General features: G+C 43.3%; 1 protein-coding gene across 1 annotated transcript; it reads left to right on the top strand.

The window, feature by feature from the left end:
• The first annotated feature begins 49,511 nt into the window (after positions 1 to 49,511).
• On the top strand, positions 49,512 to 138,577 carry AMOTL1 (angiomotin like 1). Its single transcript, XM_069469051.1, has 13 exons — positions 49,512 to 49,557; positions 73,599 to 73,748; positions 78,007 to 78,925; positions 90,172 to 90,463; positions 98,054 to 98,198; positions 99,410 to 99,499; positions 119,254 to 119,399; positions 122,766 to 122,915; positions 128,245 to 128,435; positions 132,795 to 132,920; positions 134,041 to 134,267; positions 137,075 to 137,350; positions 138,471 to 138,577. The coding sequence occupies exons 3-13, from the start codon at positions 78,066 to 78,068 to the stop codon at positions 138,575 to 138,577; spliced, it is 2,610 nt and encodes an 869-aa protein (XP_069325152.1). The 5' UTR covers positions 49,512 to 49,557; positions 73,599 to 73,748; positions 78,007 to 78,065.
• Positions 138,578 to 144,179: the final 5,602 nt, after the last annotated feature.

Genomic DNA, 144,179 nt, shown 5'->3' with positions numbered 1-144,179 from the left:
GTCATCTGCAAATAGAGAGTTTTATTGGTGTTTGCCTATATGTAATGCATCATTTCTCTCTGGTTATTTTTAAGATTTTTCTTTGGTTTTAGTTTTCAGAAGTTTATGATGTATCTTGGTATGAATTTCTTTGGGTTTATCTTACTTAGGTTCACTTGGCTTCTTAAATCTGTAGGCTTATGCATTTTACCAAATGTGGGAAGTGTTCAGCCATTTAAAAAAATATTTTTTCAGTCCACAGTCTTTTTTCTGTTCTTCTGAGACTCTGATGATACAAATGTTGTATTTTGTTTTTATCCTACAGAGCCACTGAGGCTCTGTTAAATATTTTCAGTCTATTTTTAATTTGTTGTATAAGTATATATTCTATTGATCTGTCCTTAAGTTCACTGATTCTATCTTCTGTCATCTCCATTCACTAGTAAGCCTACCTGATGAGTTTTTTGTTGGTTATTGACTACTTAAATTCTATTTTTTGCATTTGCTTCTTTTTTATAACTTCTATTTCTTTTCTGGATTGTATATTTTTTCATATGTTTCAGGAAAATTGTAATTGTTGTTTAAACATTTTCATTATGGCTGCTTAAAATCCTTTTCAGATAGTTCCAACAAATGATTCACCTCAACGTTGACATCAGTTGACTGTATTTTCTTATTCAAGTTGTGTTTTTCCTGGTTCTTGGTATGATGGGTGATTTTCACTTGTGCCCTAGACATTTCGGATATTATTTTAGGGGACTCTTGATCCTATGCAAATCTTTCATCTTTAGTAGGCAGTCACCAAATTTGGGCTTAACATGTAGGTCCTGGTCTACTTTTGTGAGCTATAGTTCCAATGACAATTTGTTTTCAGAGTTCTTGCAATGCTAATATGGTCTACCTTGTTCTTCTTGTGCTATCTGGGCTCCTGCTCTATTATAGCAAGGCTGCTTAGTAGGTGTGGGGTAGGGGATGGTTCTCCATCCAGGTTTGCTTATGCTGCCCCTGAGGATGGATTGGCCCACCTATTGTCTTGGGTATGGGACAGGAACTTTACTGATGCTAATGCAGATGGGCCCCACCACTATTCTGAGTATTGGATGGGGATTTTGCTGATGCTGACCCTGAAGAGGGTAGAGCTGGCCAGGACATGTGGGGTGGGGAATGATTTGGTCTGCTGTACTGTCATCACTGCTGCAGGCAGATCAGTCTCTTGTTTCTATCATGGCCCTGTGTGGGGATCAAGGGATTATCTTCCCACTAGGACTCTTCTGGGCTCACCCTTTCCCTGCCTTTGGCTAGAGAGAGCAGGCTTTTCTTGTTTGTTTTTTAATTCTAAGCCTGTTGGTGATTTTTGGATTATAGGCCTCTCTGGTGCCCCAATAAAAAAAAAAACCTAGAGAACTTACCATGGTGTCTCAAGTCCTGAGGTTCCTAGCCAGTCAGCCACCTTCTTTCCATATTTCAGAGTCCTTTTATGATTGTCTGTTGAGTTATTGCCAGAGTATTTAGTTATATTTAGAGGAGAGGAGGAAGAAGAAGTGAGTCTATAACATCTTGTCCCATAATAACTTTTAAAATTAAAAAATATGAATAGCTGGGCAGTTTCTGGCAGGAAAAGCAATAATGGACAAAAAAATCTAGCCACACTGAATATTAATGCATGTCACAAAATATAATGATTAAAATACTGGTACAACACTAGAGAGATCAATAGAAAAGAATAAAGAGTCTAGAAATAGACCCAACAAAAATGGCAATTTAACTTTTTAATCTACTGATATTGGGAGAAACGACTGATATTTGGAATGTAAAAATAAAACTGAATTTCTATATTCAAATGAATTCCAGATATGTAGAAGCATGTTAAATATTAAACACTAAAATAATTTTTAAATTGGTAAATTATTTAATAATCTTGAAGTAGGAAAGACTTTTTAAGCATGGCACCAAACCCAAAAGCTATACAGAAAAAGGTTGATACATTTAATTATATAAAATATTAAAACATATGTCATGAAAATAGTATAAATGAAATCAAAATAGAGTGATAAATAGAAAATGGCAGAGAGGCAAGATGGTGGACAAGAAACACCTCCAGCCAGAGCATCTTGGCAAGAAGGAAAGATTTTAGATGAAGGTGAAAAAAGCAAACAGCCAGACAAACATAGATCAGATGAGGGTTTGAAGGAAGGGTGCCTGAACCTACAGGAGACTCCATGGGAAGAGTCTGCAGAGCAGAACTGGAAGGGGAAAGGCATCTTCAGGGTCTAAACCCTGAGAGGCTTGGAGACCAGCAACAAGGGTAGGTGGAGCGGTTAAATTTTCCCTGCCTCACATCTTACGTGGGCTCCTGAGCTGCTAGAGAGACCTGCTGACACCAGCCCAGAGATGGCTGCCACCAGCGAATGGTGAGCCTCTTGCAGACAGGGCACCCGGCTCCCAGCTCCCTCGGGACTCATCCTGTTCCACAGACCCTGGCCAATTGGCAGGTGCCATATTGCTTCATTCTCCCCTTCCCCCACCCTACCCATGGCTGCCGAGAGAGACAATTTAGCCACCACCTGAAGGCGTTCCTATATGCCAACAACAGTCAAACTGAGATCCAAATCAAAGACTCAATAACCTTCACAACAGCAACAAAGAAAATAAAATATCTAGGAATATATATATTTTTTTTTTTTGTTGAGACAGAGTCTCACTTTGTTGCCCAGGCTAGAGTGAGTGCCGTGGCGTCAGCTTAGCTCACAGCAACCTCAAACTCCTGGGCTCAAGCGATCCTACTGCCTCAGCCTCCCGAGTAGCTGGGACTACAGGCATGCGCCACTATGCCCGGCTAATTTTTTCTATATAGATTTTTAGGTGTCCATATAATGTGTTTCTATTTTTAGTAGAGACGGGGTCTCGCTCAGGCTGGTCTCGAACTCCTGACCTTGAGCAATCCACCCGCCTCGGCCTCCCAGAGTGCTAGGATTACAGGCGTGAGCCACCGCGCCCGGCCTAGGAATATATTTAACTAAGGAGGTGAAAGACCTCTACAGGGAGAACTACCAAACACTGAGGAAGGAAATAGCAGAGGACATAAACAGGTGGAAAACCATACCATGCCTGTGGGTCGGCAGAATCAACATTGTTAAAATAGCTAAACTACCCAAAGTGATCTACAGATTGAATGCAATCCCTATTAAAATGCCAACATCATTTTTCAGAGATCTAGAAAAAATAATTCTACGCTTTGTAGGGAACCAGAGAAGATCCCGTATAGCAAAAGCAATCTTAAGCAAAAATAACAATTGGGGCCGGGCGCGGCCCCAACAAAAAAAAAAAAATAACAATTGGGGGGCATCAATTTACTAGACTTCAAGCTATACTACAAGGCTATAGTAAGTAAAACAGCTTGGTACTGTCACAAGAACAGAGATATAGACCAAGGGAACGGAATTGAGAATCCAGATATAAAACCATCCTCATATAGCCATCTAATCTTTGACAAAGCAGACAGAAGCATACACTGGGGAAAAGAATCCTTATTTAATAAATGGTGCTGGGAAAATTGGATAGCCACATGTAAAAGACTGAAACAGGATCTGCACCTCTCACCTCTCACAAAAATCAACTCACGGTGGATAACAGACTTAAACCTAAGGTGTGAAACTATAAGAATTCTAGAAGACAATGTTGGAAAAACTCTTATAGACATTGGCCTAGGCAAAGAATTTATAAAGAAGATCCCAAAGGCAATCACAGAAACAACAAAAATAAATAAATGGGATCTGATCAAATTAAAAAGCTTCTGCACAGCCAAGGAAACTATCATGAGAGTAAACAGACAACCTACAGAATGGGAGAAAATATTTGCATGCTACACATCTGATAAAGGGCTGATAACTAGAATCTATATAGAACTCACGAAAATCAGCAAGACAAAATTAAACAACCTCATTAAAAAGTGGGCAAATGACATGAACAGAAACTTTTCAAAAGAAGACAGACTAATCGCCAACAAACATAGGAAAAAATGTTCACCATCTCTAATTATTGGGGAAATGCAAATCAAAACCACAACGAAGGCCGGGTGCAGTGGCTCACACCTGTAATCCTAGCACTCTGGGAGGCCGAGGCGGGTGGATCGTTTGAGCTCAGGAGTTCGAGACTAGACTGAGCAAGAGCGAGACCCTGTCTCTACTAAAAATAGAAAGAAATTAGTTGGACGACTAAAAATATATAGAAAAAAAATTAGCTGGGTATGGTGGCGCATGCCTGTAGTCCCAGCTACTTGGGAGGCTGAGGCAGGAGGATCGCTTGAGCCCAGGAATTTGAGGTTGCTGTGAGCTAGGCTGACGCCATGACACTCTAGCCTGGGCAACAGAATGAGACTCTGTCTCAAAAAATAATAATAATAATAATAATAACAATAAAAACAAAAACCACAATGAGATATCACTTAACTCCAGTGAGAATGGCTTTTATCAAAAAGTCCCAAAACAAAAAATGCTGGTGTGGATGTGGAGAGATAGGAACACTCATACACTGCTGGTGGGACTGCAAACTAGTACAACCTCTGTGGAAAGTAATATGGAGATACCTCAAAGAGCTACAAGTAGAACTACCATTTGATCCAGCAATACCATTACTAGGCATCTATCCAAAGGAAAAAAAGACATTTTTATAAAAAAGATATCTGCACTTGAATGTTTATAGCAGCCCAATTCACAATTGCAAAGATGTGGAAACAACCCAAGTGCCCATCAATACATGAGTGGATTAATAAAACATGTTACATGTATACCATGGAGTTCTACTCAGCCACAAAAAACAATGGTGATCTAGCACCTCTTGTATTATCCTGGATAGAGCTGGAGCCCATTCTACTAAGTGAACTATCACAATAATGGAAAAACAAGCACCACATGTACTCACCATCAAATTGGTATTCACTGATCAACACTTATGTGCACATATGGTAGTAACATTCATTGGGTGTCGGGCAGGTGGGACAGGGAGGAGGGGATGGGTATATTCACACTTAATGGATGCGGTGCACACTGTCTAGTGGATGGACATGCTTTAAGCTCTGACTCAGATGGGGTAAAGGCAATATATGTAACCTAAACATTTGTACCCCCGTAATATACTGAAATAAAAAAAATAGAAAATGTCATTTGCAACATTTATGTAACAGAGAAAAAAAATATTTTTTATCAAAATTGAAACACTATATTCAATAAGAAAAAAGAAATTGACTAAAAATGGGCAAAGTATATGAATAAGCTGATCAGAAGAAAAGAACTATAGATGGCCAATAAACATAGGAAAGGAAGATAAACACACAATTTAAAAAGTACAAATTAAAACAATAAGAAAACTTTTTTCATTATTTTAAAAATTATAAAATTAGTAAATATACATTATAAAAAGTGTAAAAAATACATTATTATTTTTCATTATTTTAAAAATTATAAAATTAGTAAATATACATTATAAAAAGTGTAAAAAATGCATTATTATTTTTCATTATTTTAAAAATTATAAAATTAATAAATATACATTATAAAAAGTGTAAAAAATACATAAAGTATGCGGTGCTAGAATGCTTCCTTCGAAGCTCCATAGCAAGCTTGAAATATCACTTCCTTTCTTAGAAGTATCTCTATTTAAATTTACTATCCCTTCTAGCCCTTTCTCTATGTGATTAAAAGAGTCTGTGTGTGTATGTGTGTGTGTGTCTTTGTTTCACACAAATTGGATTCTATTTATAAATTGTTTTGCACTGAGCTTTTTACAATTTATATATCATCTTGATTTTTCAAATCAGTTCTTATAGAGTCACCTTATTTGTTTTAAAGGCTGCATAAGATTTACAATATAACTATACCTTATTCTATTTAACCATTTATTGAAGGACATTCACCTGTTTCCTCTTTTTTTATTAGAAAGAATGCTGTATTGCATGTATCTTTGTGCTCACTTGTTTTGTAATTTTTTTCTGTAGGGTAGATACTTGGAAGTGAAATTGCTGGATCAAAGGACATAGGAATTTGTATATTAGAGGATATGCCAAATTGCCACTTTAAGAACTGTTTATCAATATATTTTTCTACTAATGTATGAGAATATCTATTTCTTCAAATAGTTACCATCTCTTGATATCAATCATTTAAAAGATTTTGCCAATGTGATGAATAAAAATATGTTAGCAATGTTTTAATTTGCATTGTCCAAGTATTGAGTTGAACATCTTTTCATACATTTATATAATAGTTCATGTTTGTTTATCTGTTAATTTCCAATTCATAGCTTTGTCTAGCTTTCTGTTGATTGTCAGTTTCTTATTGACATATAGAAACATTTTGTAGCATAAATATTAATCTTTTTATACATGTTATAAATATTGCCTTTTATTCTCTCATTTTTATTTTACCTTTTTTTATTCTGTCTTTCCTTTTAGAGAAGTTTTAAATTTGATGTAATTTAATCTGTTTATCTAATGACTTCTAGATTTCTTATTTAGTAAAATTTTTTCCTCTCCAGAATTATAAAATTATGTGTTCCAACATGCTTAGTTTTATTGGTGTAGAGTTTATTCATCTTTAATTAACTTTCCTATACTGTAAAATAGGAATCTCCTTTTAAAAAATGAATAGCCAACTATCCCAATACTATTTATTGAATAATTTATCCTTTCCTCACTAATTTGAAATGCCAATTTTTTCATATACCAAATCAATTTAATTACTTTTCAGACATTTTATTGTATTCTAACAAATAATTTATCTGTTTCAACAAGATTATACTGTTTTCATTACTTTAGTTTTATAAAGTGGTTTGTTTTATTATCTGGGAAAGTAAGTACTCAAACCCTGACATTGTTTTTTTTCTTTATCAAGAATTTCTAGGCTAATAAATAATCAAAAAAATTATTAAGAGAAAAAGTCAGTCACAAGGAGAAAAATGTGTTTGTGTATGTGCATGTGTATATATTTGCATATGTATTTATTTATTTGATTAGGCATAATTTTTGGAGGGCACACAAGAAACTATAATAATTACCTCTAGGGAGTGAGACTGTTGGAAATATTAATATGAGTGATACTTTTCACTTTGGATCATGCCTCACTACGTATTCTTGTAAAAGTAAGTATGCATTTTTCACAATTAAAAACAGTGTCTGATTTTATGTGCCAGAAACCCAAACCTGCGTGAGAGCACAGCCTGTATTTCTCAACTGCGGCTCCACAGTAAAACTACTTGGGGAGCTTTTAAGAAATAGGGATGCGCAGGGACCCGCCCCCAGAGATTCTGATTTCATAGTCTGGGGCAGGGCCTAGGACATCAGCAGACTGTAGAAGTTCCCCAGGTGGTTCTAATGTGCAGCTCTGGCTGAGAACCACTGCTGTAGATGATGTGAGGCCTAAAAGGGTCCCCAGAAGGCCACTGTGATGAGGCATTTTCAGAATATAATTATTTGGGGATGCAATCCAAAGTAATCCATCACTTCTCTGTCAGGCTGAGGGCTGGCAGGAGACCGAGAGCGAACAAGTCCAAGGGGAGATGTGGAAAAGAACTTTGCTCAATATGTGTAAAAGTATCCATCTCCGTGGGAGGCCTCTGTATTGAAAGGTACACTCAGACTCCCTCAAGACATAAGGATTCTTGTAAACTAGTTGTGGCCATGAGAGATCCAGGAATCTCATGGAAAACCAGGAACAGCAAAACAGCTGCTCCTCAGGAGCCCGGACTGTGGTTGGTACTGGAAGTTTCCAACAGAGCTTTAGGAACAGTTATTTTCAGACTCTCCCATAGGAGGCTTTCAAACTTCCTTCATCTGGAGAATCACTTTGTTAAAATGAAATGGCTTTGGGAAGTCTGATCTGGAAAACAGATTGGAGAACTAGCCTGACCCACTTACCTCCCCCGCAAAAACCCCTGCCTGAAGAAACCCAAGGAGCGGCTGGAAACCCAGTATGTGTAGTTCACTCCCTCCGCTTCCTTTTCTGTGTGTCTTCTTGGGATGCTTCTCCCTGTCAGTGGATTCTGCCTATACATTCCTTACCAGCCCAGCTAGCCCATGAGAGTCTATTCCTGGTTGAGCAAGATTTTCCACACCACATGACCACACAGAAGGAGTCAGGTGTCCGGTCCCCTGGGCCAGAGAGGGGGTGGGGGAATAAGAAGAAATGGGATGCCTTGGATTGAAGGTGAAGGGTATGGAGGATGTAGTTTCCCTTAGGATGGGAGAGTGGATAGGACATGCACCATGATTACCTGTCTGGGGCCATCACTAAGTCACCCCTCAGTGAATGCTGAATTGGAGGGTGGATTTCAACAAGTGTGAAACTGTTTGAATCCAAGTAAAGATGCTAAGGAGAAACCTGTCAAGAATATGTAGAGGTCCCTGCGCTCTGAACATCTCTAAAGGTCTTTTCTGGCTGTAAGAATCTAGGCTTTTAAAAGGTCTTAACAGCCTAGGAAGTCAGGAGAATTCAATTCATTTTCCCTTGGGTTGGGATCTGTGCCATGTGTAGCTACTATGCACTTGAAATGAGGCAAGTCCAAATTGACGTGTGGTGTAAGTGAAAATACACACAGCATTTCAAAGCCTTAGTGTGAAAAAACCCCTAACATTAGGAATAACAATGTTTTGTATTGATTGTATGTTGAAATACTATTTTGACTATAGTGGATGAAATATATTATTAAAATTAATTTCACCTGTATTACTTTTTAAAAATGTGATGGTATGGATTGAATGTTTGTTTCCACAAATTCGTATGTTGAAGCCCCAGCCCTCAAGGCTATGGTGTTTGAAGGTGGGACCTTTGGGAGGTGATTGGGTTCAGATGAGGTCTTGAGGGTGGTACCCCCATTTTGAGATTAGCGTCCTTATAAGAAGAGGAAGACAGATCAGAGCTCTCTTTCTCCAATAATGTGAGGATACAGGGAGAAGGTAGCCATCTGCAACCCAGAAAAAAAGTCCTTGCCAGGGAACAGAATTGGCTAGCACCTTGATCTAGGATTTCCTGTCCTCCAGAACGGTGAGAAATAAATGTGTTACTGAAGCTACCCAATCTGTGACATTTTGATATAGTAGCCTGAACTGACTAGCACACATGGCTAGAAGAATATTTAAAATTATGTATGTGACTCACGTTATCTTTCTAATGGACAGTGCTGGATTGGATGGTGACTCTGACATGTCCCCCTGCTCAGGTATGGCTGTTAAGATCCGTGTGTGAACAACAGCTCTTTCCTGTGGGGCCCACGTCAATATCCTATCCTTGGTTTGTAATCAGAGCTGTGGAGGTTTATCTTATTCTGACTCTTTGTCTTTTTGCTTTGTAGACTTCAGCCCAATTCCTTTTCTCAGATAGCACCACTTAATGCTCTCCTGTGGTTTCCCAACATCCCATACCCAGCTGGTATTATTTGTGGCTCTGCCCCGGCAAGTACTTGCGAAGCTTTCCTCTGCCTCTGCCTCTTCACCTCTGTTGCCCTTTCCTGACTAGTTTTTCACCTCCCTTTCTGGAATTGGCACACAGCAACAGATTCACATTTGCACTCTTACCCATTTTTACACGTCTTTTTGCAGAGAAGTGTGTTCTAGCCAGCAGTCCTTCCTTTGAGATAAGTGACTGCTTCCTAAAGCCTCTTTGCTGTTCACTCTGTTTCCCCCTGGAATGAAGTTTGCAGGTGAAACTGAGTCACCTCCAGAAGTGTATATACTTCAAGTGTTAATGATAATAATAATAAAAAAACTGCTATTGTCAATTATTGAGTTTTTATTACTGGCCAGCATCTATACTAGGTACATTATAGACATTCTCGTTTAATCCTTACAACAACCCAACAAGGCATGTGCTAGGATCCCCATTACAGATGGGGAAAATTAGGCTCAGTGACATTATATGCCTTGCCCACAGATCACTGCTATTAAATGGTGGATCTTGGATTTAAATCCGATCTGTTCCCAAAGTCTTTGCTCTTACCCACTACGTGTATACTGCCTCCCACACACGATGTCACCTCCCAAGTTGGGCAACCAAGTTGGAATTTAATGCTGCACAGCAAGTGAGGTCTATAAGCAAATTTACTGAAATAATGACAACACTATGTATTTGTATACTGTTTTGATGATTCTCCAGTTGACATCTGATTTTCACAGAACTCTGTTAAAAATGGAAGAATGAACTTTATGAGTCCTATTTCACACACTAGAAAAACTGATCTCCAGGGAGATAAGGAGATTTGTTCAGGGTCACTATGTTAAGATCTCAAATCAGATGAAAACCTAGTTCTGTTGAAATATTTATTTTCCTTTTTCTGTGCTCATCAGTGTGTCCTTGGGCATTGCACTGCCTGGATGGTAGAAATTCATGACAAATCTTTTGTTGTGATGGCTGATTTAATCTGCATTATGTGAGGAGTTTGTAGGTATTGACTCGAGTTTCTCAGCTGTAGGCATGTCAGTCTCTTTCATCCAACAAGCGTTACCTGAAGCCAAGACTGGCCACGCACTGTGTTAAAGTGGGAATGGAAGGGTGGGTAAGACGTGACTTCGTCCTGAGGAGACCACCTTCTAACGAGAGAATACTATCATCCCATGGAAAAGCATTGTCCTAATGGGATATAAAAAACTGTGAGAAGCATAAAGGAAGAAGGAAATAAATCTGCCTGGGAAGGTTTCATGGTGAAGGGGACTTCTGAGTTTGGTCTCAATGGACTGGGTTTACAGATGAAAAGCCTGAGTCACTGAGAGTTCTGCAAAGGATCTCATAATTTTTTAACTTCATTAGGTTTCCTAAAAATATGCTTATTGCCACAGCTCCTTAGAGAGTAGTAGCATAAATTATTTATTGGAATATTTAAAATATTAACATCAGTAAATTCCACAGTAGCTTCACAAATATTCTGCCCAGCTGGATAAGCCAATTTAAAATAATGGTTTTCAAGTTACCCAAGCTTTTCAATTCTACAAAGTTGATAAGAATTCTTGGAAACAAATAAGAAGCCCAGAATAATCATCTCAACTCTCTAAACATCAGCCATTTCACATAGAGGAGGACTCTCTCTCTAGCATTTCATGTCCTTTTATTCATGTAAAGAAGTATTTTTTTTCTCACAATGGATGGTTAAAGTGTTTGTCTCTTCAAAACAAGTGTAAAATTCTTGTTGGTGCTACTGAATTTTATGAACTCAGTATCAAGAGCTCAGATGTATACTCTGATATGTTTGGACTATTTGGAGGTAGAAGGAAAAAAACCTTCCAAGTTTAGAAATTAAAACTCATCAGAGCCAAACCCTTGGGGCAGCCCAAGAGGAGACTGCCCTCCCGTCTACTTATGACTGGGTTTTCTGGATGGCCGATACCAGGCTAGACCTAGATCCTAGACAATGGAGATCTTAGGTATTTCTGGCTGAGAAGAAAGATCATGTGACCTCTTCCCTTTCGTGCTTCAATGAGTTGTTTGGTTTGTCATCTGGGTGTGACCAGATAGATTTACACCCTCTACTTGTAACCAAGATGGAATGTTTCTTCTGATTCCTGACTCAATGAAGAAGAAGGTCCAGATCTACAAGGCTTGGAGAGCATCAGAACTGGGATAAAATTTTGATAGCCCTGGAAGAGCATCTTTCCCTCGAGCAGTCTTTGAAGGACAGAACAAGGGGCAGGAGGTCCTGGAACGGCTCATCAGCACTAAAGATTGTTGGTGAATATCAGTATTTTGTTAAGAATCTAAAAATGAATTGCTTGACAGAGGTGTTCCCAAATACAATGGGCTACCTGGGGAGGAAGTGAGCTTGTCACTGGTAGTATTTAAGCATAGGCTTGCCAGGTATATACTGGGGAGTCACTTATAAGGCAAGGGTTGGACTAAAGGCCCTAAGATCCCTTCCAACTCCTAGATTTTATTATTTGCAGATCCTTAATTTACCCTGTGTGTGTCTCTATGCTTGCAGTTAGCATATTGTTCTATGATATATTCAGATATGTGACTCCCCCACAAGTTTGAAAACTCCTTGAAAAAAGGTAGAGACAATATTTATCCTTTTCTACTCCAAGCATTTAGCACAGTGACTAGCGTGTAAGAGACACTAAGTAAATATTTATCAAATGAATGAGTGAATTCATTTTATATATCAATCTATATATATTAATATTTATGTGTATCCTGATTATAGTGTCAGTTATCAGCAAGTAAACTTGCTTGCTGTGACGGTGTTCACATTCCTTAGAACCAAAGATTGCTTGAATACCTGAATGTTGGAATATGCCACCTGATTCCCCAAACATGGCACTTCTGGTTAATGAATTCCCTCTCTAAAGATGGAGCCATATAATGGTAGTTAAGGCAGAGTCAATGCATGACCAGGGTTTTTCTGAATTTGTATTTTTACATCAAGTTCCCAGTGCCAGAAATGGCCCTCAAAGTGGCAGTTAGAGGTCCAGATGTAACTTGGCTGCATTAGGTGGCAGGTTTTCCTGTGGGTAATCAGGAGTATAGGAAGGAGGCAGGTGTGTGACGGGCAGGGACTCCAGTGGCATGGCTGGGCAGAGAGGCAAGTATGCAAGCTGAGGTGGGAGCATAGGTGGGGGAATCTCAGCGAGTTAGACTGGATGAGGAGGTCAGAATGGGGCCAGGAAGCAGGAGCAGATAGGGTGTGGTTTGAGGTTGGAGAAATTGGCAAAGAAGCAGAGGAGGTGAGTGAGGTTGTAAAAAGAATATTTTTCAAAGGGACATGTTAAGCTGAGATATGCTTGTGCCAAACACCACCATTCATTTATATATTCATTCATTCAACAAATCTATATTGAGTGCTTACCTTGTGACAGCACTGTGCAAATGCTAGGGATACAAATAAAAGTAAGGTAGGATCTCTGCTCTCAAGTGCATAAACTATGAACTAAACTCTATAGACATATTAACAGACAATTGCGATACAGTGTGATCAGTGCTATGCGGGTTAAGCACAGGGAGCCTATGGAAGCCACTGGGGAACACATAAACAAGTCTAAGATGAGATATGAAGGACAAGTTGTATTAATAGTTAGCAAGGTGAGGAGGGTGGGCAGAAAGAGCAATCTCGCTAGAACTCTAGGAATGGCTGAATATACAGAAGACCAAAGAAGGGAGCTTATTCAAGGATTGCAAATACCTTGTAATAGCTGGGCCTTATATGCCATGTTGAGTAGTCCAGGCTTTTTCCTGGGAACAATGAATCACTGGAGCACTTTAATCCAAGAGTGACATGATCAGATTTGTGCTTTAGAAATACGACCACAAAGTGAATTGTGGAAAACTGGGCTGGAGGAAAGGAAGACCAGTGAGGTACTGAAACTGTTACAGTGTCTCAGTAAGAGACGACGGTGGCTCCACAAAGCCTGACGCAATGAAAACGGAGGCAGATGGATGCTTGAGACATTTGAAAGTTAGAATGGACAAAGCTTGGTGAACAATTAGATGGGAGATGTAATCAATCAAGGATGGCCAGGTTTCTGGCTTGGGCAGCTAGGTGGATGGCTCACTCTAGAGGCAGATTGGCAAGAGAGGAGAATGTGTCAGTTTCAGGAGATCTCTGGTCTTGGGGAGCCAGAGAGCGAAATCTCCTTAAGTCCAAAGGGTCAATTCAGATGGCCTGTCTCACACCACTCTGTCAGGGTAGACAAGTCTCCTTTGGGAGCTTAATGAGATCTAACACCTGGCTAGGGTCCTCACCCACATTGGCCATTATCATCTATTCATCCATTCAATCAATCAATATGCATTAAATGCCAATTATATATTCATAGTGTCCCAGTATTCCATAGACTCCAGCGTCTATCTATGCAGGTAGCTTAGTTCTAAAAAAGAGGTTCTCAAAGTCAGAATTATAACTGTTGAGTTTTCAATAATCTTTCCTATTCACCCCACCCCAACTTATCATGCATATTATTGTTTGTGCTGTCATGTGCTGTTTCCACACTTCCTGTTCCCATGGTTGTATTACTTTTTTTTTTTCATTAAATTCCCATGGTTGCATTTAATTTTAGCTTCCTGTTCATGGGCTTAGTCTTTGATAGAGTTTTGACTTGGATAGAGGTTAAAGACTTTATAGAAAATCCTGCATAAGTTGTTTTATATGGCCTGGGGCCTAAAAATTATTTTCTAGACTCCAGAGTTTCCTGAGCAACTCTGGGGCTTCCTGTAACTCAAGGGATAGTTTCAGTAATAGATGTGACTGATCAAATTCTTCCTTGCAGTACTTGCGTTTGATGCAACTTCATTTCACTTTTGGTGCTTGGTTTTCTCAATCTGAGGTGTAACATTCAAGCATTGGAGAAACCATCAGGGGTTGAGGTTGAAGTTAATAAAACACTCAACTGAGCCAACTACATAGTTCAGATTAATAAAATAAAATGCGTGGATGCAAAAGCCTAACCTCACACATGAAGAAGACAGTCATCTTGCAGATCTGTTTTTGGGGGCCAGGGGTGCCTAGGCTATTGAGCTAAGAAGGATGGGGAATCTACTTTGAAAATCACTTATCAATTAATCAGTAAAGCCTATGTTTGTCAAACAAAGCTCTTAGAATCTCCAACTCACTTTTCAAGGATACTGCAAAGACTAATGAAATGATTTTTAATTATCAGTCTGTTGTAAATAAATGTTGCTTTTTAAGGATGTAGTATTAGTGTTGTTATTTCATAATCAATAAAGATATAAAATGTTGCATATTTAGTTCAGTTGATTAAATGATGATGCTAGTGTGATTATGGCCCAGGGTTGAATTTCTACTCCAGATATGTTTTTAGTTTTGCACAGGGAACATGTCTTGTTCAATGGCAGACTCCCTCTTGGCCCAGTCAGCCACTTCTTATGTTTTGAGGCTGATGTCTAAGTTGACTAATAGATAAAGATAAATAAATGAAGCTTCCTCACTCCACTGACATGGGTTTGTAGGGTGCTTTTGTATGTAAAAGCATAATATCATAGGCTGCAAGTCTTAGAAGTCTAAACAGGTCTTTGACATCTAGTCCTAATTCTTTCATTTAAAGTTGGGAAAATTAAGCCCACAGAAAGTAAGCAGCTTGCCCAAAGTCACCCAGTTAGTGCCAGAGTCAGGGCCCAAATCTGGATTTATTGATAAGTCCAGTGTTCTCACTATCGCATTATGTTACATTTACTTTGGTCTAGGATTCCCTTCTAAAACTTCTGGACTGAACACAAATCCCTAGTGAGCTAGTACCCAAGGCATGCACTACAATATTTGGAACCTCCTAGTATTTCATAAGAGCTTTTTGTTTGTTGCAACTCCTATGAGTACCACACTTCTCTAGGCAGACAGCCAAAAAGCAACAAGTCAATTTGCTTTGTCTGCAGTGCAGCAGGCAGCGCAAGAACCTGCAAGGCAACTGTGAACAGCATTCTAGAGACCAAATCAAGCCAGCTGGTATGATTACAGCAAATGATAATGGGTGCCCATCCTAATTAGGGTGACAGATTTCTGCCATGGTGGATGTCCCACTTGCTGCATTCACAGATGTGGTGAATCAGTCATGTTCAATTATTCAACCACTTTCGTTTGAGGATCTGCTACATGAAGAATGTTATTAAGATCTCTTTATATAATAGTATGAGCAAAAGTTTGGCCATGAGTTGAAACTAGCCCAGATACAGTTTATACATAGAGATTCCCCAGCCTGGGCTTCTCAGAGGTGGCCAGTGGGGTGAATGACCTTTTTATGAAAGCCTCGTGACATGTGCCTTTCTGTCATGGTTTTCAAGAGGAAATGGAAAATTGGTCCCTATGGTCCCTCTTGGCTGTGGGATTTTCTTTTAAAATAATATTATTGCATACTTTTTTTCAGATTGCAAAAGCAATATACGTTCATTGGTGCAATAGCAGAAAATTACAAAGAAAATAAGAAGTAGCAACCTCATATCCATTCAGACCATGCCCAAATCTTGACAAGCTTTGCATGCCAAAGGAACATAACGAACTAGAAACTGACCACTTCCTTCAAGAAAGCTTCCCTTTCCCAAGAGAGCATCAGTAGTAATTTATATCCATTTTTTGTGCTCATTATGTATTTCAGGAGATTTCATTTGATCTGAGAGCTGTACATATAAGGGATTTGCTGGAAGCATGGACCTCAGTGAAAAATGGCCTTTGGAGGATGGAACCTGGTTGTCGCATGCTGGAATTCATCATTTTGCCAACACCAGAGGGGGTATGGCTGCTTTTGATGTCCCTGATACGCGTGGTACTCTTCAACTCCTGCACCTCACTATGTCAACCCAGCTGTATACTCAGTACGTGCCCGGTGCTGTTTCTGCTTTCAAAAGCAGCCAGGTGGAAAGGAGAGGGCATGGACTTTGAAGCCAGCTAGACCCGGGTTCAGATCCTGAACTTACTAGGTATAAGCTATATGGCCTTGAGGAAATCTGTTGTATCCTGGGCCCTAACATGGGAATAAGAATGCTTACTTTGCAGGGTTGAGATAAGTACCATCAGCTGTCATTTACTGAGCCCTTGCCCTGGCCAGGTGGGAAGCTGGTCAAACATCTTCGAGCAGCTAACATGTGTGAGGCACTGTGTTCCTGCTTTGTTCATCTCTTCCCCTCTCAACAACCCTGTAAGCATTCAAGCTGAGGATAAAGCAACCAGTGGAAACAGAGTAGGTTAGCACCCCTTCCCTTCTTTTTCTTTGTCTGATCACTTGATTAATGTGACTCAACATTAAATGATGGGGATATTGTTACTTTCCTGGACCACAGCATACAAATCTAAGAACCATACCCTGATACAGAGTTCTGATCCTCTGTTGGGTATAAGAGTCCACTCCCTCCCCCATCCCCCAAATCTGACGGAGATCTACTTTGGTTGTAGAAGCTTGTTTTCAGCACACATGTAGCATTTCATTCAATGACCCAAGACACTCCCTCATGTGCCCCACCTCTAAAATGGGGTAACTTATATAGCAACAAACATTTACAGAGCTTCTGCACTGCACCAGGGTACATCTTCCAACCAAGACTACCACACACAATGGGAGAGTCTCCAAAGAGAAGATTGGATGCACCAAGGGAGGAAATTTGGATGCATTCTATCCCAAAATCAACTGCTGTTTGCGCCTGTGCACTGTCACACTGTTATGCTAGCCACATTTTAGAAGTCCGTAAGGCAGTATCTCTCCCCAGCCCATGGAATAAAGGTAAACCACCTTAGCTCAACACACTGTCCTTCCCAATCTGACCTCTGCCTGCCTCTCAAGTCTCATCTCCTGCTGCCTGTCACTAATAGCTACTCCCTTCCCTCACTCTGTGTTGACCTCCCTCTGCATCCTCAAACACATCATGCACTCATACACCTGTGAGCCTTTGCAAAGGCTGTTATTACTATCTGCCTTCTACTTGGCCAGTTCCTACTCAACTTGAAGCTTCAGCTTAAGTCATCTGTTCTAAGATCTCTTCCTGCTGCTGCCTCCTACCCACTCCCATCCTGGTGTGAATGAGAGGCCCTCCTCAGTGCTGCCACGGCACCTGTAGATTGCTGTGCCACAGCACTTATCACATGGTGTTGTGATTGTCTATATCCTCAACAGCATGTGAGCTTCCTTAGTAGACATATTGTTTTGTTCATCTTTGCATCCCTTTCACTGCAGCATGGCAAACACTTGCTGTACAGCTGATGGGGGGCTAACTGGATGGTTGGATAAATGAATGAATGAATGAATGATGGTCAGAACCTCATCCTCTGCATATCTCTGCCTTCCTTGAGAGCTTTTTCTGGCTGTGGCAACCCACCTAGTTGCACAACTGCTTCTGGCACCACCGCATCACTTCCCCTTGCTTTCAGCACACCTATAGCATTTCATTCAATGACCTAAGGCTTGTTCACCAAAGCTTGAAGGCAGAGAAGAGGCAGGAAGTGGGTGTGGCTTGCTCATTGGTGCTTGGAGCTTTTGTAACCTAGGCAATAGAATCATCCATCATAGAATTTTAGAACTGCAAGTAGCCTTGGGGATCACTGTAACTAAGGGGTGGCTAAAAACCACTTATTGCGACCATCTCCAAGCACTATCACATCCCTCTGCCAGTTCATCAGGTCATGTATCTACAATCTTTGGGTAAGGTTGGCCATTAGGCAGGAGAACCAGACCAGTGTCTAGATCTGCCTAAAGGGGAGGCACTGCTCTTGAGTAAGTGGTGAGCTTCTGATGAGTTTAGTTCTGGTGGGCAACAGATGCAGTGATATCTGGTCCCAGTCCAGATAATCAGTCTGCAAGGATGGAGACGTCCAAGCCAGTGTGCGGCAGTGTTGTGGGATGTGGGCAAAGCACAATCCCAAGGAATCATTGTGGCTGACATTTGAAAATCCCTGTGTGGGCGGCCGGTACTAGGGTGGTTCTCAGAGGACTGGGCTGAGATTCAGAAAAAGTGCAGGTCCTAAAAGGGCTGAATAGGGGGCCAAAACGGGAACCTGGTGAATCTTGAAGTGGGATGAGGAAACTCTCATTCAGAACCAAGTGTGCTAACCCTGCTGTGCTGGAGCTAAGTCAGACAGGGGCCAATTACAAAGAAATATTTTAAACCATTTATTATTAGGTATATACTATTGCCAGATAGTACACTAAGCATTTTTGGTATAGATATAGACTATCTCAGTTAGTTCTCACAACAACTTCATTCTCATTTTATGAATGAAGAAACAGCCTTCAGAGGCTGAGAAACTTGTGCATGGTCATTCAGCTCATCAATGGCAGCATTGATATTTGAACCTAGATCTGTCTGACCCCAGCCACCAGAGGCTGCTGTCCCTCAATTCACTCTCCTATACTCCCTACTCTGCCTTTGCAGTTTAAGGCTCTCGTGGTCCATCACAAACTTTTATTGCCGGTTATTTGATTATCACAGTAGAAAAGAAAACCAGCTCTGAGCAGGGCCAGAATATAAACAGTGCTGTCGCAACATGTGCATTATCATTCAAGCCCACGCAGGACTCTGTCCACAGCCGCCTCAGCTAAGGCCTTGACCTACCTGCTTGATGTCTTTCCTCAACACCCCAGTTCCCTAGCCTGCCTCTCCCCACCACTGGCTAGTCCCAGCTGCTCTATCTCTGAGGCCCAATGTGGGCCAGTTGCAGTTCTGGTGAAGTACCAGGGAAAGTCCTGGAAGTGGCCAGGCCTGGGGGTTTTGTTCTTGGCTTCGATGGGTCCTCAGAGGATTGCATTGTCTGCCAGGGAGGTTCAGTCATCCTGAGTCATAGGCCTTGAGGCAGATCCACACAACATCTGCCCTTGTGCTAGCCTCAGAGCATCTCTAGGCTGCAACTGGGTAAAACAGCCTCCAAGAATCTGGCTGGGAAGAACCTAGGATGTCTGGGAGTGACAAGGAGTTTCTGAAGGAAAGTCCCTCTGCCACTCCTGCTTCCTACTCTCCTAAAAATGCCCCTGAGGACCTGAGTTTTCAAATTTATTATACAGATCTGGAGCACATCTTCCAAATGAAATAGCATGTAGTCCCTGACATATAAACCAGAAAGGGGGGCTGTATTTGGCCAGAGTCCTGTCTCTGACTGTCACATTACAAGTCGATTGGACTATTCCTCTAATTTGCCAGCCACCATGTCCCATGTGTGGGATTTCGTGCAGGATAAGGGGCCCTTCTCAGCAAATCCATAAAATATTTCTTCTTCCTGTTATAAATGTTCTCACTCAGCTGTCTGGGAAGCCTGCTGTCATCCACTCTTCCCAGGGGATGCAACCTGCTTAAGCTCCTCATTAGGGAAGAGGCAGGAAGCCTGAAAAACATAACCTGGCAGTGTGGGCCAGGTACATTGTAGAAATTCAGTGGTACTAGTCCCATTACGGCTATAAAAACAGGAAGGAGCAGATTTCCCTTCTAGTGCCTCTTCAGGTCAGGGAGAGTTTTAACATTGGTCAGGAAGGAAGGAGCCACTTTTTCTGAGAGCAATCTGTGTGCCAAGCATTGCCATGTATATTACTTCATTTTATTCAAACCCTCATTGAAATCTTGTGAGGTAGTTATTGTTAACTGCATCTTGCAGATGAGGAAACTGAGTCTTGGAAAGGCATGTTCACTAAGCCGAGTTCATACAGCAAATGGCAGCAAAGCTCGCATTCAAGCTTAGGTCTTTACAAGCCAGAGTTGCAGTCTATCCGTTTCTGTCTGTCAGTTTCAAAGGGAAACATTCTGCATTTCCACCTTTCCTGAAGTTTGATGCTTTTTGTCTATTTCTCTTGCATACTGTGTGGTAAAGCTGTAACTACAGTGGAATCTGTTGTCCATGATCTGTTGGCATTTGTTTCAATAAGTTTCATAAAGGCTATCATCCGTTCCAGCCCTTTCATTTTACAGAGAAGAGCATGGTCTAGGAGGGTTTGGAGACTCATCCAAGATTGAAGGCAAAACTAGGCCTACAGCCCAGGCCTCTGCCTCTCCTCCCACCACCTACATGATGCCAACTGCTGAGGCAATAGCTTCCTGGGAAAACAACTTTAATGTGGAAGAAGGCAGACCCGGTGCAGTCCAGGAAGACTCTATTTGCAGCTCTGAAAAGAAGCAATTCCCTCTCAGGCCTCCATCTAGGATGCTGGGGTAGAAAATGTAAGATCAGGATGGTCTCTGCATTTCAGCAGAAACTCAGATTCATCCTATAGATTTTGTTTTTTAATAGTTTAGTCATAGATTTCAACAGCAGCAAATGTTTTCGCCCTTAATCTTAACACAGGGTATTTTGTTTGATTTCACTCAATAGATCCAACTGAGTATAAGTTGGAAATGTATGATTTTCCTCTGCAGGGACCTTTTCCTGTGTGTATTTTTGGAATCATTCTTTATTCTGATTCATGTCTGTGTACCCCTTCTAGTAGCTTCTTGGCTCAGCCAGAGCTTATTTCCTTTGATAGGATGTTGAGTGAGGATTCTTTTAAATCTTCCTCTCTATACCATACTTGGAAAAGGAATTAGGGTGTGGGGGGCAGGGCTGGATCAATCCAATTTGTTTATATATTTTAAAAAACACCTTGCTTTTGTTAATAGCATCTCCTGCATTGGTATTTGGATATATATATATATATTTAGAGAACATATTTAGCATTTTTACCAGAATGAATTCTTGGCTTCCTGTCAAAATTACTATCATTTCATCTTTTGGGTTGTATTGTTTCTGCTAAGGATAATGATTTTTTTTCAGGTGAGATATAGTTAACTGTTCTTCCAATGGAGCCCACTGCATTCTTCTAGAAGTTATAAAACAAAGCAGTTATCTGAGGCTTGATTTTCATTAAGGAAAATAAAGCAACTATGTTTTATTTCTCCCTTTTATCAGGGATTATAATGAAGTGGGGTTGTGCTAAAAGGAAAGAATATTAACGCCAAGAGAACAAGAAACTCTCTTTGGGCCAATCTGACCTGGGAGTTAATGTTGTGGCCAATTAATTGCAAATTTCTTTTTGATGAATCCTTACTGGTGGGCATGCATTTGTCCTTGGTGTCATTGTTGACTTGTCCTAAGAGGTACAAACAAGAGATAACAGAACACAGTCATGCCTTGGTCCCACTCTACCCTCCTAAATCAGCCCTGCCCACGCTCCCCAGGGGGCAGAGGGGAGGAGGGGCGGGCATTGCTTCTCCACTCTGTTCTGTTGTTAACTAGCAGAGGGCCTCCAGGAGACAGAAGGCTACCTGCAGAGAAGATGAGCAAAGGGCAATGCCAGTGAAGAGAGGAAGGCAGAGGGATGACTCAGCCCACTTCTTTCTGTCTTTCATGCTTGCAATTGGTGACCTTCCCAGGGGCTGGGGATGGGAAGGCCATGCACAGATCCTAGTGGGCTCTGGCTACCATCCTAACTTGTTTTCATGGCATTCGTGTAGCTCTTCCTTGCAAAGAGAATTGATAGCATACCTTGGCTGGAAAAAACTTCTCCCCATGTGGCATTTAGCCCTTTACCCATCTCTTAGAGGAAGAAGCATATCTGTGTGGGACTCCATCTTTTACACTTCTCTACCTGACCAAGTGGCTGTCTAAGCCCTGAGGGGTCCCAGATTCAGAGCAGCCTATAAAGGCCTCTCCTCCAAATAGAGCCTGCAATCAATGCCCTGCCATCTCTGCAGCAGAGGGTGGCCAGGGGCTGATGGCATTCCCAGATTGCCGCAGGTCATGCTCCCAGCCCATAGCTGGAGTCCTTGCACACTAAGCAGGAGATCAGTCATGGGCACTGTGCTAAAGATGTTTCTTCTAGCTACCCCAAAACCATTTAGAGTGTGCTATTAGCTCTAGAAATGCAGCTAAGAATTCCTTTGAATCCAGAGTGATGTCCAATGTTGCAATACAGCCATACATCATTTACTGATAAATGAAGATGCCAAGTTTTCCAGATAACGGAAGCAGAACCCTTTAAAAATGTACAAAAATGTACATTTTGTTTAAATTTTACTGTTTCCTAATAATTGATAAGATCTTTTTTCTGTGACTTTTTAATACACTCTCTTGTCCTACTAAACAGGAAATAGTCATACCTCAGCTTATAATTGGGAGTGGAGCAAAATTTCATTTAGAATTTTTTTGCCTTTGATTTGGGATCCATAACAACATATCCAATTCATTTAAACAATTCGTATGCACATTTAGATATGCCTAAAAAAATCTCTACTAGGACACCCAAGAAGTTGTGGATGGTGTTTCAGTTTGGGGATGGAGATTAGGATAGGACAGGAAAGGAACTTATTTTTCAGTTTATACCCATCCATACTACTTTTTCCTTTACTCAAACATACCTTATTTGCTTATATAATAAAAATAAATTTAAAACATTTAGAATAACATAAAGAAACAAAGAATATTAAAGCTAGGAGTTGGATTCCCACCCAGACTAGCTTCCAAAAGCCCATTCATCTCATGATGTGTTGGAGCAATAGTAACAGTGGCCATTAGACACCAGCCCCTGTGTAATCTGTTTCTGTGGAAAACCTCACTCTGAGCCCCAGTAAGATTTCCTTTTTGCTGCTTCCTCCCCACATATCCCACCCTCTAATAAATAAGCTGCCCTAGAAACAGGAGCAGGGACTCCCCCTTGCTGTCTGCAGGGGCCATGGCAGCAGGATGGCCACTCTCCACCTGGGGCAGTAAAAAGAGAGCAGTCCAGAATGCTCCTGCCCTTTATGTGGGAGGAGAATGAGCATTTATTAAGTACCCACTGTGTGCCAGACACCATGCCTGGTCTGTTTCATACCTTGCCTATTTTGTTCTCTCAACAATACAGTAAGCATTAGTGTCAGGAAACTGAGGCTCTGAGAGGGTTAGTAACATCCCTGAGAAATTTTGCCCCAATACCAACTGAGAAAGCTGAGATGCTAACTTACAAACTTGTGCACTGTCCATTGTAACTCAGGGACCCCCTGCCATAGCAGAACCATTTCTTTATAAGAGCCCCATAAAAGTTAAGAGTGGATAGGCACTTTGGACGTTGCCCTGAGATTCAATAAGGTCTTGTGTCATGGAGTCCCTTATCAGAGGGCACTGGTCACCTCTGTATCTTCAGTGCCCACACAATGCCAGAAACGTGGTCAATTCCCAATAAATCCTTGTTTGATTATCAGGAAACATTATTGTTCACTCTGGTCTGTTTCCTAAGATAGAAAATTGACATCATATATTTTAGAAAATTTTCAACAGCAAATGTTGAAACAAGAGAAATGTTTTCTCATTAACCCTCAGTTGATTAGGAAATTCAAATACCTAAAGTGCTGTGAGAAAAGTTCCTGGCTTACAAATCATCCATTTACACAAACAAATGGAAGAGGAGGGGGAATCCCTTGTGAGTTAGAACAGTTTGGCAGGCTCCAGAACCTAACCACCCTGTGGAACACGGGCGACACTCTTCAGAGGGGTGAACCTGTTGCCGGCTTCATATAACCAACTTTCAAGCCAGTTTTTATAACACAAACTAAATGTCAGAGACAATGAACATTCCCCTAATTTAAACATACTCTGTGGTTAGTATTTTCTTTCAGAAACTCAAGGTTGTTGAAAAAAAGAAAAGAGACCATTTGTGTCAGCTGTGAAGGAGCATGGCATCCAACAATAACTAACATTTATTTGATTTTTATAATGTGACAGTCTCTTTTCTAGGAGCTCTAAATGTATTAGTTAATTGCACTCTCACCACAACTGTGTGTTAGGTATGATTATTATCTCCATTTTCACACAAAACTAAGGCTGGCAGAAATTAAGATACTAGCTAGTGTTGGAGCTGGTATTAGAACTCAGATCTGGCTGATCCCAAAGCCCTCTACAGACCTTCTCTTTTGGAACACAAAGGCGATTTGCTTCTTGATATGATGTGAAAGTGGAGGAGACATTCTGCATTCTGCAGACTGTCCATCTGTGCCCATGCACTCATAGGATCGGGGGTCAAGAGCTGCTGTTAGGACAAAGAACTGACATTGGAATTGGCAATGGCAAGGCCTTTCTTGACCTGGACAAGAGCTACTTTGACAGAGTGAGGTAGAAACCCATTTGGACTGCTTGGAAGAGTGAAAGGAAGAATGGGCATTAGCAGTGTAGACAATCCTTTCAATGAAATTTGTCATAAAGGGCAGCTGAGGATTTGTGTAATGGCTGGAGAGATGTGGAGTCAAGGAAGGATTTAAAAAAAAAAAAAGAAACATGATAGGATGTCTGTATACTGATGGGAGTGATGTAGGATCGAGGAAAATATTAATCTAGGTGGGAAGGAGGAAAAGCCACATGGATGGGATCTGATCCATAATGCAAGCCACAATGGCCTTAGATGACTCATCCATAGAGCAGGAGAGAGAATAATCAGGCAAATGTAGAGTAATTTCTGGGCTGCACTAAAGTCCACTTGATTTTAGTGGTTACAAATCAAAAATAAAACCAGACAGCATAATTTTGTGCTTCTCCAATCATGTTTAGCTGTGTGCAGGCAGAGAGAAGATGGAGAATTAGATTTTTACAGGTAAATTGTATGAAAATAGCTTGGGACATGGATTTGAGGGTATATGTAAGAGAGAAATGATAACAATGAACCTGGAAACCAAGGTGCATAAGAAAGGAAGGGAGGTCATGAGGAGAGTGACAGACAGAGAAAGGGTCAGGATAAGTCGGTTATACATGCTGTTAGGGTCAAGGAGACATTGGATTAAAACAACAGAGGGAATAGGCTGGAAAGGTAGGAGGTGGTGGTTGGAGAGTGGAATGCTTGACATTGACATTATGGATGGTGTGAGAGCAGGGCCTGGGATGGTCGGAGCAGGTCAAGGAAGGGAGAGGATGTGGAGGAGTTGAGAGACCAGAGTGTGAGAAGAATCTAGTATGCAGACAGAGAAATACCAAGAATTATCACAGGAATGACATTGGGGGAAGTGACAGTGAATCAGGTGCCATTATCTTCAAGGCATGAGGTTGAATAACCCAAAGGTCTGTAGATGGCTGAAATAAGTAGAGGTGGCAAGTGACATGGCCTGTTATTTTCAAGGAAAGTCAGGTTTTGGTCAGAGCAAGGAATTAAAAGAAATATTCAGAGAGGAAGCTGAAGATACAGGAGATTTTGCTGGTGATGAACCATGAGGTCCAGAGGACAAATAGGAAGAGTATAGAAGGTGGGAGGAGATGGAGTGATGTGTGCAAACATTCACCCAAGCATATTCAATTCTTGGATTTGGGAGCTCAGATTATCAGGAGCAGGAAAAGAGAGGAGGCTAGAGAGATAGGCTAAGCAGCTCAAGAATGGCTGCATTGGTGGGGAAGGACAGCCTCACCTCTGCTTCCCTGGGCTCTGTGTGCAATGCTGGCTAAAGTGGCTTCTTTCTGTCCTCTGGGGTGATTTATAAACCAAAAGCTGACAGTGGAAAAGCCAGAGATGGCTGAGTGTTTACAGGATGAGAGCACATTGGCACAGATCTGGGGCCTTAGGCTGCTGCAGCTGGTGCTTTGATCCCTTTGAGACAATAGAAGGTCCCCCAGGAGGCTGTCCAGGCTCCTGACCCTCCAACGGCCAGTCCTCCAAGGACGAAAAAGGAACAACCATTTCTGTGCTTGCTCCTTCCTTCCCCAGACGCCTCTTTGGGTCATCAGCTCTGGGGCTTTCTCTCTGGAGAACATCTCAAAAGCCCAGGGCCCTCCCAAGCAGAGAATTCACAGTCAGTCCTGAGAGGAAAATACATAACGCATCTGCCCAAGTTATTAAGGCCACTGATCCAAGAGAGGGAGATTCCCACAATGTGACATTAATTACTTTAGGACTTACAGCTCTCAGAGCATAACTACTGTCTCTACATTCTGTATTTGAAAGCAGATGATCTTTTATAGAGCAGACAGAGCACTGCTTTACTGCCCTCCTCTCCCTTCCCCTCCCAAGCCCTCACACACCCCAATCTCAATGCTGTGCAGTCATCCATGAATTACTTAACTTCCAAGCCTCAGTTTCCCTATGTGTGAAATAGAGATCATTTACCTTGATTAGTTGAACCAGGTGGTCTCTTAAGAGGAGGAAATGGTGTTTGGACTGGAGTTAGAATTCAGGTTCTAAAAGGAGAGGATTGAGGGCATTTGAAGCTCCTCCCTTGCTGCAATTCAAGCTCTGAAAATCTCAGAAGCAGCCACAGAACAAACGATTTCCCAAGCATTGGAGGAGGGCGGACGTAATACAAAAGAGCAAGGAATCGTTTTAGAACTGGTTATGCTCTAATTTTTAATAAATGGGCAAAGAGGCTGAGGAAGCGGGAGGACACCCTCCCTCCCCGAGTTGGGAGGCGGCGCGCGCGCCGCTGCGGAGCGTGACGGCCACGGTCGCCTAGCAACGGGCGGGGATGCGCGCCGGGCTCCAGGCCGGGTGGGCGCGGGAGCTCGTCGCCGCTGCCGCGCGCCCTCGGGCCTCCGGGACCGCGGGAAAACTTTGCGGCTTCTCGGCGCTGGGGCGTCGGCACAAGGCCGGGCAGACTGAGCCATGAGCCCAGCGGGCTGAAGGCAGACGATGCTGTCGCCGCCCGGCGCGCCCCGCCCGGGGAGCCGCGGGGTCGCACCCCGGGAAAGTTGGCACGCACCTGACCGCGCCTGGAAGACGCTAGGTCCCTGGGCCGAATTGCCCCCCAAGTTTCTTTGGCAATTTCTTACCCCCAGTGGATCAGGCCGTCTGAATCTCCTGTGGCCCCCGGTACATGGATTCTGATCGCTGGGAGAGAGAAACCCGCGCTTTTCTAAGGAACCTGCGCTTTAATTGATGCTTAGTCGATTCACCCTGAATGGTTGCGATTCTATTTTTGTCTTTTCCTCTTCTCCCAGATAGTGAGTTTGTGGAAGCCTCTCCCGCATCCTACGGCCCAGAGGAGTTAGGTAAGTCTGCCCCTTTTGCCTGTTGTTGTTGTTGTTGTTGAAATTCAGCTCGAGAACCACGCTAACACGAAATCAACGAGAGGGGTAAAGAAAAGGGGCCAGGGGACACTTCCCGGGCGGCCTGCGTGCTCCCTTCGCGGTGAGAACTGGCGCGTGTACTTTGGGAGTGGTGGGGAGAGTGTCCGACGTGGTGTGTGTGTGTGTCCAGGTCAATGGTGCTGCTCCGAGAATTGTGGCACAGCAAACTTCCAGACCTGGGGCTTCTGGAAGCAACCTGAACTCATACTACCTGGAAGGACACAGCGGTGGCTGGTTCTATCTTGCCAAGTACTGTGCAGGATAAGGATGTCATGTGGGTACTCCTTAACCTGAATTTAATGAAGTCAAGGGCCAAAACTCGAGGTGTAATCATTAAACTACAGGACCTGCGAGCTGTTTCCCCCCTTGGTTTCTATTCCTCATTTAGCCTGTAGGTGTCTCGGAGTAGGACATTCCATCCTCACGCCTGTCGCTGTAAGTGTAGATACGTGGTGGGTGAACGCAGACACTCTTGTCAGAGACAGACTTCCTTGTGTGAAGAGAAGGAAGTTCGAACGGTCAGGACGCCTCTAAGTCTTCCTGCTACCCGTTTTCACTTGGTGGCTTGGTGATTGGGTTCTTTTCTTCCTTTCTTCCTTCCTTTCTCCCACCCTACTCTCAGGGTTAGTTTAGCTGCTAGCAATCTGAGCTGTCAAGTCTGTCCTTGCTGTTCTTTTATCACCAACCTGAAAATCTTGCCTTCCTACCATAAAAGGATTTTTTATGATGTAAGTTGACAGTAAAGGAGAAGGGAAATTGTCCACAGACAGCAGTTTAAAAATATTTATCTGTAATAACATTTGGCTTTGGGCACCTTGTTTCTGGTCAGCCTCTTGTCCTGGGATATATGTCCTCACCAAGTCCCACAGGACCTGAAGTAAAATTCTACCACCACAATGACTTTCATTCATTTCTAGGAGCCAAGCACCCAAAATAAATGAAGACTGGCATTCTGAGGCAGGGAAGAGTACCTTGTTTTATTCAGAGGATGTATTTCTGACAAGTTGTGAGGCAGTCACATCTCTGTAAACAGAATCATAGATTGAATGCATAAGCAAAACCAGGTTTTAAAGGCACACTGTGGTGAATCCTTTTATGAAATGAAAATGACATCTAAACCATAGCTTTGCATGTAGTGATTTATTAAGAGGGCAGGTAGTTGGCAATCTGCTCCATGTGTGTATAATTGTGTATTAATGACATTGGCATTGACACCCCACAGTGTGACAGAAGCTATTTGGTCCTCTTAAATTAGAGATAAGCATAAGCAATGGCAGGATGATCACTGCTTGCTCTGAGAAACCCAACTGTATACTAAATCGTTTGCATTCACAAAATGATCTATGTACCAGAAAAGCCCAGGTGTTTGGCCCTCTTTGATCTCCTTATCTCCCTCTGGGATTTGCAGACTGGACTGCACAGCTGAGGCACTGATACATAGGGGATCCTTTCAAATTATCTGCAGAGAAGAAGAAAGCAATCTTTTCTCTCTTCAGCTTCCCTACGGGAAAAGCCCACTTTCTCATGGGGAGATTAGAGTGTGTGTCTTAGTCCATTTGGGCTGGGCTGCTATAACAAAAGCACCATAGACTGGGTAGTTTATAAACAAAAGAAATTTATTTCTCACAAATTCTGGAGGCTGAGAAGTCCAAGATCAAGATACCAGCAGATTCAGTGTATGGTGAGGGCCTGCTTCCTGGTTCATGAACGACTGCCTTCTTACTTTGTCCTCACATGGCAGAAGAGGCAAGGCAGCTCTCTAGGGTCTCTTTTATAAGGGCACTAATTAGATTATGATTATGACTGAATCACCTCCCAAAGACCCCACCTCCAAATACCATCACATTCAGGATTAGGTTTCAACATATGAATTTTTGGGGGAGAGATAAATATTCAGTCTATAGCAGTATGATAGGAACCGGGGAGCTCCCTCCTGGGCTCTGGGTTTGCAGGGTGATAGAGAAAATATTAATAAAACAGAAGCCTGAGAGTCTGAGAACAGGGTCTAGCCCTCACTCTGTTCCAGCTTCTTTAGTAGACATGTTAACTAGCCTCAGTTTTCTTATCTGCAAAAAGCTGGGAGTGTGACAGGTGATGCCTAAGGTGTCTTCCAGTTCCAGCCTCACCTTGTAAGATGCTGTGAGGGTCCTTAAGCCAAAGAAGGCCCGTAGACTTTGCGTATTCATTGTTTATATTCATGTGCCATGCTCTTTGGGTACATGGTGCTGCCAAAGGGTTTTTCTTTCTCTGACAGAGCAGCTCTTTGGATCAGACTGCATTGTTTCCATGCTATTCAGGTCAAAGAGGGAGCTGTCATTTTACCCTTGCAAAGAGTCATGATGGTTTTTGGTGCTTTTCTTAGACACACAGCAGGAAAAATGCCTCTTATAGCAGTGGATGAGCTTGTTAAACAGCCATTCTTCCTGGAGCCCAGATGAGCACAGGTTCATATAAGAAGAGGGAAGTTAAAGAAAAACTGTTTCTCCACTTCAAACACTTCTGACATCCAATGTGTGGGTTTTCAACACCAAGAAATTCTCCAGGTCTTTGCAGACACTAACTGGGTATCTTACCATTTAATTAAATTCTCACACTACCCAGAGTTAATGCAGACCCCAAAGCTCATCCCACAAGACTACTCATCACTTCAGATGCCAGCTGCCAGGTCCCCACACTACTCACACTTCTGTATGACTTGGCTACAAATCGAGGTTTTCCACAACCCTCTTTTTCATTTCTATAATTGCTATAATGGCTCACAGAACTCAGGGAAACACTTTACTTATGTTTACCAGCTTATCATAAAGGATATTATAAAGAATACAAATAAACAGCCAGATGAACATGTATACACAGTGAGGTCTGGAAGTGTCCCGACCATAGGAACTTCTGTCCTTGTGGAGTTGGGGTGCACTACCCTCCTGGCATGTGGAGGGTGGATGGGTTCACAAACCCCGAAACTCTCCATACTCCCCATTTAGGATTTTTATGGATGATCCATTATGTAGGCAGAATTGATTGACTCATTGGCCATTGGTGATTAACTCAATCCCCAGTCACTTTCCCCTCTCCAGAGGTCAGGCAGGGGCACAATGGAAAGAGTAGAGGTGGGGGCTGAAAGTTCCAACCCTCTAATAACATCATTGGTTCCTCTGGCAACCAACCCTCATCCTGAAGCTATCTAAGGACTTTCAGCCACCAGTCATCTCTTAACATAAATTCAGGTAAGGTTGAAAGGGACTTGTTATGAATAAAGAAAGATGCTCCTGTCATCTCTATCACTCGAGAACTTCCAAGGGTTTTAGGATTTCTGTGCCAGGAGCCAGGGATGAAGACCAATATATTATTTATTATATCACAGCATCACAGAAGTCCTAAAAACTTGGTTTGAATTCTATCACTGCATTTACTTGTGACCTTGGGCAGGTGATTAAACTGCTCTGAGCCTCTGTTATTTCATCAACCCAATTGGGACGGTGCATGGATATAATAAATGGTGTATGTAAAGTCCTAATACCATGTATTGAAGGTGCTTGGAAATCAGGAAGTGCTTTTATTTTATTATTTTATTATTACTATTTATTTGAAAAGCATTGATTCCCCATGCTTGAATGGGGTAGATTTTATCAATTGTCCCACCTAGTAACCAAAACTATTTTCATTTCTGGAAACCCTTTACAACTTTCCTAGTCTCCAAGAACTGTCAGGGACAGTAATCAGGTCAATTGAATTATTTAGTGATTTGTCCCTGGAATAGCTTGTGGAATGGTTTTCCATCTGAGGTTTTGGTGATAGTCCCACTATTTTCTTGCCTTATGATTGGCAGTCTGTTCTGCCTCTAAATCTTCATATCAGCCTCCAAATAAGTTATAACTGGTTCCTTGGGGAACTTATTCTCAGTGTTGCAGCAAGGTCATATAATAGAATTAAGTCACCAAAAAAAGGGATTTTTGAAAAGGCAGTAGAAAGGCGTGTATCTCTGGATGAATGCTGTATTGAAGGTGGCCATGGTGGAGACTGAAGAAATATGCCTTCTCTCCTGGGGTGGTGTTTCCATTTTCTGAGGAGGCAAAGCCCATACCTTTCCATAGCCTTTTTGTAGTTCTCTCCATAGGTAGAAGTCATGGCCATCTAAAGGAGTTAGAAAGAGGGCATTGAGAGCTGCATGAACCCAGATGTAGCTATGTCTGCCCCTGGGTAATAACCTTTACTGACTCTCCTCTACCTGGAGGATAGATATTTGGTTTGACATAGGAGGACCTCCATGACCTGCACCACCCCCACCCACTGTGACCTTCTAGTTATACTATATACCTAAATTCAGCTCTGTTCCCTCTGCCTGCATGCCCTTCCTCCTCACTCTCCCTTTCTCTCCTCGCCAGCTCTTACCCATCCTTCAACTCAAAGTCCATGTGTCATGTCCACCAAGGTTTTAAACCTTGGTGGCACATTAGAACCAGGAGGAGCTTTTAAAATTTCTGAGACCAGGTCCCAACCCTGAACGATTACATCAGAATCCCTGGGATGTGGGGGATCACAGCATAAGTGTTGGGTTTTTTTTAAAAATTACATCTGAAGTGATTCCAATGTGCAGCCAAGGTTGTGAACCCCTACAGTGAATTGTGGCCACCTCATTCTTCTTTGTAAATCTAGCAGCCAGCACAGTGCCCAGCACACATAAGTCTTCAGCAAATGCTTGTTGAATGAGTGAGTGAGGGAGTCACCCCTGAGAACCTTTATTTTTTCGCAGTTGTATATCTCTAAGATTAGCCTCTCTGCTTGTTGTAATAGTGCCTTGGGGATTGGATCCTTTGGAACTATGACCTGTATCTATCTCCTTTTTCCAGTCCTTGGGCTTATCCAGTTTATTTTTTATCTCTATTAAGAATTAAGGTTTTAAAACTTCAATTTTTAAACTTTAGTTTTTTTGTATAAAAACAATATGTACTTATTTTAGGAAATCTGGACATAAGAAAGAATGGAGGAAAACCCACTCTGACCATCTGAAAGCAGACTGATTCCCTGTTTCTTTAATTTTTCCTAATTTGTTGCCCTTTGAGATTGCTTGACCGGCTGAAATGCCTCAGTGAACTCTCTCTGCTCAGACCCTGTGAACGGCCCTCTGGGGGCCGGAAGAGGAGTGTCTCATGAGAACAGCATTCTTGGAAGCCACCAGTGCCAACTCTCCCTGAGGGCCAATATAGGATGAGAAAGGGTTTTCTTGTGCTATTCTTGCCTTCTTCATTCAGGCAAGATGTATGGGTCTTATTAGAACAAATGATAACAATTGTGCAACTTCTTTAAAATAATGTTTGCCAGTCCCCCCTCCTAAACTATGGGAAGAGATTGCAGCTCCGGATAATAAAGTTTATGCCTTAGTCAGTATAGGCTAAATCCCAATGTCAGTAGCTTAACACAGTGAAGGCTTGTGTAACTTGCTTGTGTTGTAGTTTAGTGTTGTGTTGTCAGAGGGCTCTGCTTCATGTGGTCATTCAAGACCCCAAGCTTCTTCTGTCCCCTGGCTTTGCCGTCTTCTGGGGGCTCAGATTCTTCCACTGGATGCTTTGCATCCATTTGGCAGACAAATGAGTCAGGTGAACAAGGAAGAAAGTCTGTTCAACCTTGGTTGTCTCAGCCTGGAGGCAAAATATTCACTTTCCCTCATATTCCAGACATGAGAACTAGTCCCATAGCCTCACCCAGATGAAAGGGGGCTGGGAAATACAGTCTGTTTATGTGCTGGGAAGAAGAGAACATGTACGTTGATGATCACTAGCAGTCTCTACCAGACATATGTCTCTTATTGCCAAAACCACCATGACTGAGCCTCATTTTTGGTCTTGTAGGTGCTTGGTCTTCATATTACTTAGGATACAGGATGGACTGTTATATCAAAGGCCAAAATGACAGTTACTTAAACAAGATATAAGTTAATTTCTCTTTCACTTAGAGCACAAGCAGTCCGGAGCTGAGCTGGTGGCTTTGTGGTGCTCTGTCTCCTCAAATGTGGTTTCCATGCAATGACCTAAGGCGGCTGTTTCAGCTTCCACCATCGCATCCACATTCCAGGCCATAGGAAAGGGAGAAAGAGAGTAGAGGGCACAGCCTGAAAGCTGCACGTATTTAACAGGGTTCACTTACATTCCCTTGGCCTGAATTTTAGTCAGATAGCTATGCGTAGTTCCAAGGGCTGGGCAATTTGGGTGGGGGTTGGATGGAGCCTGTTACCAGAAGAGTGGTTGGGTAGGGTGCAGGGAGAAAGGTGCTGGATGACTAGTAACCTGTTTAACAAGATATAGAATGCATGTCTTAGTGGTTAAGAGCATGCACTGGAGTCACGTTGTGTGGGTTTGAATTTTAGCTCTACTTCTCACTTGCTTTACAACCAGGCTGGAGTGCAGTGGCATGATCATAGCTCACTGCAGCCTCAAATTTCTGGGCTTAAGTGATCCTCCTGCCTCAGCCTCCTGAGTAGCTGGGACTACAGATGTGTACTACCATGTCCAGATAATTTTTTAAATTTATTTTTTGTAGAGACAGGGTCTCTCTATGTTGCTCAGGCTGGTCTTGAACTCCCAGCCTCAAGTGATCCTCCTGCCTTGTCCTCCCAAAGTGCTGGGATTATAGGTATGAGCCACTACCCCCAGCCTGAAGTCTTGTTTTAAGGCTACCCTCCAATTTTATGTCCAGGAATCCTCAAGCAGCGCTTACTTGCATGCACAGAGTCAGTTCTGGATGTTCCAGCCTCTTGTCAGGGGAACTGGAATTCACATCCGCCTTATTGAGGTTGGTGGACACCGTGATAACTGCTCCACGTCCTCTCTTCTCCAGAAAGTGGCAGCCATTCAACACTGGCCTTCATTGATGCTGCTCTTCTCCCTTCCACCAGAACCTGGAGGCTTGGCCTTCACTTGCTGAGGGCCTGACTTGTTTCCCAGGTCGCCGGGATGAGGACACCACTCTCCTGTGTACTCCTGCAGCCTCAGAGTGGGCCCAGGTCCTTCTATTACTACACAGTTGGGTTGGCTACCTGCCTAGCTCTGAGCCAGCCTCCAGCCTGCCAAGGGCGTTCACTCCACCCCAGATCTCTCCAGCCCTTAGAATCCTATCTGTCCTGCCATCCTCCTCCCCAGTCCCTGAACACAGCTTCTGAGAGAGAGGGAGTTTTCACAACCCAGTTTGACTTTTTCTCAGGATGATTGATCGTGGAAAATTCAATTCCCTTCACAGGAAACCTCACCCTACCATAGGGGTGTGGTCTGGCCTCCTGCTTTTACAAAGCAGTCACAGAGTATCAACATTGTTATAGTTCCTTAAATCTGGGTAACTCAGTCTTTTCCATGATTGATTTTGTTGGTCACATTGGCTCATCTGATCCTCAAACCAACTCAGTGAAGAAGATGGAATTATTTTCATTTTATAGAGGTTAAATTATCTGCCCAATGTCACACAGTGAGTTAGAAGCAAAGCTTAGATTCAACATATAATCTCTGGCTCCAGAACCAATCTCAGTTTCCTGGGAAGGGAAGTTGCCCTCCTACTAGGGAGATTCCCTTGTGGGTTGAATAAAATAACATATGTAAAACTATCTACCACAGGGCCTGGCTGTACAGCATTCAGTATATATTTGTTGAACAAATAAATGAATGGTAGGTGCTCAAAGCTACACACACACACACACACACATATATATACACATATGTATTTCCTTCTTTAGGCTATCAAATAGTGGTCAGTGTGCTCCAAAGGAATTATTCATAATGGTGTCTGCAGCCACCACCATAAAACTTCCCTTGATTTCCTTCATTTACTTCTTGCTCTTTCTGCTCTGTATTGCAGCACAGAGTCTTGGGACATGAAACCTCTCACGGTTTCCCGATAGTGCTGATGCTATTTCTAGAGGAAACTAAACCTTGGCATCAGCACAATTGGGGCTGGGCTGGAGAAGAATCTGAAAGCACAAGTGAGGGCAGGTGGACTCAGATTTGGGTGTAAAATTGATCACTGCTCGCCTAATACTTGTTTTCAAAGTGATACTACACAGTGCCCAGAAGGTGAAGTTTTATTTTAGGGTATTCTAATTGGAAGAGAGAATGGAGTAGGAAGGGGAAAATGACAGTAAATTCTGAGCCAAATACTTTGGCTAAAAAGAAAAAAGAGCAAGGGTAGGAGATAGGGAATAATGGGATAAAATGCACACACACAGAGGAAAATGGAAAGGGCATTTTCCTTGCCAAAGAGGCGTTTCTACTAGAAATAAATAGAACTGTAGCCAGTTTTTCCTGAAAATTAAACACGAGTGTGACTTCATGTTAGAAATGATGACATTTCATCAACTGTTGAATACTACGGGAGTCTAAAGAGTGCATAAATAACCAGTGTGATCTGTTCAAGGACACTATGACTGTGGTTTCTGGGACACATTCTGATTGGAGGATCATTCTGGAATATGTCCTGTTTGTTTTTGTTTCTCCTACACTCCTCAAATCAGTTTTGCCCAGTGTAGGCACACTGAATTGATTTGATTTCACTTGTTTACTAGACCTCCGTCTCACTCCCCCATCTCTGCCTCTGTCTGTTGCCCTAGGTCAGTCCCTTGCCTTCTTCCTCCTCTTGCTCTCTCCATTTTTCCATCTTAAATTGGAATATGGACAGAAAAGGCAGTGCTTGCCTTCCTAGGGCCCTCTGCCAGAAAATGGAACAGGTCAAATTCTAAAAAGGGATAAAAAAAGAATGTTCCTTGGCAAAATGGGGAAACAGATGTTCAGGGATGGTTTGGCTGTCTCTCACTGCCTGCTGCCTGCTGCAATATACCCCTTACAGGATTGCTAGATATGGACATTCATCACTGGCACACGTGTGGTTATTTTAATGTCAAATATGTATATATATTTATTTTTGCTTAATTATCCTCTCTCTGTGACCTTTGTACCCCCAGATCCAGAGCTGGCAAGATTACTGACCACCTGGTAGCAAGATTTATTTTCAGCCTCTTTCCAGAGGTTTTTTTAAAAAAGACTACCAGGAAGAATGGACACTGTGGCTGCTTTCAAGTCACTGTATTACAGTAAATACTTTATGGAAACTGTAGGTTCTTAAGAAAATGCGGAAGGGTCCTGTGGGTGCAGAAGCTAGTCAGGAATGAACCCTGTGGAAAGTACAGGGTTTGAGGGGTGGCGCTAAAGGATGCTCTAGTGTCCGGATTTGTAAACCTGCCAGGGCTCCTTTGTTTCTGTCTCCCAAAGGGTTGCTGTTCACTATCTGTGGACCATAAAGAAATGTCCATTATTGTTCTTGCAGTTGGCCAGTCAGAGGGCTTAGACTTTCTACTCCTTTTTAAAAAAGATTTCCCTTTGGCTCTAAAAGCCATTTTCTCCCCAAACTCAAAGGGGCACTCCAGACTCTGAATATGTGCTGTGACTAAGGAGCATGGCAGGCAGTTTTATGTCCCTGTTAGACCCTTGTGTGGGTTAACTTCAGGTGACCACCTGCTACCTCCACCTCCAGTGGTCCCCCTGCCATCTTGTAGGAGGGTGATTACGATCAAAGGAATTAGCACATCTAAAGCATTTAGAACAGTGCCTGACAAATGGCCAGCATTTAATAAATATTATTCTCATTCTAATGCTTTCCTTTTTTTCCTGCCTTCCTTCCCCAACTTCCCTCATCACTCTCAAATCTGATGTCTTTCCCTGAAGCCCATGCCGTTTCTCCTCCCTTACACTGTTTATCTGCAGACATTGAAAGACTAGAAAAGGAAAAAGGAAATAAACTACAAAAGTGCAAAGCCAGGGCCACCACAAGCCCACATAAGTGCCATTGAGCAAATTAGAAAAAGGCATCCGTTTCCAAGAGGATGAAGAGCAGAAACAGTGTTCCCAGCTTAGTGAGTAGAATGCAAGCTAGATTTTTAGCTCCCCATCCCTCCCCTGTTCACTCTCTCAGCCCAGCACTCTTGTGCAGTGAACAAGCTACACAACTGAACATGGTAGCCGTGATTTCCCACTCCCAGCGTTCTCATCTGTATTTCTTCCTTTTTCTGGAAGCTCTTTCAGTGTTGTGTAAATGTTAAAAATTTTCCTTTGAATAATTCTTTTAAAATAAAATTTCCCCCAATTATTTACATGACGGGGTTTATTTTCCCCAAATTTTGACCTCCTGAATAAAAACTATGTCTAAAACTTGAAATATTTATGCCAATAATTAACCAAAATTTATTTACTCCAGTTCAAAGGCATTATTACATGCATTATAATAAAAGAGCTAATATTTATTGAGTGTTTTCCATGTATTATGTATCTTGCTAAGAACTTTATGTCAATCATCTCAAAACAATCTTGTGAGACAGACACTATTATTTCCCTCATTTTACAGATGGAGAACTGAAGCTTGGACAAGTTCAAAAACTTGCCAAGTCCCTCCTGGTAAGTGGTTGAACCTGGGCTTGAACCTAGCCCTGTTCTTCTCTACTGCTGGGATTCTTAACGACCGTCCTCAATTCCAGAACAAGTCACTAGAACCCAAACTCCTGATTCTCGGTGGCAGATTCTCGGCAGACCCATAATTTTCAATGAGGACTATGTGACTACAAAGCCTGACCCATTCACAGTACTGCCTACAACTTGCCACACACTGCAAGCTGGGCTCAGGGACACAGGATGAATGAGACACAGTCCTTGCCTCAAAGAACTGGTAACCTAACTGGGAGAGAGAGACCCATTAACAGAAAAATTTACAACGTGAAGCTCTGGCTCCTTCAGACCAATGGGCACTTCCTGACTGTCTGACCTTGGACAGGTTATCTAACCTGAATGGGCTTCAGTTTCTTCATCTGTGATATAAGAATGAAAATACCTACTTCATAGGGTTATTGAGAGGGATTAAATGAGATAATATACGTAAAGTGCTTAGCACATAGTTAGCACTCCACGAGTGATTGTAATTATTGTTTTTATTATGATGACTGCAAGCGGGGCCCCCAGAGAAGAGGAACCTGACTCAGTCACGGAGGTCTAGGGGAGGCCAGGCGGGCTTCCTGGATGAGGTCAAAGAGCAAAGGTATAGAGCATGAACAGCATCATGTATGCCTTGGAACAGCTGGTGGCAGCTGTCGTGAGCTCCTCCTCTAGGGTCCATGCAACCGCATACTGAATAATACAGTGCAGATCAATGAAGCTGAATCTTTTCTCCCATGCGAGCCTGGATTTAGCATGGAAATTCTACAGAGTGGGACTGAAACCTCATTATCTCCTTCCATAAATGTAGTCCATGTGATGGTGCCTCACAGAGTCTGTCTTACTCTTAAAAGGCCCTTAAATTTGGCTCAGTGGGATTCAGTGGGACAAAGCTGTTACAGCATGCTCACTTGCATTTCACTCCTTTTCCCATTGTTATCATTATTGCTTTTTACTGCTAGCAGCTTCTTGTAGCCGACATTCCACACTGCTTACCAAATGAGAGACTGAGGGATCCTCTAAAGCAGCCTTAGGGACATAACCCAGTGTGGGTAGGTAGGCATTTGCCAGATGTAGCACATCAAAAGACAGGATGCCCAGTTAAATTTGAATTTCAGATAAACAACAAATGATTTTTTTAGTGTAAATATGCAATATCTGGGGCATACTATATTGAAAAAATGTTGTTGCTTATCTGAAATTCAAATCCATCTGGTATCACGTGTTTTATCTGGCAGCCCTGGGTGTAGGAGCAACATCTAGGGATACTCTGTTCTTTGCATTCGATTTTAGCTTGCTCTCCTGGGTGTGATACAACATGGCTCAGTTCTGTGTCGCCAAGTATTCAGTCTGCACCTGACTCCACTTAGGTGCTTATATGAATGAGACTAGATTGCTGATGGATTTATTATTTTATCACCTCAATTAGAAAATGAATGCTGGAAATTAACCCTTCCTACAGTAGAAATCCTAAACAACTTCAAGGGTTTGATGTGTGTTTCATTTTGTATAATATGTAAACACAGAATAGTCCTTCCTCCTGGATTGGTTCCATGGCTTCTGGGGTCTGGAATTTAACATTTTGGGTTTTTTCCATTTTCTCTCTTAACAGAAGCTCATGTCTGATCTACTCCATTTTGCTGTTTTGGAGAGGCAGAGCATCTTGGTGTCCTCATAGGAGTGAACACCCAATGCCATCCTCCTAACGCATTGTCTCTCAGCCTCTGCTGGGACATCTCCTGAGGATGTGCTATGTGTATGGGGGAGGGGTTCCTATATTCTGAGAAAATGTGGTCTATTTTTATACAGTGATTATTACGATGAAGATTTCTTTGTAAGGAGCTGAAACTTGACTTCCTGTTTCTTTCACCCAGTTGTCCATATTTTGCCTTCTAGAGCTTTCAAACCTTTTTTTTACTGTTACCCAACATAAGGATACATTTTACATTTAGATCCATCCATACAAATACAACTAAAACTAAACTAAACAGAAGTTTCATGAAATAGATATTTCCCTATTAGATAGGGTACATCTAGTATTGTCTACTATGTTTTATTTCATTTATTTAAAATGCTGGTCATATGGGTGATGGGCACACTTATAACTTTGACTTAAGGTGTACAAAAGCAATTCATGTAACCAAAACGTTTGTACCCCCGTAATAATCTGAAATAAAAAAATGCTGCTCATTTAAATTTTTTATTTAAATGTTGTAATTGGCACATAATAATTGTACATATTTATGGAGTACATAGTGATGTTGTGATACATATAATGTATAGTGATCAGATCAGGGTAATTACCCTATTCATCATCTCAAACATTTATCAGTTCTTTGCGTTGGGAACATTCAATATCCTCTTTCTAGCTATTTGAACCTATGTATTACTGTTAACTATAGTCATCCTACACTGCTATAGAACACTAGAACTTATGCTAGTCATGACCTGTTGAATCGATTTCATGATCCACTAATGGGCTGCCAACTATCGTTTGAAAAACACTGCTTTGAGTGTTACAGAGAAAATACAGAATAAGACTGTTCCTCCTTTCTTTCTGAAAGATCTTGAAATATTTGAAAATTGTTATTATATCTTAATCTTCCCTTCTCCATGCTAGGTATGATCCAGTTTCTCTGTCTATTCCTATCCTGCTCAACATCTTCCGAGTGCTTTCTAGTTGAGGAACGTTTCACTTACAACCCGGCACTAGAACTGAGCACGTGATCTCACATGTATCTTGACCAATACTTGGCATGGTGGGATCATCGGACCCTTTGATCCCAATCCCGTGCCTGAGTTGATTTCAATCCATTAATTAATACCCAGTGGGTATGGTTATTTAATTATTTGTTAATTTACCTAAAATACCTAACCTAGCCCATTTTTTCCACTGTTTTTGTCTATTAGAGTATCTTGAGATATCTTCCCTATTTGTAGGCTCAAATCAAGATGCTCATTATTCACATTTCCTGGATCTATCCAAAACTCAAGAAATACAAACAAAAAGAAACTATGTGTCTATCACAGGCTAGCACAGCAATAATAATAAAGAATAACTCCTTTAAAGTGACCACATATGGCAAGAAAATGGCTAACAAGTTAATAATAATAGTTAACAATTTATGGAGCACATGTTGCTAAAGCACTGTACTAAGAGCTTTATAGGCAATCAACTCATGAATTTCTCACAACCATGTAAGGTTGATATTATGGTAACCACTACCATAATATGTATGGTAGGAAAAACTGAGCATTTAAGTTAAGTAATTTAGCCAAAATCATATCATTAGTAAGCAGCGGGGTCAGGGGGAGTTGATCCCAGGCCCATCTCACTCTTAAGCCTATGTTTGACAATGTTCAACTGCCTCCCACAGAGAGGATACCATTCTGGTGGTTTAAAAAGAGAGAATATCTGTAACATGCCTAGCACAGTACTTATGTGGGGAATAATAGATCTTACTCTCGCCCATAAGGAAAGGGAAGAACTTAGTAGCACGTTCAGGTCACTAACAGCCCCCAGGAGTCTGTGAAAACTGTCTACATCTAGCACTAACCACACTGGGGTCAGGCCTCAAAGTGCTTTCCAGTAGGACAGTAAGGTCTGGAGTTCTGCAGCTTCTTTCTTGGACAGGTGAGATGGGAGGCGACATAAAATAGTGGCTAAGAGCAAGAGCTCTGCAAAAACAGGCTAGGACCCTGGCTTTGTCACTTACCAGCCATGTGGTCTGGTAATTCACACAACCTTGGCTCGCCTCTTTTCCTCTAGTGTACGACATGGGTAATGATACCTACCATACTGATGAGACGAGGTAATGTACGAAATCATCTGGTACAGAGGAGACACTCCATGCATGTTAGTTCAGGACAGAAAGCTGGATTTAGATCATTTTGTGCCTACAGTATCACTTGCCTGTTCCCTTGTTTAGGTATGGATTCTGAGTGCATAGAAATATGGGTCCCCAAATATCCTAAACCGGTGGTCTTCAAAGTGTAGTCCATGGACAAGCAGCATCAGCATCATCTGGGAACTTGTTGGACCACACCCAGTCCTACTGAATCAGAAACTCTGGGGTGGGGCCTAGCAATCTGTGCTTTAACAAGCCCTACAGGTGATTCTGATTCAGCTAAAGCTTAAAAACCACTGCCCTGATAGCGCTGAGGATCCTGGGTCCTGTTTCCAATAGGACTCAGTTGAAAACTCCAGAGAGACGTCATCTTTTGAGTAGATATTGTGACCAAATACATAGACTTTGTAGTTTACTTTTAGGTTGTTTCTATTTAATCCTTTTATTATTATTTATCCCAAATTGGTTATTTTCTGATGTTCCTTTTCTCTCCTCTATTTACTTTGAAACCCATATTGTATATATTGTGTATTATAAAGGCTGAATATTAAAAGGACTACTCCCAGACACCCAGGTAAAAGTAATCGGTAATATTCCTAAAGAACTCTCCCTGGGCCATCCCTCAATTCTCAGTATAGGATACCTGCAGGTACTGTACTTCCTTTGCCTCCTTTAAGATCCTTGCACTCATTGAGAACTTTTCTGCCACAAGATCTTTGCACATGCTGTTTGCTTGGGCTGGAATGCTCTTCCCATCTTCCTCATAGGGCTAGACCTTTTAGTCCTTTAGGTCTCCAGTTAAGTATCTCCATGTAAGCCTTCCCCTTTCATCACCTCTAAGTAGCCACCCTTCTCCCTAATTATTGATCTCTCTCCTTTTTCTAAACACACATAGCCAAATTTGTAATTATAGATATATTTATATATGTTTTAGTAAGACAGAGCCCATGCCAGGGTATGTGAGCACCTAGCAGAGTACCTAGCTTATTGTTGTAATAAATAATATTTTTGAATGAATGATAAAATGAGTGAAGGAACCATTGCAACTCTCACATAGCTCTGCCTTTTTTCAAACTCTATTGTGCTTTCAGTTAATCTCTCTGTTTAGAGAGAGATTTTCTAGTTATGTCTAATTATTCTCTGCTTTACCTTGGACTTTTCTGAAGATTCTGTTCTGCTTAGCATGATACTGGCTCTATCACTGACATACAGTAACTACTTGCTGATTTCTGGATGTGTAACTTACAGAACATTTAAGATGTAAACTTGAATTCCTCCCATCATTCTGAGTTTATGCTGTAAAATGAATTTTTCTCCTAAAGTGAACTTTTCAGAGCAGCTGGAGCCATTAGGAATGGTAAGAATTTCCCCAGTTTTTGTCTTTATTAAAATACAGGGCCTGCTGGTCTATAGTGTCTATTCTCAAAAGAGAACTAGAATTGCTGTACAGGTCACAGAGAGGACATTTTTTCCCACTGTTCTTTCTAGCTATGAACTGAAAAAAAATAAGTTTTTGGAATAAAACACCCAAGCATCCTTCTCAAAAGGGCCATCACAGGAGATCTTCAGTGTGAATATTTTGATCTCAGTTGTCTTCAGTTATTGAGAAAATCCCTTTTTTAATAGTGCCTCTATGTTGCTGTAGTTTTAGAAACTCAGTATGATTCCAGTTTTAGAAACAAAATCGTGTCTGTTATCATAGCTGGAAATAAGAGAGTAAAAAGTGATCAGTGTTTTGTTCATGGAAAGAGGAAAAGGAAGCAATTACTGTATAGAATGGTGTATTGTAGGGGGAACAGAACTGAGGCTGCTTCCTATTAGTATGCAGTTGGATTCTCCCAACATCTCATTGGAATGATCAATACGGTTAGAAGCTTGGGATCCTCTTTTTACTGGGCAATATCAATTTATTAGCTAACTCAGTGCTTCTCAAGCAGGGGCAATTTTGCCCCTAGGGGACACTGGCGATGACTGAAGACATTTGTTTTCATAAGTGAGGATAGAAGGGGTGGTAGCTACTGGCATCTAGTGCCTAGAGGCTATTCTACAATGCACAGGCTGGTCCCTCATAACAAAAAATTATCAGCCCCAAATGTCCAGAGTGCCAATGCCAAGAAGCCCTGAAATAACCAAGCAACCAAAAAAGTAAACTTTCAATACTCCCAAAGTTTCTGTAGTAATCGTAGTTAGTAATAATTAGATAGTGATCATTTATTGAACATCTGCTACATGCCAGGCTCTTTATATTCACAGCTACTCTGTCTCAGTCAGGATCTGACCCCAGGTTGGTTTGGGGCCATTGTCGCTCCTCTTTCTCCTTACCTTTTCAAGTGTGGGTGCATTTTATCTGGGCATCAGCATGTCTACCCTCTCTGTTTCTTCTGATTTATAGAGATCAAATTGTGTGTTTCGTGCATAGTAGGTAATATGCTCACAGGAGAAAGCAGTGAAGCAAGAGACCGGTTGTCACTATGGGTATGAAACTAAAATCATCCTGAAAAACAGGCTCAGATCTGTCACTTAATAGTCGAGCCAAACTACCTATGTAGGGTGGTAGCACAGAGCCTGGCTCTTAGTGAGTACTTAAATATTTGCTGGGAAAATTTTTCATAAAGGACACAGAGTCCTTGGGTAAGCTTCAAATGGAGCAGGGTTTCCAAATGATCTATTCTCCTATATATCATTTCATTCTTCCCAGGAGCAGTTTCCTCATCCACAGACACCGGATATTTCCAGAACTACAGAAGTGTCATGCCTTGTATATCCTCCCACTTGCCCTCCCCATTTTCCTTTTGTTTTTCACTCTTCACTCTTAGTCAGTCTGACCCTGCAAAGGCTCATCCCTAGCCTCTTCCTCTCTTCATAGCAGTGTGCACCCAGCACCCTCTGCTTGAGGCATCCCAGTGTTTCCTGAATTGTGCTCCGGCCAACAGTTTGCAAGATGGGGGCAGGGCATGTGTCAGAATCTCCAGAGGAGGCATGAGCTGTATGAAAAAGCTTATTTGAGGATATAATTTTATATTTAGAAATAAGCAGGGAAAAAACATAACTACAGTTGACCCTTGAACAATGTGGGGGGTTAGGAGCATTGACCCCACCAGCAATGGAAAATCTGTGTGTAACTTTTGACTCCCCCAAAACTTAACTAATAGCCTACTGTTGACCAGAGGCCGTACTGCTAGTACAAACACCCTATTTACACATAGTTTGTGTTATATGTATTATATACCTATTATATATTTTAATATTCTTATAGTAAAGTAAGCTAGAGAAAATAAAATGTTATTAATAAAATAAATAAATAAAATTTATTAATAAAATAAATTATAGGGAAGTGAGAATATATTTACCATTCACTAAGTGGAAGTGGATTACCATAAAGGTCTTCATCCTTCTCATCTTCACCTTAAGTAGGCTGAGGAGGAGGAGGAAGAGGAGGGATTAGTCTTGCCATCTCAGGGTTGGCAGAGGCAGAAGAAAATCTGCATAGGAAGTGGACTTGTTTAGTTCACATCCATCTTGTCAAGGATCAACTGTATTGTCTTTGTAAAAAAAAAAAAAGGACTGAAAAAAAGCTGGGAAAAGAATCTTCTTGCCTGGTGATAATGTAAGAGTTTATCAAATTTGGGGTTGAATGATTATTTTATGTTTTTAAAAAAGAAGAGGTTAAAAGAAAAAGTGTTGAGAAGCATGGCAGTGTATGCCATGATAGAAAGATCCTCCTTCTCTCAGCACTTGGATTTCTTGGAACCTGCCCTTTTTTCCCTTGTGCAAGATCGGTCAGTCTTCTACGCTCCCATAACGCTTTATTTTTAACCTCTAACACGTCAACTATCATCCTTTACTTTTAGCATATTAGGCTCTGATGTAGTAAATGCTTCTGAAAGAAATTTACAAGAGCACTGTGATCCCACTGAGCCAGTCAGAAACTTCAGTGTGCTAGAAATCATTTCGAGTGGATTCCAGGACTCTACCTTTAGACATGTTGAAATTTGGAGGTGAAACATGAGGAATTAAAATTTTTACATGCTTTGGTTCATAAATCATACTTAGGAAAGTGCTTGAACTTGGACTTTAAAAAATATTCTTACTTGTTCTAGAAGCAAAACAATCATTTAGATCAAGGCAGCCCGGGTACATTCAATTATTGGTATGTTCATTCAATAGTTATTAATTGAGAATGACCAATTGTAGTGACCTGTCCCAAGGGAGGCTGTGCAGTAGCTGTCCCTTCTGTGGTTTTATCTATCCCCTCTCCTTTTGCCATTTGCATTCTTCCTCCCAGCAAGCTCAGGCCCATTCTTAGGGCCCATCCAGTCAAAGTATTAGCTGATGTGTGTCCAGTTGGGTGTTCAGAAGAGTGGGAGGGGAAGGAGATTTGCATTTTAGTAGGGAATTTAAATTCCTTATTATTTCAAGTTATTGGAGAAGGGAAGGATTTCTAACTTTTACTGTATTCTTAGGTGTGCCCAGCACTTGACATATATTATCTCATTTAATCCTTTAATCCTCTCAATAAGCCTATGAGATAACTGTTATACCAGTTTTACAGAGGAGGAAGCCGAGACTCATGTTTGGTTACTCTCCATGTCTGGAAATAGATGGAACCTGGGCAAGAACTCAGGTCTTCCTCTAAAGGCCCTGCTCATTCTCCTCTGTCTGGGTCCCCCTGTTCCACCATTCTTCTTCCTGCCTTTATGCTTGTCGGGAACATCCTAGTACCACTGGAATGTCCCGGTACCTATCCTATTTGGAGTTAAAGACTGCTTTCTCGGCTGCCCCAAAGAGCCCTAAAATTGGCACATCATCTTCTTAACTTTCCTAGGAGTGAGTAAATGACAACTTGGGTCACTTTAGAAAGGATGCTGACCTTTAGAGTGAGTGTATAGATCCAAAACAGCACAGATGTGCACTAGTTCACTACCTTGCTGCTAGTGAGGCTGTGTTCATTTTTTATTATGAACATACCTTCTTTCTATTTGGCTCAAATCAGACATCAGAATCTCCATCCAAATATGCTGTAAAATGTTATCGATGACCTCTTGCTAGTCAAATTTGCAGTCTTCTTTTCAGGCTTTGGTTCCTAAACAATAGATTCAGATATATTTGATGTAGAAGATTGTTCATTTTCTGTATTTGATGTAGAGATTATTCACAGATGAAGAAATTGAGGCCCAGGAAGAGAAAAATTGGCCTTTAGCGGTTCTTTCTGCCTGTGTTGCAAAGGACAGTAAGTCACTCAACATCTTTCTCAAACCAGTTCCTCCTCTCAACTCTGCTTCATCTATTGTTGTTTCAACGACCTGTTCTTCTAAGAATGCCACATTCTTCCTATAGCCCAGGCTCAAAATGTGGGTTAACTTGATTACTTTGATCTTTTCCCCAGGATAGTCAACCAGTCAATGAAAAGTAAAATTTTGCTTCAAAGATTGGATATGTTTCTTCATGGTATTTGGTATTTGCAAAAACATGGTATCTCTCTCTCTTTCCATCTCCTTTATTGCAACCTCATGCCATTGTTTTCTGCAACTGTCCCAGATCTTCTCTTGAAATAATGATAGCAAATACATGTTGAGTACTTATATGCATTGTGCTAAGCATTTTACATTTGTTACCTTATTCAATCTTTACAACCATCCTGTGAGGCTTGGTGCTATTTTCATCGTCTTGCAAGGGAGAATACTGAGGTTTAGAGGAATTAGGTGACTTGGCCAATGTCACACAGATAGTGAGAGGCTGAGCTCTGACTCAGACCATGCCTGTTTTGTTCTAGAGCTGATGCTTGTTACTGGTAAATTCTGCTTCCTCCTTAGATTACAGGTTGGTATGTAAGTAGAGGGGCAATTAGTAAATGTAAGTTTCCTTTTTCCATCCATTACTTCTTCCCCACTCTATACTAAATTCATACAATTGCTAGGTGAATCAGTGAATCAGTGGTCCTCTCCCTGCCCATGGGATACCATCTTAGCTCCTAATTTGCAATTTGGGGCTTACAACAAGTAATAGAAAGCAACGGAGGTAGAAGTTGGTTCGTCCCCTGGCTTTGGTACTAAACTTGTTCTGGAACATTGAACAAGTCATTCAACAGCTTGGCCTGAGTTTTCTCATCTGCCAAGTGGAAGGTTTGGTTGGTAATTTTTTTCAATTCTTTACATTTTTGTGATGTTATTATTCTGCCTTTCCTTGTTTTCTCCTTTCTAGTAAAAACTCTTCCCTCTGTTTATACCTTCTTCCCAAACACCCAGACCTTGTCCACTCCCTCTTGGCTTCTACTACTGCTTGGTCAGTGCTGCCTTTTCCTCTTTCCACCGTGTCTTAGCTCCACCACCCTTCCAGGCTCTTTCTCCTGCCTAAAGTTAGTCCTTCTCTCTACCTTTTTCAGGCATCTCCATGCTTGGATCTCCTGCCTTGTTTCTCTCCTGTTTTCTGTTCATACATCTTGCCTTCTTAGATAGATAACAAATCCATGAAGGGCTAGTTAGCTGCTCTAAGTTTCTTTTGTGTACTATTAAATACTAGTGTAGGTGACTTTAAATGGAGTAGGTTTATATTATAAGCAATTGTTAAGTGACAGCCTTTGGGCTTTATCTGGAGACCAGAGGGCCAGTCAAGGAATCAGAATACATGAATCAGGACAGAATTGACTGGAGGGGTAAAACTGCTGGCAGACTAGTTAGGGAATTGCCACAATCCATGGAAGAGTCCTTGAAGGCCTGGCCTAGTGAGAAGGTAAAGAGAGAGGAGAGGCTTGGTTAGAGCTGACTGTCTTACTAACATCGTGGGCACCGACCTCCTCTCCTATGAGCGGCAGAGCCCACCAGAAAGCCAGGCAGAGGTGCTACGGGGCAGGTTCTGGCATCCCAGATCAGGGCTCCAGAGGGAGATGACTATAACCCAGTATAATGGCGGGGGATGAGGAGTGTTACTTAGCACAGCCTGATTTAAGAGGTGGGGCAGAATCAGCAACATTTTCCCACTTACTTTCTTTGCCCCTACTCAGTCGGATAACGGCATGGGGGTTTGTAGCCAGAGGATGTACGGTTCTGCGAACACATTTAATATCTAAGGCTGCAAGGTCTGTTTTGGCCCTTCTGCTTGTTAACGGAGCACAGAGTAGCAGTTTGTCGCCCAATCCCAGTGCTTGATGGAAGCATGGGGCCTGGGGAATGCTGAGAAAAGTGTGGCCACTTTCCACTTAAGGAAAAAAACCCATCCTAAGCAGAACCTAACCTGGACTTTGAGGCAGATACGGAAACAGATTTCAGCCGTGATTGGCATGGTGGGAAGGAAGACAAAGTCGAAGGAAGGAGAACTGGTGAGTCTGAAATTAATTACAACGCAGCAAGGGACAAACAAGGGAGGCCGTCGCCCTCCTAAGTCTCGGGGAGACACGTCAGCTCGAGCTCGGGCAGTTTCAGCCCGGCAGTCTGGCGGCCCGGGGAGGGGCGGCGGGTGGCTGTGGACGGGCTCTAGGGCCCAGCGGCCGGGCGCCGGGGCGGGGGTGGAGTGTAGGGTTACAGTGACGAGCCCGGGCGACCCTCACGGGCCGGCGCTCGGGGAATGGGGAGCGGGGAGCGCGGGCGGCGGCGGGAGCGCGCGGGACGCTCTAGGACCCAGCAGTAGTTGTCGGGTTTGGAGCTGGAGGTGAAGCCCTGGCATTTCTCTCCTTCCTGTGTAAATGGGGCTGATCGTCGGGCGCCACTTCCCCGCGCTGCCCAACGCCATGCCCAGCGCGCTGCCCGGCGGCCGCCTTCCCCAGCCGCGGGACTGAACTAGCCATGGTCGCCTCATGTGGAGGGCAAAGTTGCGCCGGGGAACTTGTGAGCCTGCGGTGAAAGGTAACCAGCCCCGGGTCAGGGAGCAGGGAGGACGCCTCCGAGTCTCCCCCGTGAAGGACCCAGCTATCCGGTGCTCCCTCGGCCTCTACTGGTCAGGGCAGGGGGCACCTTCTGGGGTCCCGGAGCTGACATCCCAGACTGTTTTTTTTTTTTTAAGTGGGTTCCCGTGCCACCCTCTGCTGCCTGAGGGCTGGGCCTCGGCGCCGCGCCGCCCCGCGCCCCACTGGAGACTGGGAAGTTGTGTTCCCGGGGTGCGGGTCCTGGGGTGCCAGCGCGCCCCGACGCGGGGGCAGGCCTATCCCGAGAGCGCTGCCATATGGCTGGACTCTCCGAGACGCGCCCGCGCACGGTCTCCGAGCGAGGGAGAGGGCGGAAGGGGGTGTCCGGGGGCTGCTTCCCTCGGCGCAAGACAAAGGCGCGCACGCTGACCCGCCGGACGGCCTCCGTCCGGCGCTCGGGGCTGGACCCTTCCTGTGCGCGGGACAGACTCGGCTCTGGAGGGTGGGGGCAGTGAAGGGGTCGCGCCCCGGACCTCGAGGCTCGGATTGCGTTAGCTGCTGCTCCTTCTTTGTTCTCCCCAGACAAGTTTCTTTGACAAACCGGGGAGTTAGATCCAGCTCTCCCTTGCCTGTTAGTGCTGCCTTGAAAAGAATCTGGTTTCACGGAAAAAAATTTAAACTTTCCAAGTGGAATTGGTTTTTCCTGGAATGTGACATTTGTGGCAGGAGGGAGATTGGCACGTCGGGCCAATGACAGCCGAGCGGAGCCGGAGCCCTGCGCCGGGGCAGGGGCCGAACGTGCCCCATGGGCAGCCGGACTGGAGGACAAGGCGGCAGAACAGACTAGCCCTGGCGCGCACCTCCAGGGCCTCCGCCACCTGGACCAAGCTCGCGGCGACGTTTCCAAGTTTCCCTCCTCAGAACCCCAGGCCGAGAATCCCGGTTCTTTGCGCGCAGCGTACGCGCCTCGCCTCGCCCTACTCTTTTTGTATCTTAATTGGTGACTGGGACGACTTTCCTTTTCCATTTTTGTTTGAATGTTTTTGCCTTTTTGGCCTCGGTGTTGGCTTCGGTGTTGGTTTTCTGTCTCCCAAGTGGCAAACGCTTTTTAGCCCGTCTAGTGTGTGGATCACTTGGACTGGTGCTTTGGTAAACCAGGGCCCTGATCTTGCAGCTTTGCCGTTTGGACCCAACATTTTATCCCCTTGGTCTCTTAGCTCCCTTGCTCTGTGCAGTCATAGTTGATCATTTTCTTCTTCTGAGACATGTTAGAAGAATCGAGACTGTTGTACTGCTTATAAAAGTCATTGGTAGTGGTGGGAGTAGCTGATCACCAGGGCCGCTATTGATACCTCGAAGATGCTTTTGGCTACCCAAAACGATAACGTGTTAACTTGCTCACTGTACGCGAATAAAACCAAAATAGAGGGATATTAATAGCTACAATTTCAGAAAAATTCCTCCCCTTTCAGGAAGCAAAAAGTTAGGACTTGAAACGTTAAACAGTCATGGCTCCCTGTTTCCAAAACTGGCCTGTGGGTCACTGCCAAACTGGCTAAGATTTCCCCTGGCTGCCTACCACTCCTGGACCCGGGCAGCTGGGAAGTCAGGCCCAGGTTGACGATTAAGGATCCCTCTAGATTGTAGATTCTTGGGAGTTTAGAGCAACGTGAAATTTACTTCTAGCAAGGTGCTCTCAGCATTATATTGTGTCTACTATGAATGCTGTTTATGAGAATAATGTGGGAACAATACTTAAATACATTTTGAACTGTTTTGAGGGGAAGTCAGGGGTCGGAAAACATTGATCTGAACAGAATGAAGGATAGCACTGATTTGACCACAGTGAAAAAGTGAGTAAGATACAGAAGGCTTTAGACAGCCTCTACTCTTCCTCATGATGGTAGGGGTGGGGAGGGTCGGTGGAGGGAGGAGGATATTGACTTCCTGGATGGTATACTTTTGCTTTTGTGTGATGCATTTTTCAAGGTAAATAGGGAAACCTTTGTAAACCTCTCCCTTCTTTTTAAAATGCACAGGAATCTTCGTCTTTTAGGTTCTGTGCAGATGGTGGAGGATCAAGAATACTAATGTACTGAAGGGCATGTGGAGATCAAAGCATTTAAAAATACATCTTTTCATGGAAGCTAATGGAGGACTTTCAGTTTAAATGAGATTTTAAAGTGCTATCGTTAAGAAAAGCACATGAATGCAGAAATGTGAGTGATTTTATAGGAAGGCACTCTACTGATTAGACTTGAGAGCGTCTGCCCTTGGCCAGATAGTCTGGAGGCTTCTGTGGGTAGAGCTCTGCTTTTTTTGATGTCTTAAGTGGGGACCCAGGGCCTAGGGGAGAGATGGCTGAACTAATTGAAATGAGACAGTAGTCTGGCTGGTAAGAGTTCTGTTGAAAAGTACAGCCTCTAGGTACACAGTGCTACATTTCTTCATAGTAATTTGTGAAAATGCCAAAACACTATATAATGTAAGACTTTTTAAAAAATAATGATATGAAACAAGGGAATTGCTAGTGAAAATTGTAAAAATTAGATTTTGGGGGCCAATAAATTAAAAAGAAGTAACTTTGTTAGACCTGTTAATATTTCTGATATGCAAAATTCTCCCAAAGTAATTTTTTTTGGGGGGGGTGTGGCTATCTGCATTTTAAATGCATATGAAAGCAGCTCAGGTCAGGAAATTCTGCAGTGTTTTGCATAATTTTTCTTCCTATTTTTCCATTAATATTGGTAGGCCCTTATGACCCAGAATTCAGTAGGTAATAGAATCTTTAAAAAGCAGGGGGTAGCGTGGAGATCAAGTAAAAGGACATATTTGATTACAAGGTTTGTTGGAAATAGTCTGAGGTTGTTGAGGGTTTTTTTTTTTTTTGGTGGGTATTTTTGTTTGCCTGGTGATTTTTTTTTTTTTTTTAATTTTATTTTGTTGGTTTGACTTTGTTTTGCCTTGGAGGAGAGGCACAATGTAAATCTTGGCCGTTGTGAGTAGGTCAGTACTCAACTGGCTGGAAGGAAGCCACTCCTGCTCCTGGGCTTATGTGTTGGCACCAGGCCGAGTTCTTCTCTAACTTGTAAGGCCCTTGGCTCCACTCTCATGGCCAGGCCTTGTGAAACCTTAGGGTATATTCATTTTGGGCACTTGAGAACAGAACTCCTGGACTCCCAAAGGGGCTTACACATCAGGCATTTTTTTTCCTTTTAGGAGAGGGTAGGAGAGTAGCTCCAAGGTGTTGGAAATGCATCCCTGTTAAGACTCTGGAGAACTGGATTTAACTTTTTTTTTAAAAAAAAGTCATGGTCCTATAGTATGTGTTTAAACCTGTGTTTGGGACCTTACCGGCCAGTATTGCAGCTATATACTTCTTTTTTGTTTTTTGGGTTTTTTTTTTAATTTTTTATTTTGAAATGATCATAGTTTCATGGGAAGTTGCAAAAATAGTAGAGAGGTCTTGTATACCCTTCACCCAGTTTCCCCCATTGGTAACATCTTACATAAGCATAGTACAGTAGCAGAACCACAAAACTGACGTTGTTATAGTCCACAGAGCGTATTCACATTTCACCAGTTTTGCATGCATACATTTCTATTTCTGCATGTATACTTCTATGCAGTTTTTTCACGTGTAGATTCAAGTAACCTCCACCATAATCAAGATACAGAACTATTCCATCATTTCAAGGCCCTCTCTTGTGCCACCCCTGTATAGTTGTACCTATCCTCTTTTCCCCACCTTCTACCTTGTTCCTAAACTCTAGTAACCACTACTCTATTTACCATCTCTATAATTTTGTCATTTTGAAAATGTTACATAAATAAAATCATATGGTGTGTGACTTTTTGAGATTGGCTTTTCACTCAACATTATGCCCTTGAGATCCATCCAAATTTTTGCTCATCTCAATAGTTTGTTCCCTTTTTTGCTGATAGTATCATATGGTATGGATGTACCATGGTTTGTTTAACCATTCACCTATTGGAGAACATCTGGATTTTTTTAGTTTGACTATTACAGATAAAATTGCTGTGAACATTTGTATACAGGTTTTTGTGTGAACGTAAGTTTTTATTTCCCTAAGATAAATGCCCAAGATTGATTGCTAGATTGTATGCTAAGGGTATATGTAGTTTTTTTAAGAAATTGCCAAACTATTTTTTAGAGTGGCTACACCATTTTACATTCCTACCAGCAACGTATGAAAGATCAGTTTTTCTACATCCTCACCAGCATTTGGTGTTGTCATTATTTTTTATTTTAGTTGTCCTAATAAGTGTTCTAATCTTATTATGATTTTAATTTGCATTTACCCTAATAGCTAATGATGTTGAACATCTTTTTATGTGCTTATTTGCTATCCATGTATCCTCTTTGAGGAAATGTCTATTTATGTCTCTCGTCCATTTTCTAATTGGATTATTTATTTTACTGTTGAACTTCAAGAGTTCTTTATATAGTCTAGATACAAGTGCTTTGTCAGATAAATGACTTGTGTATATATTTTTCTCAGTATATCGATTGTCTTTTTTTTTTTTTTTGAGACAGAGTCTCTCTCTGTTGCCTGGGCTAGAGTGCCGTGGTGTCCTCCTAGCTCACAGCAACCTCAAACTCCTGGGCTTAAGCAATCCTACTGCCTCAGCCTCCCGAGTAGCTGGGACTATAGGCATACACCACCAGGCCTGGCTAATTTTTTCTATATATTTTTAGTTGTCCAGATAATTTCTTTCTATTTTTAGTAGAGATGGGGTCTCGCCCTTGCTCAGGCTGGTCTCAAACTCCTGAGCTCAAACGATCCACCCGCCTTGGCCTCCTAAGTGCTAGGATTACAGGTGTGAGCCACTGCGCCCGGCCTATAGCTTGTCTTTTTCTACTTTTACCAGGATCTTTTGCAGAACAAAAGTTTTTAATTTTGATAAAGTCCAGTTTATTGATTTTTTTTCTTTGTGGGTTATGCTTTTGGTGTCATATCTAAGAACATTTTGCCTAGGCCTATGTCTCAAAGATTTTCTCCTATGTTTTTTTCTAAAAGTTTTATAGTTTCAAATTTTATTTTTCAGCTCTAGTTCACTTTTATTCCTGTTAAGAATTTATATGTCTTGCTCTTGTTCTTATGGGCCATCTATTATGTGTTGAATATGTATTTAGTGCTCTGGAAATGTAAGATGAACTATCAGGCATAGTTCCCACCTTCAAGTGCTCACAGATTAGTGGGGGAGCATATGGACATTACCATGTATTGAGTACTAAGACAGAGATGTGTGTGATGGGCTGTAGGAGCTCTGAGCAGAGAGGGCTTGCTTTGGTCTAGGTGGTCAGGGAGGGCTCCCCTGGGCATGTTGCCCAGGCATGGTGGGAATAAAATTGGTCCTTGCCTTTGATCCCATTTTTGGATATCTTTATTGTCATGAATTCTTCAGTGTGGGCTACCCTGATTCTTTAGCATATGCTGAAGGACTTGGGGTAAACTGAGTGGTTGAGGACTTTTTGAATGGCATGTGGCATAATAGCTTAAAAGAAGGCAGAGAGATAGTGCTCAAAATCAGTAAAAAAGAGTCTGAATGAAGTTGAATAGATTAAGCTTTAGAATAGACATTAAAATGAAAAAGAAGGTAGTATTTTGGATTGTTTAAGAACTACAGAGAGATCTGGTTTGCTTCCTCTGTCTCCTTGCTGTGTGACCTCAGGGAGTTTTACATGCTGAAGCCTTGGGTACAATCAGGACAATAGTAGTTCTTACTGCAAGGAGCTGCATGAGGGTAAAATGAAGTCGTGCATACAGTGCTGGGCACACTGAGAGCATTCGGTGAATGCCTGCTGCCATTATTATTACTAACACAGCAGAGCGGTAAATCATTTTATAGTGTTGTGTGTATTCTCCAATATCTCTTTTCTCTGAGAACCTGGAATCCCCGTTCTGCCTCATAGAAGCTTACTTTTTCAGTTGGGAGCACTGTATCATGTACCAAATATAACTTATTGAATGAGGTTAGAAGCTAGGGTGCTCTATTCACAATCCAGTACTGTCTATAAAATATACCTTTTTCCCATCTATAAAACCAAAATCTTCTGAGTAAAGAGCCATTTCCTCTCTGCCCCTGAGCACAGGAGATGGGGGAAGTGAGTTGGCTATGGTGAGGCTAGCTCAGAGTTTATGGTGCTTGTTACCCTAGGTATAGTAAGTCAGGGCTGATGTCACCAGGTTGTATCCCAAATTTTATAACTGGCAGCTCTGTTTCCTTTTCCTTCATGGTCATGCCATTTGTTTCCCAGAGGAAGCTGACTGGGCCTTAGATGTACAATTCTAGGGCAGTGGCTCTCCAGTGTGGGCGAGCACCCGAACCATCTGGAGGGATTGTTAAAAACACAGACTGCTGGGCCCCACCCCTAGAGAGTCTCTGTTTTAGTAGGTCTTGGACGGGGCCTGCGACTTTGCATTTTTAACAAGTTACAAGTGATGCCGATGCTGTTGGTCCTCAAATCACGTTTTGAGAATCACTATTTTAGAGCATAGTCCTCTTTAAACTGGATCTAACCTGAGATGTTTACCCTTTGGAACAGAATCTGTTCATCTTCAAATGATTGAGTTTGAAATAGATTGATTTCTAAGGTTATTAGTTGATGTCTATAACTATATTCTCTAATCACTCTTCTGTGCCTCACTCCTTCCCAACCACGACTTTTTCTTTCTCTCAGTTGTTTCTCAATACTTGGAAGACATGCCAAGTTTGGATATATGGCTACCACATACAAGCCATATTGCCTTGGGGAAGTCACTTAGCCTCTGTAAGATAAGTGTATTTACAAAATATTTATATTCTAAGGTTATCGTGGGGCTTAAACACGATACTGCGTGAGAAAGGGCTTTAAAAGGGCAACATAAAAGATAAGGCATGGTGCAAAATTTTTTTTTATTATTTTGTGCACCCTTGATATGTCTTTGGAGACTTGGGGTGGACTGCCTGCCCTGGTACTAAGTTTCATTGTTACTGGGAGAACTTGGTAACGATTGCATAGACATCTGCAGGGATGTGGTGGAGAAGCTTCCTGCAATGGGTGGATGGTTGAGCTAGGGCCCTTCTAAACTGAGGTGTTTTGGAGGTATATTGATACGTAGTTGCAGTAATTACCAAAGGAGAGCTCAATGCTGGAAAATTGCTTGAGCAGATGCTGGACCATTAAGAGATTCAGATTTCTCACAGTGGAGAAATAAAATTCCATGAAATTTTTTTTCTGGCAGTTTAGGACAGATGTGGTCTGGCCCCCATCTAGTTTTTAAAGTTCCAGACCTATACTGTTCATAGTAACCACTAGCCACTGGTAGCAATTTAAATTAATGAAAATTAAGTAAAACTGAAAATTCATGTTCTCAGTCATGCAAGCCACAGTTCAATTGCTTAATCACCATTTCCATCACTGCAGCAATTTATGTTGTGCAGTGTTGTTCTACAGCAAGATTAGCTCTGTTTGGTGGCAACACCACTTGGCTTCAGATGATAGGACAGGAGCACAATTTTGAATGAAATGTACCACTTTTCCCTTGGAAGTCTGATCTGGTGTGTACTCATTGGGATTGGTCTGTCAACTTGAACTTCACTTTGCCTCTTCTATTTTTGGAGGTTCGTTTCATTTGGAAGGTGGGTCAGCATGGCATCTGGGTTATGCCACGGGCAGAGCTTACCCGGCTGTTACCAAGGGATGTTTACTGTTTCTAGGGATGTTCTGTTCATGGGATTCTCCCAGTAATCTGGTCCTTGAGAGAAGCAAATAGAAATGCTTGGGTGGAGTTAGGACTAAGAGGTCCTTCTGGGTAGGATCATCCCAGGCCAGCCTGGACTCCTCCACCTCGGGCCTGTTCCACTGTTGAACCAGCCTTTGTCGGCGAGAGGCAGGGGCTGGCCCTTGTTCTCTATTCAGTGTTTGGGCTTGCCCAGATACCATTCCACTGCATCATCCTAACTGTTGTCTCCTTTGAAAGCATTCTGTAAATTGTAAAGTTCATTTCCTTGCCCTTCTTACATCCAGTCAGTCGCCAGATCCTTGCAGATGACCTCCAAAATACTTCTTGCCTACTTTCTCTTCCTTTGCATGTCTCTACAACCCAGCTAGTTTAAAGGCTCATTACCTGTCTCCTGGTTATTGTGAGAGCCGCCCACATAACAGATCTTCCCACTTCTGTTCCCTCACACCTCTTCTGATCTATTCTGTCCTTCCTTTTTCCCCTCTTTCCTCCTGCCTTTTCTCCACCCTTCTCAGAACAGGCCAAGCCAGACAGGGATGATAGCTATCTTGTCTTCCAGGCTTCCTTAGCTTCCACTGTGTGAGGTGGGGCTTTGCACACACCCTTTGGCCACATGCCAGGGAGGAAGCATCTCAGTTCAGCTGCTGCTTCTCAGCTGTGAGGGTTCCTCTGGGTGGTGTGACCCAGGAATGTGACCCCTGAAAGCAGGTGTGAGGCATGCCTTTTCCTTCCTGTATTTTGAAGGGCTCTGAGAACCAAGTTGCGAGTGAGACTCCTCTAATCAGGGGGACTTGGGGAAAGGAGAGAATATGAAATTCTTTGGCAAGTCCCTGTTTCCTTAGGGACTGGCCCTGAAATATCACTGCAATTAGGTTGATTGTTCATCCCTGGTGATGTGGGAAAAGGTTGAAAGATAAAAGGTCAGGCAAAGAGACTAGGAAATGTGCTTTTTCGGAATTATGGAAACTAGGAGATGTAGTACTTAATGCACAGCATTAAATTCATTGCAGAAAAACACATGTAAAACCAATCTCGTTTCTGAAAAGAGAAATGGTCTAATGGTCCCTTATCTAGAAGAGTCAAAGGAAATGCCTTCTGAAATCACAATAAGCTTAAATTAAGATACCTGGGAAAGCAATTTAAAAAGCCTCCCAAAACCATTTACACAAACCTTAAAGATAAAAGGGGGTGTCAGGTTTGTTTAAACGAGTAGGTCTGTTAAAGGACATAACCCTGTCAGGCTTATCTTCCCGTGGCATTGACTGGCCAAGCAAATCAAAAATGAGGGGTGAGTGGCAGGAAAAGTGGTGTATAAATTCTCCTTAGCTGACTTTTAGATTTGCTCCTGTAAAACATTCATCAAAATATTAAAAATGTAGAGTCTAAAAGGTTTACTCCAAGACATGTATTATCTTAGCCCTGTGTTGAGACATAAAATGTTCTCAAATTCTGAAGTTTCTTACCTTTGACTTTCTCCAAAATAAATTCCAGGGATTTGGAGGAAAAAATGGAAATAAATACAAATATTTATATTTTAATGGCATTTGTTAAATGACTAAGACCACTTTATTAGTTTAGGAACACAAGACAGGTTATGTATAATAAAGTTTGTTCATAAAATAAACAGATTTTCTACTATTTAGTAGCTTAGGCAGCAGTGACAAATATGCTAATTGAATTTACTTTGACTATTTTCACTTTCTCTTATAGAGAAAGGTACATGCTGGACATTAGGAGGATGACATTTCTTATTTTGGACAGAATATAAACTAGGTGAAAATTTGGATAAGCACTCACTCCTCTATTAATATCTGTTGAATGAATAACCCTGAACTATACAAGTCAATACTGAGAGGGGGAATTTGATGAGGACACAATAAAAAAGATAGTTCAGCCATCTGATATTTGAGGGTCTGTCATGTGGCAAGAACTGGACTAGGTGTGGGGTGTGTGTCCTTTGCTCCCATAGAACTTATATCCTAAAAGGAACGTAATGTAGTAAGATTTTAGAAAACAGAAGGCAAATGAACCTGGTTTATTCCACTCCGAGAAGAGAAGGCCAAGAAACGATTTATAACTGCCTTTCAAGTATTTTATCTTCATGTTGAAGATAAATAATATTTGTTAATTAAGAGGAAATGGACTTGAATTGCAGATGTCATGACTTCTAGAAGCATGGAAAAGTTCCCTGCTAGGGAGGGTGGCTGAATATTGATTGGAGGATACAGAGGGCATAGATACAACCAAGGAATTAATAGAAGTATGGGGCATCTCATTCTATAACTCTCTTTAAGAGTGACATACGTGGTCCTTTCTGATGATGGGAGAGGGCCTCATGGGCTGGCCGTGATTTGCTCTTTGGATACCATTTTCTGATTTCAGTGATTATCTGTGGAGCTTCATGGTTAAGACTTCAGAGCTAGAAACTTGTATTCACATCCCACCTGTGCCTCTCACTAGCTTTATCTTCTTTGGTAAATTACTTACCGTCTCTGTTAAGTATATTATCCTCATATGTTAAATAGGGATAATAATAACACCCACCTCAAAAGATTGTTATAAGGATTATATATGAGATACAAGAACAGTGTCTGACACATTGGGAGAGTTCTGTGTTCGTTATTGTTCTTGTAGTTACTATTGCAGCATTTTCTTATGCTTACAGATTTCTGTGGGTCTGGACTTCAAGCAGGGCACAGTGGAGATGGGCTGTCTCTGCCCCATCATGCCAGGGGCCTTGGGGAGAAGAACGCTGGGTGCATGGGTGATTTGGGACTGCATTCACATGTCTGGCACCTGGGCTGGAATGACTTGAAGGCTGGAGTGCCCGGAGTGCCAAGAAGTTGTCTTTCCCTGGGCTAGGCTTCCTCACAGAATCAGGCTAGTCAGAATCCTCCATGGTGGCTCAGGGCTCCAGATGTGAGCATTTCAGCAAACTGGACACCAGCTGCATTGGCTTCTATGATCTAGTCTTAGAGGTCACATAGAGTCACTTCTGTCATTCTCTGTTGGGCAACAGACTTAGAAGCCTGCCTAAATACACGGAGGTGTACCCTTTTTTCTATAGGCCTGTCATAGAATTTACAGACATGTATCAAACTGCTACAGTCATCATCATCATGTTATCATCATTAGAAAGAGAAAATATTAAAAATTTAGCACACGATAAATCCTCAGCTATTTGGACAGCCTGGAAATGTGTTCTGGAAATGTGAATTTTCTATATGGTGGAAGGTAAATATTTTTGGTGGTAGTTTTTCTGCAAGATTGGTGGTAAAGAGTCAGTTTTTCACATGTCAGTGAAAGGGACAGATCACTGCAGTGGATGCAAAGAAGAGATGTGAAGTTTCCACCTTGACCTCTGTCCTGTTCTACCACAGATAAAATGAAAGGGAAGTTATGGAACAAAGGTGCCAGGAAGAGGTCTTTCCTTCTTATTTATAATTCTCAGTTACAGAGGGCAAATCTGCCCCCTCCCCGCCGGCCTCCAGTAACTACCCTATTGTCACTCTGAAGGTGAAGCCTCCTAGGCAGCTGAGGGGTATTCAGCTTAGACCCTGGTTTCTGATACCTTCTCCAGGGCACCTAGCCCTAGACTTACATGCCAAAGTGGCCAGATAAGAGGGCTTTGAAGAGCCTTTGGATAATACCATGCATTCTTTTATTTTTTCTTTGATAGTAGGACCACAATATTAAGCTTATTTTTAAAGTAATTGGTTATTCTACGTCTTGTCTCATCCCAAGTTCTTGGAAAGTTGAAAATGTAATTTTAGTCTAGTTTGTCAGCCGAATAATCTGACCTAGAAGAAACTCTAAAAGCCTTCATCTCTGATCTACTTGACCACCTTGCTGCTGTTTTAAAAAGCGTACTATTCTTGATCTCTTGAAAGTGAACTTTACAGTGGTGATACCTGTTCCACTTTCCTCTTTTCATAGAAAGAAACTAAAATTTACTGAGCACTTACTATGTGCTGAAACACTCTTTATACCCCTTTCTCTTGTCTCAATTAATCTTCCTAACGGCCCTATGTAGTAGGTCCTATTATTATCCTCATTTACCAATAAGGTAATGGGTATCACGTAATTAAATCATTTGCTCAAGTTCACATAGCTAATCAGTGATACAGCCAGGATTCTTACCACATTGTTTAAAAAGCAGATTTTCCAAATGAAAACAAAAAGCGTGGCATATCCTTTATTCCCACTTAGTGGATTTTTTCTCCTCTTTTTTGTTCTTTAAATCTTTCTAATACTCTGATCTTTTGGCTTGACAGCATCATTCACTTTCCTCTTCAGTCATCATGTCTTAACATCCTCCTTCCCTTTGTCCAAGGATCACCGGCCTTCCTGCTGGGCAAGTTAGCACAGTCTCTTTTCTCCTTACCTCCTAACGGTAATCTCATGGAGCCTTTTTTTCTTTTCCTGGTGAAATAATCATTGTTAATTTATCTTCCTTCTTATAAAAATTCCTCAAGGGCAAGAAAGTGCTTTCGTGTGCAGGTGTTTTCTGGGTGGGTGCCTATCTCTCTTGGGATACGTTTCCTTTAACCGGCAGGTGTCCATTCACCTGACAAATAGAGTTCCAGCAGTGCTTTATATCAAAGGGCCTCTGAATGTCTTCTTCAGGTTTCACTGACTTCCAGGGGCTGTGGGCATCTTCCTTTGCCTGCACGGGGAGATAACTCATTCTCAGTTATAACTGGTTTTCAGCATTTTCATTTTAAAGTTCTGAGTTTCACGACTTTTGGACTTTCCCCCATGGAAGAGGCTGTGTAATGTACAACAGTGTTTCTCAAAGTGTGGTCTGTGGAACCCTGGGGGGTCCTTGAGTCCTAAAAACTGTCTTCACAGTAATACTAAGACAGACACTCACCTTTTTGACGTTTGCACTGATGGCGCAAAAGCAATGACGGGTAAGACTATGGGTGCCTTAGCATGAATCAAGACAGCGGCGCTGGACTGTGCGAGTAGCCAATTAGTCACAATTTTAAAAAAGCCCTTTTCACTTAAGACTGTTCTAGTTGAAGCAGTGTAAATAAATGATTAATTATATTAAATCTCAAATCTTGAGTATGTCTTTTTAATATCCTGTGTGAAGAAATGGGAAGACACATCAAGTGCTACTACTGTGAAGCGGTGAAAATCCCTTATGTGATTGAGTTGTGAGATAAATATTCAACTAGCTGCTTTTCTCATGGAAAGCCATATTTACTTGAAAGAACAGCTGATAAACTGGTTATTCTGACTTGGGTATTTGGTAGATGTTTTCTCAAAAACGAATGAAGGGAACCTGTCACTTCAAGAAAAACAACTAATTGCTGAGTTTGATAAAACTCAAGCTTTCAAGTGAAAATTGGATTTTGGAATTTTGGAAAACTTGTTGCCACTGTGAACTTGTGAGCTTGACAGCTTTTCAGTACATAGAAGATGTTTCTGATGATCGAGATCTATGGTATATTACTAAATGTGATTTTGTTGATATATGTACTTGACATGTTTCAATGTATGGAAGAGCTGCATAATTAAATGAACCATTATCTTCCAAATGACCAATGTCTCATACCTAGCACTGTCTTGCCATGGCAGGTACTCAGTGTCATATGTCTTTGTGGAATGAATGGACAAATGAATTAGTCAATAATGCTGCTTTTTTCTGCTAATCAAATTCACAAATCCATGATCCTTTGTAACTCATAGGAGTTACAAAGAATCTAAATACTATTGCAAGTACCTACGTGTTTTAAAATATCATTTAAATCCTGTGGAATGCTTTGCTGCAGTAAAAATTGAGTTTGCCTGTCAGCCTTATGGCCATGAGCTGTGTGACCCAGGGCATGGCATTCCTGTTTTTGTTTAGGCACAAAGGAGATAATGAAACCTAATTCTCAGGGATGTGAGGATTACCTGAGATAATGTTTATATCATGTCATGCTCAGTAATATTACTTTCTATGTCTTCCTTCCCTGTAATTAGGTAGTTACTTGTCTTACATGGACTCCTTGGCTATAGTTGGCCACTATAAGCAACTAATGTGTAGTTCACATTAACTCACTTAAATCCTCGTAACTCTCTGAGGATTATCCCTCATTCTCAGCTGAGGATTTGAGTTTCAGATTTATCAAGGATTTATGTATAGTATGCTAGGCATTTTCACAGGCTTTATCTCATCATGTTATTGAATTAGATTTTTTTTGTATAATCATTTTGCTACTACATCTTTGTAATAGTATTTTAGATGTAACTGAAATAGCCATATTCCCATACCTGGTTATTCAGGTTAGCAGTTATAAAATACAGGTCACTAAAATAATTGACTTCAAATCTGAATTTATTAAAAAGTAATAAATTACATGAAGGATTCTTCACTTTATTAAAAGAGTTAATGCAGGTTGGTTGGTTTGTTTTAGAGAGAACTTAAGTCTCCTTTACTTATTCATCATTATTTGGATTTATTAAATCCAACACATTTTGTACTTAAAATATGATTGATTTACAAAGTTTCAGTTTACCACAGCTTTGCAGGAGTGCATGTGTTTGTTGCATAAGAGTTTATATGGCACAGAAGTACAGGCTTCCCAGACCTGACTGCATTCAAATTGAAGGATGGTCAACAAACTTCATTTCTGGTCTATAGTAGTGATGAGGCCATTGTTGCAGGTCTGACATGGGGACTTGGAAGTGACACTTTTAACAAGCTCCCTAAGTGGTTCTGACACACTGCAGGTTTGGGTTCATTGTTAAAGAGGAAGCGTCATCCTGAAAATAACATGTGGCCAGATGGAAAAGATGGAGAAGGGTGGTTTCGTCAGTTGTCTTGGTGTTCTGGTGATTGGCAAGGAGTATGCTGTTATTCCCCTAAGCTTTTGTAAAAAATTACACACGTAAAATAGTTCTGGATCCTTCTCTGCCGCATCCATGTAGGGAAGGAAACTTTCCCAGTATGTTTCCCCTTTATCCACAAGCAAGAGCATTTTATTAAAACTCTCCTAATTTTAGTGTAAGAAATTAGGTGGGGAGAAAGGATGTGGAATTAGTTTGCATTATTGAGGGGTCTTTGGAGGGCAGAATGGTGTAGTAAAAAGAGCTTTGCTGAGGGAGGGGCTGTGCTGCCACCTAGTTTTGTGACTCTGGGCATTACTTAACTCTGTGACCCTCAGTATCTCTACCAACAAAATGGGAATAGAGTGGTGATAATTAAATAATATAGTTTTTATAACATCCCTTCACTAATAGGCTTTCAGTAAATGGTAGCTCTTATTGTTATTAGTTAAGGAGATCCTTGTATTACCAAAGGGATGTTTAGTTTCATGGGGAATATTGGTTGCTTTGAATTATGTAGTTCGTTCATGAGCCTGTACTGACTTAGGAGCTGGGTTGAGTGTGATTAGAAGCCGTGTGCTTGCCTTGTGAGAGAGTCGCAGACCTTGTGGGATGCTGCTGCCTGACAGACATCCCAGTGTCACCAGCTGCAGCAACACACTCTAGCGGGATCCGAAAAGCTGGAGGAATTTGGTGGGAGGCAGGAAATGTCTGAACTGCTCTGCTCCTCTCTTCGTGGAGGTGGGAGAGGGAGCTTTGAGGAGCATAATTACGCAGACATATTGTCATTTTATGTCTGGGGTTTATTTTAAAGCTTTCCATCCTGTTTGTGTTCCTTTGTTCAAAAAAATATTAAGTGCTTACTGTCTGCATGCACATTCAAGCAATGGAGCTTATACGTTAGTAATACTTTTCCCCTCAGTGGGAACACAGTGTGTGCCAGAGCCACCCAAAAGAATACTTCTGTGGTCTCAAGATACTTCCTTCTAGATAGGTATGAACAAACAGGTTACAATTAAAGATTATTTAAATTTCAGTAATATTTATTATTAAAAGTTATCTGAGGAAAAGAATCTGTGGAGTCCAGGTACTTTTAGTTTTTTCACTTTAGGTAGGTTAAACACCAACTATATCATCATAAAACATGAATTGTAATGTTAATATGTACAATTTGAGTCAAGATATTTAAGTAGCCTTTGGATTTTATGTTGAAATCCAAATTTAAGAATTACTTTCTCAGGCGGTACAGGAGCAACGTATGTAACCTGCAATTCTCTATCCCCCATAACAAGATGAAATAAAAAAAAAAAAAAAAAAGAATTACTTTCTCTTTTCAGATAAAATCCTTTTATTATGGTTACTCTCACTGCATACTCACTGTGACTCTGTGTGGTAGGTAGGACTGGGAACATTCCTTTTTTTTTTTAATGGTAAGTGAGTGGAGAGATCTGCCTCTGCTCCAGCACCCAGACCTGTGAAGGAAGCCTGAGCAAAGGTTACATGTAGGGGACAGCCCCACAGGCTCAGGGCTGCCTGCTGGGGTTGAGGGGGAGGATAGAGCGCCTTTCTCTAAAATGTGAGTTTGTGCTCAAGAGACAAAATCCCTGTGAGGTTGTTACTTCTATCATCACGTACAAGGCCCTTCTGGGATTGGAGCTTGTAATTAACCTGTTTTAGTTTTTTTTCCCCCTAGTAACTTTTACCTTGGTTTCTTGAGTAGTTCCAAAGCAACCTTATAAAAGACTTACGTTTGAGCTAAGTTCTGTAGTACTAAGAATACATTTATAGCTAGTTATTTTTAAATGTATCTTTAATTTGTGTGTATATGTATATATATATCAAGCTAATATATTTATTGAGTCCCCACTATGTAGTAGAAACTCTTAGGTACTGTGAAGATGTGCAGATGACTCATTGATTCGATAAATATGTGTTGAGTACTTGCTGTGATCTGATTTCTGCTAGTGACTGGAGATACAAAGGTGAATAAAACATGGTCTCTGCTGTTATAAACTTACATTTAATGGGTGGAGAAAAAACTAAGCTAAATACATAGGCAATTTAATACATTGTGGCATCAGTATGCCTAAGGTTGTGGGAGCATAGAGTAGCGTATAAAAATTTGGGGGAGGAGGGGAAGATGACTCCCTGGAGGAAATGGCCCCAGAGCAGAGCTTCAGAAGACCTTTCAATAGTCAGAGTGTGTATTTCAGCATTTGGTATGTGCCAAAGTAGGAGTTTTATAGACGCATAAGGGTAGAAAGGCCCTCCAGATGAAGAAAAACCTTGGAGAACGGCAATTATTTTTCTAGGGTTTGTGCAAAGGATGGTTGGGACAATCAATATACACGAGTTACTATGATTCAAGGCAGATAATGCTGAGTCTGTGGTACTAAGATACAAACAAAATGCTGTGATAGAATGAGGGTCAGAATAATTAATTTTTTAAAAATATAAGTCTCTCTATTAGAGATTCTTGATGGTAAGCAGCACTAAGTGACTTTGGCTAACTTAAGCAAAAGAGGAATTTATTGGAAATATGAGGTCTGTCTGGAAAGTGTCTAGCCATGTAATATGAAAAATAGAGACATTTATTGAAGGTACAAGATACAAGAAACATTGTACACAGGACAGTGAGGCCTCAATTCCCTTCAGAGTAGGCACCTTGGGACCTCACACAGTTCTCCCAGCATCTCTTGACCTAACCCATACACGTTCAGCATTCTCAGGTGTTCTGTTTGTTGCAGGCCTTCTAGAACGTGGATCACTTTCAACAGGTTCGCGACCATCTTTGGAATGTCTGTGCCACACTTTTATTTGTGCTGCACTCGTTGCATTATCCCCAAAAGCCTTCTGAATCATTTGAATAGTTTCCATGGAGGAATGTTCAAGTTTAACGCAAAATTTGCTGCAGATTTGTTGCTGTACTCGCTCAGTCTTTTTGAATGCGTTGGCCACACAGTACACATACTCGCACTCAACGGCCTCTAGCACCCCCTGACTAGTACAGTGAAGTTGTCATTGTTCACGTATGCGCATTCCAATCCACTCTCCTTGGCTGCCAAGTTACATAGATGTACAAACCGTCCTCCTTAGATTAACAATGGCTGGATACTTTCTGGACAGACTTCATATATTGAGCAGCTCACAAATTGACGAGAAGGCTCAGAAAACGGGCAGGATCCTAAGCAAAGATACACTGGGAACACAGCCAGGGATTTGCTGCTTGTCTCCTTAGCATGAGGTCACCATGGAAACCACCGCTACTCCTGGACTCCTGGTGATAGTGCTACTATGGATAATTTATCAGCTCCCTTTTGTCTTTGTGTCATTTCCTCAAGATTCAGTCAATATCCAGTTGACTGAGCCCAGGTCATCCTAACTGCTGGAACAGGGAAGGGACCCTCTGGTTTCTGTAGTGGAAGGTAGAACCTGCCCCCAAGACTTACACAGTGTGTCCAGTGTTCCCTAGCATTGAAAGTATTTTACCTAGGTGATTGCGTAGCAGGAAAAGCATGTGGTAGGTAGTTAGAAGTTAAACCATCTAATCTCTAATTTATTTTTCAGTTCTGTAGTGTTACAAAAATGATGTACTAATGCTTCTAACTTCTCTCTCCTCCTCTCAATAAATAACTGGATTCTGGGTCTGCACATGTAGCTTCATCTTCCTTATCCATAGCTAAGCTACACTGATCTCTCTATTCCTCAAAGAGGTGAAACACTTCCATGACTCAGTCTGATGCTTCTGCTTTTCTCAAGCTGGACTGATCTTCTCTCACTATCACCCTCTCCCCTCCTCCAGTTCAGCTCACATGTCCCTTTTCTTTGTCATCGCAGCTCCATATCCCTTCCTTCGGTCAACAGGTACTAACAAATTACCCCTGGGCCTCCAAAGCATTATGGCCCTTTAAGAGATCACTTACTCAGCAATGGCAGTGAAATTTGGGTAGTTGTGTTCATGTTGGGCTCTGGAACCAAATCATAATATCCTAGGGCCAAGGACCGTCTTACTCATTTCTTGATATTTATAGCTCCTATCACTGTGTTCTCTTGAACTCAATTGTTACTTTAAAGGTTAAGCATATGTTCTACATTTTAGTTCACACTGATAATATCTCAGAGATATTTCTGAGTAAGCATTATAAAGTTAAACTTTGGACAAGTTTAAAGTTACTCATCACACATCCCACGTTGAGAAAGTCTAAATTAAATAGCTATTGGTGTATGGATTTCACTTGTTTCTAAAATAGATGTATTGGTCCAGGGATTATAATTCAAGTTTGATGCCCATTTGGAAGACCATACCGTGTAGGGTTTGGGAATCTGGGAAACCCCTCCTCCCAACCCCTTACCCTAAATCTGGGGTTTCACATAATGATTCCTTGGGGAAAAGAGAGTGAGAAAACATTCCAGTGTGTGCTTTTGGTTTAGTGGTGGAGATTCCTGTTTCCTTTTTTAAACTGTGTGTGTTTTGTGCAGGTGTTTGTAGAGGAGGGTAGTTGCCTGTCTATGCTTTTACTCAGGTCTCAGGTACCCGGATTGTGGATTGGCTAATCCGAATAAGCTGGCTTGTTTTCCCATGGGGAGTCATGAACAGACTGGAACTGACTTTTCAGGTACTGGTCATAGGGTTTCCAGGCCCCTCCTAAACATTGTTTCCAGGGCATCTGTCTCCCTGAGCACAGTATTCCACTCCCTAGAAAAACCGAGTTCTGCCAGAATCAAAAGGCTTGATTGCTTCCATTTAACTTTGAGGCTACTGGCACACTCAGCAAATTCCTTAGCTCTTTCAAAGGAAAGGTAAAAGCCACAGAATTGTTTGTTGCTGTGGTTAAAATTTCTGTTGTGAAGTTATAGGAAGCTATTCTAATCTAGACAGTGAAATTGTTTTTAAATGCATTAGGAGGTTTTGGATTACATGTAGCTGGCAGAAGTTTTGCACTTTGGTGACATAACACCTGGAAGTTGTTTTGCAGTTAGTGGTGTCTTTGAGGGATGGGTGTCTGACCTGCAGACCTCAAAGCACCAGTATCAGCTACAAAGTAAGTGCTCCCTCCTCTTAGGGAGCTGAAAGGTCCAGGAATTATCTGGAACTTTCAGAGATTGGCTTTGAAGGGATCTTTGACCTTTTCTTTAAACTCTTACTTGGTATTGAGACTATTCCAGAGAATAATGCCATGTTCTTGCCATCAGTCAGCAAGTAGTGAGAGGACATATACTTACATGCTGCATACTTGCAGAAATTAGCAAGTACAGGGTATGGTGCCTGCCTTCAAAGGGCTTATGTCTTTACCAGGGCAATGACACCAGCCTAGTAGCTATATGAAAGCGGCTATATTAAATACTAGGCAGTTGAAGTTCAAGTGCCAGTTTTTGTGTGCTTGGATCATAATTGTGGTGGCAGTTGAGGGAAGGGAGGCCAGTGTGTGTGAGGGGGCAGCGGGCATCGTAGAGGAGGTAAATTGAAGAGATATTAATACCTTTACTGGGATGAACTTTAAAGTAGCTGGGGCTGTGTGCAAAGCCAGAGGATGACACTTGGAGAATGATGATGCCGTGTTCAGGGGATACTGGGGTGCTGAGGGGACCACAAGGCTATGGACGGCGAAGGGGGGTGCGGAGCTGATTCCAGATGCCTTGATAAATACACAAACCCCAGCCCTGAAGTTATAGCCCAATGGCTGTGTGTGAGGGAGTGGCATTCTGGAAGTGGAACTTCAGGACGGAGGTTTCCCAGTTGTGTATGTTGGGTGATAGTGAGGTGACGGTTTCATATCCTCCAGGGTTTAAACCAGAAGGAGCCTTCTGAGCCTGTTATATTGGCCTGTGGACAGATGCAGTAGCTGATCGTTGGGAATTAGTGTTCCAGTGGCAGGTGAAGCAGTGGAGCAGCTCACCAGGGTTCCTCGTTGTGCCTCTTGCCTCCCCAGACAGCTCACTTCATTTTACCTTAATTCATTTTGCCTTCAACAATGAGGACTTTTGTTATTGCCACTACTAAGGAAGGAAAAAAAAATCTTGTTCAGGGTCATGTTACCTAAAGGCCCCTGGACAGTTACAAAGAAAGTAACGCATGCAACCCTAATGGGGAAGAAGTTTTCAGAAGCAAGGCCCACAGCAGTCACGCTTAGAGAGAGAGAAGCAAAGGAGTCTTCTGGTGACAGATGACATAGAGATTATGTAAAGAAAAAGGAACCATTCATGGTGAAATGGGTTGTAGTTGATATACAGCAGGAATGTCGAACACTGAAACTAGCATTTTAGAATTTCACTCTTGGCTGAGTGCAGCATCTCTAGATTTCTTCCAGGGCAGGGCCGTGGGGGCTGTATTTGCCTCTCCCCAGCAAGAGACTTCCTGGAGAGCCGACTCCTTCACTGACCTTAGCTTGTTTTCTGTGGCTTTTGCCACGTTCCCCTTGGAGGCTAAAGCTGAGTGAGTGGTAATCCTTAGACAAGGTTCTGATCTGAAACACTGTTGAGCCAGCAGAAATCTTGACAGGCTGTGGGCCCCCTTGAAAACTGGCCCTGTTACTTATTAGCCCCTGGGCCCAAGCCAGGCCCTGCAGGGCCTTTCTGGGTGGTGGTGGTGGTATCTGGGAGCCGTCTGTGGTTTCTCACAGCTCTTGCTCCCGAGTATGAATGGCTAACAAAGAAAACAGCATTCCCCCTCATGCCAAAGGTTCCTTTCAATTCCTCATTTCAGATATCCTTGACTCTGTCGGTTAGGTCATGGACCCTGCATTTGGCCTAAGAAAAGAGACTCAATTTGTGCTATAGGAGTTCCCAGGGAAGACAATGAACTAAAATAGGTGGACAAGGATTAAGTACACGTGTACACGTGGGATGGGATGGGGCCTCTCTTAGATTTTTGCTGTATGGCCCAGGACTCCGGTGCAGCCTTTGTGAAGCACCAAGTGAGAAAACTAGTGGTTAAAGTGATTCCTTCAGGCTGTGTCTATGCTGGGATAATTTCCCTGGCTGTCTCTTAGCTTTAGTGGAGCGGATGGTACCTGGGCCTGTCTGTCTGCAGGAGCTATTCTTGTCATCTGCTCAGCTGTCCTGCCTTTATCAGCACTGAGGAGTGGTGGGCAGCAGTGGGAATGGGACTCAGTGAACGTGTGGGTCCCCAAGTGTGTGTAGAAAAAGCAGACGTCCTAAGTGACCATTGCCATGTAGTTGGGCATCCTGTCCTTCAGTCCGGATGGGGGTGTGTGTCTGTATGTGTATGTGAAGTGTTTCAGTTCTTTCATAACATAGGGGAAAAATGGTGAAAGGCGGCATATCTTTGGTGTCCTCTGTGCTCAGGCCCCTCTTTAAGTACTGCCCTCTGTGTGTAGTGTTCTGTGGCTCTTGCACCTACTCTCAGTTGGCAGGCCATGGGGTAAGGTGTGGAAAAGTAACTCACACCAATGTTGTAGCGACTGTGAATGGCTTAGTGCAGCGGTCCATATCGAACTCCATATTGAAAACATGCACACACACAAACACACACACCCCTACATCTCCTTTATATGCATACACACACACACACACATATATACACACATATCTTTTTCTTAGTTGGGTCTCAATTTTATTAGCAGTTTGCATTGTTATCGTTTAAAATTTTTAGTCGTGTGACTGGGTGGTATTACCCAAAGTTTGTAATATGCTGGCACATGCTATTCCTGACTCAGTATCTATTTTAAGAAATCACAACACGTTTGTTGATTGAACCATATGGGCTCTCCACTCTTCTCTTATTCTCATTTGGTGGGGAGGGATGGAGGTGAAGGAACAGAAAGGTGTTTTGTGTTATGTTGTTTTGTTTGTGCCTATATGTGCTTTCTCCCTCTAGCTTAGTGGACCTTTGGCTGCACATTGGAATCGTTTGTAGAGTTTTATAAAATACAGATGCCTTGGTCCTATCTCCGGAGGTTCTTATTGAATAGGTCTGGGTGAGGCCTATTCTGGGTGAGTACTGGGATTTTAAGTTTCCCAGGTGATTCTTGTGTGCAACCAAAGTTGCACCTTGCACCTCTCTAGTTTTCCACCATTTCCCACCTGCCTGAAAGTAGAAGCCAGGTCAGGATTTGCTTTTGGATTGAGGCCATCATCTATGTTGCCTAATTTTAGCCCTGGACTTTTAGATTCATAGATATAGAGAATGAGGGCCAGAAAGGGGCTGAGTTTCTTTCAGGGTAGTCCTTATAGGTGGGCCAAAAAGAAAAGGCTTGACTGGTCCTGTCTTATGCTCTGGAACTGTAGTTCTAGACTGATCTTCGTATAATGTGCCATTCATATGCAGTTTATATTCATCTATAAGGTGAGAGTCACCACCATATTTATTTTAAATTTACAGATAAATATCCTAGTTGTCAAAATCTTTTTTCTCTCTAGTCCAAACGTGCCTGTGACACATGTGACCACACATGCAAATACTATTTCACGTGTTGAGGTACATTCCCATCTAATGGCCTTTTAGTATAATTAATTTAGTCACTTCTACTAGCTTTGGCCTTGTGGGAAGTGGGTATATAACAAACCTAGCCAGAAATTTCAAATTACCTGTTTGAAGAGATTGCTGAAAAACATTATTTTTCTTCTAGTGCAGTTATCTTTGGGGCAAGGATTTTAATGAAAAGAAAAATTGTATGACTCTTTCCCCAGAGTAAACTAAGTTACTTTAGTGAAAAAAGCCTTCAGGTTGGCGCCCATGCAGAGAAATCAGTGCAGAGAGGGAAAACAGCCTGGGCCTCTCCTGCTGAATGTTCCCACGGATGTTGTATGTGCGGTATCAGTGTTATTGTGGTGGTATCTCATGTTCAGTGACTGAAGGACTGAATACGGTGTCACGTTTAATTGGAACAGGAAGCACACTCTGGTTTGTGTGTGAAGCAGATAAACTGGAGTTGAAAGGCCAGTGCTTGGCAGAGGACCAGAACCCTTAGCCCCAGCTCCATGCGGCAACATGAGACTCTAGAAGCCTTTGAAGGGGGCGGAGTGCTCTGTCCTGCGCTGGGACATTCTCTTGCCAACACATGGTCTGGCAAAATGACCACCCCTCTCTGTATCTCTTATATGTTTTAGAGACAGCTGCTCTTCCCACTATAGTTTTCCTTCTCTGGCCTCCCCACGTCCCTCTTTCTATCTCCACCTTGACCGCTCCGGACTTTGTGACGCATTCACCCCCAGAGGACTTGACTTTGACTGGTGGTGCCTGTGCTGCCCTTGGAACCGGGTTGCGTGAAAGCATTCGTGCCTTCTCTCAGCGTGTCTCGAAGATTGTTATGTTGATTTCATGGGTCATTTTGGTGGGTGGCTGGACTTGTGATAATTCTGAATAGTAACTTAGGAATTTTATGAATCAAAAAGACAGAGCTCCCACTGCGAGTGGAGATGTGGGTGAATGCTTCCTGGGCTCCTGTGAGTCACGCAGGAAGGAGGGAGGGCTTTGTTGGCACCCATGTTCACTTTGCTTTCTCTCCCCCAGGGCTCCCGCCTGTCTGTTACAGCCCCAGCAGTCCTGGCCAGATTCCAGAAGACCCCAACTACTTTCCCCCAGACTTTCAGCTCTATTCTGGGAGGTATGAGGCATCTGCTTTGACAGTGGAGGCAAACAGCAGCATCAGGGAAAAAGTTGGTAAGTCCTTTTACTGGCACTTGTGTTGGAAAAGCAAAATGATCTTATATTTCTCATTTTTAGCTCTTCTGCGTGATTCAGATTTTTCCGTATTCTCTAATATTGTTTTAAAAATCAGCATATTGGATTATTGGTTGTTTCTTTGTTGATAGGTACCTTATTTTTAATTATGTGGTGCTATAGTGTTAACAGACTATTTTACTCTATTGTGTGATTCTTAGAGAGTCATACCTAAGTATGTAAGAACTTAAGAATTATACCATTTTCCCCATATTTTTTCTCTATCTAATTCCTAAATGCTTTTTCCTACCGTTTTTCAGAATCTTTCATTTCCTTTTTCTTTCTCTGCTCTTATTTTTATCTCTTTTGGCAAATAATTCAGGAGTTCAGAAGAAATAATTCAAAACTAAAGTAGGGAAGGAACTGTCTCCTTTGTAAGAACTTCCTATCTATTTTTGAGGGCTTTTGAGACTGGTAAAACTATGAGGTTATCTTTAAAACCACTTTAGGGAAGGATGTCATGGTTCTTGCCAAATGTGCTTATAACTCATTTTTCTCTTACTTCAGTGAAAAAGAAGTTCAACAGTTTTCATGCTTGTTGAGATCCAGTCCTTTATTATTCATCCAAATAAATCATTTTCCTTTGGAAATATATTTTTATTTGAATTTTTATTCAAGTATTATTTAAAAATCTTTATTCTTACTTGAATGTGCTTGTTCCAGTAAGCCTTTCAGATCAGTTACCCTGAGGGTAAGGACGATATCCTCTTTAGTCTCATAACCCAGCACCTAGCCCGGTGCCTGAAATATGGTAGGTTTGCAGTAGATACCTGTGAAGGGAATGAGTGGACCCATCCACAGTCCAACTGACATAGATCTCTCTCTCCTTGGGTTGTTCACTGTTTATTACAATTATTTGGCAATTCATCTTGTGTGGACTATTAATGATCTATTTCTATTGTTTAAAACTTTTTATTGTTAAACTTGGGTTTATATCTCAGTTATAGTATACATTCTCTGAAGTGAAAGGATAAGTGTGAATTTACTTTACATGTGTTCCTATGAGGTAGCTATGAAGTGTCCCCATTTTTCAGAGGAGTGAGGTTCAGAGAAGCCACAGAGGTGAGATTTTGCTGGGGGTGGGGGTGACAGGGGGGATCTATATGATCAAAGTTGAGCTTCAGGAACCAGTCTATAAAATTTTTAAATTTCCTCAGCAATCATGTCCTGAACGCCTTCTGTGTGTCAGGGCAGGGTTCTAGGTACTGAGGAGACAGCACGTGGATACAGCGACAAAACTCTGCCCCCTGGAGCTGAATCTGGTAGAGCAAGAGAGGTGGTCAGTCCAGTAGGGATTGAAAGGACAAGAGGCCAGAGACAAGAGATATTGGGAGGGAATTTGGGACGTGTAAGCAGTTGGTAAGGAGGACCAGGCCCTGCAGAGTGGCCGAGGGTATGGGAGAAGGGACTGATGGGGAGCAGGTTGGTGCAGAAACTAGGGCTTGGATCCAATTTCTAACTATCACAAATGTGAAATTTCTTAATGAAAATTAGGGGACCAACACAGAGTTGCAGTGTTTTGCTATTGCAAGGGCACTAAACATGTCATCTGCTGTTATATACCTTTTTTCATATTTTAATATCAAAAAAGTAAGAGAGATATAATCCTTGACAGTCCTTACCCAAAAAAGACAGTTGTAAACCTTCTAATGGCACGTGTCTACGTACGTACACATGTGGAAGTATTAATATGCATACGTGTATATATCTTGTAAGCATATCACATCACCTTCATTTTTCTCATTTCACTGTGGACTCAGAAAAACCAGCTTGACAGTTGATTAAATGTGGGGAGTGAAGGAGAGAAAAGGTCAAAAGTGAATATGAAATTTCTATCTGGATGACTCATATGATGAGGCTGCCATTTATAGGGAAAAAAATATGTACTTGGGGAAGAAAGACTTTTTTTGGAAAATGATTGTGCTCCTATGTGAATATAAAACCACAGAGCCATCAAGGCATGAAACTGTACACGTGAAGGCTGCCTAGAGATGATCTAGTCCAGCTCCATTAATTTATGGTTGAGGATATTGGGCTCAGAGAAAGTAAGTGATTTGCACAAGGTCATGCCCATAGTAAGTGGTAGAATTTTTACTCTCACAATGCTATGTAATATCCTTAATGCACTACTTAATAGTATTATTGTAAAATGGGCTAAGTGTTACATTTCATGAAGCTCATATAGGTACTCTTTTACTTTTACATGTCTGAGCCCCCGTTACTTGCAGGCATTGGGCTTTGTGCTGGGGAGATCCAGATGAGAAGACGTGATCCTTGTCTTTAAGGAGTTTCAAGTCTTGTGTAAATAATAATTGCCATCTACTGTGCTAATTGCTCCAGTATAGACGTATACAAATGGAGTAGGGTCATTGGAGAAGGAGGGCTCAAGCCTGCTGGGCTGCAGCAGGAAAGTTTTTACTCAGAAGGTAGCTCTGGAGCTATGACTTGAAGCATGTCTAAGAATTTCCCAAGAGATATGGTGCGATGCAGATTTCTAGGCAGAGGGAAGAATGCAATCAAAGATCTAGGGACTGGAGAGAGCCAGCATGTCTTAGAAACTGTATGTACTTACATATTGCTGGAGCTTAAATTCTAAGGGGTTGCCAGTGGGGGCTGGGGGCAGCATGAAATGTTGCTAGAAAGCTGGGCAGTACCTGCTACACCATGTGATAGAATGTCAGTTTCATCCTGTAATTGATCATTGAGGAATTTTGTACAGAAGAGTGACATGACGCGATTAGATTTTCCTCGTGGAATAATCTTTCAAGGTAGTATGGAAGATAGATTGGGGTCCGAGGAGTGGGTTTGGAAGTGTGAATGAGACTAGAGTCAGGGAAATAGAGAAGGAGGCTGTTGGAATGGCCTGGGTATGAAACACTGAGGGCTTGTAACATTGTGGAAGAAAACAGATTTTGTGTCAGATCCTGGCTCTGCCTCTTCTTCCTCTGTGGCCTCTGTGATTTACCCTCTCTGAACTTCTCTCCCATCTGTAAATTGGGGGAATTAATATCTGCCTCTTAGGATTGTATGTGGAATAAATGAAATAACACCTGGAGAGAATTCAGTATAATACCTGGCACATCTATATACTCATTTAAGGGATTCTTGCTGGTTGTATTGTGATTATTAATGAGGAACTTGGAGATTGGCACAGGAATAAGAAAGAGGGTTGGCAGAGATGTTGGGAAAGTAGAATTGACAGGCAACAACTAACTGAATGTTCAGGGTAAGGGAGAGGAAGGGATTTTGGAAAACTCCCAGGTCTCTGGCTTTACAGAAAGTAGACGAGGTAGGGGATACTGGCATTGGGGTGGGTGGGTAAGCACTGGAGGCAAGGAAGATATGTTGAGCTAGAAGGCCTCAGGGGCCATCAGCTGGTAGTGGCAGATATGTGGGCCATGAGTCAGTTGTTGGAGACGAGGGATGGGTGTGGTGGTGCAGGTGGTGCAGGGAGATTCTGTTGCATGAGGGTGGAAGAGCACACAGGACAGAGCTGTGGGAAACACCAGGATTTGAGGGCCAGGTGAGAGAAGGGAGCCAGAGAAGGCGTGTACAGAGAGGAGCCAGAACCAGGAAGAGGGGTGACCTGGAGGCTGAGGCAGGAGAGCATTTCAGAAAGAGGGTGAGTAGCCACATCTATTGCTTCAGAAAGGTTAGGTATGAAACCTGAGAGCTGGAAAATTCTCATTGGATTTGGTTACTGATCAGAGCAGCGGAGAGGGCAGTGGATGGAGCATTTAGGAAGCAGAGATGGCAAGTGTAGGGTGCTTACAGAAGACAACTGGAAGAGAACGAAAGAGAGATACACGTGGCAGTTAGAGGTATATGGGAGGGCCAAGAAAAGGTGGTTTCTTTTTGTTCAATTTTGGTTTTCACCTGTATTTTTTTTAAGATGGGAAAGACTTAGGTGTGTTTATGTGACGAAGAAAAGCGACCAATGGGGAGAGTAAAGGAAAGGCAAGGGTTGAAGGCTGGAGCAAAGTTTAGGAGGAAGCAGGAGGAGAGGGAGAGGGAGTAGAGTCACTCTGAGTTGGAGAAGCACATCCAGGAGACGTTGCCTGGTCAGTGAAGGTGATGGTGTTTGGAGTCTTGCCTTTAAAGGCTACTGTAGTTAGAAGGTTAATCATCCACTACATACTCACAGATACATGTCTCCTGTGGAACAGCCTAATGCTCTTTCCTTATGTTTCTCTTTTAGCTGAGGATCCTCTTCGTAACTTCCACTCCCCAAACTTCCTGAGGATCTCAGAGGTGGAAATGAGAGGTTCCGAGGATGCGGCAGCTGGCACAGTATTGCAGCGGCTGATCCAGGAACAACTGCGCTATGGCACCCCGACCGAGAACATGAACTTGCTGGCCATTCAGCACCAGGCCACAGGGAGCGCAGGACCAGCCCACCCTACAAACAACTTTTCTTCCACGGAAAACCTCTCTCAAGAAGACCCACAAATGGTCTACCAGTCGGCACGCCAGGAACCGCAGGGTCAAGAACACCAGGTGGACAATACGGTGATGGAGAAACAGGTCCGGTCCACACAGCCTCAGCAGAACAATGAGGAACTGCCCACTTACGAGGAGGCTAAAGCCCAGTCACAGTTCTTCAGGGGGCAGCAGCAGCAGCAGCAGCAGGGAGCAGTGGGCCACGGTTACTACATGGCTGGGGGCACCAGTCAGAAGTCCCGGACTGAGGGGAGGCCCACGGTGAACCGTGCCAACAGTGGACAGGTGCACAAGGACGAAGCGCTGAAAGAACTGAAGCAGGGCCACGTCCGCTCGCTCAGTGAGAGGATCATGCAGCTGTCACTGGAGAGGAATGGTGCTAAGCAACACCTCCCTGGCTCAGGGAATGGGAAGGGCTTCAAAGCGGGAAGTGGACCCTCCCCGGCCCAGCCTGCAGGTAAAGTGCTGGACCCTCGAGGTCCTCCACCCGAGTACCCCTTCAAGACCAAGCAAATGATGTCCCCAGTCAGCAAGACCCAGGAGCATGGACTTTTCTACAGTGACCAGCACCCTGGGATGCTTCATGAGATGGTCAAGCCTTACCCTGCTCCTCAGCCTGCGAGAACAGAAGTGGCCGTCCTGCGGTACCAGCCACCCCCGGAGTATGGGGTAACGAGGTGAGTATCAGGCCTAGAGGTTTAATTCGGCTTTTCAAAATTCAGCAAGTCACGTTATCAGCACTTATTATTTTCAGGGTATGTTAGATTTTTGTCATCAGGTTTTTTTTTTTCTTATGTGTAATATTTATTAAGCCACTTTTTGAAGCCAAAATATGTGGAGTGAAACAGAGTAGAGGGCAACCAGGGATTTTCTCCAAACGTAACAGAGGGCAGTTGGGGATTATGAGTACAGGAGAGGAACCTCAGTTGTTAGCCGTCCTTGGGAGCTCTGCCTAGTGGCCTGGCAAAGTAGCAATTTTCCTCTGGCTTTGTGGAGAGCATCCAAACTCCTGGAACATATTATTACCAAGGGTTTTATAGTCCTTTTCATTGTAGATTTTAAAGGAAAATGTAGTCTGAATGCCAGGACTGTAGAAATCACATAGTCCCACCCCTCATTCAACAGATGAGCAACTGAAGTCTGGAGAGATTAATAAATTTCCATAGCACACAAGTCTGAGGCAGCAGGGGGCTAGACGCATATCCTGACATCAAAATCTTTCACTCCCTCGCCCTAATTCCCCCTACAGCCTTCACGTGGATTCTTCTGGCTGATTGATGGATCCAGCAGCACTTACCGAGTGTATATTCCACTCTGCAACCCTGTTCCAGGTGCAGGGATAAAGATACGATTCCTGCCCTCAAGGACCTTATTGCATTGTCCCTGGGGAAACCATCAAGTAAACAGATCACTGCTGTTCAACATGCCGTCTTAGGATAGAAGTGTGCAGAGTGCTAGGGAAACGGACAGAAGGGCAGGACTCACAGCTTTGGAGGGATTGGGGAGAGCTTCCCAGAGGAGGTAACATTTGAGTTGGGTCTTGAGGGACAAGTAGGACTTGTGGGTAGAGATGAAGTAGCAGGATGTACTGTGCAGAGGGGGGGCCGTTTCTCAGAGCGGCCATGAACGAAGGCTTGTCTGGAACAATGCAGTGATGCCGAGCACTGGTGTGCCAGGGTGTGCTGGAAGTGGCGGAAGGTGTGTTCGCACTGGGAGGTTGAGACCAGTTGGTGAAGGTCTCTGAGCACCATACTAAGGAGCTTGGAATGTATCCATAAGCCACTGGGAAAGGCAGTGTTTTGGGGTAGGGACTGGATGCTGACATCTAACAGCTGACTTCAGTGGCAGCACACGATGAACTCGAGGAAAGGGAGACGAAGGCCATGAGGACCTGCAGGGGCACTCTCACTAGTCCAGATGAGAATGGGTGAAGCTTGGGCAGTGAGCATCGAGGAGCATAATACGTTTAGAGAGGCAGGGAAAAAGAATTGACAGGATTTAGTGATCGGTTAGATACGGAAGTTGAGGAACAGGGCATCTGGAAATAAGGCAATTAAAAATCAAACTCTCAGGAGAGAAGCTGGGTCAGAAGATCACACTTTAGGAGTCCCCGGTGTTTAGATGTTGCTGATCTTGTGCAGGGGGAGCAGGGAGCATGAGCAGAGAAGACAAGTGGCCACTGCTTATTATTGGATATGTCATTCTCATGGAGGGCTTTATTTATCTGTTTCTAAATTGAACGAGCTAGAGTTTTCCCACGCGACCCCAGTGGCTGTGTGCAGGACATACCTTGGCTGTACATGTTCTGAAAACGGAGTGACGGGGGCTTGGCAGAGGGAGAGCTGGCTGGTCTGCCACTGACTGCCCCGCGGCTGACACACTTCCCCACATTAGGCTGGGGATGCGAGCCCCAAAGCAGCATAACCAACTGTTCGACCTCAGCCAGGCGGCAGACCTCATTCTTCCTGAAGTTGGCATAATCTGACTCCACGAGGAGGCCCCGGGGCTCTTCTTCTTCCCCTGTTACTGTTCCTAATTTCTCCAAAGGAGAAATTTCAACTAAAAAACTACCATATCTCTGGTATTTGCATCACGTTCCTTTATTGCAGCTGTTTAAAATAACCCATGATGTTACTTCAGAATTGTACCAGAGTTTGGTTTATGATATTTTACTCTTTTTCCTTAACTCAGCCTCTAGAGCTTGATAGAGGGGAAACTATCCCCAAATGAAGTCTCTGTCCTCTGTTTCGTTTTACTGTTTGTGAAACAGCAGTGCGTACAGTGGATCTCTTTGCCTTTTGTCACTTGGCAATAGGTGTGATATGAGGTGGGAGAAACAGTCAGGGGAATGGGGAACACTTTTTGGGGGTCTCCCCGGTTATTTGGGGAAAGTGTCACTTGTCTCAAAGTTATGACATTAGAGAAAAGAAGAAATGTGTGAGGGATTTGAGCTGACTGCCAGGCTTGGCAGCCAGGCTGACATGACACATCAGATGTCTCAGGAGATGTAACAGACAGGCTGTTGAGGCTGGGCTCGAGCGCCACAAGGCCCCTTTGTGAGCCTGGCCATGGCCAGCCAGCCTGGCTCCAGCGGTGCAGCCCCTGGCTAACTGGGTAAACAACGTTGCATCCACCAGCCCTGCTCAGACACATGTACGCAGCCTGAACTCCCAGGGTTGGACCTGAAACTCAGCAGTGTGTGATGTTCAACTTACCTGTCACCCAGGAGACAAGCAGGGCTCCTTTTAATTTCACCAACATATTCCCTTGTGCTTAAAGGGTTATCTGTTTGTCATTGACAGTGATGGCTTAGAAAGCTGCAGGCTGTTGGGTACAGACCATTGCATATACCATTGCATAGAGTCCTGGGCTAAAAGGAGAGACCTCTAACCGAGATCACAGAGTCTGTCTCCCTGGCTGGTGCTGCGCACATGGGCTCAGTAGGGAATGAATGTTCAGTGGTTTGATCCAAACCATTACACTGTTGAGACTTCACTCCTTTTTGCCTAGAGACAGAAAGGTCCAAAGAGACAAGTGATAGAACCTATGAGAGGAATAAGAATTGGGATTTGTTTTTGCTTTTTTTTTTTTTTTTTAAAGAATTGGGATTTCATGCCATCATTCCTGACTCACCATAGCTTACAAATTCTCTCACCTGCTCTGATGTGCTAAAGATGGAGATGTCTAGTAGGTGATTGATTATAAAGCCCTTCAGGCTGCTTTCATGGGAACGCCCTTGGAGAGGCCCTAGCCAAGGCTTGGTTTCCTTGCACCACCGTGGCCTGTGTCACGGACGGGCTCCTGTGGCTGGTGGGGACGGGGGTCTGCAGGGAATATGTGCTGGCCAGGGATGAAGGCTCTGGTTTTCCTCTTCCTCCATTTTACTTTTTCCTCAACTTGAAAGTAGAAATGGAAAGGAATGAGAACAAGATGGGACTTAGACAGGTTGTTACTATGGAGAATTCCCCCAGCCCCCAAAAGCCAAGCGTTTGGCTATTAATTCTGCCTCACTTTGAGGCAGCAGAGCACTTCCAGAAGTAGTGACTTGGCCTATGCAGTCTGCACTACCAGTGGAAATGAACGCATGAGTGAATACTGGTGGCTCATCTGATTTTTATCAAAGCAATTTGGAGTAAGTTAATCAAGACGTATATTTGTTTTCCAAAGAAAACTGTCCATATTTCAAAAATTGGGAAACTAGAGATGCTAAAAAAATTACTTACTATATTCTACTTTCCTAATATAACCACTTACATTTTTCCTATACAAATTAATTTTTTCACATTATAATCATGAATTATATTTAGTTTAGCATTTTAGCTTTTTTTAGATAACACTGAATCAGAAGCTCTTTTCCACACTCCTTCATTATTTTTATAACAACCTTTTTATTGCTGTATGATACTTCAGACAGTATATAAATTATACTGGTTTCTCTATAAATAATGTAGTGATGAACACCATCATGTATATCAAATTTTCCATAGTTTGGCTGACTTCTTTAGGGATCATTATTTAGGAATGAAATTATGGGATAAATTATGGTGAACATTTAATGGCTTCTGATGCCAGATAGGTTTGTAAAAATATTACAGTGCCTGTTTTACTGCACTTTGACCAACACTAGTCACTATAAAACTTTGCTAATTCAATAGGCAAATAGTGTTAACTTTCTATTTTAATTTGTAGTTACTAGCTAGCTTAGTTTTTTGAGGGAGGCACGTTTTACTGATTAGATTTATTTGATCTTGAAAATTGGCTCTTCATGTCTTTTGTTCAAATGGTTGATATATTTTAATTCATAAACTAACCTGCTTTCCCTAACGCTTGCTCTGATTTTCCATATTCCAGAGCTCTGTTTCACCCTTAGCAGGTGACGGTGGAGCAGTGGGGGTGTAGTGGTGGTAGCAGTGGGACTGAACCTTCACCAAGTGCCTGCTGTGGGCCAGGCACTTCGTGTGGGTTATCTTCCTTAATCTTTACAATTCTAAGGGGTAAGTACTATGAATATCCCCATTTTTACATATGATGAAAACCTAGGCTTAGAGATAGAGGTTAAAGTAAGTTGGTCAGCGGCTTGGAAGTGCAACACCCAGGGTGCAAACCTGGATCTCTTTGCTGTATGCTGTGCCCTCCCATAAGTGTAAAAACACTTGGCCACTGTACGTTGCAGTGGCGACACAGATTTAAATTTTTATTTGGGGAATTTCTAATCAGATTTATAGAATATATCACAAGTGATGTCTAGCCTGTGCTCTGCTCACCTCTGTTTTCTTCAGAAGGACCAGAATTGTGATTAAATATTCCAGACTCCAGGAGGAAAGCCTTCTGCATGCACCTTTTTCTCTGGATATCCTGGAAGACTGTAGAGGCAAATTTAACCTTGCTGACAGCTCTGGGGTGTGGGCTTTAGTTTGTCTTTTGGTTTGCTTTCATTTGGAGGTAAGGACTGGGTGGAGGGTGTGTGTCTTCTTTTAGACATTTTTAGGAGAACGTTTTAGTTATGGAAGGTGATAAATAATGAATTTAAGGCTAATGTGCATGTTTTAGGCAGTATCATCTTGGGAAAAGACTAAGAGTGACTCGTGTGGATGAGTCTCTGAGCCTGTGCATTCGCTTTTTGGCCCTTTGTCTTGGTTCAGTCTTGTCTGTTCAGCACAGGGGTTTGATTTACTAGCTCCTTGAAAGCAGAGAGAAGAGTGGTAACTGTTTATTAATATCTTGTTTATGAATATATTAATATTAATTTGATTTTTGGTGTATAGATACACTTTTATACTTTGTAAAAGCATGAAATGGTAGTGTTTGGCCCAGCCCTTCTGTCTTAGGCTGATAAAAACATCTTATAAGATGATGTCGGGAGCTGTGGATTTCTCTCCAAGAGCAGGCTTCTCACCTTTTATCACAGGCCAGTCATCGGCACAACCTTCCTTCTCATCAGGGTAGGGGACTTACAGTGCCCTGCATTAACTGAGGGAGCCTGTTTCCCTAAAAATGCACTATGCATTTTCTCCCATAAAACCACCTGATTTTGTTTTATTTAGGATAGAGTCAAAGATACTGACTGGGAACATGCTAACTGACAGTGCAGGGAGGAGGGATTGCTCAAGAATACCTGTGGCAAATTAAAGATAACAACACATGCCAGGAAGGAACCCACATCAGCCCTGCAGTGCACCTAGAGTACAGTTTAAAACATGAACAAACATGAAGATATGTGCTAAATAACAGTTCTTAATCCTGGTGGGCTCTGTGTTTGGAGTGTGCCATATTACAAGAAAGGAGGTTTGGTGGTCCCATCTTACTTTGACTTGGGAATGGCTGGAGGAGGGAGGAACATTTGGGGAGTAAGTGTCTGTTTCCAGAATGGGGAATTATGATTTGCAGTTTATATGGTTGTGAAAATGAATTGCTTTGGGGAACGAAAAAAGAAGGTAAGCCAAACCCAGCTGTTGGATTAAAAACTATGCATTTCACTTAACAAAAATAAGGCCATAGAGCTTTATTTAAATGCCACCAGCTAAACATGTGTTTTAAGTACCAGCATTGGAACTCAGGAGTTTCTACAGTTTTTAGGCTGAATTATGGCTGGCTGAGCCAAGTAAAATGCCCTGTGTGTCCCGAGAAACATCTCTGCAGCATGGGACTTTCAAGAAGCTAGGGTCAAGTTCAGGTTACTTTCTCAGGAAACCTAACACAATTCCAGCTGTAGTGCATTAAATGAGTGACTTCTCTAAACAGGAGGATTATCTATATCAACCCTGTATAGCAATTGTTTTGATCTTAGTTTACCCAGGAGTGGAGTCTTAATTTGAACATTTATGAGACTTATGCTGCATGTCCAAAGGGGTCCAGATGGGGAGTTCCATGGGTTTGGGAAAAGAAGATTCCAGGGGGTTTGAGTTCTGGCTGTTCCATCTTGTAGCAAATTGCATACGTTCTCAGAGCTTAAGTTTCCTTATCTTCAACCTGTTATAGCTGATTTTTCCAAAATCTGATTTTCTTCCTTACATAAATAAAACATGTTCATTGTATAAAATTTAGAAATATAGGTAACTCCCACTCTACCCCACCCCCAAAAAGAAGGAAAATAGAAATTACCTTCCCATTGTTAAACACTCTGTTGTTCACTATGTTGCTTCGAGGATCAGAAAATTATGAGAAAATACTGTAAGCTGCAAAGTTTCAGGGTGTCATAAATATGAGGCATTTTTATGAGTGAGAAGTATTCAAATTTGAACCTTTTCACAGCCAAGAAGCCCTTTATTATTACATCTCACTTAAAATTTTATTTAACTTTTTTCTGACTATTAAAATAACAATGCTTACTTTTAAAATTTGTTTTCTATTTTTCTATAATGTTACATGTATTTACTTAGATAATGAATTTTTTTAAGTAGCCGTGCATGTTCACGTATAAAATGTATTAATAACAGAAAAGTATGAAGAATAGAAAAAACATCCCTAGTACCATCACTGGCAGACAGTCAGCCTTCACTTGTGTTAATAGTTCCTTCTAGTCTTCATTCTATGTGTTGTTTTTTACACAGATGAAATCCTAACACGTATCATAGCTTGAGAAATTAAAAAAAAAAAAAATTTCCCTTGGGGGAAAAGCTTGTGGAACTGAATTGTTCATATAGATAAACTGAAAAAAAAAATTTTGATTTTTATTTCTCTGCAAATAAGTTTGCACTGGAAAATGTGTATTTAGCCACTTTCGTTTCCTCTTGACCATATCCTTTGTCTATTTGCCCATTGATTTTTCTTTTCCTATCATGTTTTGCAAAATTTTTTCAAATAAGCAATTTTTATTCAGTATTAGCCTGATGGCCTAATTGTAGATAAACATAGAATTTAATGTATTGAATATAGCTTGCTGATCACCATGAAGGATCTGGAACCACAGAGTGGGAACAGCTTGTCTGCATGAATTGCCCCACTGCTGACTGAATTCTGGAGTCGGCTTTCCAAAATGAGGCCCTCTGTACATGTGCTGTGGTCTAAGGCAGCACTGGCCAATAGAAACATAGTATGAGCCACATGTCTCATTTAAGATTTTTTAGTCACCACATTTTAAAAAGTTAAAAAAAACAGATGAACTTAATATTAAAGCCTATTTCAGTTAACCCACTTTAAAACATTTTAAAAACATATTTTAGTTAACCCATTATATCCAAAATATTATCATCTCCACAGGTAATCAATATAAAAACTATTACTGAGCTATTTTACATTTATTGTACTAAGTCTTCAAATTCTGCTGTCCTATGTCTCAGTTTGGACTAGCTAGTTTCAGGTGCTCAGTAGCCACCTGTGGCTGGTGGCTACTGTTTCGGACAGTGCAGGACGAGGAGTGAGAAAGTGTGTCCGAGAGAGAGTGCACTGACATCACCCTGGACCTGCGCGGTGGGTGTGCTGGGTGTGCCGTGATTCCTCCGGAGGCTTTGGGAGCAGGGACTGCGATTCCTACCACAGAGTTTTGAAGAAGAAGGGAAGACCCAAGGGTAGTGCTTCTTGCCTTTCTTCTAACACCCATTAGCCAGCAGTGTGTGGTGATAACAGAGGCCAACAGTTATTAAGTGCTTTCCTAGAGACAGACACTAAGCATATCCTCTCATTTAATTCTCACATCAGCTCTGTGAGGTAGGTATTATTATTATCACCACTTCAAGGTGAGGAAGAGGTTAAAAACTTATCCATGGTTACATGGCTAAAGAAGCAGAGCTGGAATTCAACCCTAAGGCAAAAAAACAAGGAGACCCCATGTTAAGGAACGTGGCCAGGCACTCTGGTGAGGTAGGAGTATGGTGGGCTTAAGGCCCATTTTTTGCTTTGTATAGACTGTGAGGTCTGTGGTTTGTCATGTGTGTCCTCTGAGCCTTAATTTGCATATTTATAATATAGGATAATATTATATATGGAATGAAAGCAGTGAATGCCCAAGCTTGTGGGAATTAAATGACACAGTAGATGTAAAGTACAGTTTATTCAACGCACATTTATTTGCAGAATAATGTAAAAACGTAAGTTTATTTACGAAGGCTTGTTGTGTAAGACTGTTAATTACGTATCACTGATGACCTTATTTCCCGACTCCAAATAACGTCATTACTCCAGTTTGAGCTGTGCTCTGTGACCCCAAATACAGGAGAAGACGGGCAGTGGCATGGGGCTGTGTTATTATGTTGGCAACTTCATGATTTGAGAGTCTGTCTACCTGCATATCCAGAACAAATGTAAATGCCAGAGATCTCTTCCTTAATACAATGTTGAAGGTTTATCCATTCTTGGAAAATTCATCAAGCAAATATGATCTGCCTTACTCTTGAGCTTAGGTACTAAATCAATGGGTGAAAATTTACTGGGCGCCAGCTCAGTATAAGTCACAATTTTCTATCCCTAGAAAACTTGCATGCTAATGATTAGGCAACATTAGGGAGAAAAGACACATGTATGAAATATTAAGTATTATAATATTATATTTAAATAAAAATTCAGGAGAACAAGTAATATAAAGCCAGTGGTGGTAGGTTGTCAGGAGGGTGATTCAGGTGGTAAGTTCAGAGGAAAGAAATGGGTGCCAATTCTAGGAGCTGAGCTCTGCACGGCATGGTCCCGAACACTCACAGTGGAGGGCCAGCCTGCGAGGCTATTTTATCTCTTCAGTATGGCTGTTTAAATCGTATAATTCCTGTTTTCCATACATAACTGTGACCTTGGGGAGAAGAGGCTCCTTCAGCTCTGCTCAAATATATTTAAATAACTGGTTGGCTCGGTGGCAGATGGAAAAAGTTCACTTCCTGTGTGTTCCAAGGCTCATTTGGTTCCTTGAGAAAGAAGTAGGACCTGTTATTTGACCTCCAGAACCTATATTTTCTCATGAAAGTGGGGATAATGGAGCCTGCCTCTGTTTTTTGTGAGGATTCAGCAAGGTGATGACAGTGCCTGGCAGAGAGCGTAGCCCCTCAGTAAATGTTAGTTGAGTGCTCTCTGTAGACAAGACATTAACTATGAAACGATTATGTTGAATGTAAGTGATAGTCCAAGAAAAACAACTCAGAAGCAGGTGTCTAGCCCTCCTGCTTACCCTGAGGCTGCTTGAACCTACAGAAAGTTCTGGTGCTTTTGCGTTTGGGTGTGAATAGTGGATATGATGGTGGCTCAGGCTGAGCCACAGGAAGGTGTTAGAAACCCAGGAGCACGGGACCAAAGGCCAGCTGCTGCCCCTCCCTGCTCTCACCAGTGGGGGAAGTCGTGAGCTCCAGGGACTCTGGAAATGGACAGTCCAGGCTTGAATCTCTTCCATGGTCCTATTGTCTTTGTTTTATATTTTGCAAGTTACCATTCTGTGCCTTGTTTTCCTTGTTCAAATGGACTAATAATGATATCTGTTTTATAAAAGTCAAAATGAGACGGTGCACATAGTAGCAGATGCCACAGTGGCTGGAATGTAAAAAGTGCTCAATAAATGTTAGCCATATCAGAAAAAATTTACTGGGCTTCTCATGAATGCACAGTGCTCGGCTCTATATTAGGGGCTGTAGGATACAATGATAATAATTATAGTAATGGTGATAACAGCTAACATTTGTCCAGTGCTTACTGTATATCAGACTTTTTACAAACTCCTTAAATCCTTTAACAACTGTCTAAGTGGCATTGTGATCCCAGGAAACTGAGACGCAGGATGCTTACTTGCGCTCTGATTTTATGACCTAATAGAGGAAATAGGCTCACAAATAGACAATTATATAGCATGGAATTCTCTTCACAAGAAGTTTCTCAATAAATGTCTCCCGTCTCCTCTTTTTCACTTTCCTTTGTGTCCTCATTACTAGGAAGTATTTATGCTAATGGTGCCCCATCAATACATTAGTCTTTGCAGGCTGAGGATAGGCCGTTGTGTCGCACTGGTATGATTTTGTATGAAATTGTCCTGTTCTCTCCCAACACTCTTTGCCCCTCGTTCACACTGAGCACAGATCTGCTTATACAGACCTCTGAGCCCACCAGCCCCGGCTGGCTAAGTGGTGGGGCCAAGGAGTAGATGTTTGTTCTCCTTCGTGCACATCATCCGTCGTAATGTGGTGTTTATTAGCGTGAATGTGATGGGAGTTGTTTGTGAGGCCAGTGCTCCCTGTGTGATAGAAGACTTCGCATTTTGAAAAAGCCCTTCTTTTTCTGTCCCTTAAACATACTTTTCTTGCATCCTCACTCAGGTAGGTAGCCACCGACATTGATGACTTAGGCTGGCATCAAGAAAGCACTATCATCTGATTTTTGCCCCCTTTGGGTTTTCCTTGTAACATAACAGAAAAGATGACTGAGAGCCTGTCATTGACCATAAGTGACTTACAAATCCCAGAGTTAAATAAATGTTAAAAGGAGGAAGCTGCAGACTCATCTGTGCTCACCTCTACCTCTAGGATACAAGCCGAGTTCTCCCTGGAAAACTCCTTTCCCTCACTTCTTCACCTCCTCTGTCCAAACCACGGGTTCCTTCTCGTCTGCCATGCGGACGTCAGCGCAAACCTCTGCTTCTCAGAGACTCCTTCCCTGACCTCTCGGCAGGAAGTAGCCACTCAGTCATTCCCCTTTGCATCACTCCGCTTTATTCTTTGGAGAGTACTCATTACTTTTTGATACTTGGCTTTGTCTGTTTATCGTTGGAGGGCTTGCCTGTTTCTCTCCCCTAGAATGTAAGCTTCTCAGAGCAGGGGCTGGGTCTGTCTTGTTTGCTGTTTCCCCAGTAGCCAGAACGGTGCTGAATCAGAGGGGAGCACAGGGAACACTGCGCACTGGGAAGCGCATTGGTGACCTCTGGCCACGAAGCCATCGGCAGTGCCAGTATTGGTGGGGCTTCCTTCCTGTGCCCACCACTTCCCCTGGATCTGATTGCTGGTCTTCTGTTGCCCTGCAGCCGCCCATGCCAACTTCCGTTCCCGGCGACGGTGCAGCAGCACAGCCCGGTGTCCTCCCAGACCTCCTCCATCAGCGGGCCGCTGCACTCCGTCTCCTTGCCGCTCCCACTGCCGATGACCCTGGCCGCCCCACATCCCCCGCCGGCCGCCTCCCCCAGCCAGCAGCTTGGGCCAGATGCCTTTGCGATTGTGGAGCGAGCCCAGCAAATGGTGGAGATACTAACAGAGGAGAACCGGGTGCTTCACCAGGAACTTCAGGGTTACTATGACAACGCTGACAAGCTCCACAAGGTGCGTGACTTCCTGGGGTAATGGGCAGGAGAAGGTCCTCTGGAAGGAGCAGAATTCTTTACCTGGTCATGTGGGGTTGATTTGCTCACTTACTTGCCAACATTTAACTAGGGCCCTTTTATGCCAGGCATTGTGCAAGGCTTTAGGGAGACAAAAATAAGTATGACCCAGTGCCTGCCTTGGAGGAGCTTACTCTCCTAAAGGCGAGAGAGTCGCCTAAGCTGGCACCTGCAGTGGAGTGTGAAGGAGCCACAGTAGGTACAGCGGAGGTAGCCTTTGATCGGAGACTCAGAGGCTACGTAGGATTTCCCCAGGTGGACAAGTGTGGAAGAGGGAACCCCGAGAGTTAACACAGAGGAATGAATTGGCAGCCATCAGTTTCTCCTTTAAATCTGAAACTCTCAGACAGGCATGTTTCTGTGTTTGTTTCATTAGCCGGTCTCTGCAAAAAGCCGTGTTGCCTCATGCTAGATGGTCAAGAATACAAGTGACTGTGTGCTTTCCATACACTTGTGACTGGGAGTGGGGGCTGCTGAGTGATTCTAGCCTGTGTAGTGATTGTGCGAATGTTAGAATGTATGGCAGCTGCATTCTTAGGGATTTATGCTAAGAGCCAAAGTAAATAGGAGAACACCCAGCAAGAGTAAACTGTTGCCAGGCAGCGATTTTGTGATGACCCACAAATCAGCATCTGATGTATTGCAGGTAGGTTGGAAGAGGGGAGGGGTCAAAGGGAACAGGATATTTTAGGGCAGGAGAGCCAGAGGGCACTCAAGTTTCCTTTCTAGGGGCAAGGAAGCATGTATGGTAGTGGTGATCTTGTAAGAGTCTAAGTGTCTATCTCTGTCCTTGCAATAAGAAGTCTTTGTAAAGAGAAGAGGTAGGAATATAAACCCTACCTGACTATAAGAGCATTGTCACTGTGGCTCCATATGGCAATTAATGCTCTTGGCTGGCCCATTTGGTGTTCACTGTTTAGTATTGATTTCATACATAAAGCTGGTCTTTTTGCTGGTCAGGGTTTCAGAGTATTCAGCCCCTCTCACATCCTGAGGGCTGACCGAGAAAACAGCAATGGATTTGATGGTGCAAATGTTCACAGACATGTGCCCCAGCATGTTTGTGCGGAGCTTCCGCTAAAAGGGTCGGGAGCTCCCTGGAGTCAAGACCAGACTTGGCTTAGGGAGTTCTGGCTGCCTTTACTGGAGGGAAAAAATGAAAGCCAGAAACAAGCAGGGGCTGCCTGAAGATTGCGTCCCCACTCCCACTCGCACCCTTAGAAGTTGGGAAATGGGCATGTTGTCTCCAGGGGTTGGGCCTGTAAGTCATTGCACAGGCCCAAGCTTGCCTCTGACACCTCCCGGGGCACCTTGTTTCTTGGTATGGTCTGAAAATCAGGAAGAGCCGACTCAGCACTTCCTGGGAAACAAGCAATTTCTTTCTCCTCCCCTAATGAAGCCCCGGGGCAGACATGTCCAGGAGCTGTGCAGACCCACCTGAGGGCAGAGTTTGGTGCTAGGTGTTTTCCCATGGATGTTTATGAAGAGTTACATGGACAGTGCAGAAATTGGGACATCTTCTTGTTATTCTTCACTGACTGCTTTATGAATGTATACTTTTTATTGACCCATAACATACAGCTCTTTCTTGATTTTGATGCACATTTCCATTTTGAAAAACCAAATGACTTAATCTCCCAGTGACTTGATTTGCCTGCACAGAAGATGATTCTTAAAATTTGTGGCCAAAAGGATTTTGATGGCTTCTGAAAAGGGAAACAAATCAAAAACTGTTTTCCCTCTGGAACCCAAAACTCCTTCAGTCCCTTGAATATTATAAATGGTTCTGCAAATATAGTAAGTCCTCACTTAATGTCATCAGTAGGTTCTTAGAAACCTATTGTTATATTATAATGTTATTACATTGATGAGGAAAATAATAATGCGTCATAAAAAAATTTTTTTCTCATTAATGTTATCACAAAATGACATTGAAAGAGGACCTGGTGTATATTGTTTCTTTTAAAGTTGACGTTTCCAAGAACCTACCGATGATGTTACATGAGGACTTACTGTACTACATTTCATTGATCTGTCATGTATGTTAAACCAGAATTGTCAATTTAAAACCTCAAACTTCGATGGATACTTGCCATGATCATCATTAGTTCTATAGCTGTCCTCAAGAACTAGGAACAAGAGACAGAAGAATTGCATGAACTTTGTGGCATAACATTTTGTGCCTTGTGTTCCCAGGATCATCCTGTCCCATACCTTTCCTCACCACTGACCTTTCTGCTCAGTGTTCTTAGCAGCTATTTGAACCTTAGATCTGGGGAGAGGGTGGCTAGATGAGGTGACAACCTTGCTTCTCAGAGATGAAAGCTGCCAGTTGCCCTGGCATGGATTTGACCCCTGCTTTGGGTGGGCCTACTGTACTATGACGTAGGATGTGACCACAGTGTGCCCACAGTGTCATCCCATCTGGGATCCTCAGAGCATGGAGAGCACTTTGGCCCTTGCAGAGATTGCACTGTAAGGGCAGAACCAAAAATAGATGAATTTTTAATTGCAGAGCTTAGCCTACACATACCGTGCCAGGAACACAGCAGAAAAGAATGATTAAATTCAGAGATTGCCAAATCCCAGTGTAGATATGAAGACCTTGTTTCCAAAGAGGCGCAAGGTAGTGATTTTCACTGTTAATGTTGGAATGATGGTCAAGGACCCCCAGAAAGAGCTGTTGTTTTTTAGTCTTTCCTTTTGGTAACTCATTTTGCTGCTTTTTCCTCCCAGTTTCCCCGAAACTTAATTAATGGATGGAGTTTTCACCAGGACCAGACTGTGGGCTGTTGAGTGGGTTGGCCTCAGAAGCCATCAGGGAGTAGATGGACATTGCAAGGGAAAGGGCCAATCATTTATGGTTACCCCAGGCTTGCTTTAGTGAAGACCCTCTTTTATGAGTAAAATAACAGTGGCTTTGATCAGGCGATCTGTGGCTTGGACAGCAGGCCTTTCTTTGGTCCTGTGTGTCCCTGAGATGTACATGTGAAGGTGTTCAAGAAAAAAGCCAGTATCTGGAGCTAAGAATGGCTGAGATTTTCTCAGGTCCTTCTCTGCTCATTTGCTTTTTGGCAACAGTGCAGGTGGCAGTCATGTAGGGCTTTCTGCTTTGCTCACGTAGTTCTGTTTCTGGGACATTGAGTGCATCTCTGTGATTGCAGGGAGAGCTCCCTGACACCTGGGCTGGAAGGGAGAAGGGGAGTTGTGAAGGCAAACCTGATATTCCCTTCTGCACCATACTCAGAGTCTGAATTGGCCCCAAAAGTTTTTCTATCAAAGCCAGCCCGTCCAACTTTCCCTTCATCTGTAACAATTGTCACAGGGTGCTTAAGATGTTCTGGACATGGAGGATACGAAGAAGAAGGTGTGGTTCTCACTCTGAAGGCGTTTGCAGTCAGAAATAAAAGAGCTTTAGACTTAAAATTCTTAAATGAGTCTAGTCCAACTTTCTACCCCTTAGGAATCCTTGCTTTATGTCTCTGATAGGAGGTCATTTATTTTTTACTTGAACGCTTCCAGAGAACAGCAGCTCACTACTGGGCATACCATAATCCTAAAAAATGTAGTTAGGCGAGTTTTCCTTATGTTGAATCAAAATCTGCCTCTCTTTAACTCCCTACGTGTAGTCATAGCTCTGCCCTCTGTAACCACACTGTCTTAGTCCATTTTGTGTTGCAATAACAAAATATCTGAGACAGGAATTTATACAGAAAAGTGGTAGATTTAGCTCTCAGTTCTGCAGGCTGGGACATTCCAGAAGCACGAGGCCAGCATCTGCTCACGAGGAAGCAAAACCCAGGGGGTGTGTCCCGCTTTATAACATCCCACTCTCAAGGGAGCTGATCCATTCCCTGGAGAACTAATCTAGTCTCACAAGAGCAAGAACTCACTCAAGCCATTCCTGAGGGGGCCACCCCCATGACTCAGACACCTCCCACTAGGCCCCACCTCTCACACCACCCTGGGGATCAGCTTTCAACATGAGATTTGGACAAACTACATCCATGACACATTAATCTTTCTTTACCATTACAGCTGTCATTTATCACAGGAAATAAAGGCCCTTGCCCTTCCCCTCTCCGTACCTTCTAAGCACATAGCTGTATACCAATTCCGGATTGTTTCAGCCTTTGAGATAGTGAACTACACCATGATAGGGATCCTGAAGTTGTCTTTTACAATGTGCACAGGGAAGTTCTTTTACGGAAAGGAAAGAACCCATGATCAGGTATAGTTTATTGGTATCCAAGTCTCTCTTTAGGATTATACATTTAAAGATTAATTAATTAGTCAGGGCACAATTCTAGGGCAGTAAGAGCTATTTCTACCCTCGAGGAGTTAACAGCCAAATCAGACACACAAAATGCATGTGCACATCAGAATTCCAGTGAGGTAAATAAAGCAGATAAAAATACTATAAAATCAGATCCGGGGAAGGTTCCTGTGGGTGGTGCAGTTAAGGAAGGCTTCCTAGCTGTCCTGGGCTTAAAGGATGAGCACCATTGTCATGGTGGACACCTCAAGGGTTTGTGGTACTTTCAGCTTCCTTAGTGACCAGGGGATGCCCTGTGGTCTTGAAGGGGACTTTTCCTGTGGCATGCCCACCTGTCTGAAAACAAAGGCCACCTTTGATAGATAAAATTACCATAGAAATGGTGGTGGGTTTTGGAGATATCTCCTTTGAAAACAAAATTGAAAGGAAGGAATGTAACGTGTGGCAAAACTGTGAACAGGATTTAGGACATGCTGTTCTCTGTGCTGCCACATTACCAACAACTGATAGTGTCTTCGGAAGAAGCAGAAAGGCCTTGTTGAAATGAGGGGACCGTGGAAGAACCAACCCTGGTATAAGGAGGCCCTTGGGAAAATAACATGGTACCAAAAGGAGCCGTGGTGTTCTCGGCTCAGGCTGTTTGGCTGTTGCTAAGCAGGAGCCCCAGCACTCTCTAGCCCCCAGACTGGCCTCCTCTCAGATATGTGGTGGCTCCATTGTAACCTCCGGGGCCACTGACCACAGTGTCTCTCTTTTGTTTTACATTTTTGGTTCCACAGCTCCTATGGCTCTACTGGCTTCAGTTTTTCTCCCTGGTTCTTGTGCCCTGCCACCCCTCGGCATGAATGCCCCCGTCCTTGGCCCTCCAGTCCCTTGTTGGTCTCCCTAAGTTGTCTCCACGTCGTGACTTCTTCTGTCTTCTTTGTGCTGATGACACCATGGCCATTTTCCTGACTTTCAGACCTGCATCTCCACCTGCTAACTGGAAATCTTTGCCAATATGCGCTGCAGGTTCCTCAAACTTGGTTTCTCCAAAATCAGACTGGTTTTCTTTCTTAGACAAAGCTGTTTCACTTGTAATCATTTATCTTGGTCAACTCTCATCACTGCATCTTCAAGCCCGACTGTCTATGTTGTCTTTGCTTTCTCTCTCTCTTACTGTTCAGACCAAGTCACCCAGACCTGCTGAATCTGCTCTTTAGTCTCTTCAGAATTTGTCCTTTTAGTTGTCATAGTTCATGCCCTTGTCATCTGGTCATCTCTCGTTGAGCTATCTACATTAGTTTCTTAGCTGAACTTGTATTCTCCTACCTTCTCTCCCCATCTCCACCTTCCAACCTTTTCCTTTAGTTTTATCTCTTTGAAAACTCTGATAAGGTCATGCTGCCCATCTGCTTATAACCCTCCCCTCCCCAGTGCCTTCCACCTCACATAATCCTGCCTTGCCCACAAAGTCAAGTCCTTCCTTTTGTCCCTGGCTCCTGCCACTTCTGCCTTGCCCTCATGCCTGGACCACCTGCCCTGTCGAAGGCACGCACTCACTTTCAGCCGTGTCTTCTGCATAGAATGCCAAAGCCCTTTGACCTTTTCTTTTCTGCCTGGCAAATATCTGTTCATTCTTCAAGACTCATTTTAAATTGTACTTTCTCTGTAATCTTTTTAAAAGAAACTTCTCCTCACCCCTGCAAAATTAATTACTTTATCTCTAGGCTGTCACTGCATTTCACCATCATTCCCCTTACCACATTGCAGTGTAGAAGTGTATGTGTCTGGGTACAGGCCAGCTTAGACTCTCAGCTCCTAAGGGCCAGGAATAGCCTTCCTTATTTCTGTATCCTTGGCACCCGGAAGAGTATCTGACACATTAAGTGAACAATGAATATCTGTTAGGATGATTTTTATAGGAATCTTGTCAGGAACTTTTCTGATCTGGGCAACTGGGGTTCAGAAAAGAGGGTGCCTGGCTCCTGGTGACATCACTCTCCTGTGGAGAACATTGAAAACGTGACTCTGGTCTCTTGGTGCCCAGCGAGGGGTGCTAGTGCTCTGAACCCCTCGACTCTCCCCTTCTGATTCCAACTTCAGCAGCAGCCCTGTGTTTGTGGGACTCTCACCCAGTCATACCTTTTCTCCTACATTGTGTTACTCAACAATACAGTGGGATTTATTGATACCTATTTCAAAAGCATACTGTTATATTAGATTCCTGTTACAACAGTTTTAGTGTGCTGTAGATTTAAGCCTCCTCCAGTTAAAGTTTTTGATTTAATGAAATACAAAAAATAATAGTTTTGATCCCTTATCTACCAATTCCTGCATATAAAGGGGTTTTCTAGGCCGGGTGCGGTGGCTCACGCCTGTAATCCTAGCACTCTGGGAGGCCAAAGCGGGAGGATCACTTGAGCTCAGGTGTTCGAGTCCAGCCTGAGCAAGAGCGAGACCCAGTCTCTACTAAAAATAGAAAGAAATTATCTGGAAAACTAAAAATATATATAGAAAAAAATTAGTCAGGCATGGTGGCACATGCCTGTAGTCCCAGCTACTCAGGAGGCTGAGGCAGAAGGATTGCTTGAGCCCAGGAGTTTGAGGTTGCTATGAGCTAGGCTGATGCCACGGCACTCTAGCCTGGACAACAGAGCGAGACTCTGTCTCAAAAAAAAGGGGGGGGGGTAGGTTTCTATGATATATTTGTTTACAATTAGGTACAAATTCATTAATCTTTTATATAGATAACTTAAAGACAGAGGGGTAAACACACTGAGTAATGAAGCTTTTCTTTGAGTGGATTTTATTAATATGTTCCTTTGGGGACAGAGTGAGTCTCTGGAAAGAGCACTGTACTTGCTGTCTGGAAATTTGGGTTCTAGTCATAGTCCTCTAGTTTTTTTGTACGTTCATATTTTCCTTATGTTAACTGGGAATAATCATAATAGCTATAAATTGCGTACAAAATAGAAGAGGTTTAAGTTATGTTTAGATTCACCCCTTTCTAATATCGGTACAGAGGGACTTTTACAAGGTGACATCAGATGGTCCAGCCAGACTTGTGAGCCTGTAATTTTCGGGATCATAATGTAGCCCATAGAGGGTAGATGAAGGAGTGAAATTGATTACATGATTTGGTAGACATGAAACACGAGATGCAGAAAGGTTGCATTGAAGATACAGCCTTTACACTTGGAATGTCTATGAATCAGTCTAAGCCACCTGCGTGCATGTCAAAAGTCCCATTGTAATGCCAGTTCTTCCTTTTAGTTTGAAAAAGAACTTCAGAGAATTTCAGAAGCCTATGAGAGTCTGGTCAAGTCCACCACCAAACGTGAGTCGCTGGACAAGGCGATGAGAAACAAACTGGAAGGCGAGATTAGAAGACTTCATGATTTCAACAGAGACCTCCGAGGCACGCCAAGTTCTATTCATGTTTTCTCTGCCCCAAACTACCCTTGTAGCTAACAGTATGACTTTGGGGCCAGGTTGCTTTGCTGCCGGTGCTATTCTACCTGTGTTAGATAATATTGGAAATTCCAACCATCTGGGATGGGGAGAGGTACTCAAAGAGCAGAACTGTTCTTTTCTGCCTTGTAAGTTATAGCATTGAGCCTTAGAAGTGACAATTATACATGAGTCCATGGGAGCAAGGGAGTCTGTGCAGCTCCTTCTTGCTTTAAAAGTACTTAGCAGTGACTCACGACTGTTTGAAAAGACCAGTGTTGGATGCACAGCACTTTCTGCATCAGGCTGAATCATTTGGTGGCACTGTTTGAAAGGCAGCACTTAACGCTTGGTGGGTGTAGCACAGAAAACAGAGCTGGACATATGTTCCTCTTGGGGAAAAAAAAACCCCACAGTTGTGTAAAGAGTAGACATATATACTCGCTGAAAGATAGGAGCCACCTGCTACCGGACCTGGGCAGCCTCCAGTGTGCACGATGGTTTAACCTGTAACATTTTACTTGGCTTTCAGCCAGGCCATTTTTCAGTTGCCTCATGTGCCAAAACACTCAAATGTACTGATACCCCCCCACCGCCCCCCCCAGCTACATCTCACCTGTTCTGTTATCACAAATCCTTTTCTGTTGGGTGTCATATACATCCAATAAATATTTGTTGTGCTGGATTATTTAATGGAATAAATGAAGATTTACCAAGTAGGTTGAGTAAACATAGAACTCACCATGTACCATCTTTATCCATTAGGCCATTTTGACCTTTTTTTTGGTATTTATTTTTAGCTTTTTGATTCCAAGATAACAGATAGCTGTCACTGCCTAAATATAGAGCTGATGGTCAGGGTTAGGCTAGGGCTGGGTTTGAGGCCAAGGAGACTAACCCGCTTTGTGAGGATGTCAAGTCAGAGGTGTGGGGCCTTGGAGACAGAGAGGCAGCTGTCCCTATTGGCATTAGATTGCATGAAGACACAGTGTGGCATCTGACAGCTTTGCTTTTGGTATTTTGGAACGTTAGTTCTTGTTCTTCCCCGAGTTGTTCGGTTTTGGGCTCCTGCCTGAGCATCTCTTCATACCCACCCCTTGGCACCCATTCCATTTCTTGTTTGGATGACAACTTAAATCCGTATGCATTTCTTTCTAATCGCTTCCTCTTTATTCGTAGATCGACTGGAGACTGCCAACAGGCAGCTGTCCAGCAGGGCCTATGACGGGCACGAAGACAAAGCTGCCGAGGGGCATCATGCTCCCCAGAGTGAGTCTCCACACTTGTTTGTCCCAGAGTGGGTATGTCTGAAAACCGGGGCCTCAGGGAAGACTCATGTTAGTTTTACGGAGGTGTTGTGCTGTTTGCCTTTTGTTTGTTAATTTAGCATACAACCTGTTGGCCTCACATGAGGCCCTCCTAGGCCTGCCAGAGACAAAGCTGCAGTTGGTACATGCTGTTTTAGTAATGTTGATTCGGTTCTTCTGACCTATAGTTCCTTGGTGTCTCTCTGTAATATCCCAAAGAGTAGCAACATTACAGCATTTCCTGGGGCGTGCTCCTTCAAATAGTCAACGCCCTGTTTCTCCAGGAAAGGGAAGGGGGATTTGGTTCTCTCTTGGCAGGTTTTGTGCCGTGCAGGTTGTGGACTTCTAGACTGGCGGCCCCTTGCCAGTGTGCAAGCCTTCTAACCGATTGCATTATGTATCTCCATGGGTGATGCTCATTTCCAAAAGCCACTGAGCCTATTTCAGCCAGGAATAATGGACAGTGGCTTTGTAAGCCTCAACTTACTGGGAGAACATTTTATGCATTTTACCAGAGACAAATGATAGAATCAAATGGGTTTTGAGAAACCAATGGTCAAGGTTTGAATTCCCACAAATTCATTGCACAAGACAGAAATTTAAAAATCCAATAAAAAAATGTTTTTAAGCTATCTAGAATATTGAATTCATGCCTGTGGCATAATTCTCAAAAATATTATGAGTAGTGCTCACAAAGTAAAGACAATTCAAAATAACAAAATAATGTATTCATGCACTGGCCATCTGTCTCATGGTGGTGGTATTCTGATGAGTGGGCCCCTCAGTGCAGCCCTACATTTTAAAAACTGGAACATAATTGGTTAAATTTTCTAATTCCCAGTGCTGTTTGGTTGGATTTAACCCCCTATGTTTCCCTGCAATTTACTCATAATTGCATTTCAGTTATTAGTCCAAGCTTCATTTTTTAAGTTCTGTTTTTGGCAAATGGACACTAATACTGTCTAGAGTGTTTGGCTCAGATTCCTTTGTCATCTTCTAGTAGGTGATTGGCATGTGTTCCAGATTCACATAAAAAGCTATATCAGAAATTTGAATTACTTGCTTTTCTAACAAAACAGATCTCTTCTTATGGATGCAGTAAATTTACCATCTCATCTGAGCTTACATCTGACAGAGGGGTCATCTGTACTGTTTGCATTTAGGATCATGGCACATTCCTTCTGGGTGACCACATGCCTAGGTGTAGAGTAAGTGTTTTCGGCAGGTATGTCAGCAATGCCAGTTCTGTACATTCCACGATACTCTGCCTTCTTGTCAGGGGACATAATTTGATCACTTAGTTCAGGGAAAAATGCAAAGCAGTCATTTTCACCTGAAGGGCTTTTATTCTGGCCTCCCAGCCCAGGCTGGTCCTGATGAATAGTAGGGTTTGGTGTTGTGTGAGCTCAGAAATCTTCCTGAAGACTTTAACCTTCTAGCTCAAAGCTGAAACATCAATAATCAGGCAAAGAGGCCCTTCTAGCTTTACAGGGAATGATTTGTTCTGTACAAACATGCTCCACTGTGTTCCAAAGCCACAAACAAGAGAGACTAGAGGCATTTTTCAACTGCTTAGAGGTATCTCAGTACTGATGTGTAATGTAATTAAATCTAGGCAGGGCATTGAAGAAAGTTTAGTAATGGTGAAATCTAATCAATTTTCCTAATCTTTACGGGACACTTTGTGCCTTCTTCACAGGTTTATAATTATTTGCAATAATTTTTTTCTCTCCTGCTGTGGCCAAGGGATGGACTCAAGATGTTATTTCAAATTCATTGGTATTTTTCTTAGTGAGTTGTAAGAACTCTTTGAATATTAAGTAAATGCACATGTCCCACACCATATATGTTGCAGATGTTTTTTCCAGTTGTTTTTAATCTTTGATTTTGGTGTCTTTATCTTACAAAAGATGTTTTTAAGTAACCATATTTATGCCTTGTAGCTTTTATGTCATGCTTAGAAATACTTTTTTACTTCCCAAGATTATAATACTATTCACCAGTTTTCTTCAAATACGATTTCATTGTTTACAAGGTTTATATTTCGGAAGCTGGACTGGGAGGCAGAGTAAAAGAAAAATTCATAAGGGCCTAACCTAGAGGCAAGGAGACTAGTTAGCAGGTATTTCAGTACAGTGTCTGGGCAGGAGATGTAGAGGTCTTGAACTAAGACAGTAGAAGGCAGTGATGAAGAATAGAGGGACAGGCAAGCAAGTGATGAATTAGTAGGGCTTAGGGACCACTTGAATTATGGTGGTAAGAGAAAGGGATGTGATTAGAGCTGCTAGATGGATGGTCACCCTTTACCGATAAGATGCAGGAGGAGCAGGTTGGAATTGTAATGAGTTAAGTTCTGAGCGTGCTGAGTCAGCTTCCACTGTGGTCCGTAGCTCAGTGAGCAGATATAACAGTAGGTGCAGAGATCCCCAGAAGGCTAGGTGGGTGGCTCTCTCTGTCAGGCTTTCATTTTAGCATGTGCATACAGAATGGCAGGCATGAATTACTACCTCTTTTCATAGTTATTAATGTGTTCCATTATCATGTATTCATTCAGAAACCCTATTATTAGAATAAATTTCAAACCCTAATGATCACAATTATAAATATTACTCACTCAAAAGGAGCCATCCTTTTCAAACGAGTCTTTGGGGATTCTAGTACTTGGTTAAGAGAAAGGCAAGACAGCATGGCGATAGTAGTGACATCTCTGGATAATACATAACAAGGAGCTAAGACTAGGCTGTGAAGCTCCTGCCAGCCACCTTGGCAACGGGAAAGTCGGGGAAAGAGGAAAGTAGAGAATAACACTCAGCTTTTTTGCTAGGTGTTCACATTGAAGCTAGAAGTCCGAGTCTAAGAACACTCAAGCAACTCTTGCAGTACGAGGGGTAGGTGGGTCTTGAAAGCTGTCGCAGTTAATGGAGGGAGGAGGTCCTTCCTGGCTAGATTTTTAGATTTTCCTTCTGCCCAGGGTAGTTTTCTTTTAAAAACAGAACTGTGCTGGTGGGACTGCAAACTAGCACAACCTCTGTGGAAAGTAATATGGAGATACCTCAAAGAGCTACAAGTAGAACTACCATTTGATCCTGCAATCCCATTACTGGGCATCTACACAAAGGAAAAAAAGATATCTGTACTAGAATGTTTATAGCAGCACAATTCACAATTACAAAGATGTGGAAACAACCCAAGTGCCCATCAATACGTGAGTGGATTAGTAAAATATGGTATATGTGTACCATGGAGTTCTACTCAGCCACAAAAAACAATGGTGATCTAGCACCTCTTGTATTATCCTGGATAGAGCTGGAGCCCATTCTACTAAGTGAAGTATCACAAGAATGGAAAAACAAGCACCACATGTACTCACCATCAAATTGGTACTAACTGACTTAACTGACCAACACTTAAGTGCACATATAGTAGTAACATTCATGGGGTGTGGGGCAGGTGTGAGTGGGGAGGAGGGGATGGGTATGTACACACCTAATGGGTGCAGTGCACACCATCTGAGGGATGGACATACTTTAAGCTCTGACTCGAGTGGGGCAAAGGCAATGTATGTAACGTAAGTATTTGTACCCTCGTGATATGCTGAAACAAAAAAAAATTAAAAATTAGAAAAAAAAACGAACTGTGTTCTTAAGTTGGAGCCTGATGAAGGCCTTGGTGGACTGCCTGGGTAGTTACCACTTGGTTCTAAAGATTGAAATGGACGTTAAACAGGTCTATTGTGTTCTTCCCAGTCAGGAGTTTCATCTGTATTAAAAATCTTGGGGAATTAAGTGCTTAGAAGTTTGATGACCTTGAGGAAATTTTTCTCCCTGTCACCTCATAGTTTTATGCCATTCTCTTTGTAAGAATTCAGCATTGTGTTTGTTCATATATTTTCTGGTCTTTCTTGTTTGTTTTTTCAAATGTTTTTATAGCTTATAGGATGATCATGTCAAAGCCAAATTACTCCTGAAAACCAGGGACTCTAGCCAACTCCTATTTGGTCTGGCTGTGAGAAAATGAGGCTTCTTTGCCCTTTAACTTAACTGAGGTTCCTGTTTTTCTGATTCATTTATTTATCTTACACGCGCACACACACACACTCACACACACACACACACACACACACACACACACAGAGGTAGGTTAATGTCTGCTGAAGGCAGAGAAAGCCCCTGAGAATGTCTCTTATCATTCTTAGCAGTGTCTTCTCAGTAAAACTTTTTAAAAACTATTTCTTTCTGAAAATTGATAACTCTGCAGAACTCACATCAGCTTTAGGCCAGAAAGCCAAAAATAAAATATTAGATGTGAGGAAACTAGACTGGTAAAGATGAAATTTCATTTTATTGGAGTTTTTAAATAGATGTGTCAGAGCCTTGTTATGCTCTTGGATGGAGTGGGAGCTGATTAGCTCTGACATGTATGTGTTATTCCAGGAGAAAACCAAATCATGTTGAAAGGATACACAAGAACTTCACTCCACCTCTTTGGGATTTTGTAGGCACTCCAGGTTCAGCGTATCTGGTTAAACTTAAGTTTATGTAGGTTAGATTCTGGCTGTTAAATGGTGTGCCTGTCTAAGAAAAAAAGATTTCTTGGGTGTTCAGGGATGTGTTTAAAACAACATATTTATGAGTAATGGGTGTAAATGAGTCAGAATTGTATGGATTTGATTTCCCTCAAAATTCTTACAGGTTTAAAAGTTAACAGAAAAAATGTGTGGGACCACACTTTTTTAAAAATAACAATAATTTGCCATTTTCAGTGTATCTTGTAATCATCATCTTATCTTGAATCTTACTTTAGATGCTTTAGAACATAAAAGAGACTAAAATAATTGCCCCAAATCCCTTTGGTTTTTGTGTTTCTACGTCTTGTGTGACCCACGGAGTAGAAATTACAATGACATAAACATTTATTCTGTTGACCCACTTAGAGCACAAGGAGATTATTCTGAATCCTCATTGGGTTTCATTACATCAAATGTTGTGGCTTTCTGTCAGGCGTCATTAGGAAGGAAGACTAGATGTTGTCACACACGGGTGCGCGGGTTTACCTCCCCTGTGGGCCTCGCAGTGCGTGTAGCTCCTCCTGACCCTGGGCTCCCCAGTGCGCAGCTCCTGTTGGCAGCACTTGCTCTGCATCCTGTATGGTCATGATTGTTCGCGTGACTCTCTCCCCTGGAGATGGGAGAACCATAGGCATCCTTTACTGGTATTCATCCCACCCCCACAACACACCTTGCATCTTTATGTGCCTGGCACTCGCTAAATGTTTATTGAGAGAATGAATAAAAGTAGAAAGTCCTAGTAACAATGGACTTGAAATTAGCCTTATTCAGCCTCAATGTCAGAATGTTCTTTTTAACTCCATGTCTCCAGTGATGTTTCGAGATACCCCAGGTTATCCTTTGTTATTGCAAGGCATTAGGTCAACTTATTAAATGAACTACTATCAGAATAGAAGCAATTTAAAAATACCTGAATTTCTTTTTTTTTTTTTTGCCTTCCTTCTTCCCTCCTTCCTTTTTTCAAGTAGAAGAATATCCGGATAAAGAAAATCTTTCGTTATTAGAAACAGTAGGATTTCTCAAGAAAGTTGACATTAATTAATTAGTATAGTCCATGTTTGGATCCCTTAACTCCTTCTCCTTGATTCTGTGTATATTGGAGGTGAGAATTGGCTGTGGTATATAGAGGTTTTTGTAGCAGCTGGCCAGGTGCTCACACTGACCAGTCCCTAGACCAGGGTTGGACACCACACATCAGTGCCATGGGCACTGATGGGAAGGAGCTGTCCAAGAAGCCTGCCAAGGTGACATCATTGTGATCAAGAAATTTATCTTGCCCTAAATTAACTGATCCTCCTTTAAAGATAACCTTTATATTTAATAAGACTTTTATGCAATTCCAAAAATTATAATTTTTATAGGTAGAGGCTCCAGCAAATAGTCTTGGATCAGCTGCAACCTCTTCTAATTCCTGATTATCTCATTAACATGCTTAGCGACCTGAAGTTAGATGCTTAATCTGCCTGCACCTCCATTTCCTTTAAAGAAATAAAAGAATAAATCTCCTACTTTAGCCAACAGAGCTGATAGATAACCAGTGATAGGAAATGTGAGGAAGAGTTTATAAAATACATTTATTCTGCAACACTTCTCCCTGCCTTCTTGCATCTATTTTAGCGCTCACCTTCTCTGGAAGGACCTGCCAACTTTCAGGGTAGGGGAATGGGCTGTGTTCCCAAAGAATGCCTGTGTGGTTTACTGAGCCTGGCTGAATTTGGAAAGCAGAGCATGTGAGTGCTTAAGCCCACTTGATCAGCCTTGACAGGCAGTGCTGAGATACTCCAAGCCTGCATGACAACCAGAAGCACACACAGTCTAGTCTGCAGGGCATCTGTTTATGTTCAATCAAATCTTCTCCCCGAGTGTGAAAATTAGTGTTACTCAGTTTAGGCTCAAATTAGGCTTTGATTTGCCGTGCTTAAAGAATGGAGCTGATTGAAGAACTGTCTCTTGGTCATGTGTTGATGTCTGGTCTAACAACTGAACATGGGTTATGATTTTCACATTGTTGGTTTTAAAATTATTTATTTGCTTGGCTTTCCTGTTATAAGGCTGAAAAATCAAGCACATTAAACTTTTCTACAGTCCACATTCCTTTCACTGCATAGCTAGATAAATGAAAGGAGTAAACAAACTGACAATCTTACTGAAACCCATTTGCATTTTACGTGGCATCGGGGAACCCTCACAAGTCAGAACCAGGATATCCACGTTCGGGCCTCAGCTTAAATGGCAGTTGCTTAGGGAAGACTTCCCGAGATCGGGGTGGGGAACCTGCAGCCTTGGGCCCACATGTGGACTTCGGGATCCTTTTGGCTGAATCCAAATTTTACAGAACAAATCCTTTTAATAAAGCACCGTGTGCTTTTTCCTTTATAAATAGTCATCACAACTGTAAATAAGTAACTGTTTGGATAATCATTTTCTGTCTTCCCCCACTAAATGGTACATACCGTAAGGAGAGAGGCTCTGTCGTCATCCTCACATTGTAGTCCCAACTCATTGCATTTCCAGAACCTGACACGGTGCCTGGCACCTAGAGGCATTTAATAAATATTTGCTGGACATTGAATGAAATAATGATCATTCTCATTTATTCAAACAAACAGTTACAGGCTACCTACTATGAACTAGCTGTGTTCTAGGCCACAAGTCAGCAAACTCTTTCTGTTAAGGGCCAGATGGTAAATATTTCAGGCTTTGAGGGCTGCAACTACTCAGCGCTGTCCCTGTAGCCCAAAAGCCACAATAGATGATCCATAAACAAATGGGCTTGGCCATTTCCCAATAAAACCTTATTTACAAAAACAGGCTGCAGGCTGGATTTGGCCTTCAGGTCGTACTTTGCTGAACTCAGTTCCAGGCACTAGTCATGCAAGGGGAAGAAGAAGGAACTCCAACAAAAGGAGAAACTATTGAAGGAGGATGCAAAATAAAGAACTTCAAAAGTGTTCCCTAGATCTTACTTTGTAAATTGCTTTAATTTATAAATTAAGATATAATTATTTTCTTTCTTAATCCCATATTGAGGGAGCATGATTATTATCATTTTAGAAAAACTGAGAAAACTGAGACACACAGAAATGCAGTCACAGATCTTAGTTACCCAGTGAAGATTCAGAATTAGCTAATGATGGAGCCAGAGCTGGGCAAGACTAGCCCTGTGCTTAGCCATGATGGCTAATCGCCTGGATAGCGAGTTCTTGGGGCTGCCTCTCTCAGTGGTGCCATGAATTCCTACCATTAAGAGATGAGGTCTGCAGATCTGGATATCAGGTTTGGACAGTACCGTAAAGGTACTTACAAGTCTGGTTACCAGCAATGTATGCATCCTCTGAACCACAGCCCAGTAAGTGGCCATCTGATGGCTGCTATGCGTGACCGTGTCTTCCAAGGCTTCGGATCTGCTGGTTAGAAGTTTCTCCCCAGGTGGAGTTGAGGGTCTGCTCCCTGGTTTCTATCTTTCAGGTTCTGGTCAGGCCAGCCTGGGTGTGATCATTTAACAATTGTAACAGCTGCCAACGCTAATGGAGCATTACTGTGAGCCAAGCACTATGCTAGCTTCTGTAGGTACATTGTCTCTTTTAATCCTCAAGACCACACTTGCGGGCAGGTATTGCAGGTATTTTACACATGAGGTCACTGAGGCACAAGAGGTAAGTGGAGCAGACAGGTTTTGAAGCCAGGACATAACAGTTTCTGGAGCCCAAACCCATACGAAACTGCCATGGGGAAGCTCCCTTCTGTGGACCGGAGGAGCAGATGTTGGAATGTGAGAGGTTACAGTGTTGGATTCCCAGTGATTTTAGAGCTTGTTAGTGTAGCATCCACTTTTTACAAAGAAGAAACTGCAAACAAGAGGGATCAAGTGTTTAATGGCTAAGCCATGACTATTAATAGGATTGAGATGTCCTTTATCTTATTTTTCCCTTTCCAAAAGGGCAACTCTGTCTGCTCTGGGGTTGACTGAAGATTTCACATTTTTACCCCGAGAAGACTCCCGGATGGTAAATGAACAAAATTCTTACTCTAGAAGTCTTATTTGCTTGCAAATTATTTAGCCCAGTACTGTGATTTAATACTAATGTACTCAGATCCTCTGAAGTGAGTTCCAGTGACTGGAATTATTAATAACATTCTGTGCGTCTGACTTCCACATCTATCTTTGAACTAGAGCCAATTATAATAAAAGGCCTTGTTTGATAATCCAGTATACCCTCTTCAGTTACCACCCCCCCAGATTTATTTTGTTGAGATCAGAATAGAGCTTAGAGTCTAAAAAAAAAAGTTTTCTCAAAATGCCTGTGAAATCAAACTTTTTATTCTCTGGATGATAAAAATAAAATATGCAGAATACAGTGAGTAACTCTGTGGTGTGGTTTCTTACAATTAGTTTTTGAAACTATTTTTAGTTCACGAATTATAGTGAGAGCCTACAGCTGTATCTTAATGGAATCAGAGAACTTTGAGGGGATGAAGTGTTTAAGTCCAGAAAATTTGGTCTTAGACCATTAAAAATAAGCTTGCATCTGTTACTAATTTTCTTTTTGCTTACAAAGACTGTGGTTTGATAGAAAGAAGAGGAAAAAAAGGATCTATTCAAAGCATGTTACAAAAATGACAATGGGGAGGGGTTGCAGAGGTGAAAGGAAGGGAGAAAATAGAATTGCAGGCAACACATTTCTCCTCCCTGATAGATCCTAGTATAAAACACTTCTTGCCCCAGTTATAAAAATTTCCCCAGCATAAACTTCTATCTTTGGCATAGGCTTTGGTGTTAAGCCATATCTGCCATTCAAAGGGGCCATTTAAAAAAGTTTTATATATTACATATTATAGTAATGCTTTAATTAATGCCTTAATTATTAAATGTTATGTGTATACCTTATTAAAATACAGGTATACACATATCATATTATATATACCTATATTTGTTTTAATCGAGATATTATTTACATATAATGAAACTTACACATTTATCTGTACAGTTTGATGAAATGTAACAATCATCACAATCAAGATATAAACCTTATATAGCCGGCATGGCTCTCCCTCTCCTGTGTGAGTGAGCTGGCTCTCCCCCAGCATCTGTCTGCTTGTGTTCACACTGTAGTACCTGCAGATCATTGCTGTTTACATAATATTATGTCCAGATTCTATGGTGGTTTTCTGTGTGAGGAGCCAAATAGTCTGGTAGGGTCTTACTCTGTCGTACCTGAAATTAGGTTTATCTTTTTATATTAAAAAAGAGAGATGGCAATAAAGCACTTCTGTTGTGGTTATAGAAAGCTTAAGTCTTCAGGTTTGGTTGATAATTGATTCATGAATATGTGTATAGTCAACACCAAACGCCCTGTGCATCCTGTATTTATGTGGCATTATTCATTTGTCATTATGCTGTCAGTAGTGATGTAGAAGTAGCAGTACATTCTTATTTCAAGTAAAACCGAATAAAGTAGAAGGTTGAACAGTACATTTGGAAGCTGAGCCAGATGAATGAGTGTCTAGTCAATCAATCAAGTTTGCAGACAACATATGTAATAAACTTAGGTGGTAAGAAAAAAACCTGTGAATTATGCCTAAATGTGTAAGCACAATTTCTAGAAATAAAATACAATATGAAGAATGACTAGCTTAGAGAAAATTACATTTAAGAGACCTTTCACAGGTATTCAAATAAATGTTTTACCGAATCATATCTGATATCTTTTGATGCTTCAAATTCATGGTGGAGACCGAATATCAAAAAGCAATAGATAAATCCTATAAAATAACAAAAATAGAATAAGTATGTTAAGACCAAAATGTGTTGTTTTCCTAATTAAACCAGTAGAAGATTTTGTGGTTAGGCTTTATGATTTCCCTGTAATAAGTATTCGAAAACTATTTTAAAGAGTGAGTTTGAATTTGATCATGTATCAACAGCATCCTCTTATTCAATAAGCTGTTGCCTAAACTTGTGCTATCTCTTCACATATCAAACACTTCAGTTATCTTATATCCTTAAAATCCTGCAAAGACGGAAGGGTTTAAACACACTGTGAAGTAAGCCCCGTAGGAAAGAGTAGACAGACACACATCAGACGCTGGACCCGGAGTACAAGGCAGATACAATAAGGACTCCATAGAGAACTAGCTACTTGCCACCCTCCCCTGCAGAAAAGGTAGTGGGGGGAGAGGCCTGTAGCCTTTAGGGTGGGCCTTGAAAATCAATTAGTATTTTAGAGGAATTTTGCTGCATAGTACTGTGTAAATGGGAAAAGTTTTATTTTTCTTTAAGACTTGAGGAACAAAGTTTGAATAAATCTATCACACTTCAGGCTTTACTTCATTTTCCCATAATGAGCCATCTATCCAAAAGATTTCTTCCCCACATCTTAATAACAGCCATTTCCATGAATCTTTGTCTCTTTTGTGATGACTGAACCAGTGGCTTTCCAACTCAACTCTTGTTCAAAAAGAAAGCTTACTTGGAAGCCGTATTTGTGAAATGCACTACAGCTGAAGAGGTGTCTGGCTGAGACATCTTCAGAACTCCCTTCCTTCCTGCTTACCCTACTGTCCCTTCTGTCCGCTCCCCGCCCCCCTTCCTTCTCTCTTTCCCAGGGCTCTGCAGAACAGAGTTTGGTTTGAACTACTGTTCTTAGTTTTCCTTATTACAGAAGTCATTGAAAAACACGTCACTGTCTCAGCCATTTAAAACAAGCCCTGTGTTTGTTGATAGACCTACTTAACCGCCCACGCACAACCTATGTCTCCAGTTGCCTGGCGGAACCATGGCCATCTGCACCGCAGTACAGGGGCAGCACAGAGCTGAAGACCCTTCCCTGAAATAACAAGGTTCCTTACCCAAAAAACCTGATCAGCAGATTTTAAAAAGACAACAAAAAAACCAGTTGCTCCTAAGGTTAGCATTGTATTATTCCTTTTTAAAAATTATTATGGGTACATGGTAGTTGTCTGTCTTTATAGGGTACATGTGACGTTTTGAACGGGCATACCATGTGAGTTAATCAAATCAGGGTAACTGGGGTATCCATCACCTCAGGCATTTAACATTTCTTTGTGTTAGGAACATTCCAATTTCACTCTTCTAGTTATTTTAAAGTATATCCTAACCTATTGTTGATTATAGTAATTTTGTTGTGCTGTCATTTATTGTTCATTCTAACTAGCTAATTATATTTTTGCACCTATTAACCATTCCCACTCTATCTCCCACTCCCCACTACCCTTCCCGGCCTCAGTAACCATCTTGTACTCTCGGTCTCCATGAGATGAATTGTTGTAGTATTTAGCTCCCACATATGAGTGAGAACGTGCAAGATTTGTCTTTCTGTGCTTGGCTTATTTCACCTAACATGATGTTCTCCAGTTCCATCCATGTTGTTGCAAATGGCAGGATTTCATTCTTTTTGTGGCTATGTAATATACCATTGTGTATATGGCCAACAATTGCTTTATCCATTCATCCATTGATGGACACTTAGGTTGATTCCAAATCTTGGCTATTGTGAATAGTGCTGCAGTAAACATGGGAGTGCAGATATCTTTTCACTGTACTGAATTACTTTTCAATTCGGGAATTAATGTGTAGCTTTAAAAAGTAGATCATCTTTCATGTTGTTTTGCATCAAGTAAGCCTCATGTGAATAGATCACTCTTATGTGATGTAAACAGTGCTCTTTTTGGATTATATTTTGTTGGTCTCTTTCTGGGTTCATCAGTTTGACTCCCAAATTGGGGTGAGGAGGTGTGGGCAGATGTTAAGAAGGGGCCCCTGAGTGTGGAATATCTTTGAGGCAGAATGAATCTAAATAGCTTTGTAGATAGTGAAATAAATGAAATACCTTCCTTTTGTTTTTCCACTCCCACAACTTCAGGGAAAAGAAATTAAGAAATTACTTTTGGTGTCAACAAGGACTTTGATGTCTCTTGGAATAGAATTCTCTCCAACATATGTTGAATATTATAAGATACAGTGCCAGGGAACTTGGGGGTGAGGGGTCCTTGAGGAAGAAGAACCAGGAGGGGAAATATTAGTAGAGGATAATGTGGCAGGCAATTATTTGGACATCTTCTAATAAGAGGAGTTTATTTTAGCAACACTTTGGAGAAGTTTCTAGTTGCTACAATTGATACCATTGGTGCTGATCAGCATCATTCTAAACAGGAGAAAGGGATTAGAAGTATAAAGAAAAAAGAGAGAGTGTCCTAGTGATCTTTTCATTACAAAAAGAAAAATCCACTTGAGCTAGCTTAAGCACAAGTAAGAGGACTGTGTATTGAGTATGTGTAATCGTGTACTGGAGCCCACATGCAGGTAGTGCAGGCTGGTCTCCCAGGGGTTAGGGGCCAGGCCTGAAAAATCTGTGAGGATCGGGTATAGTCTGTGTTTGTCTGCGTGGATCTGTTTCCCTCTCTCTTGCTTGCCATAGTTTCTCTTCCACCTTTCTATATGCATCTGCTTGGTTCTTTGTTCTCTACAGTGTGGCTTTCTGTTTCTCCCCACCACATGCCACAGTCTGGCTGCCCAGCCTGAGCTACGTTGCCCATTTGTGCCAGTATCACCACATCTCCCAGGTTTCCACTTTACAATTCCCAAATGAGAGACTCCGATTGGACTAGCTTGGGTCAAGTGGCCCTTCAGGTCTCATCTGCTCTCAAATGGGAGTAGTGAGTAGTGGTGGATGAGAAGGGTTTTTAAATGCAGACATGGCTACTTGCCAGAACTTATCCCTGTGGATGGATGGTTGTAGAAGATGGCTCTTGGAAATGGGGTATTGGCTGGGCATGAAAGTTGTGTACTTTATAGAGAATTCCAGGTTAGGAAGCATTTGCCTCTTGCACGCCTTCTCTCAGTGAACATTCAGGGCTGGGCAAGGAGCTTGGGTGAGGTGCACAGAGGGCCTGGGCACTGTTGGACACATCTCCCCTCCTCCTCTCTACCCAGCCTCTCCTCTTCCTGTGGCCTTTTCTCTGGAAATGTCCTTTAAGCACTCTTCCTTCAGAGAGTCCCAGAGACTATACTCCTAAAATCAGTCATTTAGTGAAGGTTTGTTGGATTGTGCCTACCTCCTCTTCCTTCCTTTAACTCTGTTGCCACCACCCCCTCTTCTCACATCCAAGGCAACAAGACCCTTCCTTGAGAAGTTCCAGGAAGACACCTGACCGTCCAGAAGCAGGTGCCAAATGGACTAGTTGTACATCATTATGGGAACATTTGGAATTCAGAGCTTGAGCAGAATTAATTTGGTGTATTGTTATGCCTTTACACACACATACACATGCATGCACAAACACACATGCACACACACACGCACACACCAGGATAGATCTAAACCCCCCAAATCTAGTCTGTTTAGGGTCAAACCTTGGTTCTAGCTGAAAGAGAAGAACACTGTCTTAGTCCATTGTCTGCTGCTATAACAATACCACAGATGAGGTAATTTATGAGCAATAGAAGTGTATTTGTCAGAAGATGAGCTATGAGTTAAAAAGAAAAAAAAAACAAGTTTATTTGGTTCACGGTTCTGGAGGCTGGGACGTCCAAGAGTATGGCACCAGCATTTAGCAAGGGCTGCATTATTTCTTGGTGGAAGGGCAGAAGGTGGAACTAACCCATGAGACAGAGATTCAGACAGAACTCATTCTTTTATGAAGAGCCCATTCCCATGATAACTAACCTACTCCTGTGATAACACCATTAATTCATTCATAGGGGTGGAGCCCTCATGGCCTAATTGCCTCTTAAAGGCCCACCTTTTAATACTGTTACAATGGGGATTAAGTTTCTAACACATGAAATTTGGGGGACACATTCAAACCATAGCGAACACCCATCTTTTACCTACCAAGTGGCTACAGTGGCTTAGTCACCCCTTGGTCAAGCTGGCAGTAGTTGGACTCCTCCATCTCTCCAGCTATGTGGGGCTTAGGGAAAAACTCAGAGAAACCCTGGAAATTAATTCCTACCTAAGAAGGGGTGCAGTACAGTTTTGCTGTCCTCATGAGCTCCAGTCGTAAGTGGGAGCACTGAATTAAAAAATCACAGCACAGCCCTGGGTGCCCTGACTCTTCCACTGACTGATGCCACACGTACACCCCACCCTCAGAACTATTAGCAGAAGTTCCTAGGGCCCAGCATCCTGTGGCTCAGGCAGCAGTTAAGCTTAGCACTCAAATAGTAATCACAGAAACGGTTTCAACAGGCTGTCTACTTTGAACCTTACCCAGAACTGGCAAGGAGAAGGTAAGATGGGAACAGAGCATCTTCAAGTTATTGGGCCCAGTTCTAGTTACCATGCACTTCCTCTCTTTCTCCAAGCAAGGGACACTAACTCATGGGTAGAGGCGCAAGTGGGACTACCGTTTGACTTTGTGCAAGTATCGTAGCTCGTTTTCCTTCAGTTTTCTCATTTGTCAAATGGAGCTGAGGTGAGGATTAAATGAGGTTCTCTTGTAGAGCTCTTGGCACAGTGGTTGGGACATGTTAAGTCCCCAGTAATATATGTTAGCTTTTGTTGACATTTTTCAAGTATCTATTAAGTACCAAAGCCCGTGGTAGGCGTTTTACCGATAGTCATTTTAATCCTCAACAATAATCCTGCAAAATCAATCTTGATAGTTTCATTTGAGAAGATGGAATCTCCCGGAAGTCAAGTCATGTGTCCAAGGTGAACTGCTATGTGCATGAAGGTGCCAGAATCAAACCAGGTCGGCCTGGCCACAAAGCCTGTGCCATCTCTGTGGTTTCAAGAGTAAACAGTATGTGAGCAGACTTGCTTCTGTGTAAATGGGACCAGAGCCATCAGGCTAAACAACTCCCTCTCCACGCAGTACAGGGTCATTCATATCCACTGAGTAAACAGACCATTCTGGGCAAGAATTCCCTTGTGTCAACTTGCCTGTTCTAGGAATTCTCAGTATATACATTGGAGCCCAACCAAAAATTCAGCGTGAGTCTTGTCTTTCTTGAAATCCCCCCTAAGGGGCTTAGCTAATAATAAACTAAAGGACTTTCCCATGAGGTGGTTGCGCCCACGGGACTCTCCCTTGTATCTCCCAAAGGATGACTTTTTGGAATGATTCTGCTACACCTCAGAGTCCCATATCTCCAAGGAGTCAGGGAGCATAGCTAACCCCCATCATAGGCTCACTGCCTTGATACCTCCCTTCCGCCCCATAGTCTGAATGAGCTCTCCCTGCTTTGTTCTCGTGGTACCCCCGCAAACATCTGTGAGAGCACCTTGTCACATTGCCTTTGCTCGTGTCCTTGCCTCTCTTCCCACCAGAGAGAGAGCAGAATGCTACGTCCTACTCACCTTGGAGCCCTAGAATTTATCACACTTCCTGGAAGAACAGTAATAACTACAGTGTTGTCATAGTTGATATTAAGTAAGTACTTACTGTATGCCTTTTGAAGTAGGTACTGTTGTGATACTTTAAAGGCAAAGAAACTGAAACACAAAGAAGTTCGTTTGCTTCCAGAGTCACAAAACCATTAAGTGGTAGAGCTGGATATGAACCCAGGCAATTTGATTCTAGAACCATGCTTTTAACCAGTACTCTGTAATGCCTCCATGTAGTAGATGCTTAATTAATTAATATTTGTAAATGGATACACACGTGAATGTAATTGCTGTGGTTTGAGAAGTATGACATGACCTGTGATGTATTAAATCTGTGCCATAATGAGCTATGTTGTAATGAGGTTCTTCTGTTATTCAGTTTCTATTATTCTGTAGTTCATCTCTATGCATGTTTGCACAGGGGAGGCAGTATAGTGATATATTGTGAACATGCGTTAGATAGAAAAGCAACTTCTGTCTCTACCATTGGTGAGCATCACTTCTGTGGGCAAGTTACTTATCCTTTCTTAGTGTCATTTTTCTCAACTGGAAAGTAGGAATTATACCTACTACCTCATATAGTAAACTTAGAGTAAATGAAATAGTGTGAGTTGAACATTCCTGGAACACAGTACTCATTCAAAAAACATGAGCAGATATTGTTATTACTATTGTCATAAACGTTGTTTTTAAAACTTTATAATCTAGAGCACTACTTCCTATCAGTGGACAAGGAGTCCTGAGCCAGTGTGAGTGATACTGAATAATATTGCTGCAGCCTGAAGTCTAAAGTCACCAAACTCAGGACAGAGAATGAATGCAGACCATGAATTTCAGAGGTCTGCAAAACATTCCAGAACTAATGCAGCCCTCGTCCAATATCCACATCTTTGTCCTATAGTGTACACTATGTGGTTCAGGGAGACTGGGTGGAGGAGGGAGCCAGGGGAGTCCATGTCAGTACCGGCCATCTGATGAGCAGTGGCTTCGAGGTGAGCAGCCGGTTCAAAGGTTGGGTGGACAGGTGTATAACAAAGGCTGCCAGAAGATCATGAGACTACTGAATACCTAATAGCTAATAAGAGCTGTGATATATTGTTCAGTTGGCATTGAAGTCGGCACACACTAGAGACTCATTCATTCATTCAACAATATTTTTGAGCCAGGCACTCTTATAAGCTCAGGGAATCAATAATGACCAAAACAGATAAAGTTCAGAATAAGCAGGTCCTTTTAAACTTTATATGCATCCTCTCCATTCACAGAGTCATTGTAGCAACACTGTGATGTAGATAATACCATTTCCGCTTGATAGATGAGGGGGCGAGGCTCAGAGAGGTTAAATACCTTGCCTAAGGATTCATAATTGGAAAGTGGTGAACCCAAGGTTTGAATCTAGGTCTTTGTGTAGCTAAAGTCCGTTCTTTAGCCGCAATGTGACACTGCCTATCAAGGAAATAACAAATGCTGGGATCGTGTGTGTGTGTGTGTGTGTGTGTGTGTGTGTCAGAGGGGAGGGGCATGTGTTAATTCAGAATTCTATCTAAGTAGCTGTCACTGTGACATAGCAGTAATTGTGATCGTCATCGATTGGCAAAACACAAGGCGCTTTGGTTGTGATTTCTGTTCTTGAGCTCAGTCTGTCATTTTATTGCTTCAGATCAAAATCAATATGTACTTGGCTGCCCTCAACAGAGAGAAGAACTTGGTACTTAGGTTGATAACTAGGTAGGAGCTCTGAGACCTAGTGGCTCATTCCTAGGCATGCCTGCTTCGTAACTCCTGGACAAGGAGCCTGAACAGTGCCAGTGGGCACCATGATTGTGGAGATGATGTCAAACCCAGGGAGCTCGTGCTCAAACTTTATTCAGAAAAAGGGGAATGCTGTGGTCCCTCCAGGGCTGGGGGAGCTGGTGGCAGGGGTAGCTAGTGGGCTGCTGACTCCTTTGTTCAGGACTCCTGCCTGCTGCTTTTCCATGGATTGGGAAGGAAGTTTCAGAGGCAGCATTTCAAATGCCACAGAAAGAAAGAAGGGGCAGGATAATTGGTCACTGAAATGGGGCATAAAGAGCCCAAAAGTGCTGCTCTGCTCTGGATCAGGATCTTGGTGACCTCATTTTGTTTCTAGGGGATGCTATTGTTTCTACGAAGCACAGCTACTTCTTAGCTTTACAAGTCTGCTCCTTCAGTCTGTCAGTTCAGAAGCTGTTCCATTGCTCTCTGATCCCATCGACATGATTCCACAGTGCAAGGATCGTGCTGTCAAGTGGGAAGGACTTTGCAGTGGGACATCAGGAGACCCAGATTCTAGCCTTGGCTCTGCCCCAGCTTGTGGGGGGACCCTGGACAAGTGCCTTCACTCCTCTGGGCTTTCCTCATCACACGCATGAAGCCAAAGGAGGGGAACTGCATGTTGATGTTTCCTACGATCCCTTCTGGCTCTAAAGTTGTGAGATTGCCATCTGATACTTGCGGTGTCTTCTTAATTTTCACATTCTGCGTTCAAAACCACATTTTCTGCCCCTTTAGTGCATCATTCTTCCTATTGCTTCAAAGCCCATAGTGCTGGTTTTGAATGTCTTTTAGCTATTCGTTAAATTAGTGAATAACTGTAGGAGGAAATAATGAAGGAATGCAACCACCGTCAACATGCTGGTGTCACTTCCAGACTTGGGTTCTCCGTGTTTCAGTGTGGGTTGCTGGGAGGCTGGAGCACTGCAGTGGTGCGGGCACATGGAAATCCTTTCTAACCGCCATTGCCACTGCTGCTGTTACGATTCTGTGCCTCATTTTCTGCAAATACGAGACAGTGTGCATATGGTTTTGTAACCTTTTCTCAATAATGAAGATTTCTTTATATGTCACTAACAGTCTCGTCTTTAACATTAATGGCTGCATCCTTTTCTGTTGCAGAGTTGACAGTAGTTTGTTTAACCAGTCCATTACTCTTATACATAACATTCATTCAACTTTTTCCATATTATAAGCAACATATCTAAATATTTTAATTTATTTTAAAAAGACAATGCTTTTGTAACAGGAAAAATGTTTTCTTGCAACAAGAAACACTCATCCCATGGCACTATCCATCTACCCTGCCTGTTAAGCTAAAACGGTGGAGAAGTCTGTGTAGGAAGGTGATACAGTGACTTAGGACACGCCAGCTTGGCTGACCACACGTGGAAACTCAGTGATCACCATCAGTTACGTTGCATTGAGTGAGAGGAAAGCAGTTTTCCTAAATCCAAAGCATTGCCCCTTTCCCGTCTGGAACAGGATTAGGGGAAAATGTGGGGCCGGAGCATATGGGAAGAGGATGCAGCCAGAGGCTGGAGGCCTGGGCTTGAAACTCCTCTCTGCTGTCTGGCCCCAGGAGAAGAGCTTACCTCTCTGGACCTTGGTTTATCTTTTCTATGCCTGGGAGTATTAGTAGTATTGTTAATATCACGGGCTTGGAAGATGGAAGCAGGGGAGGTTGTGAGCATAAAATGAAATGGTAGGTATAGGATTAAATTGGAAGCTTGAAAGTCAGTGTTGTAGAGAAGCGGGTTGTTGAGAGCATGGGGTCACTAGTTCTTTGTGTACTCTCCTCTCTGACGTATCTATAGTTAACAGTGTTTTTTGAGAAAATCCTTACCGTATCCACCACCACTGTTAAGTGGGAGCAAAAGCAGCAATTCAATCCTCTACTATTTGCATGGCTTTTTATTTTTAATCCTTGCCAGATGTAGACTGGCAGTGAGCCCAGAGAGTGAGCACTTTCGGATAGAGGTAGTTTTGTTCTTGTCTCCCTTCTAGACAAAGAATTTTTGAAGGAAAAGGAGAAGTTAGAAATGGAGCTGGCAGCAGTGCGGACTGCGAGTGAGGACCATCGGAGACACATCGAGATCCTGGACCAGGCTCTGAGCAACGCCCAGGCCAGGGTCATCAAACTGGAAGAGGAGGTGAGACCAGGCGGTGGGGCTTGGGGGTGGGGGCAGAGCCCACTGGGCCTCCACATGCTTTTCCTAACCCAGCTGCTTTAATCAGAGCCAATTCCAAGGAGTCGAAACAGGGGAGGGATGTGGGAAATCTCCCAAATAAAAATGAATAAAAACAGACTTCATCTACCCCAGAGCCAGGCGAAGTATGCAAGGCACACATGAGTGTCATCAGCAAAGGGCTCGCCCTCAATCTGAAGCCCGGCCTGCGGCTTCCTGCTTGGCAGGTGTCCAGGGCTGGAAATAAATGGAAGGACTGGAGACCACAGGTGCCCGTAGAGAAAGAGACTAACAATCTTTAAAAAATAGCTCCAGTGCTGTGTTCTCAATTGTGTAGAAAAAGGCGCAAAAGTCTTCTAATGGGGGTGGCGTGGAGGTGGTGTTCAGCAGATCTGTCTCCAATTTCCAGAAGTTGGCTCAGCCGCACAGTGATCCCCCCATCCAGGAAATTGTGATTCCACTCAAGCATTTTGGGTTTAGTAGTTTCTGATGAAATCAACCCTTTTATGTTTTATGAGGTGGACTTTCCCGTTAAGCCTGACTGAGGAATTAGAATGACCATTTCTGGGGCCCAGGCTAGGGGTTCTAGGCTGTAGATGCAGAGGCAGAAAAGGCGGGAGGTGTAGCCGGGCAGACAGGAGCCTGCTGCCTGCGCCTCGGAGCTTCCTGGGGTGGCGGCAGGTGCCTCTGTTCTGGGGCTGAAAAAGCTTAACTGAGATAGTCTACCTAAAGTACTTAGCCTGGTACTTGGCACTTGGTACTTGGTACTTGGCACACAGAAAGCAGTACTGTTATTAATCCAACTGTTGTCCCTTCAGAAAACATCTCCTGATGCTGGGTAACTCGGATGTCTCAGCAAACTTCAACTGCAAGGATAAAGCCACTAAAGAGGAAGATTGCTAAGTAACAAAGATGTTGCCCGTTAGAAACCTTTTAAAAACCGCAAGTTCTGTGTAGAAACTACAATTTTAATATTAGCTTGAGGGTGCAGCCCCACAGTACTTTCCTTGTCACCCCTAAGGAACTTTTTTAATGTGGAAAGGTCCACCACCTTTTGGTGGCCTCAGCCCCTAAAGACAGGAGGTCCGTCTGAGTCCGGAAGGCAGGGGCTCCTCAGCGTTGCTATCACTGAAACCACTTACTGAGCTGGCACCTCCATGTGTGCAGTGGAGAATTGTGATTTTTGAAATCTTTTAGTTTTAATATTTTTATTAAAGTAAAAATGAGTTGTGAGCTCCTTGAAGACAGGTTCTTTATAATCACCATTATGGGTCTTTTCTTGACATTTTATTTATATAAAATCTTTGGTTGGTTGAATGTAGCCTCTCCAAAATGCCTCATGTGTCTGGCTTCCAGTGTCACTCCTTGTTCTTATTAAAGTTTCTTTTGAACGGCCTTAATTCCGTTCAGAGGCTGAGTGCCTCCCATAATTTGCCATGGTGGTCAGGAACGGACTCTAGAGCCAGACTGCTGTAAATGAGAACCCTGGCTCCACGACCTATCAGCTATGTGACCTTGAGCAAGTCACTTAACCTTGGAGAGTTTTCTCACCTCATAAATGGAGATAATACAGGACTTTACCCCTTACTGTTATTGGAAGGATTAAATGAGATGCTACATATAAAGCACGATGCTTGGCATGGGAGTGCTCTGAAAATGTTGGCTGACATAATTACTCTTATTAATCCTCTTCCTCATGATATACGCCTTGCTAGACTTAAGGTTAATACAAAGGTAAAGGAGACAGATTCATGCCTTTAAGGATCTTGCAGTTTTTAGGGGTAATAGTAATTCATTCATTTAACAAATTCTACTAGATGCAGGACACTATTCCAGGCATTGGGGACGTACTGTTCACTCTGCCCAGCAGGGACCAAAATAGATAAATTTTGTGGTGCTTATGTTCTGGTGGCTACACCGTCAGAAAACTGGATACAGTGGAGGATATAGTAAGTGGTGGATGAACAGCATAACACAAAATATTTGATCAGATGGCACTTCTAAGAAGCATAGAAACCACCCTTGGGTCCTGAAGTCTGTTGAATTGAGCAATCAGAGGGCCAGATGAAATCCGGTTCTAATGCAGATAGAGAAAAGTCTGGAAAGTTGCTGCCCCCTCCTTGAAAGGTCAGAAGCATCTCCAGTTGAGTCCAGTGGCTTCAGGTAGGACAGGATATAGGCATAACTCACGGCAGTGCTGCCTGCTAAGTCAGAAACCGCACTTAGCAGCAAGCTCTCAAATCACCAGCATGTTCCAGCTTGCCAGTGTAAGCATGGGCTGAACTCAAGACTGAATCACCTGCAAGGCATCTGCACACCCAGGTGCAGAATGACAGGAAATAGCGTCTGGTGTCTTCTCACCCAGGACCAGAGCAAGTAAATGCCTCAGCCAGATTTTTGGCACCAGCCAATTCCCAGAAAGTTAGAAATGTTCCCAGGATTTATGAACATGGGCCAAACTCCTAATTGGAAGAAAACAAAGTCCGAGGGTAAGAGTTTGAAGTTGCTCAGGATTCTAAATCCATACCTGGTGTGACATTTACATGAATTGTTTTAGCTTTAATTTCCATCCCCTCAGTTATTGTGCTGTTTGAGTGTTCATTATGCCCTTCCTGTCTCTTCAGGGCTGTCAACTTATCTATGAGGGACTTTGAAATCTTACGGAGAAAGTTACTCCATAAATATCTATATCAAGAAATTTTTATATTTATTCAAACATACACAAATGGGTACACATGCATGTATACATTCATACATACTTTATTAAAAGAGTAATTTATATTTATTATCGAAAATTTGAAAAACACAGAAAAGAATAAAAAAGTTGTTTTGTCATACAGATAAACATGATTAATGCTTTAAGTATATCCTTCCAGTCTTTGGTTCATGGATAACTAGGTAGATGTAAACAGGCAGACAGAAGTTGTGATAATGTTGTATATATATTTTAGTTCTGGATTTTTCATTTAACATTATAGAATAAACATTTCTTCATGATATTAAAACTCTTTATTAACCTCATTTCCAGTGCCTGTGAATGCGGTTATTATTAAGCAGCAGCCAAGCATTGAGCTCAGAGCTGTGCAGATTACCAAAGGTGCCCCCGTGAGGCCTTCAGTTCCAAACATCTGAGCCATTTGAGGTGTAGCTGATGGCCTCTGTGTAACTCTTTTCTGTCCCAGCACACCTGCGGAATAGAAGTAGGGTGGCGGAAGGTACATGCACCTGTGGTTTCAATAGGATCCTCAGGTAATCTGACCCCCACCTCCACCCCAGCTTTGAGGATCACTGGTCTAAATTATGTGCTGTTTTCTACTCTTCTCGACTCAGTTACGAGAGAAGCAAGCATATGTGGAGAAAGTGGAGAAGCTGCAGCAGGCCCTGACCCAGCTACAGTCTGCATGTGAGAAGCGGGAGCAGATGGAGCGCAGGCTGCGGACCTGGCTGGAGAGGGAGCTGGACGCACTGAGAACGCAGCAGGTGAGGGTCTGGGCGTGGGCCAGAGGAGGAATCAGATGCGTTCATTCAGCAGACGTGTGGGGCATCCACCGAGGGCCAGGCACTGTGGTCTGCACGGAGGATGCAGAGGGAAACAAGAACTCCTGTCCTCAGTGAACCCCACAGCACCAGTGGAGGAGTTGGGCTGTCCACTTGCTGTAGAGTGACAGACGTCCTCACAGAGAGAAAACAGTCACTGACTTGGGGCTGGGGAGGGGGAAGTGCGGCTTTAGCCACTTCACAGAGGAGGCCTTTTGAGCGGGCCTTTGAAAGCTGAGTTTCTTGGGCAGTCAGGAGCAAGAACATCAGCAGTGGAGGGAGGTATGTGTAGAGGAGAGGGCTGTGAAATAGCATGGCAGGTCCAGGGTGGCGGGGTGCAGCTAGCTAGGGGAGGTGGCTGGTGAGAAGGCAAAGGCAGTTCGTGGAGGGCATTTGGTCAAGTTGAGAGGTGGGGCTTTCTCCTGTGGTCCACAGAGCACCAGCTGCTGGGAGATGTTTAAGCTGGAGAGAAATATGGTGCAAGGGATTGGGGAGGTGCCTCTGGTGGTGTCAGGGGACTGTTGGAGGGCGGATGTTGAAGTCAGAAGCCAGCCTGAAGGCTGTCAGAGCAGTCTGGGTGTCGTGACAGTGGGAACTCGTGGAGGATTGGAGGCAAGAGCTATAGGGGAGTGAAATTAGCAGGACATGATGATCAGTGGATTTTCAGAGGTAAAGGAGAGGAAGGAGATCAGGACCATCCTCAGAAAATAATATTAGTCATAAGCTCCTATCCCTTATGCCTTTCCTTGTTAGCTGGTGATGTAACTCAGCTGTGAGTAACCACAGAGCAAAGCACCCCAGGGGCCACGTGTGCCACACAAGCGGGAAGAAGACCGGTCAAAGGCTCCTGGCTCCAGGCAGCGTGTCCATCATCAGCCAGCATGCTGGGCAGAGCCCCTTGTGCAGCTGATGAAGGGTGTGCTCTAAATTAGGATACCAGGGAGACGCTAGGCAGCGCTCCATGGAGTTATCTACTGGATAGGGCATAGTGGCTGTGGTTGAAACACTTGAAAACACTTGAAGGCATGCACCCAGGCCAGCTCAGCCCTCTCGCAGGGCAGGCCCGTGCAGTTCCTTCTGGGTGTGTGCACTTGGCTGGGGAAGGAGGTATTAGTGAGATTGCCCAGAAAACTAAGAAACCCACCCCAGCCTCCCACCATGTTGGCATAGTTGATAGCTCGTAAGGAAGGGTGGGTCCGCCTCTGGACTTCTGATATTTACAATCTGTGCCACATACCCTAGCACTGGAGTTAAGCCCTTCAGCTGTTCTCTGTCACTCAGTTCTCGAGATCTTAGCTTTCTCAACTTGCAGGCAGGGCTTCCCTGGTTCCAGGTACAGTGCTGGCACACAACAGACACAAGTCTTTGGCTGACCGAATGGACACATCTCATTCTTAGAGCAAAAAAGAATGTTCTTTTCCAGTTAATATGCCATCCACACCCTACGGTAATATTACTTCTCCTTGGCCAGTCTGTTTTGAGATCTGTGAAACCAGACTCAATTACATTACCCTTGTTGCATATCAAGAAGAAACATGAGATTAGAATTATTTGAAAAATATCTTAATTGCCACAGAGGACAGTTCACCGTATGCACACTCAGACCCTTGCACACTCACCCACATTTTTTTCCTCAGACGGGCAAAAACAACATTCCTGCTGTGCGTGAAGGCTGCTGACAGATTTGTGTACCAGTGGAGGACAGAACTTTCAGAGTTGAGGCTCTCCAGGGAAATTCCTCTGCTTGCGTTCTGGATTTGTCTTTGGGAGCTGATAGCAGGCCCAGCTGTGTATGGCTGACATGAGACAAGAGGGAGACAGTCTCTAGAGTGAAATGGAACTGTGATGCTTAGCATCTCCTTAAAAATAGTATTACACTTTGGTTTTTTTGTTTCTTAAATGAGAACATTAATCCATTGCCTGTGATGTGAAATACACTCAGGGATTTTCCTGTTGCTCTACGTACTCATCAAAAAGATAAGTCCAGGTTGAGTATACCTTATCCGAAATTCTTGGAACCAGAAGTGTTGGGATTTTGGATTTTTGGATTTGGGATTCTCAACCTGTATTTTTTTTCTTTAATACTTGTTTATTTTCTAATTTTACCAGTGAGCACCCATGATCTTATAGCCAGAAAAGGAAAACATTACAAAAAAAAAATGCACCCCCAAAATCTTGATTTTTTTCACTAGCTCCCATGACAGATACTATAAAGGATAAAGTCTGGTCAAATGCATGTCTGGAGCCTGTGGGCTGGTGTGGAGGCAGCTCCGCCTGCCTCACCAAGGACAGGGTCATCTGAGGAACTTGACGTCTCAGGGAAAGGGTGTCCGGGGCCTCTCCGGTCTCCTCCCCTTCATTCACCCTCGGGCAGCTCATGCGTGTGCCTGCGCCTTCTTGGCACAGACGTGGGCAGCCCCGGGAAAGCCTTCCACAGGCCAAGCCCTTCCCTGTTCCCCTGTGTCAAAAGAGACATTTATCTGACCCCTTTAGAAAGCACACTGAGGTCACACTATCACAAGGCCCCTGGTCATGTCTACCCTCAACAAAACAGTAAGACTAACCACACTGCCTTGTCACTTCCCACAGGGCGTTATTCTTTGAGAGAGTAACTTAGAGAACTTGTTGAATCACCCCGTGCAAAGGCTCAGCCCATAGACTGAGGCCAGGACATGGCTGAGCCTCTTCATCTAGCCCCCTCCAACACAGAGTCCCAGGGTGAGGTGCCCTGGGCCCTTAGCAGGGTGGGTACACTGGGGATGAGCAGAGTGGCATGGAATTGTGTACTTATTCGGAGCATGGGTTACAGGGTTAGACCAACCAGGGCTGAATCCTGCCTCCTCCTACAAGAAAAGCAGCCTTGGGTAAGTAACCTTTCCGAGCCTCCACTTTTGGTCTGGAAAGTGAGGCAGATAAATTATATTTATCTCGTACTTGTAACTACAAACAAGAAAGTCTGCACAAAGTGCTTATCAGAGCACCTTGCACTTAGCAATTTACTAAGGAAGAATAGCTCTCATTGCTGTTCATATTCCCATTATTCCCCCCAGTCATTTGAAGGCTTAGGGCATTCTTGATACCCTCTCCCCAATTCTGCCCTTACCCCCACTATTCCAGTCCCACTGAAAAAAATGTTGAAAGAAGTGTGGCTGATGAAAGAGGGGGGCAGACAGAGAAAGATAGGTCAGGACAATAGAACTTACAGAAAAGAGAAGCTCGCAATGAATAATTCCTGTTATTACAAGTAACCTCTCTACTATGGGAGGTGAAGTAGTACTTCAGCATCATTGGAAGCTCGGAGAGAAGTGAAAGAGAAATAAAGATAAAAGAGGGAGGGGAATTTACATTTTTAAGAACTCACAATTTCATCTTTACAGACAGCTCAAAGTAATTTTCACATCTTACTTCCACAGTAGTCCTGTAAAATAGAAGAGAGAAGGTTCTTGAAAAGGAAAATGAGGCACAGGGAAGTTAAGGGGCCAGCCATGTGGCTGATGAGGACACTCCTCCCTTGTGAACACACTGAGTGCAGAGATGTTGTCTGTTGTGCTCACTGTTGCATCCCCGGCACACGGTACGTGCTCGGTGAATGCTGGTGGACTCGCTCGCTGAGTGGGCAGCAGAGGCTGCCCACCTGCCCCTCAGTCTGTTTTTCCGGCTAGCACACTTGCCCGTTAGACCATGCTGCCTCTCTACCCTTGAATGCTGACATTCACACATTTGTTTAAATAACTCTTAATGACCTGAATTAGGGGAGCTGTGAAGAGTTGTCATGATCTCATGTGAGGTCAAGAGGATTCTGCAAAAATAAGCCAGCTGAGATGGTAACAGAAGGGATTTAGATAGAAACTGACAAGCATAGATGGCAGCTTAGTGAGGCCGTGGGAGCTTTTTCTTGGAAAGTTTCTAAAAATAGGGGAGCTTCTCATCTCGGTGGACCGGTTCATTTGTCCTCTTGCCTGAGTCCGGGTGCCTGGCCAGATGGGGTCGGTGACTTCCTGTATAGGTCAGGTGAGGACAGACAAGTGCTTTACACTGTGTTCTTACTTAAATGTTGGTCACTGGCAAGCTTCCACTTGCTAGAATAATTTATATTTGTAGCTATAAAAAATTGAATAGAAACATATGGTTTACAAAAAGCCCATAGGCCGTTCTCTCTGGTAGGACTAGATTCCATTAGTGCAGCTCAAATGCCCAGCTGTTGCTGTGGATAATTCCTCAATCCTTTTCTTAATCTAGGGCATTATGTGGTTCTGGGTATAGCATTCACATACCTCTCACCTTGCACCCAGCTCTGCATTTTAAATTTGCAATCGCTGGAAAACAAGAGGGGAATGTGCATCTAGGGGACGTAGAATAACTGGAATGAAATCATTCTCCCCTCAGGTGCGAAGGAGCCTGATCACACTAGGACTGGGCCCCAGCCCTGAGACCCCAGCATGACCTGTCTCCACTGCTGGTCTGAAGTCAGAACCTCCTGAAAACCCCGTCGTCCTCTACATCATGCTCTTTAGGGGAATTAGTGTCCCTGAGTTAAAGAAAAAAACCTGAAGTGTGAATATCTCAGTTTGTGAGCAATCTAGACAACCACCGCTTTTTTTCTCTTACTGATGACAAGGGCTGAAAAGTGAACTTGTCTTGCATTAGATGTCTCCCACTGTCATAGGCATGATCTAATTTGATTCTCATTTTCAGGCCAGAGTAGGGTGGGTATTAATACCTCCTTTCCCAGACTGCAGCTAAGGAGCGTGCAAGTTAGGGCATCTCCCTCTTCTTTTGCCTTTCCATTTTTTCTCCCGGTTTCGGGGAAACAAACAACTGGAATCACTTCGTTGAATTCTGGAGAAAGTGTCCTAGACCAGGAGGCCAAGACTTAATTCCTGTTCTTGCTTTAGGTATAAATTAACTGCAAGACATTGTCATGCAAACGCCTTGAGCTGTGGAGCCAGGCAGATCCGGGTTTGAACCCTGACCCTACTATTGATTAGCTGACAGACATCGATCCATTCTTTTAACCTCTCAGAAACTTAGTTTATCATCTGTAAAAGTGTCTGTTTTGCAGAGCTCCGTGAGAATCAGATGTGCTAGAGGAGTTTGGGGGTGAAGTAGCGTGGTGTTACGACCCCCTGAGTTTGGCTCCATACCTTGCAGAGAGGGAGCAAGGGTGTGAGTTGCTGCAGGAGCTGGGGGGCCATGTGTGCGCTGTGGGGGCAGCTGTGCAGACAGGGTTGGTGCGGTTGTGAGCATCAAGATGCTATTTCTGCTCCCCTAGAAACACGGAAATGGCCAGCCAGCCAGCATGCCAGAGTACAACGCTCCGGCCCTCATGGAACTTGTGAGGGAGAAGGAGGAGCGGATCCTGGCCCTGGAGGCCGACATGACCAAGTGGGAGCAGAAGTACCTGGAGGAGAGCACCATTCGACACTTCGCCATGAATGCCGCAGCCACCGCTGCAGCTGAGAGGTGAGGTGGCGGAACCCTGGTGGTCATAAAGGCACAGTTGGAAAAGAAATCAAAACAAAACACACAGGGTGTCTAGAGAGGTCCAGAGGCCCACCTAAGGAGTGAGATCAGCTGAAAATGATTTTTCAATGGCTATATTGCTGGTCAGAGAGCAAGGTGGTGCCGCATTTCTGGAGGGGATTTGAAATATGTACCTTCCCTTTGGTTCCAAAATTCTAGTTCTAGACATTTGTCTGAAGGAAATCATTATGTAAGTGTCTGAAGATTTATGTCTGAGGATGTTTGTCTTGGTGTTGTTGAAAATACTAATACACTTAAAACAGCCCAGAGTCCAACAAAAGGCAATCCAATTTAAAGCACATGCATACAGTGGAAAGCTATGTGATTGTTAAGAATGATGTTGTGGAAGTTTTTACCTCTTTTGCCTAACTTTCTTTTTGTAGGTACACAGCGTTATCTTTCCCCTAAAAAGTACCTCAAAATGTATAGTAACTCACAAAAATAACTCACAAACATTCTGCTAAAATATTAATATATTGTTGTCTGAATGAGCAAGGTAGTTTCCTTTTGACCTTTGGTTGCTGGATCTCACTCAGGTGCAAAATTTAGGGTCAGGTAGGATTCTCAAATGTCAAAGAAGCAACCAGAAAACTGGACTTCTTGATAAATAAGAGCTATAGTTATACCATTTAGGATGGTAGGACATGAACCAAGTGAGAGGAGAATAAGCCAAGGGTGCCACCAGTCCTGTAGCAGTTCCACATGGCCTTGGGAAGGGTTATTTCCTTAGTGAGTACAAGCAGCCCTGTGGGCCAGAGAGGGAATGCTTTATAAGGTATGTATGGGCTCTCAGGTTCATTACTCAGATAGGAAAGCATCACCAGGAGCACGCCCAGGTGTTAGCTCTAGGAACTGCAGAAAGCAGCGTCACCAGGTGGGCACCTGCGCTGGGCGCCATGGTACTCTTGCACCTAGGAAGACCTGCAGACCCATGTGGAAAATAATCATTTTGGAATGATTTTCTAGTACTCGCATATCGTTTATGCATGTCTATGCTGTGAGGGGAAACAGGCCACAGTAGTCATTTGAGCGAGACTTCGGGAGCAGGAATAGACACTTGAGATGGATGTGTTGTGGCAAAGCTTTGGAGCCGCGGGGTGAGAGTTGGAGGGAAGTTGCAGCCTCCAGTTAGGTCCCTGCACTGTTTGGGTGGTAACGGGGATGCCCTTTGGAACATTGGAGGTTTTTTTTTTTACATACTTGAAATGTTTTTATTTTCAGCTTTTTGTTTTCTAAGCTAACAACTAGATCACCTCTCTATCTTGGAGAGGAGAACAGACTATCGTAAAGTTCCAGAGAGATTTGGCCTTCTTTGCCAGATGTTGTCTAATGCATCGTTGTCCGTGACCGCCCTGGGAGTTTCCTTTCTCCATGTGATTTTAATGGAAAGAACACTGCTTAGGGAGGCAAGACACCTACACCCAAGGCTCCTCCCTCTGTCACTGGCGGGGGTGTGTGATCCCGGACAAGCCCTTCTGAGTGTCACTTACCTCACATGTGAAATGGAAATGATACTTCTTGATGAGTTAAGAGCTGGGAACCTGACCACCTGCCTCTGGCTGAGGACACTAAAACCCCAATAGCAATGTAAATTTGTTACCTTGGTGGGATGGCACAGGGGCCTCTATGTGTCATTGTTGTTTCAACTTCCATTGGTTTATCACGTTGGATGTCTGTTTGGGCTCCCAGGCCCTGTGGGATGAATGGGCCTGGAATGTAAAATCAGAAGAGGGGGATGGGCAGGTCTGAAGCATAGACCCTGTGGTGGGCCCAGGAGAGGGTGGGGGGAGTAGAACCAGGCAGACCCCAAACACAGTCACCCGTTCACACAGTTCTAGGCCCAGCCTTGCTCTTCATCTTTCATGCAAGGGGAAATGGCTCTTACCCCAGAGAATAAGAGTTCCACGGGATTTACCCAGTCCTGTTATTCCCCTTCTCGGCCCTTTCTGGAGTCCTAGATGGATGCCTGCGGTCCCTTTCCATCATCCCTCCCCTTGCCCGCTTCTTTGCTTCCACATATATTTATTGAGCATCTAACAAGTCTATGGGAAACCACCCTTCTCTTTAACTGTCCCACAGTCTGGGGGTGGGGGAGAAATAGGTCCAGAAAAGCTCAGATGTTTGGCTCCAGTCTAAACGTTCTTTTCAGAGAAAACCTCTGTAATTTCAGCATTGCTTTTCTGTGGATACTAAGAGAAAAAAGGAAAATGGAGCATTTTTAAGAAAGGTTGGAATTTTGAGCTTTGTCTAGATGCTAAATGGCTGCAGATAAATTGGTAAAAATGACTATTTCCAGCCATTAGTTTTGTGACTTCTCAGCCACAGATGCATACTTCACTTTTATAAGCAATGATTTTTAAACAAAGAAAATAATTTTTGCACACCAGCTGGTTTTGCCATCTTTATGCAACTTGATGCTGTTAATCAGAATGTTTAGAGATTGAGATTATTTTTTATGTGTGGGGAAGGTTTTAAAACTTTTTACAAATTTCAAAGCAGTGTATTTTTTTTCAAATTTGTATGTGTTTGCTAAGTTGTTTTCATCTAATTGTATATGCCATCCTTACTTGCAGTATAAACATGAATTTTTAAATTTGTCTCCGGGTCCATGTGAATTCTCCAGAAGTAAATTGGTTGAAAATGTTTCTAGCCTCTAATTACTGTATTGATTATTTTTTGTGGCTCATAGGGTAAATTTATAATTTTATAAATATGTTGAAAGCATTTTTCTTTGCTTTCTACATCATTTGGCTACTTTGATGCATCTTCAGCCACAGTTTGCACTTTTTTGTGCCATGTTCTCATGTATGCCCTCTGGCTCATTTATTTTATCTTTGTGCATTTGAGGCCTTCTTCATTAGGACATATGAAACTTCCAGGAGTGTAGAGTGATGGTTAAGGGCATGTAAGGCCATGGACTTTAGAGTCGTAAATTTCTAGGTTTGAATCCATTTCCACCATTCACTAACTGGATGCTCTTGGAAAAGTCACCTAACTCTGGTGTCTTCATCTGTAAGCTAAGGATAATTATACCTGCTGCACAAGTTGTGAGAATCAAATGTGTCTACCCAATCCCTGCGTGAAATCAATGCCCATTGATTGATAGCCGTTGTTAAAAAGGGGTGAAAGAAGGGCCTCTTTTTTGCTGTTATGGGATGTTCTAGAAAAGAGCTTTAAGGTTTCCAATATGATTATGGCATTGGAATATGAAGCTAAAGAGATGCAAAATATTTGGCTACATCGTGTCTTACTAACTTAGTACTCACGTAATCAGAGGCATTATTGTGCCTTTCATCGTGAGACATGCTTATCTCATTCACATGGCACAGTTATCTTATTTTTACTAATCATTGTTAGTTAGGAGTAATTGAATTGACAAAACCAGAGGCAGCAATAGCTATCTTTGATCAGTTGCTTTCACTCGACAGCTGCTTGCAGGTAACCTGCTCTTTACCCATGTCTGCTCCTCCCCTCGTTGCACCCACCTTGACGGAACTTGTCCAGGACAGAGTGTCTGTTGTCTTCATCTTTCTGCCCTGGGACCCAGCATGTTTGTTACACTGAACTAACCTGAATCCTAGGCAGGGGCCCATAAAACAAGAAGAGAGGCAGAATGTAAATGTGAAGGAAGACTTTGGGTTGGAGCCGCGCTGTCTGGGAGACCAGTCTCAGTTTCAAGTATTTGCTGAGCCCACATTGTACTGTAAAATACTGAGATAGGTGCTAGATGGGTGATAAATAGAAATAAAACTTTAACTCTGATTAGAAAAGTGAGATAAGACAAGTATGTAAAAGTACAAGCAAGGAAACATCAGCAAATATATTAATAGTAGTAGTATCCATATGTCAGTAGATGAAATCTATGGGTGCCTGATTGACATATTCATAACATGCCACATAGCTTAATACATAATGCTGTCAGTAGACGGGGCAGGGGAGTTTGATTTTTCAATTTTATTTTGTTTTCCTTAGATATTATCTTAATTCTATCAAGTTTAGGAAAAGAATTGGCCAGGATCTCAGAGGGGAAATGTAGGTGAAGGAGTCTGCGGAGGGATATTTTTAGCCTCATGCCCCATGGTTGCCTCTCCACGGGCATTGGTCCCATTTTCAGTATCAGTGTCGGATGAGATTGAAAACTGAGCTGGGGAAATGGGGAGGGGGCTTTTATGAACCACTAGGAGGTGCAGAGCAGACCTCTGTTCCAGCACCAGCCCCAGCCTCTCCATTCTGTGTCTGGGTGCGATGAAACAAAGCAAGAAGCCTTTCCTCGATCCAATGCGTGTCCTGTGTTGCCAGGGACACCACGATCATCAACCACTCTCGGAATGGCAGCTACGGGGAGAGCTCGCTGGAGGCCCACATCTGGCAGGAGGAGGAGGAGGTGGCGCAGGCCAACAGGAGGTGTCAGGACATGGAGTACACGTAAGGGACAGCCACGTGCAGTCGTTTGCCCCCAGGCCCCGAGGGAGTCCCACCAGCCCGTGTCTGCACTCACACTCAGCCCTTCCAGAGAGGACTGCATCTCTGTCCTGCTCAGAACGGCTGTGAGCTTGAAGTCTCCAAAAACTCTCCTCCCCACACCCCACCATGGAGAAAAGGGAAAGGCTCAAAGCTAAGCAAGTGGTTCCACTCGGCAACAGGACTGGTGCCAGAGGTCTCTGGGGGAAACTGCATGTCGGAGGCAGGTTTTAAGATGGAGGCTGAGTCTATGACAGAAGAATTTAGATGCCCGTGTTATTTCTGGGTATCTGTCTCTACAACCTTCCAGACGGTATGAGCTGGAAAGGAGAAACAGATCATATTCCAAGGTTCAGAGTTTTTAAACCAGGATTTATATGTTCCAGCCAAAAATAAAGAACTTACTTAGCTAATGCACTCTTCTGATGGGCTACACAAGATTTCCAGCAGGCTTTTTTGACGTAATAAAAGTAGCCTGCCTTCCTTGACCATCTGATGGCCTGTGGAGCCCTGGGAGCCCTGAGCCTCTTGTTTTGCAGATGTGAGAACAGGGCTGCATAGCTGAGCCATGGACAGGCTCAGTGAGTTGCTATCAGAGTTGCAAAAAGAACTCAGGTGTTTGCACGTTCTCACTTTTGGTCATAGGAGGTGGGGTGGGGGAGAAATTATTTTCTTCCAGAGAACCTGCTCATCTTTTTGTTTTTTTCTTAGACAGTAGAGAAATTGGCTTTAGTTGAAAGCTCACCCTGTTTCTATGCTTCCCTATCACCCTCCTAATACTAGACCTTGTAAGTGTGGTCCCTGGGCCCACGTTGGTCCAGGAAGTCCTAGTAGATGGCCACGGTCATCCTGGACTCCTCCCAGGAGTCCAGAGTCTCCTGAGGTGCCAGAGAAGGTGCACCCCTTTGACCTACTAGGAAAGATCCATCTTAGGCAATTTGGAGATTGTAAGTGCGAAGCCTTGCACAGCACTTGACGATCCCGACTTAACAATCAAAGTCCTGGGTCAGCCCAGGAGAGATGTTTCGAGCTTTTCTAGCCAAATGGATTTTTATTAAGTGTTTGGTTTGGTTTGGTTTTACAGTATTAAAAATCTCCATGCCAAAATCATAGAGAAGGATGCCATGATCAAGGTGCTTCAGCAGCGATCCCGTAAAGATGCCGGGAAGACGGACACCTCGAGCCTGCGGCCTGCCCGCTCCGTCCCGTCCATCGCGGCGGCCACTGGGACGCACTCGCGCCAGACCTCTCTTACCAGCAGCCAGCTGGCCGAAGAGAAGAAGGAAGAGAAGACCTGGAAGGGGAGCATAGGTGAGCCCCACGCCCCGTCAGACTAGTGTCTGAAAGGCAAGGCCTCCCTTCCCGCCACTTGTGGGACACAGAAGTACCACTGAGTATCTCCTCCTCTCGGTTTCCTCATCTGTAAAATGGAGAGGAAAGTCCATCATACTTCGGTTGTGGGAATTCACTGAGCTATGTGGAAATACTGTGTGAATTCTAAAGGTTACACCACTGCAGTCGCTGTGAGCTGTGGGTGACTCATCCTAATTAGCATCTGTTGTTGAAAGTTGAGGTGACCCTTATAACACAGAATGGTCTGATGGAAAAACCTGGAGACATCAGGCCTAGAACTTGGCTCTGCCCCAGGCCAGTTACTTGCAGGCTCCACCTCTGCTTCCGTGTCTGGGAAACGAGGACGGTGTCTGCCTGCTGTACCCCCTGGGCCGTGGTGACCAAATGAGACAAAGGGGAGCAGTTGGAAGAAGTGCTCTCTAGCAGAAGGGACGCTGGGATGGGTTTTGCTGGTGACACAGGCACAGTTCGGAGGAGCAGTCTGCAAGTGTGGCCTTAGCCAGGAGAGGGTGTCCTGGGGCGAGGGCGGGGCTCGCCCGGCGGGGCGGCTGAGCTGGAGAGGAAGCGGGCTGTTCCCACACACACGTCCTCCGCACCCTTCCCCTGCACTCGGCCCTTCTTTGATGCAGTTCCCCGGGTCAGCGTGTGTTTTTGTTTCTCTGTGGAACCGAGAGCCAGTTTTCCTCAGCACGGGACCCCAGAGGAGCCTGGCTGCTTTGTGCCAAAGGGGATAAGAGCTTCCATATGAACCCAAAAGAGCTGAGGGGATCAGAGGCTCCCAGCCGGAATCTCTGGAATCTCCGTTTGAAGTCCCTCCGCTGGTGGCTTCAGCAGCCCCTGGCCTCAAAGGAAACGTACTTCAAAGAGGACATGCGTGGACAGCAGCTGAGATCATCAAAGACCATCCCGAGGACTTTAGCTCCCAGCCCAGTTAGAGAGCAGGGAGGCAGTGCTCGGACAGGCCTGGTTCAGGAGTTTAAAATTTGCCCGGCTCCGATGGAACCCTCCCTGGGAGAAGCCCGTTTGTGACATCAGCCAGGCAGGCGTCTCTCTGGTGTCTGCATCCGTAGCCCCCAGGATTCGGCGTGTCTAAACCAGGCTTGGGGGCCTGAGGGCTGTGGTCTGGAGGCCGATTGCTGAGTTCTCTGCGCTGGTATTCCTCCTCCGTGCTGTACTCGGTGTCCACGCGGCACAAACAGGGAGGGCCCGGGCAGCGGCACACATTCCTGGGCCCCACGTCTTCTCACTGTCTCCTGCCTGATGGGCTCTGGAAGGACGTGGAGGTAACAGCGTATACCTTCCTGATCACCCAGGGGCTCCCAGGAGAGGGGGCTGGCTAGCAGTGTATTCCACCTGTCGCCCCCGTCAAGCACATCCTGTCAGACTCTGGAGTTTCAGCAGGTGGGGTGATGAGGAGGAAAGAGCATGGGTTGGACTCCAAGTCAGGCACAGCTGGGTTTGAAACCTATTTCTGCCACTTCTTAGCTGTGAGATGTGAATGTCCCCAAGCTTCTGTTTCCTTCTCTGTAAGATGGAGGATAAGACCTACTTCCAAGAAACGCTGTGAAATATAAAGTAAGATGATGTGCGAAGCACCTGGGCAAAGACCTCTGCTCCCCACAGCGTGGTCCCTGGACCGGCAGCACGGGCCTCACCTGGGAGCTTGTTAGAAAGGCAGAATCCCAGGCTCAACTCACCGGATCGTCTTCCCTTTAAACATGTAGCTGAGTAATTGGTATGCATGTTGCATTTTAAGAAGCACTGCTGTAGACACACCGAATTGCCTGAGTTATGAGTGGGCGCCTTGAAACAGCCCTGGTGAGGATGCTTCCTGAACTGCTGGCTAGCTAACAAGATAAGCAAACAAATACTTGATTGTGCTTACCACCTCTCTGTAGGCTAGCATTCTGGAGCACTGGCACTTCCCTGAATGTGTGCTGTACTTAAAAAAGCCACTGTCCTGTCCGGCTTTGCAGGAAGGCTTGGAGGAAAATGGGCAGCCCTGCACACCATGCTGCCCTTTTCCACAGCCAGCACGCCCTCTTCTCCACCCCAGCCTTGCTACTCGAGGGGAAGAAGGGGAGGGCTAAGCGGCCTTTCCCAGGATCCCAGGTGGCTTCCTGTTTCTTGTGGGCTACAGATTTCCACTGCAGAGATCTCTTTTACAGGCTACCATAAACAACCCAGTGGTTGCCCCTACCAGGAAGCATATTTGACTTTGACCCTGGGCCTGTGGAAGACCATCCATTCATAACCAAGAGTGGGGTGGAATTATGAACTATTCAGAAGAGCAGCAGGCCAGTGGGAACATGTCTAGGACCAGAGAGGCCTTGTAGTTTTTCTTAAGCACACAGCCACTGCTTCAGGCCAGCCCTCCTAGGACACGTTAGGGGTAGCTAGCACGGTCTCTAGAAAGCCTGGCAGGAACCTGCCCACCACTCCTGCTCTGAATATGAGGCACCCCTTCTCTGTTCTTTCATACCACCCTGTGAATAATTTTATCCTACAATTTATCGTATTGTATTATAAGCAGTTTACTTGACAACTTCTCCACCCTCCAAAAAACAAAAAAACCAAACTGATTTTTTAGGGAGAGGACTAGGTCTTTTGTTTTTTAATTCTTTCATTGTTTTGCATTTTTATCAGGCAATAATTAGTGCTTATTAAATGCTTGGAGAATGAAGCAATCCTCAGTCAAGAAGGAAAGGGTCTCCAAGACTAGCTTTTTAAAAGAATGTCATTGAAAAGCTGTCCTCTGCCCTCAGGGCTGCTGCTGGGGAAGGAGCACCACGAGCATGCCTCTGCACCCCTGCTGCCACCCTCGTCTGCCTCAGCACTGTCGCCCGCAGCCTCCACCACGGCGGCCAGCAGTGCCCACGCCAAGACGGGCAGCAAGGACAGCAGCACACAGACGGACAAAAGCGCGGAACTCTTCTGGCCCAGTTTGGCCTCCCTCCCCACCCGAGGCCGGCTGAGCACGGCCCCTTCCAACAGCCCTGTCCTGAAACACCCAGCGGCCAAAGGGACCTCGGAGAAACTGGGTATGTGCTCCCCACCTCCTTTACACCCCTGGAAACCATGATCTGCCCGGCCTGAGAGAGAGGGGTGTTTGGTTGAGCTGGAGAGGGAACAGGAGCACCAGTCAGCCCTCACTTTATGGGTTTATTTTAATGATTATGGTTATCCAAGTGCACTTGGGCTATGTGTGCTCTTTCTTATTATGGAAATGAAACGTGTGTAGATACCCTTCGTTTATTGCCATTTAAAATAAATACATTGCTTGAATCTACCAGGGTAATACATGCTTTAAACTAACCCTTTTCCATAAGGGATGAAAATGGACCCTCTGAGGGATGGCAGGGAATTGGTGCCCCCCAGCGTGTCTGGGAGCGAGTAGTAGGCACTGGACTTCACAGGCCTCCAGTTCATAGACGTTGCTTCAAGACATTGACTTGCCAAGGATTCGGGCCTCGGTGGAGGACGTCCTGATTGAAAGAGAAAGTGGATTTAACTGCAGAGTCTTTTAACCTATGGAAGAGCACTTGGGCCAGGACTAATGAATTGTTTAAAATATATAAGAGAAGGCAGCTTGGGAGATGTGAGCTTTGCAATGAGTCCAGAAGTGTCCAGGGGAAGAATAGACTTGGCCTTGGACTGATCATAGTCATGGAGCCAGCTCTTTACAGGAATTCTTTTGAGGAGGTGGGGCTATTCAGGGCATAAGTTAGCTGTTTCCTCCAAGGGGGCTTTTTATTTTCACCTTTCAAAACAGACAAGTAAATATAGTGTTGTCATTTTTTAGAGATGTAATTCTTAGGATGCACTTTTCCAAGTAAGGCAGAGAACATGTAAAAAATGCCTGGCTCAGAGTGTGCACGTGATAGTTTTGAGTAGAGGGCCAGTGGGTATGAGGGGCTCCCACACAAAGGCCCAGTGTCATCGTCACCCACTTAATCCTCTTCCATCACCATCCTGGTTTTTATCTGTGTCTGAATCCTGGGCCAGTCATTCCATGTTTTCCCACTGTGGGCCGGATGATCTGGCCTTGTGAGGATCCTGGGTGAGTGGTGGGTTTGAAATGAGTCCATTTTAGAGAGACCTTGTCAAACCCACGACCCCCCCTAAATAATGGGCTGGTCATGTTTCCTCTTTATCTGGCAGAGAACTCTCCTGGCCACGCGAAGTCACCTGACCACAGAGGCCGTGTCAGCAGCTTGCTGCACAAGCCCGAGTTCCCGGATGGAGAGATGATGGAAGTTCTCATCTAACGCCGCCATCCCTGTGGAACGTCACAACAGAACATTGACAAACAAGGAAAGTGGCAGAGAGGGAGAAGAAAGATCGAGAAGGTTGTGGTTGAGAAATCAGGAATGATTTGAAATGATAAAGATTTCAGATTAGTAAGAACACTTTTTATAAATGTTAAAAACAAAAACAGGAGACCTACATGACTGAAGATGGAAGAGAATGCTATGGATTTTTCTTACATATGGTGGGAGAGAGAAGATACATGTAGGTTTGGAAACAAAGTTAAGAAGAAATAGGAAATGGAATTTTTCACTGTACAGAAAATGTATCTCTTGGGGAGGTTCTGTGTACCCCCATTCTCTGGTTATAAACACATAAATCCGAACACGGATCTTCCTTGAAATACTCCCATTCTCCTTGCTTCTTAGCATGTTTGGTTTAAGAAGAACCTCCTAGAAATCTTTAGAGCCCATCTTGGCGTAATGCAATATAACCTGTGCCATCCGTGAGGTATCCTGTAAGTGTGTGTGGGTGTGGCAGTGAGAAGAAACATCCAGGGGTGATGAGGAATTTGAAAGGTGGCCTTCACTTGATTACCTGTTTGGTTTGGATTTTCAGGAGATTATTGGGCTTCTTAGCATTTCTGGATTCTGCAGTACTTTCTAAACAGGATGGAAGCATTATGATCTTAGCCCTTATCCTCCCTGACTTCTCTGAGTTCATCTCTGTCTCTACTTTACTCTCTTTAATTTTACTTTTGTTCCTTCTATTTATTTCTTTTTAATAGACATGGCAGCCTTCCTCAGGTGTGGGATTTATGAGATCATCATAGGCACTATCAGCATTCCTGCTGTTTACAGTGCCCAGTAGGACAAAGCCACACGCTGGCTTCCTGGCTACTTCTTCCACCTTTGCATGGTTGGGCTGCAGCTGTTAACGTCATTGTGACTGTGAACTGGGTAAGCTTTGAGGAGGCAGAAGATTCCCTGGGTCACTGTGACATCTTGCATTAAGATCATGGCACTGGTTTTTTTCTGTCTCACATCAGCTTTCTTATAAGGAGCTTGGTATTTCCACCCCATGGCTCTGTTGGGGAAGATTTTTCAGGACAGCACTCCAGGAAACAGATGACAGTTTACAAGCAGTTGTCTTGGTGGCATCCAGCATCTCACCAGGCACCCTTGTACTGCTGTCTTGTCTTGTGGCTCACAAGCATATTGGCCACTCCTCCCGCCCCCTTGCACTCCTCTGGTTACTGCTGATGAGACTTTCGTGACATCAGTGTGTCTCTGTTGTGAGCTTGATTTGTAACCTAACAGGCTCGTATATATACAGTGTGGTCAGGTTTTTTAAGATTTTAGTTCTGGTGCAACTTGTACAACAAAGTGAGGCAGAAATGCCATGGAAAAGAGCCAGGAGTGAGTTAGGTAGCCAGCCTCTTGTATCTTTGCTGTGACATTTCACATACAACCCTTCAGACATTGGCTTCCTTTACAAATCTAGGACTTGGTGGATTAGGAAAGAAAAGCTAATCAGGCCCTCAGGTAGATGCCTTTGGTACCCAAAGCAGACCCCACAGGGCCCTGTTTTTCTCCCACCAGGTTAGCTGGATCTATTTATCTGTGTTTTCCCTTTCCTCATGCTTCCTCAGGGGAAGAACAAAAAAAGCCCCAGGTCTGACGTGTTTCCAAGTACCTCCTAAGTGAAACACTGAAGACAACGCCCCTTGGGAAACTGCTCAGGTAGCTTATTTTAGGACTGGTTTTGCAGCAGAACCTGAGCACAGTTACAGCCTCCCCAGACTGAGGTGACAGAGGGAGGACAAGAGGTGTAGGCTGGAGAAGGAGGAGGAAATCGGACGCTTTGGCCAGACAGGCCTCTGCGCCATCCGATGTGGCAGAGTCAGCGGGACTGACCCTCTCCAGCTCTGGGCTTTGTGCCGCCTCCTCCAGGCTCACGTCGCGCACCACAGTAGTGCTGCACAGACTGGGAAACTGAGGCGGCTCCGAGGGGCGGAGCGATGAGCTTACCCACACCCTGGGGTATGGAAAGAGGCACGGGAAGGCCTTGTCAGTGGGGAGGATGTGGGTGGGGAGATGGCAGGGGGGATCCCATCCCAACCTCTGTTCCCCATCACTTGTCATGGGGATCAGGTTCAGGTGATGGCAACCAGTTCTCTCAAGGACATTTTGGACCCAGTTAATGTTGGGGATGGACCAGAAAGGAAAGTGTCTAGAGACAGAAAGGTAAGTCAACTCCGCCAGACCCCACTGCCGCATCTGGGCCACCCCAAACTTGGGCTGTCCCCCCAGACTTGGGTAAGAGCAAAAGCCCAGCCAGCTTCTCCCGAAGTCTGGCCTTCATGCCCCAGACACCTTCTGGGCACACTCAGGCACGTGCTCGCCTGCCTCCTCGGCGCCCCGGAACTGCCAAGCGTTTCAACTGTCAGACTACAAGCGGACACGTCACCATTTTTCAGGGCTGCTGTGCTGTGGCCTTTTGTCAGTATTTTGTTCTCCTAACCTACCAAGGCTCTTCCTTCAGAAAGGGATCTCTGGCTTTAAAATGTCTTCTCTTAACGGAGATTTCCTGCCAAGCCAGGGCCCTCAAGGCTCATTGTCAGAGCTTTGCTGCAGCCCAGCTTATACGTAGGAAGAAGGGACTGCATATATGGAGTACCCGCTCTGAGTTCTGGGCAGTTTATAATACCTTATCACATTTGATTTTGCTAGCTGTATTTCCTAGTGCCAACTGTATGTGAGCACTGTGGGAAAACCTCTTACTTGAATTAGTCCTCAAGCCACCTGAGGTGTGGGGGGCGAACTGGGGCTCAGGGAGATTAAGTCCCTTCCTGAAGCCTCACAGCCAGGAGAAGCTGGGAGTTAACACAAGGGTTTGGCAGGGGAGCTGGGCCAGACCCTGGCTGTACAGCCTCTAACACGAGGTGCCACACCCTGGCGCTCTCCGTCCCCCATCTGTGATGAGTGTGCACAGGTGCACGCACACATGCATTCACACATGCACGCACACAGCTGTCACACCTCTTAGGGCCTAAGGAGTAGGACTAACCCCGGAACTCCTAGAGTTGCCTATAAACACCAGGCATAGATGGAAATTGTGGTGTTCCGTTAAAACACAGCTACAAAATATACCTAAAAAATACCTCTGCATTCATTGTCCAGAGGCCTAGACTTCTTCAAACCTTCCGGTAGCTTCTGATTATGGAACTTGAGAGTCTTGGCTCAGGGTGAAGGGTAGAGGCTTGGGTTTTGTGTGAAGGTATGCCAGGGTATCCTTGAAGGTGCTATCTGGCAGCTTCTGTGTGCTGCCTGTGTACTAGATGGAATTTGAGAAGTTGGAGTGTAGTCCTATGCTAGAGTTTCATGCAGTAGATGGTTCTGTACAGAAGAACTACTACTGTCTGCTGCTCCATATAGCTAAGCTGCCAGGAAAAGACATTACTTTCCAAAATTTTCAGAGCAGGTGCAGGACACTTAGCATTCTCTTCTTTCAGCATTTTTTCTGTTTTCTAGAGGCTGCCAGCCGGTGACAGTAGGAGTTGAGCGTGTTCTAACCAAGCATGCAGGGCAGGGCGTTGGTGGTAGGGCAGGGAGTGATGGGGCCCTTCTGGCTTCCGTCCTGCACGGGTTGCTTTTTGGAACTCATGTAGGAGCTTGACTTCACAAGGCTTGCAGTGGATACCGAGACAGTTGCATCAAATGAGTTCTGAACTTGGAACAGAAAATTCAGTGGTTCTGTTGCTCAGGGAGGAGACTGTGAGAATGTCCTTTGCATCTCTGCCATCTCTACTGTCTTCCCAGCCAGTCATTACTGCTACCTGTTCTCACCTGGGTTTGCATCCTCATCATGCAATGGCTGAGACTCTTTCATGCCAACTGCTGATGGAGTGGGAAATCCTCCCTCCCCAGCAGCCTCTCAGTCCCAGAGACTTATGTGAGCACAGACATCAGGTGAGGTGGGGCACCTAGGGGACAGTGAAGAAGAGGTTGGGAGGTTGCAACATTTCAAGGCAGGGAGTTCACACTTAGACTGCAGGGAGCTATGCTGAGCAGAGATGTGTTTTCCAAAACCAAAGTCTTGCTCCGTGTCCACACCGGAGCAAGTGGAACATGTTTCTAGGTATTCTCTGAATGATTTTGCACTCTGAGGCAAAGGACTACCTTGGCCATAGTAGGTGGGGTCCAAGAAATGTTCTTAAGCAAAGGCTTTAAGTAGCCGAAGAGTGTCCGGCCCACAGCTGACATCCCCCACATCCCAAACCCTGAGGCTGCCATGGTACAGGCTTTATAAATATTTTCTTTTCTTTTTGTTAATTAAGTAATGTATTTAAAATGTCTTCATTCGATGTGAGGATTGTTTAATGGGTTTGCTTCTGATGTGTGGCTCCATGGGAGACGGGCAGAGTAATTAAGAAGTTACCAGAAACAGGTCAGCTGGGAACATGCACAGGTTAGCATTTCAGTAAGCAAATTTCTTCTGGAATGAATGAGCAATTTTTTTTCTCTTTCTTTTAGGTAGTATACCCTTTTCCTATTTAGTAATTTAATGGCATATAAAGACATGTGTATATGTAAGTGCATACATATGAGGTATGACTAGAGGGTTATGTGTGGGATTTCTTTTCTTAATATACAGAAGATCCAAGTGTTTCATCTCACCTCACCTTCCTTGAAAGGTATCCCTTTAGGACATTATATACTGATTTACTGCAGCACTGCCCAAGTAAAACTATTTTGTGAACTCCTCTATTGGAGTGGCCTTCGGTGCCTGGCAGGTTGCTTTGATTCTCCTTAGAGATGAGAAATCTTCATCCTTTGAGGATGGATTTAAGTTCTGGAAATAATCTCAAGTTCTTTAGAACACAGTTTGATGAATAAAGATGGCAATTAAGGTAAGTTGCACCATTTTTGGTTCTAAAAAAAAAAAATTCCTAAGAAGTTTCTTGGAATGAGTCTTTAGACTCAGAGCCTCTTCGAGTGACCACTTCAAGGGAGGACAGTACTCATTAGTACACGTAACTCCTAGTGGATTCGTTTTTAAAAATCTGTTCTCAGCCGGGCGCGGTGGCTCACGCCTGTAATCCTAGCACTCTGGGAGGCCGAGGCGGGTGGATCGCTCGAGGTCAGGAGTTCAAGACCAGCCCGAGCAAGAGCGAGACCCCGTCTCTACTAAAAATAGAAAGAAATTATCTGGCCAACTAAAATATATATAGAAAAAATTAGCCGGGCATGGTGGCGCATGCCTGTAGTCCCAGCTACTCGGGAGGCTGAGGCAGTAGGATCGCTTGAGCCCAGGAGTTTGAGGTTGCTGTGAGCTAGGCTGACGCCACGGCACTCACTCTAGCCCGGGCAACAAAGTGAGACTCTGTCTCAAAAAAAAAAAAAAAATCTGTTCTCTTGCCATGCCTCGTATGTGTCCACACCTCTGCATACACTACAGATGGAAGTACATATTCATTAGTATAAACATCTGGTAGATATTCTGTAAAACCGTGTTATACTTAGGTGCATGTTATTGTCATGTTATGCTGTGACTGAGGTGTTCCTTTGCCGTGAAACTTTGCTTCTTCGTAGAATTGCAGTACTGTTCTCTATACAATGA

Source organism: Eulemur rufifrons, chromosome 6 (assembly GCF_041146395.1).
Source record: "Eulemur rufifrons isolate Redbay chromosome 6, OSU_ERuf_1, whole genome shotgun sequence".
NCBI classification, from domain to species: Eukaryota; Metazoa; Chordata; class Mammalia; order Primates; family Lemuridae; genus Eulemur; species Eulemur rufifrons.
This window is presented reverse-complemented; position numbering and strand designations above follow the sequence as displayed.

Bases quoted from the DNA above. Each gene is read 5' to 3' on its own strand.
- AMOTL1 (XM_069469051.1), top strand. From the start codon at position 78,066: ATGAGAGGTTCCGAGGATGCGGCAGCTGGCACAGTATTGCAGCGGCTG. The intron at 90,464-98,053 runs GTGCGTGACTTC...TCTTCCTTTTAG, and splicing joins ACGCTGACAAGCTCCACAAG to TTTGAAAAAGAACTTCAGAG. The intron at 137,351-138,470 runs GTATGTGCTCCC...TTTATCTGGCAG, and splicing joins AGGGACCTCGGAGAAACTGG to AGAACTCTCCTGGCCACGCG.